Source organism: Colossoma macropomum, unplaced genomic scaffold, assembly GCF_904425465.1.
Source record: "Colossoma macropomum unplaced genomic scaffold, Colossoma_macropomum, whole genome shotgun sequence".
In the NCBI taxonomy this organism is placed as follows: Eukaryota; Metazoa; Chordata; class Actinopteri; order Characiformes; family Serrasalmidae; genus Colossoma; species Colossoma macropomum.
Window position 1 is genome coordinate 23,121,378 of NW_023494794.1, and position 101,273 is coordinate 23,222,650.

The following is a 101,273-nucleotide window of genomic DNA, read 5'->3' on the forward strand; positions in this document are numbered from 1 at the left end:
ACTGTAGGCTTATGGTTCTATTATAATAAGTGCCTCATTATTGAAAGGATATAATGGGCTGTTTGCACTAGACGGATCACTTTTGCAGTCTGGCGAGTCAGAGGGAGAAAGATAAAAAAAGCAAAAGAAAAGTCTCTAATGGATTGAGTGTTCGGAAGCACCGCAGCTGCGGCTGTAGGTAGGCAGCAATGCGATGCAGCCTGATAGAAAATTCATGATTTGTCTTTGCTTTCGAAGGCCATGGGGCTGTTATATATTCCTGCAGCCATGCGGTGAAGTTATGGGGAGCAGAGAGCCGCTGCTGATGTGGGAAATTCACTCTTGCTGATAAGAGTGCAGTAGGAGAGCCTGAGCAGTCCACTGAAAGACCTAAAGCTGCCAGGCTGCAGAGGAACGGACTGTCAGACTGGTTTTAGATCCAGAGATGTTCCCCGAGCTGCCGCGTTAGCCAGCAGCTGCCACGACACATCAGATTTACAGGACAACTTTGGTCAGCCTTAACCAGAGCCTGCAGTGTTTGTGTCTGAGATATGACACGAGCTGCTGTGATGGCTTTGATTGCGCTGCTGGAGAGCACTAGTCTCCTTCTGATGTGAGCTGGGCGATTTGGTAAAGCACAGACAGCTCAGTGCACAGCCAGTAGGGGAATTCCATCAATTTTGCAAAATTTCTGTATAATTCAGTGGTTAAGATGTACACAAAGTCAGAAATGTTTCATTGTAGAGACATTTATTTACTATCCAAGTGAACCTACACGTGTCTTCTGAGTTTTCAATACTGATGACGGTAAATTCTTACCGTCGGTAAGATGACGGTACATTTTCTATGGGGACTATTTTGCCTCACAGCACACTGCATGTATCCCTCCACCATGAATGGATTTTGAAAATATGTTTTAGGGCAAAAGCTTCTCAAAACTATTGTAAAACAGTGTGTCAGGCATCCAGCAGTGTATGCACAACCATTTCATGTAATAACTTTCTGCGAGAGAGCTTTTAGAGGTGGTTCTGGTTCTTATCACCACCACTGTGAACAATTCTGACTCTGAGTAAGTTTCTCTAGAATGGAACATTTCACACCAAACCACTCTGAATAACTGTGTTTACATCTTAACCATTTAATTATGCAAGAATTTTGAAAAATTGGTGGAATTCTTATCAGGATTCTAACATATTTAAGAGTGAATATCAAGGCAAACCAAATTATTACAATGTCAGGCCTGTAACAACAGAAGAACCTTTTTTGTCCTATATAGAACCTTTTGGGATTCTATACAGAATCATGTAAATCACATTCTCCATCAATCTGAAGAACAGTTTTATGATGCAAAGAACCCTTTAATCATGCGAAGAGTTCATTGAGTGTTGTATATAGAGCCATTTTCTTTACTAAAGAACCCTTGAAGAACCAAGTGTGTAGACTATCTTGCCATTGTTTTATAAAAGCAATCATCCACTTGAGGCTGCGCATTACTGTGATTTTACTCCACTTCACATCATGCCTAACAACACCCCCTAACAGCCATAAAATCACTGTAATGTCCGGCCTCATTCACAGTTTACCAGGACAGTTCGGCAACATCAGTTCAGATTGGCGTTTGCAACAAAGCCTGAGATTCAGAATTCAGTTAAATAGCTATTCAATGACGTGTAATTACACCAAACGTCACATGCGTCGTTTATCATCTTTGACTTTTGATCGTGCCCAGGACAGAAGAATACAGCAGGCCGTGGGCGTCGTCGCTTTGACTTTCTGGAACACAGAGGGCAAGGGGAAGCGAAAGAGGTGACAGAAAGAAAAAAAACAGTCAAGCAAATGCACAAGAAGAAAGGAGGAAGTGAAAAAGCAAAAAGGATGTGAGCGTATCTGCGGTTGGGTGAGATCACGCAAGCGAGAAAGAGTGAAAGAGGCGGAAAAAGAAACTGCTGAGAAGGAAGAGAGAGCAAGAAGCAGAGAGAAGGCAGAGAAAGCTGGGAGAAGTAAGCTTTGGTGGATTATTAATGATAGTGACTGGGGATTCAGTCTCGTATGCTTGCACTTTTCAGCCACTGGGGACTCATAAATCAATAGGCTGATGCACATTGCTCTCTAGAACACTGTTTTCTTCACAGATAATGATCAGCCCCTGCAGTCATGTATATAAAAAATCCACACTGTCCACACTGATCTTGGTTGCTCCAATTTGATCCAGCTACAGCTCTATTTACCAAAGAAGCTGACAGACAAATTTGGCAAGCAATCCAATTTATACAGTCCCCCCCCCCTTTAACCTCAAAGGTTGTCGATCAGCTAAGATGTGTTTGGTGCCTGAAAGTTTCTTCTTTGGTTTTGTACTGGAGCTCCGAGGCTAATGTAGCTAACCACCCTGCTGAAAAATGACCCTTAGAAACCACAAGGATTAAAACCTAAAGGTTTTGCTTTCGAATGTGAATTGGTTTCTAGACCAGACCACTAGTTAGTTTCCTGTAAAACACCTTTAAATCCCATCAGGAAATGATGAAATGCATTTTGAATCAGCCATTGACTACCTGTTAGACCATTAGGATCCTTTACACTGTGATATCATCCCATTAAAAAAGCCAACACACATTACAAAATCATCAGGAATCAACAGAAACACAATAGTTTCTTTGTTTTTTTTTCCAGCAAGGAAGCAATGGAATTAGCAATTAGTCTAACAGCAAGCCTAAATCATCCCACATTCACCTCAAACTGTGTCGAGACTTGGGGATTTGGAGACCCCTCTGGTGGAAAAGTGTAATTGCACACAATGTCAACCAGCGAGCAGACGAACCTGTCAACTTGTTTACGTAGCAAAGTTCAGTCTTAGAAGTTGGTTGATCATTTTCTGAAGTGATCAATCACATTCAGTGGTGTTGAGGTCTGGACTCTGGGGTGGTCAGTCCATCGTTCAGCTTCTTTGTTTGATGTGTCCGTCTCCTTTTCTCAGCGAGGTTCTTCTTTACAGCTACACATCCTTTCAGACCCACAGCGCTGAGTCGTCTTCTCACAGTGGAAGGATGGACAGAAACACCTGTGGATGTTTTCAGATCTGAAGCAGCTTGATTTTCTCCTCTCTCTCAAAGATGAAAGCTTTAAGTGCTGTTTATCCGATGGGGGGCAGTTTTAGTGTCTACCAGGTCTTCCAGGTGGTTGTTAGGAGCCCCATTTTCTCTGTAGCTTTTAATCAGTTTTTAAACTCCAGTTTTGGAAACTCCTTCATTTTTACTTATTTTCCTCTAAATTTCTCCTCCTCTCACTATTGCACAGCACTGTATGTTGCATGGCTAAAAACAGTAGCAGGCCAACAGTTCCTCATCACTTTCATGATATCTTCAAACAAGCATGGACATAACAAGCAGTGGCTAAGCTAAGCCAATCAGGAGAAACTTCTGTAACAAAACTCTGCTGCTTCTGAAGGTCCAGAGATGAAAGAGATTTATTCATGGTTGCACTGCGAGTCCAAGGCAGACGATGCTAGGAGTAAAAAAAACAAAAAACAAAAAAACATGATGCTGGGTAAACAGTTTGCGTGCACGGACGAGATGGAGCTTTCTCCTGTATTACTCTGCAAATACTGTCAGACCTTGATTGTTGAGTAATTTATATTTCACTCACATTGCTCAGAGATAAATAAAGTCTGCGACTTTGAACCTCGGGATACAGCGGTGCAGCATCATCGGCTGTGAGCAGCATATTAACTCCGCCAGTGCACTGTAAACAAGCTGAAGAGAGACTATTTGGGACGTGAAATGAGCCAAAGGCTTTGACAGTGATGGAGGGAAATGGCTCTTATTCCCCCTCCCCCACCCATAGGCTCCCTTTGAAGGTCCCTCTATTCTACTCTCTCTTACAGACGGGGACAGTGCTGCTGTCATTTTGCTGCCAGCTAGGCTCAGTTTGAGCGGTGAATCGGAATGTGGTACCTAACGTGTGTCAAATAAACAACCCCCGGCCACTGTAGGCCGTAACAGGTTTCACTGGATGCGTTAGCGAACTGTGACTGTTAGAGCTAGATCTTCAGTTTCCTGTTAAAACAAGGGGAAAAACACCTGTATAACAGTACTAATTTCTGCTAGCACCCCTGTGGGACTCTAGTAGCTTGTTAGTGCTGAACTATTACTGGGCACGTGCGTTTACTGTGGTCATTCCTGATTAAACACAGACATTTGAAGCTTGCAAGAGACATTCTATACGTTTTATTTGAAGCTTCTAACAGACATTAGCATATATTTGAGCTTGTATGTGTCAGTTTTACAGTGACTCCTTCAGAATAGCGTCCTGGCATACGGCTGCCATCACTGTTTTCCATTCCTAACAGCTAAGCCAAACCTGCTTAGAGTATGGCTCAGTCAGTTATGTATCTAGAACTTCTAGAAGAACTAGAGTGTTTTTGCTCACTAAATTGATCCATTGTAAATCAAAACAGTTTGATTTCTCTGTCACTTCCTAATTATGTTGGTAGTTAATCTGACATTTAAGGCCTTCAGTTTGATGTCAAAACAAGGGGGAAAAACACCTTTATAATAATGACTCTTTCAGTAGCGAGTTCTGGCATAGGGCTGCCACCACGGCTTTCCATTTCTAACAGCCAACCCAAACCTGCTTGGAGTATGGCTTGCGAGTCACAGTCAGTGATGTATCTAGAACTCCCAGAAGGACTAGAGTGATGTTGTTGCTCATGTAATTCATCCACTGTAAATCAAAACTGTTTGATTCCTCTGTCTTTTGTTAATTATATTGGTAGTTAATCTGGTGTGTAAGGCCTTCTGTCCAGCTCCTGAAGTCCTAACCAATGGGAGAGCTCGCTTGGCTGTATGTACCTAGACATATACACCACACTACTACTACCATTTCCCAACCACTCCTCTTCCCTTAGAATTAAACAGATATTCTTTGAGTGTTTCTCAAAGACAAGTGTACAAACCTGTTTGGAAAAAAGTTGGGATGCTCTGCTAAATGTAAATAAAAATAGAGTGCAATGATGTGCAAATCATTTCAACCCTATATTTAACTGAAAATAGTACAAAGACAACAGCTTTGTGTCCCTGTGTCCCAATTCAGGGGCTGCATCCTCTGAAGTACTTTGAAAGTTCTTTAAAGATGGAGTCAGAAACTTATATTTTTATTTTTTCATTTATTAGAGCTGGAGATGTTTCCTCCCTAAAACAAAACGAAACGTTAACCTAAGTCTTGCTTCAGGCCACATTGGCTTTTTTAACATTTGTATTGTTAGCTATTCGACTCAGTTTAAACCCAATACTTTCATTTAAAGTGTACCCCTTAGCCGCCATTCGCTCCTCTGCTGATCCCGCCATGTTCTCGAATCCTCGCCAGTACGCAATGAACCTTGGGATATGTTGGCTGGCGAAGGATCTACCCATTGAATCCTCTGTTGCCATGGAAAAGAAGGACACATTTCTCGGCATATGACGGAGCGCCTTTGAAATGGGACAGCCTTCAAATGCAGCCTCCAAAGGATGCAGCCCCTGAATTGGGACATGGCCTGCATATCAAATGTTGAAATTAAGAAACTGTATTGTTTATTAAAAAATATATGCCCATTTTAAATTTGATGCCACACGTTCCCAAAAAGTCTGCTTTGCATTCTGTTTTTTTTACATTTTGTCCCAACTTTCTTGGAAACAGGGTTGTACGTAATGAGCTCTGTTCTTATTGGCAGCCCTGTATTGTGTCTCAATGTAAAAGCAGTCCGGCTGAAACACTCAGTGTAAGTGGGCAGAGCTAAACTGCTTGGGGGACAGATGTAAATGCACATCACAAAAACGACGACTTTAAAATGGGCTGTTTTTGCACCTTAGTGTCCATATATAAACTTGAGTGAGTGAAGAGTGAACAGTATGTTTTGAGACTTTAAGCAATGTTTACACACTACATCAAACTCTTATTTCCCCTATCCCAAATGCACTTGATTAGCCATATTTAGTGTCCAAAATTTGCTGCTGCAGCTGTGAAGCTAATGTAGCGAACAAGCAATTGAATTACCAATTAGCACGGTGCAAACAACATGCCTGAATCATCACACACTTGCCTTAAAGAGCCCCTTTCATGGAACACTGAATTTATGATGTAGCATGTAAGCACTGTTTCAACTGTACCATTCACTCCCCAGTTCATACATCCTGATTAGAAATTGTTTTGGTGATGTCACATATACATTAAAACCACCTCCTTGTTTCTACACTCATTGTCCATTTTATCAGCTCTACTGACCATATAGGAGCACTTTGTAGTTCTACAGTTACAGACTGTAGTCCATCTGTTTCTCTACATACTTTATTACCATGTTCTTCAATGGTCAGGACCCCCACAGGACCCCCACAGAGCAGGTTGTTCATTCTCTTCACTGCAGTAACACTGATGTGGTGTTGGTGTGTTAGTGTGTGTTGTGCTGGGCTGAGTGGATCAGAAACAGCAGTGCTGCTGGAGTTTTTTAAACACCTCAGTGTTGATGCTGGACTGAGAACCAGAAACATCCAGCCAACAGTGTCCTGTGGGCAGCGTCCTGTGACCACTGATGAAGGACTAGAGGATGACCAACACAAACTGTGCAGCAGCAGATGACCTATCGTGACTTTACATCTACAAGGTGGACTGACAAGGTAGGAGTGTCTAATAGAGTGGACAGTGAGTGGACACTCCAGCAGCACTGCTGTGTCTGATCCACTCGTACCAGCGCAACACAAACCACCACCACGTCAGTGTTACTGCAGTGCTGAGAATGATCCACCACCCAAATAATACCTGCTCTGTGGTGGTCCTGTGGGGGTCCTGACCACAGCTGGTTAAATTCTGAAGGATAAAAAATAAAATGGAAGAGAAAATAGAGGATATGGGTCCTTTCAACCACAAGTTTACCACTGTTGTTGATAAAAGTGAACAAAATTACAGAGACATTACTTGTTTGCCACATTAGCCTCACAGCTCCAGTACAAAACTAACAAACTCCAAACATACTCCTTTAACAACATATGAACACTGTGCATCCACACAAGAGCACAATCTCGTAGATGGTATAAGCACAACTGTGTCGATATAACAGAAAAAACAGCCCAAGCCTACAGTTTTGCATCTCTCTAGTACACTAATGGCTTTCCCAGCAGCTTGTTTCCATTTTAAAGCAAATATTAAACTGTGAAAACCTTCACTCTTGAAAGCACTCGCTCTCTGATGCAATTTAGCCCCAGCGGTTTCACCAACAGACATCACTCCTACTAAATGCAGCTGATAATAGAGCATATTATCTCATTATTCATGGATGAAGAAGAAGCTGGGAGTGAGCTTTTCATCATCCCGGCTGTGTTCTCCAATCCTCGCACGACTTCAGATCTCGCTCTGGAGCTCCGCCGCTTCTGCTCTCCACCGAAACCTTCATCTAACCAGCCTCAATCCTGCAGAGTAAACTCACTTCTGCTCCACCAGTGTGAACTGAGCTGAACACAGCCTACAGTTCTCTCACTGCTAACAAGGCACATTCTGATCTTTAGGAGAAGTTGGAAGAATAATGCAGCAGCTTTTAGGTTCTGATAAATGTCTGAGACGCTGTGGTTCAGATGTGACACCTACAGACGTCTGAAATCATGTCGTCATCGTGCCCACAAAAAACTACTCAGAGCAGGAGTTTCACTCTGTGGCGACACTGTAAACAAAAACATTTGGATGTACTTACATTTTTCCTCCGAATGTTACCAGATTTTCTGAATCATAATCCATTAACTGCAGAAAATCAGATTGTGTCAGTAACTGGTTCAGTGTGTTTGCATGCACTTAATAATCCGATAACTGCAGAAAATCAAATTGGTCAGTAACTGGTTCAGTGTGTTTACACTTAATCCGATAACTGCAAAAATCAGATTGTGTCAGTAACTGGTTCAGTGTGTTTACACTTAATAATCTGATAACTGCAGAAAATCAGATTCTGTCAGTAATTCTTTCAATGTGTTTACACTTAATAATCTGATAACTGCAGAAAATTAGATTAAGTCAGTAACTGGTTCAGTGTGTTTACATGCCCTTAATAATCTGATACCTGCAGAAAATCGGACTGTGTCAGTAACTGGTTCAGTGTGTTTACATGTCCTTAATAATCTGATAACTGCAGAAAATCAAGAAGGAACCAGGGCTCACCACAAATAAAGACATTTATTTACCATCCAAAATCACCAGTGAACCTACACGTGTCTTCTGAGCTTTTATATGGAATGTTGATGATGAAATACTGAAATCTGAAAAAAGTGTCCTGGAGGGAATATTTTACTTCAACTACCTGCTTAAATAGATTTTAAGATAAAGAAATTAGGAAAAACCTTTTAAACACTAACATGAAACTGTCTCAGTCATCAGGCAGTGAATTCATAACCATTTCATGTAGTAACTTTCTGTGAGGGAGCTTTTAGAGGTGGACGCCTGGTTCCTATCACCACCACTGTGAACAATTCTGACTCGGTAAATTTCTTTAGAACAGAGCATTTCACACCAAACCACTCTGAACGACTTTCTTTACACTCAATTATGCAGAAAACAAGAAAAAAATGAGTGGAATTCCACTCCAAATGCATATTAAATCTTGCAAATAACAACAGTTGGTCAGCAAGAGTACCCAATTTAGCAAATTCATTCAACCTCTAGCTAACTAGACTCTATTTTGAAAAGCATGTCCTCAAACTACGGTGATAAGACACTCGATTACTACTACAAAAAGGGATCATAAACATATATATTCTGCACTTTGGTCACTGTCGTTCTCCAGCGCTGTTGTTGTTTGAAGCCTCTCTTTCTTGCTGGCCTCCAGTTATGCTGGATCCTGCTTGGCATTTAAAATAGATGGCTGTAACCTTGCTGTGTCACTATAAAAACACGCTCTCTCGTTTCAGTGCATTTCAGGTCAAACAGTCTTTATTGCTGCCATCACGACTGACAAAACCCTGCGGCATCAGAATGTACGTCTCATCCGGGAGCCATTTCTTTCCAGGGTCATTTGGAAGTTTACGGCGGCTGCAGATGGCCATGACCTGCCCAAATAACCGCGCGTCCCTGGCATTCCCAGGCTGCTCATTCAGGGCTAAATTTACAAGCTAAACTTACGGCCTTGCAGCCGCAGTCCACACCTGTCTCGCTCTGTAACTTAATGCCAAGTAATCACAATGTGACCGCACTATACCCAAGACAGTGCATCTCCAATGCTAATATTAGCACACGCTAATATTACTTTCGGGGTCTCTGATCCTTAGACCACATTCAGTGGGCGTCTGGAGCTCTCAGAGGACAAGGCACGCTGAGAATGCAGTGATTTGGAGGATGCATTAGTATGAGCATCCATTAGTGTTAGCATCTTCTGTCTGTAGGTGCTCATTAGCCTCCACTACACCACTGTATGATGAGACTGATGTAAGATTACAGAAGGTCTGTGATCTTAATACAGGCCTGGAACTGTTTTACTGCTCAGTGCTCGTTGTGGGTAGTGATGTGTTTCTGTATAACACTGCTTTCCACTTTCGTCTCAGTCGGAGAAACACAGGAAACCAACATTAGCATGGCCAAAACACTAACCATCATGCTAAGAATGATTTTGTGCTGCATTCTTAAAAGGCAGAGAAGACAAGAAAAGAAGAGGAGATACAATGAGAGACGAGGAAAGAAGAAGAGAAAAGAGGAAAGGAGTAGAGGAGAGACGAGTAAAGGAGAGAAGATACGAGGAAAGGAAAAGAGAAGAAAGAAGAAAGGAATAGAGAAAAGACAAGTACAGAAGGAAGGAGAAGAGAGGGGAGGAGATGAGATAAGACGAGATGACTAGAGAAAGGATGGGACAGGGTGGGACGAGACAAGTATAGAGTGGAAGGGAAGAGATGGGGCGGAATGAAAGGAGACGATAGGAGAAGAGATGAGACAGGATGAAAAATGAGAACAGAGGAGAAGAGAAGAAATGGGAGAGCGAGATGTGAGGAGAAGGGAAGGGATGGGATAAGACGAGACAAGAATAGAATGAAGGAGAAAAGAAGGGGCGGAACGAGATGAGATTAGAAGAGAAGAGAAGAGAAGAGAAGAGAAGAGAAGAGAAGAGAAAAGACAGGGTAAGAAGAGAAGGGATGGGATAAGACAAGACAAGAATAGAATGAAGGAGAAAAGAAGGGGCGGGACGAGAGGAGATTAGAAGAGAAGAGAAGAGAAGAGAAGAGAAGAGAAGAGAAGAGAAGAGATTAGAGGAGAAGTGAAGAGAAGAAAAAAGATGAGACGGAACAAAGCGAAAAGAGAAGGGACGAGACGAGAACAGAGGAGAAGAGGAGTAATGGGGGAAAGTAATTGAGGCAAGAGGAGAAGAGAGGGGACAGGATGGAACAGGACAGGACACATCGAGACAAGAGGAGAAGGGACAGGACGAGATTAGAAGAGAAGAGTAGAACAGAAGAAAAGTAAGGAGAAGAGAAGACAGGACAAGACAAGAAAAGAGAACAGATGAAAAAATGAAAAGAGAGAATTTGAGAAAGAACAGAAGTGGAGAACAGAATTGGAGAAGAGGAGAGTAGAGAAGAGAAAAGAGGAATAGAGAGGAGAAGAAAAGAGTATGGAGAAAAGTATGGAGGAGAAAAGAAGAGAATGGTATGGAGGAGAAAAGAAGAGAATGGTATGGAGGAGAAAAGAAGAGAAGGGTATGGAGGAGAAAGGAAGAGAAGGGTATGGAGGAGAAAGGAAGAGAATGGAGGAGAAGAGTATGGAAGAAAAAAGAAAAGAAGTGTATGGAGGAGAAAAGAAGAGAAGAGTATGGAGGAGAAAAGAAGAAAACAATATGGAGGAGAAAATAAGAGAAGAGTATGGAGGAGAAAAAAGAAGAGTCTGGAGGAAAAAAGAAAAGAGTATGGAGGAGAAAATAAGAGAAGTGAAGAGAAGAAACAGGGGAGCAAAAGAAGAGAAAGAAAGAAGAGAATATAAGAGTATGGAGTAAAAGACAAAAAGAGCAGAGAAGAGTATGGAGTAGAAGAGAAGAAGAGAAGAGAAGAGTATGGAGTAGAGTAGAAGAGAAGAGAAGAGAAGAGAAGAGAAGAGAAGAAGAGAAGAGTATGGAGGACAAGAGTATGGAGTAGAAGACAAGAAGAGAAGAGAAGAGTATGGAGTAGAAGAGAAGAGAAGAGAAGAGAAGAGAAGAGAAGAGTATGGAGGAGAAAAGAAGAATATAGAGAAGAAAAGAAGAGAAGGGTATGGAGGAGAATGAAAGAGTATGGACAAGAAAAGAGGAGTATGGAGGAGAAAAGAAGAAAAGAGTATGGACGTGAAAAGAAGAGAAGAGTATGGAGTAGAAAAGAAGAGAATATGGAGCAGAAAATAAGAAAAGTGAAGAGAAGAAACGGGAGCGAGAGAAGAAAAAGAAAGAAGAGAACAGAATAGTATGGAGGAGAAGAGTATGGAGTAAAAGAGAAGAGAAGAGAAGAAAAAAAAAGAGAAGAGAAGAGAAGAGGAGAAGTCGTCATGTGAAGGTCAGCTGAAGATCATGGGGACAGCCATGTTCATGTTCACGTACAGCAGAAACAACCTTCTGCCCTGCGCTGGCGAAGATGGATGAGCACGCATTTCATTACGGCAGGAACGAGGCTACGGCCCAAATTTTTTGAGCTAAGGCTAAATCGAGACTTTGCACCGCAGGGATCAAGGTTTTCAAGGGAGAAACACTTCCTTAAAGAGGTTTATAGCTAGATTATCATAAATAGGAGCGCAGACTTGAGGCAAACAGGGACAAGGACTTGAGAAGTGATCCGAAAGTGCTCCTCACAGACTCACTGACTGCCTTCAAGTCTCCTCGAGATACGAAACCTACAGTATCTGAATTTCAATGTAATCATGTTCCGATGACTGTAATCAGTTTAAAAATGCAGTAGTGTTAAAGTAAGAGCTTGATGATACGACCCCTTCCTGCCTCCACAATGTCCTGCCTGATCAACTACATGTTTGCTGTCTGTAGTTCTTTAGTTTTGGGCTGAAGCTACATGGAAGCTAATACCCCACCAATTAGCCCATTTAGCACTGTGCTGTACTGCTAAATCATCATACACTTGCCTTTTAGTAGAGAGTGCTGGATTAGAGCTGCTGCTGCTGTTTTCCATTCCTAACAACCAAAGGAAACCGGCTTAGACTACGGCTTGTATTCACAGTCAGTGACGTATCTCATCTTTTCTTCTTAATTCTATATTGGGATCCCCATTAGGTTCCACAAAGTGGGTGCCAGTCTTCCTGGGCTCCACACAAGAGCAATTAAAATAAAAATAAATAATAATAAAATCTTAACATCTTTAAAATCATCTTGTATCATAAACAAGACAAAAACAAACAAAACTCAAGAATAAATCTAATACTCAACAAGAGAATCAATAACTAGTAACGTAAGACCAAAAAATCAAAAATAGCACAATAACATCTATATGAGGCTCATAAAATTTTGTTTTAGTAACTTTTTTAAAAGACTTATAATCTACTTGTGTTTAGGAGGCAGATTTGTCTTACCAGGATGTACTAGGAGTTGACAGATGTTGGAGGTGTTGATATCTGATCAGGCTGCTATGTCCAAGGCCTATCCAGTCAGGCCTCTATGACTGAGGCCTAGTAGGCCCAAAAATCCACCAGCCTGGACTACAGTCACAAACTCAAAACGTCCATACGAATATCATCCACATCAATTACAGAAAATACAGACCAAAGTCAGCTTGAAAACATGAAAAGCTGTACTTGAAACAACCAGACGGGATTGAAAAGGACTAAAGAGGTTTGGAGAAGCAACCTACAGTATCTAGAACTTCAAGAAGACCTAAAACGAAAAATTTTCTCGCCACTTATTGTAAATCAAAGTGAGATTGGTTGATTCCTCTGTTGCTTCCTGATAATGTTGGTATGTAATCTATCATGTAAGGCCTTCAGTGCAGCTCTTGAAGTCCTAACCAATAGGAGAGCTTTGCTTGGCTGTATCTATCTAGATACCACAGAGAAAACAATCCAGATTGGACAATTTTCCCACTGTGTTCAAGAATTGAACCCTTTTGTTTCCAAACAAAACTGTACATTGAAATGAAGAGAATTACTAAAGTAACAGTGTAAATACAAGTCTGACGATTGTAAAGAATGAAAATGAACAGAAGTGTGTCATCATTTAGCTACGCTAATGCACTTCAGTCCATGTCTATAGATAACAATGAGTCATACAGTGTCAGAAACCACACGATCGAGTCTATTAGAGATACCGAACAACTCCAGACAGTTTGAGGCGATTGTGTGATGATTTACACATGATGCTAATTGGTGACGTATAAGCTTTTATTACTTGTTAGCTACATTACCCTTGTAGCTCCAGTGCAAAAACCAAGGAAACAAACTTCAGATGCCAAACATGACTGGCCTGATCAATGACCACTGGCCCTCACATCCAGACTGCGCAACAGTTTCCTTCCACAAGATTAAGTCTGTGACACAGTACTTAAATACAGTCACTGCATTTCACACTGAAATACTTAATATAACTCATAAATCTGACATTTCTTTAACAAAATCTGCGTATATTGTATTGTTTTTCACTTGTGTCCCGGAAAGAGGAAGACGTTGTGTTCTGAGGCACATAAGATGGACCCCCATCCCACTGCCGTCTTTTAAAGTTTAAAGCATAAACTTTATCTCCTCTGCAGACCAGTTTCACATGTTGAACGTTCTAAACTTTTGCTATCACGCGATGCACAAGATCAGAACATACTTACATGTTCTGATTGGGAATGTAATCAGATACAGACATTTACATGGTTATTATTCTTCTATTTAATGGATTATTTACTGGATTACCCATCCACCTGGACGTATTCTGTTCTGATTGAAATAACAGTCCGATTATTAACGGATTATTAGGCTGCATGTAAACGTGGCTACTGTGCACTTGTATATAGCTGAAATGACAATAAAGCCTATTGAACACATTTGGAGGAAGAGGGGAATTTTTTTGTTAAACTAACACTTTAACACACATAACTTCTAAGCCACTTATCCTTCTGGGTCGCAGGGGCAGCTGAAGCCTATCCCAGCAGTCAATGGGTGGAAGGTCACCAGTCCATTACAGGGCAGACCAACAAGCATATACATTCACACACACACACCCCTAGGGGCAATGTAACATGTCCAATTAGCCTGACTGCATGTCTTTGGACTGTGGGAGGAAACCGGAGAACCCAGAGGAAACCCACGCAGAGAAAGGGAGAACATGCAAACCACACACAGAAAGGACCCTGGTCGCCTGGCCGGGGAATCGAACCCAGGCCCTTCTTGCTATGAGGCCATAGCGCTACCCACTGCGCCACCATGCTGTAAATTTCTGTATTTAGGCTAAACATGTGCATCACTCCTGTCTACGGATCTTACGTGGTTAGGATGTCTAACATTTTTACACATAAAAATAATGTATAAACAAAACTTGAGACAGAGACCAGGAGAGACTCGCTATGGCTGTGGCAACATCTGGCAGGTGTTGCAAATCCCTTCCAGCTTGATAAAAAATTCAGTAAAAGGCACGGCCGCGTCTGCTCGAGGCCGCCGGAACATCCCGGCCGACAGAAGCGGCCCTGACCTCCATTAATAAAACACCCCCGCCGCTTCATCTCATTTTACTGAAACCTTCCAGCCTCGGACAGATTATCATCCGGGAGGGATTTGCGGAGATGTGGAGGGAGGTGAAGGATGGAGGGATTAAGAGAGGTGGGTCAGCAGCTGCGAGCTCCTGTCACAGACTGTGTGTGTCAAGCATAGGAAAGGTTTCCTGCCCAAAGGCTCTGCGGCCCACATTTACAGCAGATTACCATCCGTACAAACCAGCGTCCAGGCATATCGGTCCGATTTTAAAGGGACACTTCAGTGCTTTTTAACCTGACCTCTGTCTGTTCCATCTGCACTCTGACGCATTCAACACGTTTCCGTGAACTTAGACATTTGCGCATTTTAATGCACACTTACTGTTTGTTTGCTGAATTTAACATATTGAGAAAAAAAAAACAAACACAAAATGTGGCCTGTGCAAAAATTATGGTACATTTTATATTCTGTGCTTTATTTTTTCCATTCTGTGAAGCTCAGTAAATTACGGAGCCCCAGAAGGGACGTGGTGTATTTTTTAGGTCAAAATCTGGTGCGCACATGATACTATCAGGTGAGCGCCCGATACTATGTGGTGAGCACACACAATACTATGTGGTGACATAATACTATGTGGTGAGCATCAGATACTGTCAGATACTATCACCAGATACTATGTGGTGAGCACCTAATACTTCCAAGTGAGCACCAGATACTATGCGGTGACACAATACTATGTGATGAGCACCAGATACTATCAGATACTATCACTATGTACTATGTGGTGAACATCCAATAATATCAGATACTATCACCATGTACTATGTGGTGAGCATCCAATACTATCAGATACTATGTGGTGAGCACCAGATACTATGTGGTGAGCACCCACTACTATTAATAGAGCACCAGATACTATGTGGTGAGACCCGGACAGAGAAAATGTTTCCTGCCCAAACATTTACAGCAGATTACCAGCCGTACAAAACAGCGTCCAGGCATATGTGATGAGCACCTGATACTATCAGGTGAGCACCCAATACTATGTGGTGAGCACCCCATACTATCAGGAGAGCATGAGATACTATGTGGTGAGCGCCAGACATTATGTGGTGAGCACCCAATACTATAAAGTGAGCACCAGACACTATGTGGTGAGCACCAGATACTTTCAGGTAAGCACCAGATACTATGTGGTGAGCACCAGACATTATGTGGTGAGCACTTGATATTATGAAGTGAACACCCGATACTATGAGGTGAGCACCAGATACTATGTGGTGAGCACCACACATTATGTGGTCAGCACTTGATATTATGAAGTGAGCACCCGATACTATGAGGTGAGCACCAGCTACTATGTGGTGAGCACCAGACATTATGTGGTGAGCACTTGATACTATGAAGTGAGCACCCGATACTATGAGGTGAGCACCAGATACTATGTGGTGAGCACCAGACATAATGTGGTGAACACGCGATACTATGAAGTGAGCACCAGATACTATCAGGTGAGCACCCGATACTATGTGGTGAGCACCCAATACTATGTGGTGAGAAAAAAATATATATACATACACATTTTGTTTTTGACAGTATCTGGTGTGCACCAGATTTTTACCTAAAAAAAAGATACACCACATCCCTTCATGGACTCTGTAGTAAATAAACAGAAATTATGCACTACAATTTGCAGAAATAATCTCATATTTAAGTGGGTTCTCTGTAGAGGGTCGGCAACAACACACCACCAGGGGCGTGCAAACTACTGCACACGATTGTATGTGTTTCACAGTAACAGTAAAAAACAGTAAAACAGCTCTCAGCATCTGCCCACACTACATTTGGTCATTTCCTTTGTATGTAGCAAAGCAGAACTGTACAAACAGTTCGCTGCAAAGCTGTCAATACAACAGGTGCTCAGTGGAAACCAAAATAAAAACAAAACACAAAACAAACCTGTCAAAACTATAATAACCCCATTGTACAGTATGGTCAATTACTATGGACCACAAATTTTGGGAAGTTTAAAAAAGGACAAAAACAATGAGCTCTAAAGTCACATAGAAGCTAACTGGGCAGCTGATGAAGCAACTGCTCACTGACGTCTAATATAAGCCAGTGGATTTTCTGTTCTCATATGACGTTCAGGGAACCGTGTTGAAGTTATTTTCCGTGGTAATCAATCACACAGCGTGGATGCAGCAGGTAGAGATTAGGCTGAAGACAGTGAAGTTCAACTTTAACTCCCTTTCATCCAATGTGTGGCAGTTCAAAGCCATAAAACTATCACATTGCATCCAATTACATACAGACTGCACTGTATAGTGCACTGCAGTGTACTCTTCACTGGGCATGCATCTGAAACAAAAATGGCTTTTAACTGTGTGCTTTGAAGCAGATAAGACTGTGGATGTATGCAGCCGTACGCTTCAGCAATCTAAATCAGCAAACTGATATACATCAAAGCCTAGATAAGCTTATCTTCACAGCATGCAGTCCAAAAAAGGGGGTGAGGAGTGATCTCCCAAACTCAGAGATCAGAGAGTGAAACTGAAGAACTCCACCGACACTGACTCATTTACTTAAGCAGCTCATGATATACATGATATACACATACATACATACATTATATATATACATATATATGTATATACACACATACATACACAAGTCATGAATCACGCTTTTCTATCTGACAGCCTAATGGACGAGTCTGGGTTTGGTGAATGCCAGGAGAACATTACCTGCCTGACTGCACTGTGCCGACTGTAAAGTTTGGTGGAGGAGGGACGATGCTATGGGGTTGTTTTTCAGGGGTTGGTCTAGAACCCTTAGTTCCAGTGAAGGGAAATCTTAATGCTTCAGCAGACCAAGACATTTTGGACAATTCTATGCTTCCAACTTTGTGGGAACAGTTTGGGGAAGACCCTTTTCTGTTCCAGCATGACTGAGCCCCAGTGCACAAAGCATGATCAATAAGGGCATGACTGAGTGAGTTTGGTGTGGAAGAACTTAACTGTCCCACACAGAGAACTGACCTCAACCCCATGGAACACCTTTGGGATGAACTAGAACGGAGATTGTGAGCCAGGCCCTCTCGTCCAGCATCAGTGTCTGACCACACAAAACTCTTCTGGAAGAATGGGCAAAAATTCCCACAGACACGCTACAAAAAAGCTTCCCAGAAGAGTGGAAGCTGTTAGAGCAGCAAAGAGGGACCAACTCCATATCAATGGCTACAGGTTTAGGATGGGATTCATAAAAGCTCCTGTAGGTTTAATGTGTCGATGTCACTATATATATATCTCCAGTCCAGTGGTGGCGCTTTACACCACTCCATCCGACGCTTGGCATTGTGCTTGGTGATGTAAGGCTTGCATGCAGCTGCTCGGCCATGGAAACCCATGCCATGAAGCTCCTGGCGCCCTACACGCCTCAGCACTCAGCGACCCGCTCTGTAACTTCATGTGGTCTGACACTTCGTGGCCGAGTTACTGTGGTTCCTAAACGCTTCCACTTCTCAGTAATACCACTCATAGTTGATTGTGGAATATCTAGGAGCGAATAAACTTTGCGAACTGACTTGTTGCAATGGTGACATCCTATTACAGCACCACATTCGAATTCAGTGAGCTCTCTTTCACAAATGTGTGTAAAGACAGACTGCACGGCTAAGTGCTTGGTTTTATACACCTGTGGCAATGAGACTGAATGAAACGCCTGAATTCAGTGATTAAGAGTTGTGTCCCAATACGTTTGTCCATATAGTGTCCATATAAAGTGTCCACTCTTTATTCTCCAGCTCTTTGGACAGTGTTTTAAGTCTGGAGTTTATGTAACCAGGCTAATACGTCCATCTGAGCATGATCTTACATAGAAAGTTTAGATGTAAAAACCCTCAGAATAAGCAGCGCTGATCTGACCTTCTAAACACACTCAACATACAACGTGTCAACAGTGAGGGTAAATCAAGGCAATCCTACAAAAACAGCTGTACTGCAGTAAAGGAAAGGGCCTCTGAATGAGCGAACACCAGCAGCGAAGATGAAAAACATCAGAACATGCACTCACACAAAGCTCTGTTTGAAAGCTATCGGAGGGGCTGTGCTGGATTTGATGGAGCTCTGTCTGAAAAGGACATCCTGAAGGACGCAGCCTCAGAAGGTCAAACAGCATCCTTCAGATTCATCTGAATAGAACTGAATGATGCCTGGAGCGCTCTCCATCCACATCACTGTGCTGATGTGTCTGTCTGTTCACTAACTAAAGCTACAGGACACAAGTTAAAAAAGGTTAACACATCTTCTACAGAGAATTCACTGAGCATTTTTCTGCTGATTTTAGTGCACAATTTAAACATACACTATAAAATGTGCCATAACTTTTGCACCAGCCACATTTTGTGCTTTTTTCCCCCCTCAATATGTAAAATTCAGCAAATAAGCAGTAATTGTGCTTTAAAATGTGCAGAAGTGTGTTCTCTGTATAGAATATGTTAACGCTAACTTATTTACATATAGAAAATCAACAACATGGAGTTTGACCAGGAGCGCAGATGTTTGGGTGTTTAGTACAGAGGTCGGCAACCCAGTTGATAAGAAGAGCCACTTTGTCCTTTCAACAAAATCAAACCACCTTGAGAGCCACATTTTATGTCCATTTTACCATCTTGGCTGTGAATATGTCTCAGTATGTGCTGGTATAGGCTAAAAATAAAACATAAACAAAAACGCAGACTTACTTTGTTAGCCATAGCTGCTTATCTCGAATCTCCAGCAGGGAAATTTTCTGCATAAGTAGAACAGTTTCTTGTAAAATATCTCTCAACTTTCGACTTCTTACGAGGCTGAAGTCGCTTCTCACTCACCAGCTTCTCGTTCACATTCTCCCGTTCCACCTTAAATGGTGCCTGAGGCGCCAGAATGTAACTGCTGCACCATTTAAGGTGGAACGGGAGAATTCAAACGAGAAACTGACTTCAGCCTCGCGACTTTTTAGTGTTTGACAGTTTCTCGTTGCAGATTAAACGTATCAGGAAACCAGCTGGAGTGATTATAAACGCAAGCAAGTCCATTCGTCTCCAAATGATCGATGTTCGTCTTAAATCTGTTTGCTTTTTCGTTACCTACTAGCTAGCTAAGCGAGACTTGTCTCTGTTGCTATGGTGACCAGTAGTCCGCGTGCCAGCCTTCAGGGTTAAAGGGTGAATTAGCAGTCATAGGCTACATTAACTCCAGTGTTTAAGACGATTTATTGTTAAACTGTGTTGAGCGATCAGCAGAGTTTTATTTTACTGTAAAGGGGGATTATTTTATTTTTACCTACAAGTCTAATTCTGCTGTGGAGCCGCAACAGGGCAGTAAAAGAGCCGCATGTTGCCGACCGCTAGTTTAGTGTGCCACTCTGTACCTTTATTACAGCTTCCGTTCTTTTCAGGAGACCCACTTTCAGCTTCTCAAAGAAATCTGCAGCCACACCTCCAAAGTTCAGTCTTAGAAGCTGGTTGAACATTCAGGAGAAGACTTTAAACGTTCCTTCCATTGCTGTTTTGTTTAATTTCTTAATTTTATTGCTGTATTTTGTGTCGAGTGCAAAGACAGAACACAGAGAAACTCAACGACTCGATATCAGCCTCAACAGCTTCTGTCTGTTTACTGTTTTTTCTTTGATAAAATAAAGGCACACATTACTTTTTCAGCAGTACACTGGTACCCAGCTGCTCCCTGCCATGTTTTCTAGCTACCAGAGAGAGGAGAATTACCTCTCTGTAATGTCTTCCAGGTTTCTCAAACACTAGAGGGCGCTCCTGAGCGGGTCCAAAATGAATGGGTTAATATGGGTTGATGGCTCAAATATTAACATTTGAGCAAAATCATAGTTTATAAAGGTTTCAACCTTTAATGTAAAAGAATACATTGATTCCCTGAACACCAAATAGCATAAAACATTTCAACAATATTGTTATATTTTTAAAGAGCTTTTAAACTCGAGTTTTAGGATTTTAAAATGGTGCCTTATGTACGTTCATGACGTCAGTGAGAGCAAACAGCCAATGAGCTGCCCCCCTCACCAACCAATCAGCACTCGGTAGCAGTAATGCCTGTGTTCTGCTGCCCAAAACCCGTTTGCTGTAGAGTTTTCTTTGCTTTTTTAGTGAAATGCATCATTCTACTTTGACTAAAATTAAAGGGAAGTTCTGGGTGAGTGATTAGAAACTATTTTAACTTTTTGTTTTTAGCCGTTTAGCTCCTTTTACCCCCATTTATTGAGGACTTGCTCGCGGAAGCCCTCTGCTGTTTTACAGTCCTGTTTTTGATATAACAGGGGAAACAGGAAGTGGCCAGGCTCCTCAAAAACCGGCCCTGGTAGCTACGGACGCAAAACGGAAATACCTGAAGACTTTTTCCTGTTCATTTTTCCGTCACTTATTTGGCAAACACATTTCCATCGTAATATTTTTATTGTGTCATCTTTTCAGCAGCAAAAAGGTTTATCCATTGCATCTTTCTTGCAATGTTTGGTTATTTTATTCAGATTTCTTGGTTTCTGTCAAGTCCGTTTTATTCAACATGACAAAATATATATAAACATTTGCGGATGTGAACCTAGCTAGTGATGATGAACGACAAAAACAACAAAACAGCCACAGTATTAGCTGTCTGACGTGCAAAACACGGTGCAGTCCAGGCAGAGAATGAAGTGGAGATATGAAGCCTCTGCGGGTCACACGGAGTGACCAGAACATTCCTGTTAGCGGCTCCCAATTCCACTGCAGTAAGAGAAGGGAGATAAGGACCTGGGTGACAATGACATTCTCCATCACAGCCTGGCTGGCATTTGGAAAATAAATGGCTCGGAGAATGCAAGCGTTCCTCACAGGCACTGATATTAAAGGGGCCCATACTAAGCATTCATACAATTTAATATCTATACTAGAGAGCTTGGAGTCATTTCTGCTTATCTTGCTGCCTACATCTGTTGTTATGATGACTACAGTTAATAAAGTATTAGACTTACAGGTCCAAAGTCATTTGTTAAAATACAAAAAAGGAAGAAAAGAAAGAAATAAACAGTTGATAAAGCTAGTTTTGCAATGAGACATTGTTAATAAACAAATAAATAATCACAACTGCAAAGTGAGACCGATATCAGCCAAGTTTATTTGCTTGTATTTCCATGTTTAAAATATATCTCCCAATGAAAAAAACAGAGCTCATCTATTTCATTACATTTAAGCTGAAAACTGTAAACATTTCTGGAACAGAAAGAATCTCCAATTATTTCTTCACGCTGGACATATTTACTGAAAAATACTTTCATAGAACCCTCACTATTTTTCACTGCTTTGGGACTTAATGTATTCAGAAAGAGAAAAAGAAGAGATGAATCCCAGAGAGAAAAGAGGAATCTGACTCCTTCACTATGTTATATCTTGAAGCAGAAGTATCAACAGCTTGACCAAAATTAACTACTGACCACCAAACTACGGCAGAAGTGAGTGTTTATTCTCTGGATAATATGGCAAACATAACATGCTAATCAGTGCCTATTCACTCACTGCATAATGATACAATGGAGAGAGAAATAATCAAGTATCTCTTTTATAGATATTTATTTCTCATCACAAGTTTGTTTTAAGAATATCACACAGTTTATTTCTACTTTTAATAATAATATAAAAAATTATACAACCTATTTCTCGGCATTTTACTTGTTTTAAGAAATTTCATGAGGTGAAATTCTTATTCCATTGGCATATAATTTTGCTTGCTTGCCCAAATCCTGCTTAAAATAAGCATCTGCCAATGCAATAATTTCACAGTATAAATTTCTTAAAACATATGAAAAATCTCTATAAAAGTTGAATAACTCTAATACACATAGTATTAACACAATATAATATTCACTTAATAATGAGAAATGTAAGAAATATAAAGTGAATCTGAGATGATTTCACTTGCCACAATATCATTCTGCAGTGCTTTCATAAAATGTTAGCAGTATTAGCTTTTTTATAACAGAGCTAGTCCTTTTATCTTTAAGCAGTCCCGCACATTGTCAGTGTGATTTAACATGCTGTCAGTTCACGTCAACCTTCTTCCCTTTCCTAAACGCCAAGGTGTGATGATAGATGGTGAGAACCCTGGCAGGTTGTCCCAAAAGCTAACCTCTCCAGCCACCAAAGGTTTGATTACCGGACCTGGAACACGGAAAAAATGAGAAAAACACAAAAGGGTGAATCAGCTGCATTTACAAACATCATTTTTCTGCTTTCTAATTAGGAAAGTTAGTAATTCAATGTCCATGCCATTGTTTTTTGTCATCATTGATGGACTGTTATCCCTACATGCTCCGCCCACAAGCGCATTCTTTCACAGCAACTGTTGCTAGATTTGGCAGGCAGTCACAAATCCAATTCGATCAAATGGATGTCAGTAAAGTCTTGACATACCAATGGAGCTTCCAGTTTAAAACGCTACACTAGTGAGCTACACTGTACAACAGCAGAGCCCTTTTTGGTGCTACACAGAACCATATACAACACATTCTCCATTAATCTGAAGAATCATTTCACGATGCAAAGAACCAGTTAGGCATACAAATGGCTCTTTGAGTGTTCATGGTTCAATATCGAACTACTGTCTTTACTAAAGAACCCTTTGAAGAACCATCTTTAAGTGTAGAACATGGAAAGGTCAATAAGGTTGGCATAACAAACTTAATGTTCTTTGTAATCTTCTAATTATTAATCTTCTAATATTGAGACCAGATAAAGGTTTAAAAACCGAAGTTTGCTTATTTAACTTTATTTAGACTCCTGATTTCCCAGAGTTCAGCATAAGTGAACACATTTTCCACTCTGAATGTAAGAGTGCTCAGCAGAGAAGTGAGATTAAGGTAATACTGATAAGAGTAACTGTTCAACAGTCTACATATTTCTAGTCAGATAAAGAACAATGTGCCAGGCCATGTCAAAGGCTCTTCTGTGTTAGATATACCAAGTGGGACTTACTGATTGGTGCTTGGACTCCCGAAGCCTCCGAAACCTTCAAACAAACAAATAAGGAACATGGTTTAAAAAAGAAAAACAGTATATCATGATTTTTTCCTGCATTAAACTGAACACATTTCACTTGTGCCTCTTCAACATAAACCAGAATAGATTTTAAAGATATCTCTGCCGTGACCGTCTGAAGTGTTGCAGTAATTAATTACAGCGTGTAGAGCAAAATTACCAGTGTGCAGATTTACCACGACAGCGGCTGACATTCAGCAACATCTACAGTGGTACAGAGGCGCAAAGCATGCCAGCCCACTGTACCGTACCTGCGTCTGACTGCGCGACGTCTATAATTAACTCACCCATTTGGTTTGTGCGCCTCTGTAGAATAAACTAAAGCTGCCAATGTTGGAATACTGGTATTTGCTAGTGTCTTGAGGAGCATTCTGCTGTTTGCTGGACAATGCTCGCATCTGGAAGACAAAGTTGGCATTTGATGGAGCATATTGGTGTTTGGAAGACACTGTTGATGTTTGCTGGAGAATACTGGTGTTGGTAGGACAACGTTGGTGTTTGCTGGAAAATACTGGTGTTTGGAGGACAATGTTGGAGTTTGGAGGACACGGATTGTGTTTTCTGGAGAGTACTGGTGTTTGGAGGACAATGTTAGTGCTTGCTGGAAAATACTGGTGTTTGGAGGACAATGATGGTGTTTGCTGGAGAATACTGGTGTTTGGAGGACAATGTTGGTGTTTGTTGGAGAATACTGGTGTTTGGAGTACAATGTTGGTGTTTGTTGGAGAATACTGGTGTTTGGAGGACAATGTTAGTGCTTGCTGGAAAATACTGGTGTTTGGAGGACAATGATGGTGTTTGCTGGAGAATACTGGTGTTTGGAGGACAATGTTGGTGTTTGTTGGAGAATACTGGTGTTTGGAGGACAATGTTAGTGCTTGCTGGAAAATACTGGTGTTTGGAGGACAATGTTGGTGTTTGCTGGAGAATACTGGTGTTTGGAGGACAATGTTGGTGTTTGTTGGAGAATACTGGTGTTTGGAGTACAATGTTGGTGTTTGTTGGAGAATACTGGTGTTTGGAGGACAATGTTGGTGCTTGCTGGAAAATATTGGTGTTCAGAAGACAACGTTGGTGTTTGCTGGAGAAAAGTTTGAAGAACAATGTTGGTGAAGAATGCCTGCGTTTGATCGGGAATGCTGGTGTATGGTTGTCACTGGCAGTGTCTGGTTGTCGGTGTTTGGGTATGGTGGCAAGAATTGGTGTTTTCATGACAATGCTAGTGTTTGGTGAACAGAGTCAGTCTTTGGTAGACAGGATTGGTGTTTGGTTAGAAAATTCTGTTGTGTGGTGGACAATGCTGGGGTTGTCACTGATGGTGTTTGGTTGTCAATGTTTGTTTTTTGTAGTGAACGTCTGTGTTTGGTGGACCAAACACTAAACGCAGGCAGCAGTGACACATTTGGAGTAAATGAGGCAAAAGTGGGAGATGTGGATTTTCAGGTTTGTTCTCCACACTTCGTTTAAAAATGGGCCATCCAGCTGATTTATTCTGGGCGCTCAGCACAGGGCCAGCGCTGAATGTGGGTTAATAAAGAAACCCAGCACTTAGTGCACTTCAAATGCACGGCCATGCCAGAACACAGCACAGAGAAGAGGCAGACAGAGAGCTTGTGCTGTAATTGATATTTACTTCAGGCTAATGGGAAGAGCACTGAGGCTTGCTAAGCGTTTCCTTGAGGGACTGGGCAATTCCTCTGGCAGCGCTTCAGACATGCTTATTTGTTTCCCTTTGATTCGCTCATTATTACACGGCACAATGGGAGGCGTGAAAGTTGAGGCTAAGGCAAAATAATCCACAAAATGTTCTGGCTGTTTCCATTAATCTCTCAACTGTGTTTTGGCACATCTTATTAAAAGAAGAGATAATCAAAAACAAATTAAATTTCACCTTCTCCATGAAGCAGCAGTGATTAGTTTGCATGACGATTATTATCATTTTAAGACCTCCTACTGCTCTTTCTCAGGGCGTTTTCACACTTTCAGCGTCTCAAGTGGTCTCAGAGCGCCAAGTCATGGTTCTCTGTGCATATGTGGACACTTGTTTTGTGGTGCAATTGATTCTTGCATTGCGAAAACAAAATCGTTTCAGTCTGCTTCTCCTTTTGTTTCATGGTTCAAGAACTCCACACCCAGTCTTCCAGCACTTGGAGGGTAAAAATAATACTTAGGAGAGCAGCTGACTGTGGGTTCATGTGACCTCCTGAAGAGGTAGCACCTCTGACAACACTAAAGGAGTAAGCCATAAGAGCCCACGTGCTGATTTTACCATAGTTAAAATGTAATGTACAATCCAATGAGTAGTTAAATTCCCTTAATCGGTGCAAAAATCACTAACATATTGATGTTTATTCAGTGTGCAGCAGTGTTAGCCTGCATGTAGCATGAATGCAATGATTTTTGAAAAAGCCATTTATTTTTGCCAAAGAGAAAAACAGCTTAGACCCGGTGTTCCTAATATGGGCATGACTCCGACTACAGAATGACACGACTTTATTCTCTATTGTCTGTTGAGAATACAAAACACTGAGGTCATCTGAAGCTGGCTGCCTTGTAGGACAAATTAACAAAAGTGTGTTCCCTTGCTAATCGTTTTCCAGTATGCTCTGCGATCATTGAAAGGCCGTTCATTGTTAGTTTTCATTAAACTCCATTTTTATTATTTGGCCTTTTTAAAAACAACTGACTATTTGATAAATCGTCAAAATTACGGATGCGTGATGATATCAGAATCATACTGCCACCAAACAGAGATCTGGATCTGGCTGATATTTCATGTTATTTCATGGAATTGATTGAATTCTGCTGATTTTTTATTCATTTTACTGCATCTGTAATCTGTACACATAATATTGGCTTTGGTATCAGCAGATATGTACGTGAAATACACTGGATATCATCAAAATAATAGGTAGACAATAGAATAACTAAAATAATCAATAAAGACAGCACCGCAGCCTTTATACAATTTATCAAAAGAATCACAATCTATAAATTACAAAGCTCCAAAACACCATTTCTGCCAAAGATTGAGACTGAGAAAGGATTCAGTGCATGGAAACAGGCCAGAGGCGTTAAATCTTTCAGACGGTCCATTACTTGCTGCTCAGACAAACCCTATAAACTTTAACATGGCTGTTGACTGTGAAAACAGAGCCATCACTCAGGCAGACGGCGATGTGGCGTTTCAGTGTGAAACTCACCTCCAGAAGAGCCGAAGGCCGAGAAGCCGGGGCTCTGGGCTCCGAACCCTGGGTTCTGCTGAGCCAGGCCGCCGAAAGACGGGGCGCTGCTCTGATTAGCCAAAGCGCCGAAGGTGGGGGCGCTGGATGGAGAGGCAAACCTGCAAGTGAAAAGAAAAATATGAATTAGACTTTTTCAGTATTCAATGCGTCACTCTTTACATGTATTACAGCTTCCATTCTTTTTTTTAGGAGACTCATTTATAGTTTCTCGAAGAAATCTGCAGACACACCTCCAAAGTTCTGTCTTAGAAGTTGCACTTTTTGCTTCTCACCATTCAAGAAATCCCAATTACAAATTTGAAACCTTATTCAACAACATCTTTCAACAACATTTTTCTATTTCCTTTTCTCAGTAAAGCTACACATCCTTTCAGACCCACAGCGCTGAGTCGTCTTCTCACAGTGGAAGGATGGACAGAAACACCTGTGGATGTTTTCAGATCTGAAGCAGCTTGATTTTCTCCTCTCTCTCAAAGATGAAAGCTTTAAGTGCTGTTTATCTGATGGGGGCAGTTTTGGTGTCTAACAGTTCTTCCAGGTGGTTGTTAGGAGTCCCAATTTCTCTGTAGATTTTAATCACTTTTTTGACTCGTTTTTCCACCTATTTTTCTTTTGACTTTCTCCTTCTATACACAAGTGGATTATCTATCTCTCATAAATATTTCCTAAAAACTTGTATTTGATAACTTTTGCATAGCACTGTTCATATAAATGTATGCATTAAAACTTACGAGCCAAAAAAAATACTTCTGAATGAATTTAATAAATTAAACTTACAATGACATCAAGAGAATAGAGAAAGGGAGAAGGAGAGTCAGAGAGAGAGAGAGAGAGAGAGAGAGAGAGAGAGAGAGAGAAAGAATGACAGAGACACCAGCCCCTCCCCTTTATCAAATATAGGTGTCAGGCGGAAAGGCTGGACAAAAATACCATTCACCTCCGACCCCAATATGGGAGCCAATATTTGGCACTGACCTTCCTGTCAACTAATAGGTCAAACTGGACGATTGCTGGTGCTAAACAAGGACAGAGCTAAATCGAGGCTGTGCTGCTGTTATCGGGGACGCGGCTGTTCAGAAGGGGCCAATTTTCCACACAATAATTGTTCAATACAAATCTGAACTGCTCTGATGTATAGAAACGGCCTCTTAATCTACACTTTACAAGACAAATAACTCTTTCAAGATTTCTTAAAAACTAAGATATTTCAATTATACAAAATCAAAGTATGGCTGTTCTGACAAAAACACGTCTCACTTACAAATACATTTAAAAAGCAACACGTTTTAAACCAAGGGGAACGTTGGCTTAATGAAGCTGTTGCTATGAAATCCCATTCGGTTGCTAAGGTGTTGCTATGTTATCCCAGGTGGTCAGTAAGATGCTGCTTGGCCACTACTATGGAATCACAAGAGGTTGCTAAGGTGTTTGGCTGTTGCTAGGGTATCCCAGGTGGTTGCCAAGTTGTTGCTAGTCTGTTGGTGTTGTCCCAGGTGGTTGCTAAGATGTTGCTAGGCCGCTGCTATGGAATCCCAGGTGGTTGCTATGGTGTTTGCCTGTTGCTACGGTATCCCAGATGGTTGCTAAGTCGTTGCTATTCCGTTGGTGTTAGCCCAGGTGGTCACTAAGATGTTGCATGGCTGCTGCTATGGAATCCCAGGAGGTTGCCAAGGTGTTTGGCTGTTGCTATGGTATTCCAAGTGGTTGCTAAGTTGTTGCTAGTCTGTTGGTGTTAGCCCAGGTGGTTGCTAATATGTTGCTTTGCCTTTGCTTTGGTATCCCAGGTTGTTGCTAAAAGGCTCATTCAAAAAGTAGTCTTAGACACTCCTTATAACTTTAGCATGAGTGGGTGGAGCTAAACTGTTGTAGGCTAAATGTTTAAAACCAAACTGCTTCCATTGCCATCAATGAATCTGTCTACATTACCTGTGAGCTGCAGAGCGCAATACACCGTTTTTGATAGAAGCCCCATTTCAATGTTTGACGTGTTGTGTCGCTCTGCCATTTCACCTCAAAACAGATGAGGAGAAAAGCATCCATGAAAGGGGGGAGGATCTCTACAACCCTTCCAGTAAACACTTTGGAGAGGAAGTTAACTAGCTAGTCAGTTAAAACAATGTCCGAAAAGCACAGCTGGACAGCTCCATCAGTAAAGCTGCTGTTTTCTGACCTGTCTGTGATCTGTTCATGTTTTCACTTGATGAACGCACTTGTGTTTCCAGATTAGACATCCTGAAGGCTTTGTGATGCAAGACGATACAACATTTGAATGCTTGCTTGTTGTTAGGACAGTATTATTAGCAAGAAAAATGTGTGATTCCCAGGATATAAGCCCTTTAAAAGAAAAGAAGGGCAGAATGAACCTTTTTCCCCTGATTCTAAGACTTTTTGGGGCTTTTACGTGAGCTGAAGTGTAAATTCACACAAAAAACAAGCGCCTGAAGCCACACTAAGTCAGGAAAAATGCCCTAAGCCCTGTGGGGCTCCTGCCACTTTACAGCCTCATCACCAAATGAAAACCTCAGGCAGGCCAGATTACAACACAGGAGAGATTGAGGGAAGAAAAAGTGGCTGTTTTCGGTTGTGCCCAACAAAGCACAGACAAACACAGGCCGTTTCTTATCTCTCTGAGGCTGAGGTGTTTGCGTGTGTCTGGGTTGTAATATGGGTGCCAGCATAATCTGCATCACAGCCAGGCACATGACCCCAGGATTATCTTCCTATAATCTAGCCTCTGCACCCATGGCGTCGTTGTGGGCTTGGCATCACCCGGCCCGAACGCCTTCACGTGGCTCTCCAGGATGCCAGAGAGGGAGAATACGGGAGAATAAGCCAATCGTGAAGAAAGCCAAAGCATTAAAATCCTCCAAGGTTAAAAGGTCACGCAGCTGAGCTCTACAGAAGAATCTGGTGGAGAATTTCCACCAGATGTGATATTAAAGGGCTGGTGGACTGATTTTGTTCATCATTTAAAGGGCCCATCTTTTTCTCATTGTCATTTTTTGCATGATTTGTATTGGTTTATGTACCAAAATAAGCCATAATTCTTTTTTCTGACATTTTTTTAACCTCCCTATGTCCTAGAACTAAGCAAACTGTTTTTGCTGATGAGCCTTTGAGACTGATATATATGCAAATGGCTTCTGTTTTAATTGGCTGTGCTTCATTCGCAAAAGCAGGCTGGGCTAAAACACTCCTTATAACTTCACTGTGGATGGGCAGGGCTGAACTGCCGTTGACTGAATAGGTATGTATACGTAAATACATTGATTTTTATGACACAAAAAAAGCATCAATCTAAAATGGATTGTTTTTGTAGCTCCGTTTCCATATATGGACTCCATTTTAACAAATGTTCGCAAGCTGTATCAACCTCTCTGCTAAAAAAGTGCTGAAAATTCAGTTTTCTATAGTAGCGGCCTATAAATGTTACCATATAAACTACAAAAATGTAAAAATAACATTAAAAATGAAATTATTAAAAACAAAAAGTGGTTGTAGTATTGGTGTTACTAATATTTGCTTCACTAGGCCTTCAGATTCAGACCAGACATACAGATATTTAAAGATTACTGATGTAATTTCACAGATTTAACTAACTATATTATGACTGATAAGTTTGAGGTTTATAGGAATATGCATTTCTCTGACAGGTGAATTCTGCACATGCCTGTACATGACAAGAGCAAAGAATCAAGGTTTCATCATTCGTTAAACACTGAACACAGCAATCTTTGAGGAGGTATAACAAATTTTTTGTTGTTTATGTGAATAACATGGATTTAGCTTTCCCACCATAAGAGGATGAACGCCCTTCCCTTCCTAATACATTTGATTTACCTCGCCATTTGGCATGGTCTGAAAAATTTAATAGGCTTAAACTCTTAAATTCTGATATTCTGTGTAGGGAACAAAAAAGAAAAAAACAACCTAAAACCCAACTCTGAGCAACAGTCACGAATTGAAGAGCACACAGCTCACATTTTTCTTGATGTCCTTGAGATTTACTTAAGACATTTGTGCACATTTATGTTTCAAAAACAGTTTGACTTATTTCAACATCTCCAATTCTTAGAATTAGACAGATTGTTTTCGTTACTTTGCCTTGACTGATGTACGTAAATGAGCTCTGCTCTGATTGCCTGCCCTGTATTGTATGTCATTGAAACAGCAAAAACACTCCTTATCATTTCAATCATAAATTGAATGGTTGGGGCAAAACGGCCAGTTTTTGCAGCCTAGTTTTCATATATGGACTTTTGTGTAAATACAAATACAAAAATGGCAGCTGCAGTTTCTCCCTTTATATTTAATACTGCTATGTGACATAAAATGTTGCGGCATGATGTGTTAGATACGTCGGACTATGTGAATTACTGTGATTCATCAGAACTCTCACAGGACAGCCGAGACTGAGTGGAGCGTATTCGCACAGCACGCATTTGAAGTTTCTGCTGTTTATCAAACACTCATTAGCATAGCGCAATATTTTGTGCAGAGGCTAATATCACAATAATGATTCACAATGTATTATGCAGCCCTGAACACAATAACAATGCATCTACTTGGCAGGTTGGGTGTCTATCTAATGGAATAATCTTCTGGGTTATTTCTCTCTTCTAAAGGGCCCATTTCCTACATTATTCTTCTGATTTTTTAAGGTGATTTTTTATGTCATAACTCACTTTTACATGAACATTTCTCAACCTCTTTTCATCCATTTGAGCATGAAAAGAGGTTGAGAAAGCTCTGTTCTGATTAGCTATCCTCTTAATGTACACTTTACAAGACAAACTATTCTATCTAAGACTTCTTTAAGCTTAAAAACTGAAATACTTTAAGTCTAGAAAATCAAAAGTGTGGCTGTTCTGACAAAAACACATCTAACCTACAAATACCTTTAAAAAGCAACACCAACAAAGCTAGAAGGGGAAAGTTTGTGAATAAATTAACTCAGCCTGATGAAGTCGTTGCTATGAAATCCCATTTGGTTGCTAAGGTGTTGCTAGGTTATCCCAGGTGGTTGCTAAGATGTTGCTACGCCGCTGCTATGAAATCCCAGGCGGCTGCTAAGCTGTTTGGCTGGGCCTTTAAGACTGATATATGTAAATGAGCACTGTTCTGATTGGCTGGCCTGTCTGAGTTGAAACACTCCTTATAATTTCAGTGTGAGTGGCCAGGCTTAAGATTTTGTAGTCTGAATAGGCAGATATGTGTAAATCCATAAGTTTTCATGATATTCCAAAACAATGAATTTAAAACTGCATGTATCTCTGAGGTGTTACCAGATTACCTGCCACCCTAAAACACTCTGCACATGACCTCACAAGAGCAGCTGATCTAATGGTGTCGTGCTTCCCTACAAATTCTACTGAGTGAGTTCAAACTGTGCTCCCACAGTAAAAACTACTTAAAAAAGTGTTCAGAGCTGAGATATTTATAAGGATTATGTCGTAATCCACTTAGATCCAAGGTATTAATAGAGACAGTAATAAGCTTAATATATACAAAATCATCATTTACAGGGAATTTTCTACTGGGAGGTGTCTGTCTCAAAACACAGGGCCAGGTTCAAGAATGCTTTCTTAGGAAAAAACTTGTGAAGACAAACACTTTGAAGTTCATAAGAATGTTCTTAAACGCAGTTTTCGAAAGGAAAAACCTCTCAAATATTCTCTTAAGATAGTCTTATTTTCTTAAGAAATCATCATTCAATCTTCATACCATGAATGACACAAGATACATTTTGAATTTGTATTACCTGTTATTTCTGTTATTTAGTTTAATCCACTCAGAGGAGAAAAATGGGGGGGAAACATCAAATAAAATATTAAAAAATGTTAGCAAACAAGATCTACATGTTATGATGGAAGAAACAGCCAACAGGAAAAAACTCATCATGGGAAAATACGATAATTGTGGGGTGACGACAGAAACGAGGACGAGGAGCAGCAGAGGCGTCCGAATTTGATAAATTTAGATGCTGACCTCGTCAACTCTCAAAGCCGAGTGTGAGAGACGAGTGTGAGGCTACCGTTAAGAACACATTTAACAACATAATAATAATAAGAAAATAACATAATTCTAAAAAGGCTTGGTGAAAATAATACATTACATTTTTATGAGGAGGCTTCAATGTTTAAGATGTTCTTGATATCATTCTAAGTGAAGTTGAAAGATTTTGTTTTATTAAACCTAATTCAAAAAAAAAAAAATTCTGTCCCACGTTTTCAGCCACGCCCCTGCATTTCAAAGCAAGAAGTGAGACTGCATCCCCGTTAAACATGGCCACATGGTGAGCAGGTAGATCCCAGTGCAAAAGTGTGCCAAAGATTGAAAATCAGTATTTAACATTAAGAATTGTCACTACCGAATCTGAAATTATGTAAATTAGATAAGGAGGTTTGTGTTTTAATAAAAAATACTATGATGCATGTGTAAAGCTGTTTAAAGGTGTGTTTGCTTGTCATGTAGTGGGTAGAATTTCTGACTTCTGCTCAAAATGAGCCAAAACTGTCACCACGAAACAGTCACGACTGAAACATTTGGTAAAATCTCTCTAAAGTCTCTCTCAAATCTAAAGTAACAGCATGACTGTTTTGGTAGTGACAAAATAGAATGTTCAATTCTTTGTTTTAATAATATAAAAATAATTAAGGTATAGATTCACTCAAAGCAAAAGAAGTTTAGTCTGAAGTTTGTCAGTTTACAGTCCAAAATTAATTTCAATTCTGACTTTGAACCAATTTGTAATTTATTTTGCAGAACTTCCCAAACTTTTACAGTTTTCCAACCTCTCTTTATCCCTTTCCAAAATATATAACTTAAAACTCTTACTTCAAAAAGGAGAGGAAAATATGTTTTTCCATAATATAAGTATTTAAGTATTGAAGTACTTAAGTATTTAAGTATTGATTGTAATGTATTGTACTGCACTTATGTATTGTATTGTATTGCACTGCTCTATGTTTAACTCTGTTCCTTTTTCTCTAGGTGTGACTTTCTGTTTCTAGCAGTATCTGAGCTCAGGACTGGCTTTCTCTCTAACCTATTGGTAACTAGCAAAGATACTTTCTCTGGATAGACAAAGCACTTTTTGTAAGTCGCTCTGGATAAGAGCGTCTGCTAAATGCTGTAAACGTAAATGTAAATGTAATATGGGTCCTAATATTTATCAGTTTTTATATAAACATAATTTAATATAAATTAGTAAGTTAATTTTCGTCAAGTTTCTTTAGGTATGACGAGCATCTCTACAGATTTGTGGAAACTCTTACCCAAATCCTCCAACACTGGCCGCAGCTGTTCCCTCTCCAAACACCTTTCCCTGTGAAGAGCCTATCGGGTTGCTGAAGGAGGGGTTGGAGCCGAAAGTGGCCGAGCCTCCAAACGCAGGAGGACTTCCAAAGGCAGGAGGGCTGCCGAAAACCGGAGCACTTCCAAAACCAGCTGCGGGAACAACACCAACAACAGAAGATGAATTAAACAGAGAATTAGTATGTAAAAATCATAAGAATCTTAGTTTGAAAACTTGGTTCTTTTACTTATTTTTACCATTTTCCATATTTTAGGGTGTTTTCACAAACAGAAATTTAAAGGAGTTTTCCTTCTGGTGCTCTTTAGCAGTGATGGGATCTCAACCACTTGTTCATACCGAAACTCCTTTAGGACTTCGAGCCCACCAGGGCAACAAAGAACTATGGGTAGTGTTGTTCAAGTTGATCATATAACAGATCTGATTAGTGAGCCACGTTCAAAGGTGCAGTAAACGCCGCCAAGCTATTAAAAACCATTAAACAGTTTCTATTGTTCATGGAATCGTCTCCGGTCTAAATTATTGTTTACTGAACTTTACATTTTATTATACTGTATATTATAGTTTGTTGCCTTTTCAGAAAAGCATTAAACTACTTGCATTACAGTGACTGTTGTCCCCGTTCAGAGTTTTAAAACTGCACTGTGTCGTTTTCAGCAGTCTTGTCGCTGTGTATATACAGTACGCCTTGAGGTTCTTTAACTACACAGCAAAATGCAAAGCAGGCCGGGGTGGTTTTGTTCTTACAAAGCACAAATAAGCATGAGCTGTGTTGATTTGTGGGTCTGTTTAGAGGGGTCTGAGGTTGTTTGTCATGTTCACATATGCACAGCAAAGCATGACTTCATTCTTGGAGTAACAATTGTTCTAATATTCCACACTGATTTTCAGACTTTGGGACACAATTTTTCAAACCAAGAGTGAAAATATAAGAAGAGAGCTGCTTTAAAAAGCAAGCAAGCAAGTTCGAGCATTTTCAGTGACCCAGGAGCAACACTTGGTTTGGCTAATCGACGCTTCATTAAATAATGTGTATTTATATACAGAGTGCAAATGTCAGAGACCATAGTTCACTTATTTAATTTTCATTTTAAACAACCATTAAGGATACTGCATAAGGAAGGAGAAAGGCCAAGGAGGTTTATCAAACTGGAGCTCAAAAATGATCCAAAGCTCCAGAGAAAATGGGGCTCCTAACAACCACCTGGGAGACCTGCTAGACACCAAAACTGCGCCCATCAGATAAACAGCACTTAAAACTTTCATCTCTGAGAGAGAGGAGAAAATCAAGCTGCTTCAGATCTGAAAACATCCACAGGTGTTTCTGTCCATCCTTCCACTGTGAGAAGACGACTCAGCGCTATGGGTCTGAAAGGATGTGTAGCTGTCAAGAAGAACCTCACTGAGAAAAGGAGACACATCAAACAAAGAAGCTGAACAATGGACTGACCACTCCAGAGAACAGACCTCAACATCACTGAATGTGTTTGATTACTTCAGAAAACAATCAACCAACTTCTAAGACTGAACTTTGGAGGTGTGTCTGCAGATTTCTTAGAGAAACTGAAAGTGAGTCTCCTGAAAAGAATGGAAGCTGTAATAAAGGTGACACACTGACCACTCAAACATCTGATAGTGTATTTAATTTTTGAAGGTTCTGTGCAATGTTTTCTTTTTGTCTGAGCCTGAAAAATGAATAACTTGTACTTAATGGCCATTTTGACTGGACATCAAATAAACAAAGGTAGTCTGTACTTTACTGTACTGTATGTATGTAATTTCTTTCTCCCCATCAGCTGAGTCACGGCTGCTGAGTGTCCTTGCTGGTTCTGTGTTACTCCTGGCCCTGGGCTCTAGCACTGATCTCTCTGAAGCTTCAGAGACAGCGAGACTGAATGAACGCTGGAGGCCCTGTTGTACAGAAGGTTTTCCTGTCGCTCTGTATTGATTGCTAACCCCATTCACGCTGGTCCCAGAAGGGAGGGGTGCGTTCAGAGCCGCTCTGAAATTACAGCCAGGCTCCGCGCACACCCCAGTGAATAATTGATTGAGCTAATGTAATTGGATTACATTCTCTGGATCACTGCCATTAATGGCCAGAAATGAGACTGTGAAAGGATCAGCTGGGATAGATGTGAATTTATAGCAGGCAGAGCGTGAGAGAACAGAGTTAGAAAAACTTTCCATCTGTGAAATAAGTAAGTTAATAAATAAAAATATACAAAACATGTCGGTACAATAATGGAGAAGTTTGTTTTCCTCATTTCCCTTCCAAGCTTAAACTCCACCAGGTAGCATGGTGCTAACCGCATACCCACGTTGCTCATGTCTCAAACCATGTGGAGCTGTTCAGTAACCTCTAATAGACTTCCTATACTGTATGACACACTGTTATCCATGAACACGGACTAGAATATGTCTCACAGCAGCCCACGTGTTTGTGCGTTTGTCCATTTTGTACAGTACTAATGTTTCAGGGCGAATTACAGCTGTATGCAAAAATTCGAAATCTGCTCAAATTATGCTTTGTTGCTGAGTAAAAGGAAGCTTACACATCCTGTAAATTTTACTTTACTTAAAAACCATAATAAATATACATAAATAAATAAATAAATAAACAAATAAATAAATAAAAATGTGCCAGAATTTTTAAGGTCAAATTTTACGTTGCCTCTTTTCCCCCCAATATGTTAAATTCAGCAAGTACACACTAATTATTTAGTTTCACTTTTTACTTCATTTTCAAATTAACAAAATGAGCTGTAGCACTGCTGCTGCATCACCAATAGGGCAGCGTGCTGTCAGGGTCAGCTAAGGTTCTGCTGCTGCTGAAATACACACAGATGTTTAATCCTTCAGCACCTGATCTTTACCCATCACTCCAATGCTATGATTCTCATCTCCACTGTACACAAATCCCACAATCCCCCTCACCAAGGCTAGACGGATCACCAGCATCATTCATATCATTACACCGATTACAGTTCGAGAGATCCATTCAACCTTGAATATGAAGATTCAGTTGATGGCAAAAGATAAAACACTAAACTGTGTAGATGGGCTGCAATGATTGGTCGATTCATTCCGTAATAACTAATTATGGGAAAAGTTTTGACTTCCTCTTTTTTCACATTTTCTTACTTAAATGTATTTATCATTTATTTCTCTTCATGGTCATGTTCTTTATTTTTCAGTAACATTTTACTGTCCTAAGTCTCGGATTATTTTGTGTTCAAAGCACTTTGTGAATGTGTGTAAAACAGGGGGTGATATGGCTTCTATTGTTTCAAATAAACACTCTGTCATGCTCTATAATGTTCATATGATCCACACAGTCATTGTGACAGACTGTAATACACTACAGGAAGTGTAGGGGGCGATATGGCTTCTATAGTTATATTTAAAAAGTGCTCTATAATGTTCATATGATCCACACAGTCACTCTGACAGACTGTAATACACTACAGGAAGTGTAGGGGGCGATATGGCTTCTATAGTTATATTTAAAAAGTGCTCTATAATGTTCATATGATCCACACAGTCACTCTGACAGACTGTAATACACTACAGGAAGTGTAGGGGGTGATATGGCTTCTATAGTTATATTTAAAAAGTGCTCTATAATGTTCATATGATCCACACAGTCATTCTGACAGACTGTAATACACTACAGGAAGTGTAATTTCTATTTTTTCACAGAAACAAAGAAGAAGAATTTGCTTACTGCAAAGAATAACTGATGACTAAAAAATGATGGAAGCGGCAAAAACAGAGAAGAACTAAAGAAGCTAGGATATTAATAAACAAGTCTATTAATAAACAATACTTGACAGATCATTGACTGCAGCCCTAAAATGCTGCATTAAGTCATGGAACACAGCTGATCTGGAGAAGTTCCCTACAAACAATACCAATAGAATTATTAGGATTGTGTCTAAAAATGCTCTGCTGCGCTCACACTATGGTGCTTTGAGAAAACAGGGCTCTAGATAGGCAAAAAAGGGCATACATTCTCTCTGATTGGCTGCTGTTTGAATCACTTGTTGAGTAAAACTCTCACACCGTAGGATTCTTGAGCGTTTTAAGTCTGAATTATCAAACGTTTGATATTATCGGAGGGTCTCTGATCACTTCAGATTTCTATCGGAGGGCTAAAAGTTCACTGGTTTCTCCTCTCACACTACCAGATCATCCGCGGTGTCAGTCACTTCCGATTGAGCTCCCGGCCTGGAAAATCGCTTCAGATTGTGAAAATTTGTCGCAAGGGGCAAATCGGTCTTAAAATTGTGTAAAAAATAGTGTAGTGTAGGCCCGGCTTAAAAGACTCGTCAGACATGTCGGAAGAATACACTGTGATGTGTCAACAGTAGCACCCTTCGTTGTAACTGATCTCTGAGAATGGACCGTACCTGTTTTTGCCGGAGTGGAGAAGGAGCCGAAGCCCTGAGCTGCTACAGAACCTGCTCCAGCACTGAATGTTCCTGCAGTCTTCTGCTCTCCGAATGTAGTCGTCCCAAAGCCAAACGCCTTCGCGCCACTGTTTCCAAACAAACTCGTGGATCCTGCAGGATTCAAAAGGCAGTGTTAACTGTGTTCACTTTCATTTTAACCTTTAACTTTTATTACAGCAGTACAAGCTGAACTAGTACCGTGGTACACAAAACATCTTTTTGGGTAAATTAACAAAAATATGTAAAATGAAGGAAAAAAAAAATCAAATTAAACAGTAAATAACAAACTTGCTATGAGTGCTGAGAATGTCCTTCCCAACCCTCTTGTTTAAGACTTTAAAGCTGTATGCTGTTTAATCGAGTTAAGGAACATGCAGCTCTTTTACTGCCCTGTTGTGGCTCCATATCAGAATTAGATTTTTAGGTAAAATTTATTAATGCTCCTGTGCAGTAAAATAAAGCTCTGCTGACTGTTCTAACACAGTTTTATCAATAAATGGTCTTAAACGCTGGAGATAATGTGTACCTGCTAATTCACCCTTTAACCCTGAAGGTTGGAGTGTAGACTGACTCACCACAGCAACATAGACCACAATCTTGCCTAGCTAGTAGCTAACAAAAGGGCGAAGAGAGAGATTTAAGACAGACATCCATAATTTGGAGACTAACTGACTTATTTGCATTTATAATCACTCCAGCTGGTTTCCTGATACGTTTAATCTGCAATGAGAACACAAAGACTAAGTCAGTTTCTCCTCCGAATTTTCCCGTTCCACCTTAACTGGCGCAGCAGTTACATTCTGGTGCCTCAGGATGTCGAATGTTGAGAGACATTTTACAAGAAATTGTTCTACTTTTGTGGCAAAGTTTCCTGCTGGAGATGAGAGGAAATCAGCTAAAGCCTGAAGTAGAGCAAAGTGAGTCTGTGTTTTCGTTTATATTATATTTTTAGCCTATACTAGTACATCAGCACATACTGAGACATATTTACAGCCAATATGTTAAAATGGACACAAAAATTTGTGGCTCCCAAGGTGGTTTGATTTTTGTTGAACGGACAAAATGGCTCTTCCTAACATTTGGGTTGCCGACCTCTGCTCTAGGGGTTTCCGGACAAGTCACACAATTTCCCAAATGACCTGGTTCGCTCAGCGAATTTAAACAGGAATTCTATAACATCACACATAAATGCACTTGCAACTCAAGTTCAGCTCTACCCACCATCCGAAAACAAACATATTTCAGAACAAAAAGTAAAAAATAAATTACTTAATTTCCCCAAACTTGTGAAGGATTAATGTCCTATTATCCCAAAATAATTACGCATGATAATGAAATATACTTGTAACAATTATTTTTTTCAGAGTGTCATTATTCTTACATATTAAATCAAAATGTTGAGAAAACTGTTTATTTCAACCTAAAAAGCCAAAATTTGAACCTGAAACAGGTAGAAACAGGCTTATAAGCTCATATGGTTATACAGCACTGGTCATATGTTTATAATGAAGTTGTGCTTGTGTTCATTTATGTGTAAGTTTGAAGTAGACAGCCTGGCTAATCTGGCTGCCCCACCAGCGCAAAGTGCCGAAAGTGAATCGGTTATTAGAGCCTCTCTTAATAAATCTGCCCTATATGTTGTACTGTGTACAAAGTGTTTTGTATTCTGGTGTTACCACAGCAAACAAGACCGCGGATGGGAAAAAGTAAAGTAAACAAGGCTTCTGATTGAATGAACAGGTGAGAGAACACAGAGAAAGAGCAGTGAGGACACTGTTAATGTATACGCAGCAGTTTACTGAGCGGTTTGAGATTAGCGGGTTACTGTTCGCTGCACAGACACAAAGTGTGCAGCAGACGTGCTGCGGCTTGATATGAGGATGGATGATAGCGGAGAATTAATAGAGAATGTGATCCTGTGGAGAAAGTTTGTATTCATAAATTACAAAGTTTCTTTGCTGTGTGGTTTAAAATTACAGCACCTAACTGCTTTCACAGATCACGTCAAATCGATTTATGCCACAACACTGTCAGATTGTGGTGTAACAAAATGGGTCAAATGTGTGTGACAGATGACCAAAAGAAACGGAATTTTGTATTTGACATAACAGACCTCTGATCGAAAACTACTTAGGACTCATGTTCATGTTGAACACTGAATCATAGGTAGCTGCATTTCATTTATGTAGTATGTGTGTGTAAAAGGTATCACAATATCACAACATACAGACTTAAATGTACTTAAGATTCAATGTTTGTTCATTTTTATTTTTCTACATTATTTGAATGGACCAATGCAGTGTTTCTTGTGGATTAAGAGGTTTGGCCTGGAGGCAATGTGAAGAAGAGTGGGGGGGATATCAGACCACTGATAGGTATGTTTTTTTTTCCCATCCCTACTGGGGAAATGGTTGTGATTCTGTTTGTGTGTGTTTATAAACAATGTAAAAACACTGTGTATTCTTGGCGGGAATTTGCCAAGGCCGAACATCTAAACTGACCAATGACTTTGTGTCCAAACTAAGCTCCTTCACTGAAATGTGTGAATGTGCTTCAGGTTAGAAGTGAACTGATCTCCTCACCTCAATTCTGTTGAAGGCCAGGCATATAGACACAGAAACTGTTTGGATTTCTTGCTGTTTTTGTAGAAATTGTTTATTTCTTGAGCTTTCGCCACCGTTTCCAGTTCAATCAGAACCCAAAGCTGTTAGGACTGGCTGGAGCATTTTACTCTTCAGGGCGTCTCGTAGAACTTGTCTTGATAATTATATGAATTAATAGAGACAAGCTATTTTTCAGTGACAGTTAAAACTATGTTGCTAAATGAGGTCCTCTGCAGTTCACCCACTTCCAGTGCTTCACTCAACAGCAGCCTAACTGCACCTGTGTATGTGACTCAGTCTAACTTAGCAGGTTTGTTGTGGGGAGTGAATGTTGCCGTAACCACAGCAATGTGTATGCCATTAGCGGCAGGGACGTTACTTCTGTCAGCCATAAAGTGTGGAGATGAGCTCAGGTTGCAGTATAGTAGTTACTGAAAGGGAACAGAGCCGGGGTAAGAGCTAAGCCAACCCAGCCTGGACCTAACAAAACTCTGTTTACCTACATCGTCAATTTTTCTTTTCCTCGGAAATACCTAAGTAAGCTCATTTAGAGCATCATAAGATAGTCTGCTAAATGACAATGTAATATTGCCTATTAGTGCTGTTAACTAACTGAATTCTGTAATGCGGGCACGGCGGGAATCGGGCCTCCAGGGCGAGTCACCAAGGCACTGAGGATTGATGGGTTGGAATGTCACACTTTATTTGGATGGTCCCATATAGACGCTGTACAGATACTTAAATCATTAACAAGCTTTCTGGTGATGTTCAGTTGATTATTAACAACATTATGGTGAGGGTTAGGGTAAGGAGTAGATGTAGGTTTTGCTTTGTGGTTATGATTAGGGATAGATTTCATAAATTCTTTCACACTGAACTTGAGGTTCAGCTGCATTCAATGGATATTTAGTTATTACCTATAGACAGACTGAGCACTTACAAAGCATCTACAGTGGACCATCCAAATAAAATGTTACTTTTCCGCCATGGAGGTTTGTTACGAGCCGAAACACTGCAATACAAATGCTCTAAAATCACTTGGATCAAAACATGAATTAACATTAAAAGTCAAAAATTTGCAGCCTTGTCCAGTAAAGTTACTATTTTGGAGAGACATGTTTTTCTTTGCACATCAACGATTTTGTGGTTTGGATAAAAGGCCCCTCACCTGTTTGATTGGCTTGGCCAAACCCGCTTGTCGTGGTGGTTCCGAATGGGTTTTTGTTTGCAGCGTCTTCACTGGGTTTTCCTCCTAAACCGCTGAAAAATCCCCCACCAGAGGAGGAGGTGTTACCAGCCCCCGAGCCAAACAGACCACCGCCAGACGAGGGCTGATGGAAGAACAGGAAGAGGAGAGAAGTCAGATAAGTGAGGTATGATGATCTCAAAGACTGTGGTCTGACTGATATGACAACAGTCAATGAAACCAATATTGATCTTAAACAGCTAAAAGGTATGACAACTAATGATATCAGCCAACATATTTATAAATGAAACAGACCAATAGTTTTAGTTATGTAGTCCTTTAATGACTGATATGACTGCTGTGGTAGCTGGCAAACAACAGCTGTGCACGTTTTTCAGGACAAAGACCTAAAGTACCGCCTCTGGGGGACAGTTTGACATTGAAATGGAAGAAGGGAAGAGAGGGCAGAATGAACTACGCCATTTTCTGCTTCAGTGAGAACAACAGACCTCAAATTTATAACCAGGACAAGGAAAAAAAAAACACCATATCTTTACAATGGTTTAGACTGAGGAACAAAGATGTTTCCCAGGATCACTGCAAATGATATCAACTTTTGGCAACTGGTGACAGGCAGCATTGCAGAGTAGGGCTGAACAATACTGAGGTCATTTTTAACGGTTTTTGCTGTGAGCATTTAAATTTTTGGGAAAAACGAGAAGTCAAACATTTACTCAGATAATCTATTCTCAGAGCTAATTATCACCTCATCGCTGGAACAGGTGGGTAAAGATCAGTAATAGAAAATATGGACAAAATACCATATTGCAAATATGACATGCCTGGCAGTTTGGGTCGTCATGATACCAGACTTTCGACTTTGACACAGATAACAGATGTATTAGAGATACACCACAATAACACTTTACAATCATTTGAATGGCACTGAAAATGAGAAATAGTGCAGTTTGTTTTCTTCGCTTTCCTGCAGGGGTCAACAGTTCAAACAGTCTGGGTAGCAGATCAACCGTGAAAATATTAGCTGTTTCCTGTTTTCAAGGAGGAACATTAGACAGGAGATTTATAGTGTCTATTTACGCAGAGTATCGAGAGAGGGGTTAATTTATCTGCTACAGGTTTAATACCTGAAAACAACAATCCGCTCAATAAATACACAGAAAACAGCAAAACAAAAGAAGCGGAAAGGAAAGTCTCTGCGAGCATGCTGACGCCATCTGTACCCTCAGATTCATTCACAAACCACAGACGAAGAGCAAAGAATAACTAAAAATATAATATAAAACAAAGAGTGTTGAATTTTGTGGCACATACTGTTATTATTTTAAATTTTAGTCACAGAATCGTCAAGTTGTTTTTATGTAAACAGTTTTTATTTGTCAGCTCAGTTTTGTTCTTTTGAAAGCTGTTTTTAATATTATAATGTATTTTCTTTAATACCTTATAATTTTTAGGTTTTGTAAGTTTATTTAAAAGCATAAATAAAACAACAAACAAAAAATCTAGCTTTAGCTAGAAACGTTAATTTCCTGCCTCACTAAAGTGTGAAGTAGTTATTAGATTGAACCAGATGTTACCATTTTTAAATAGAAAATGTTAGGGTACTGAGTCATTTGCTACACTTCAGTGTTGAAACAACATGCAGAACTTTCAGAACTTTGTGCAGCATAATAATATAAATAATATAATATTACAATATAATAAAACACACTGAAGAACCTCTGATGATGATTAAAAATCTCAATGTAAAGGATCAATATGTCAATAATTATCAACCCCTAATACAGTTACGCCAGGATTAACAAAGACATCTGACTTTGACTACAAGCTCTCTCACTATTCAGCTGATTAAGGGTTTAAGTGTTTAAGAGTTACACCCCTGTGGTGAACAAAGTAAAATAGGTTTCTTGCCAGTGAATGACAGTACGAGCTGAGTGAAACAGTGATCATTTGTCTGCATGTGTAAATTAACACATTACCTGACCAAAGACACTTCCACTGCTGGGCTGCTGACCAAACACTGAGGACGTGGGGGTGCTGCCAAACGCTGTCGGGGGGGAAAAAGAAATGAGAAACAATGAAAGTGACATAAGAAACTCTGGGTTTGCTCTTCAGGTTAACCTGTTATAAACAAGCACACTAAGGCTACATTCACACAGGAGGTGAAAGTGGCCCGAATCTGATTTTCTCACCAAATCAATTTTTTTTGTTAGGCTGTTCACAATATATTTAAAATGTGATCACACACCTAAACTGACCCACATGTGTTATGTACTTTATTGGTCCTACAAGGGAAATTTGTCATTTTGCTGCCTAATCACGCCCAATCTGGGAGCAGCACAGCGTCACCAGCAGAGCATCGCCGCCTGGGGCAGTGGGGGGGGTTGAGTGCCTCGCCTATGGGCTCAACGAGGTATGCCTAGTCAGTTGTGGGATTTGAACCCGCAACCGGTTGGTGGCTCACTTCTCCTACCACTAGGCTACTGGCCACCCCATGTGCAAAAGAACAATGCTTCACGCAGCGCACTCATCCAGAGGTAAACCATCATGACTGCCAATGAACGCCAGTTGCTCCCAGAGGTTTCAGTTTCATCTTCTTCAGCATCACAGGAGCCAACAAGAAGCTTCATTGACTGACAGCTGGACTCATCACCCAGAATGTGTTCAAGCTCACTGGAAAAAGGGCTCCGTCACGTCTTTGGTTCACAGCTTTGTGCGCCCGCAGCTGCGCTGTATGAAACTGATGATGTGCAATATTTTATTTGCACTTATATCGGTCATAATTTGAAAACATTCGCTTCTTGGTTCTTTATTAAGTTAATCTTTTTTCCATTTATGTTTTTATGACGTAAAAGTGACGTTACCAGCTCACTACAAACTACTGCCTCCCCAGAGTTCAGGCCCGCGGACCACTACACGGTGCTTCCACAGGTTGAGAAACCCTGCTGTAGAATGCTATTCTATAGCTATACTGTCTTAGTATATACACAGTATACATATATACAGCGAAAATATGTAAATGAATTATGAAATATGAGATATTCTGACTGGAACTCTGTGTAAAAAGGTCCATACTAAGGACAACAAATACTATATTAGAACGTATATCCTTCATAGTAGAAAAAAAACGAATGCTGAAAAGCACCGATTTGCAGTCTGCGCTGTCTAATCATCTCTTAAGTGATGTCAGTCTTTGAGCTCATCTCAACATTAGCTATTCCCAGGACAATACTGAAGTGAATGGGTTTATGATTCATCTTCTGTCTTTGTGGATATGCTTGTGTTTCACTTCCAACTGTCATCTGACATTACCAACACCCTGCATGGTGTCTAGAGCGTGACAGATAATAAGAAAACAGAGAAAAATTCTGTTCTTCTTTTATCATTAATGTCAATGGGTGCACAGAAAGTGCTTTAAATGGCTAGCAGTGACTCTTTTTCAGCAGCACTCAAATAATTCCACTGTGCTAGGACTGCATTCACTCAACGTCTTCACACCTTCCTTGAAATGTCATTACAGAGATGCGTATGGTTACTACTGAGCATTTTGGTTCATAAAATAAACAGCAGGTTACTGGCTTTAAATAACTGCGCAATTGCCTTCAGAATGAAAAGAGGAAAAATTAATGATCCTCAGAACAATGAAATGGTGTTAATACTGTTCACTCAATGCCTAAATATAACATTATAAACCTACTTTTGCCAAATTATCAGTAAGACTAACAATTAGTCATCAATATGATCCACACAGTCATTCTGACAGACTGTAATACACTACAGGAAGTGTAGGGGGCGAAATGGCTTCTACTGTTTCATTAAAAAGCTCTATAATGTTCATATGACCCACATAGTCATTCTGACAGACTGTAATACACTACAGGAAGTGTAGGGGGCGATATGGCTTCTACTGTTTCATTTAAAAACGCTCTATAATGTTCATATGACCCACACAGTCATTCTGACAGACTGTAATACACTACAGGAAGTGTAGGGGGCGATATGGCTTCTATAGTTTCATTTAAAAAGCTCTATAATGTTCATATGACCCACACAGTCATTCTGACAGACTGTAATAGACTACAGGAAGTGTAAGGTATATGATGTTTTGATTAGCTGATTGAATGATAATCAATTAATAAATCTACACACTCACCGAAAAACGGTGCTTCAAGGGTTCTTTAGTAGAACCATGAACACTATGCATGATTAAAGGGTTCTTTGCATCATAAAAGGGTTCTTCGGATTGATGGAAAATGTGCATGAATGTGCTACAGAAGGTTCTTAATAGAACCTTTTTGAAAAGCGTTCAACACAGCACCCAAAAGGGTTCTTCTGTTGTTACGGTGTCAAGCTTGTAACAATAGAAGAACCCTTTTGGGTGCTATTTAAAACCATTCTCAAAAAGGTTCTATACAGAAGCATCTACAGCACACTCCTTCAATCTGAAGAACCTTTTCATGATGCAAAAAACCCTTTAATCATGCAAAGGGTTCTTTGAGTGTTTGTGGTTCTAGATAGAACCATTTTCTTCTCTAAACAATCCTTGAAGAACCTTTAAGAGTGTATTATAGAGAATACGTAAACTGAATCATGTCTTATTCAGTATAAGATGATCTACTTGATGGTTGTAAGCTTCCTATCTGGGCTATTTGGTTAAATAAACAAGTGACTGAGTCTCATTAATGTGTGACTGGGTCAATGTTTTACTACAGAACAGGAGTAATTTAATAAATGCTGAACTTGCAGACCCACCCAGGAACCTACTAGCCAGCTAGAGGGCGTTTCTCCAAACCTTGTCCATTCTGATTAGATTTGAGTGCTCTGATTATACTTTGGCCTGATTAAGTAACACAGCACAGGCTAAAATGTGATTAGGCTGTAATAGACAGAATCGATTCAGTACTCAGTACCGATATCAGGCTAATACCTTTAGAAATGCTGGATCAGAAAAAAATAACAAATCTAATCCTATTCTGTAACTAATCTGGTCTGAAGTATCACAGATCTGCACAACATAATCTACAGCAAAGTGTCTAATGTGATCTAACATACAAGTAGTTGGCCAAGTGTACCTCCTATTTTAAGTAGTCTAAAGCCTTTTTTGATTGGGATTAGTATTACCTGGGAACGTGCTGTAATTTGAGTGATTTTAATCTAGTACGAATCCGCCATGTCCGTTGTTTTTACAAATCTGTAACAATGACCTCATAATTTGCCAAACCCTGAGCTCCTCAGTACTAGTAATCCTGCTTGAATCAACCTCTCAGTAATGTAATAAAACCAGGTAAGAGAAAACGGACGATGCTGAAGTCAGCTTCCTATTCGCCAGCTTTTTGATAAAATTTCTGTGTTCCATCTTAAATGGTACAGCATTCTCTTATTCACACCACTTTCTTATTTGCCAGCCTCTTGTTTGAATTCAGTAACTGCTGCACCATTTAAGGTGGAAAGAGAAAATCTGAATACGAGGCTGATGGATAAGAATCCGACTTCAGCTTCATAGAAAACATCTCCTTTTATTTCCTTTGTGAGGATGAGGCTATCAGCTAAAATGCAGCTCGATTTGACCCTTAATCCTCAAGTTCGTGACAAGAATACAGTTTCTGGTGAGGGCTGAATTACAAGGTGAAGGAAATTAAAATATCTGGAAAGTTCCTCTCACAAGGCAGTGCGTTTTCTGTCTTGTTAAGTTGAATGAATCCACACCACTAGCCTAATACTAGTCTATAAGTCAGTTAGCCGCATAACGTGTTGTTATTGTTCTGAAGTGTGTCTCTGTCTCATAAAGTTGACAAATGTAGGCGCGATGATGTTTCGTTCCAGGCTATTTGGGGTCATTACAGAGATACTTTATCCCGTATGAACTGGCCAGTCAAACCCCACACATATTAAAATAACGAACCTTCTCCGGTAAAACTAATCCCACTCAAAAAGGACTTAACTTTGCACTGTTAGTGACGTTTCTGTTTTATTGTGTGAACAAAAAAGAACAATTAAAAATAACAAGGTTGCTGGCTAGATTTTTCCTCATATAGGGTAGTACAATGATGATGATGGTTTTCATTAAGTGGTTACAGTGGTGGTGATAGGAACCAGACGTCCACCTCTAAAAGCTCCCTCACAGAAAGTTATTACATGAAATGGTTATGAATTCAATGCCTGATGTCTGAGGCATTGTTTTCTGACAGTTTTATGAGACGTTTTTGACCTAAAACATATTTTTAAAAACACATTCAATGTGGAAGCGTACCTGCAGGGTATTAGGAGGCAAAATAGTCCCCAAAGAAAACGTATTACTTCAGATTTTCCGCCATGTTACCATCATCAACAGTCCATTTAAACTCAGAAGACACGTGTAGGTTCACTGCTGGTTTTGGATGGTAAATAAAATGTCTGTATTTCTGTTGCAGTCATAGTGACCCCTGGTTCCTATCACCACCACTGTAAAGAAATCTTAGAAATAAATACATGGCATCTTTACGATCAGTGAATTAATATAACAAATCTGAAAGCTAATACATGCTTCCTCTACAGATCTGCATAATATTTCAATTAGCGAAATTCTTCAGAGGACAGAATGTGACCTACGAGCTGTAAACAAACAGGTGGAAGATAAAGGTCCATTCCACAGTCTCAGTGAGAACCCAGACAGGAAGCTGATCAGGCTCAGAGTCTGTGGGCCACAGATCAGCTGTTTTGTTGGGTGACCCACCCAGCCGTGTAACACTGCCAGGAGAATTCTGGGAATTCATGGGAATGGAAGAGCTCGTCAGAACGCAGCCCACGCCCTCAGATTAAACACCCGCTGGTGCCCCTGAGATAATGTCCCCAGCTGCCACCCAGCGAGAAGACCCTGGCACCTGCTGACCTCATATAGCCTGGATTCTAAGGCATTCACTTTTTGTTTAGCATGTAAAAAGCTTTCAGTCTTGAATTTGGCATAATTAAAATGATAATATTAATGAAAAGAGCTCTGGACAACTACCTATACCGTCACACAGAATTTCTACAATGCTGTGTCCTAACACTACTGAGATATTTTGCTTATAACATTTTCTGATTTCAAAATTAATTTATTTTAGGATAGATATTGCATATTGTGATTAATTTTAAACAAAAATTACAATTAAATTTTACTTTTCTATCACTCAAATACACTTCAATGCAAATTTAATTTTACATTTTAATGCACTATTACTGTTCTGTTTATTTGGTGAATGTAATATATAAAATATAAAATGTGGCCTGTGCAAAAGTTATGGCAAATTGTATATTTTATTTGTATGCTTTATTTTTGTCAATATGTTAATATATAATAGCAATAGTAAAGAGAAACTGTGCATCAAAATTTGCAAAAATGTCGCGTCATATTTTGGTTTGTTCCCTGTAGAGAAAGTGTTTGAGAAATGTGTGTGAGAAATTTATTTTCACTTAAATCCACAAAAATTTAATTTGACCAGGGGTTTAAACATCTGCACCGACTGTATTTACATGTATTCATACAGTAATTCATATTCGGACCTAAACTCAAACACTCTACTACCCCACAGGAAGAAATACACAGTCATATCAAAATCTCCTTCCATTTTTTTGTTTAATTTTTCATTCTTCACACAATCTGAAATCATCAGCATCTCTTCACATTGTGTGAACACTTCATAATGAATGAACCAACAGAAATGGTCTGAAATTATTTCCAATAAAATCTTGCTACATTAACACTAGTATTGTCAAAGTTAACATGTTAAAACCGCATCACTAATGATGTTTCACAGCGTTAATGCATTTTCCTAGTTTAATCTGTCAAGCCACTCGTAGTAGTGCAGGCTGAAGCCCAACTGCAGTGTGCTTTATGTTGCTATTTAGGGAAGGATATCAGTAGGATTTTATCGTTACTGATTACTTATCGATATTCTCACTGATACTACTATCCATAATTTGGTGAACTAAAATATAGACATGACATGAAAAGATGCGAAGTTGAAAAAAAACAAAAAAAAACAAAACAAAACATAAGCAATTAGCTGTTACAGATTTCTGCTATGCTTGCTATCGAATCTGAAGTCAGTACAGACTCAGCTTAATATTACTACTTTACCCGATAAGCTGATTTAGGCTTTCAAAATATTCTAATTACTTTTTTTATGCTGAAAACATTACCTGTTATGGGCATTTAGACTAAACTACCTGTAGTTTTAGCATAAGGTTGAAGTTGGCTTCTATTCGCCAGCGTCTTGTTCGAATTTTCCTGTTTCACCTTAAATGGTGCAGCAGTTATAATAATGCGTCCAACCAGCAGATTCAATCTGGTGCCATTTGACAGGACAGCCATTTGAAAATGCCAGCTATGTAGAAGAATTAACGCTACATAAATACTGACAGCAGCCCTGTTTGTCCAGGAGCTTATCGATATTTTGGGACTGACCAGCCAGGAACTGATACCAATTTAATACTGGTTCTCGATATCCACTCCTACTTATGTCTCGACTATCTCTCCCTCGTTCCAATCAGCAAGTCAGCAAAGTTCCACTGACGTCCCTCAATAAATGAATTCCTAACTATTGCCATGCTGAATTTATTTTACGCCAAAGTACAATGAGTCCTGAAGTATCATTTACAAGCACAAAACAATGCACTGATGACGGCATTCTCAGTAACATCAGCACTAGAGCGCCTTCAGCAGACTATACTAGTCAGTGCTTGAGGCAGAACTACAGATAAATAAACGAGTAGCAAACTAACAAAAGCAACAGCTTGGTGGAGCTCCAGTTCCCCTTGAGTGCCTCCACTGTCACAAGAATCAATGAATGGAAACAGTGTTCACCCTGTAGAAATGACATGATTTTCATGTTCTGCAATCATGTGATGAAAATAATGCTGTTGAATTACTGAAAACAATAAATACGTTCTGATGAAGCTTATTTTGTCCAATCATATAGCTACAACAAAATGCGCTGCTTTATAAATGTAAAGAAAATCTTTCTTTAGGGTAAAAGGTGAGCAAACAAGACAATTAATTGCAAATAACTGCACAAAATAACGTGATTAATCGTGATTCTTTTTGCTTGACAACCCTATTCAACATACATTAAAGTAAATTTTTTTCTACTTTTAGGTGATAATTTCAGAGATGCTATGACAGCGACAATTTATAGATATACAGTTATACAATTTTTATTTATTACCTGAGTTTAACAAAAAGCAGTTTTTTGTTTTTTTTTTCCATAGTTTAGGAAAAAAACAAAAAAAAAAAACACAAAATGTGGTCTGTGCAAGGCTGTGTGTTAAATGTTTCCCCCAATATGTTATATTCAGCAAATAAATAGTAATTGTGTGTTAAAATGTGTAGAAGTGTGTTCTCTAAAACGTCCTTACCAGCTGGTTGTCCAAACCCAAACCCAGATGACGTGGTAGTGGTGGTGTTGCTACCAAATAACGACCCCTGTCCGAATCCGGTGCTCTGCTGCCCGAATGCTGGAGCGCTGCTCTGCCCGAAGAGGTTCGTCCCAGTGCTGGCTCCCGAGCTGGTGCTGCCTGCTCCAAAAGAAAAGGAGCTGGCACTGCTGGTGCTGGAAGATCCAAACAGTCCTCCTCCTCCTGCACTGGAGGCAGGTGTGTTAGCTGCTGCATTTGCCGTCTGTCCAAACCCTGAGCCAGTCCCGAAAGACGACTGGCCGAAAGTGAAGCCAGATGCCGAGCCGGCAGCCGCCGCAGGCTGTCCGAAACTGGCAGTGGCGATCTGCCCGAAAGCGGGCTTTCCGAAACCAGAGGTTGTAGAGGCTGCTCCGAAGGTAGAGGAACCGAATGTTGGGGCAGAAGTAGTGGTGGTAGGTTGACCAAAAATTGAAGCAGGGGCTTGAGCAGTGGTGCTGGGTGCTAACGGAGTAGCTGTGGTAGAAGATGGTACAGCTAGTGCGGCTGTGCTAATCACTGGGGTGAAGCAAGTGACGGACAGAGTTGTACCAGTGGTAGTAACAACTGGCGGGGCGAAGATGGAGCCTGGTGTTGTTGAAGGTGGAGCTGTGGTTGTCACTGCTGTTGGGGCTGTAGGAGCTGGTTCAAGACTAACACTAGCTGTTGGTGTAGGTGTAGGTGTAGGTTTAGCATCCGGTACAGAAGTTTCCACTACAGCTGTTGGTTCTGCAGGTGGCGCAGCAGAAGGTGGAGGTATTGGTGTTACACTGAGCGTACACGTAACTTGGGTTGACAATTTGTCGCCGGTTGATGCTGGAATCTCTGGTTGAGCAGGTGCAGGTACGGGTACTTTACTGACAGACACAAGGGATGGTGTGGATTGAGCTGGAGGTTCAAGGCTTGGTTCTGAGGGACGTTCTACAGGTGTTACAGCTGGGGCTGTAGCTGGTTCTGGTGGAGGTGATGACGCTTGAGGTTTTTCAGCTGAGGTAAGTGGAGCAGCTAGGAGGCTGCTGAAGGATGTAACAGCAGAAGGTGCTGCACATTCAGGTGGTTTAAAAACGCTAATTGTGGCAGGAACTCCAAGCGGTGCTGAATTTTTAGAGACATCTGCTGACGTACCATCTGAATCTGACCCGTTACTAGAAGCTGTAGGTTTTGGCAAGGAGCTAAATGTGAATGGGGCAGATCCGTTGCCAGGCACTCCAAAAGCGAAACCTGGAGTACTTTTTGGAGGTTCCTTAACCTCATCAACCAGTCCAACTCTCAGGTCAGAAAATGGGCCCAGGGTTTCTAAGGGGCTGCGCTGAGCTTTAGGGAGCTGGAAGGAAGGTGCCGTGGGGGTCAGTTTGACCGGTTCACTCACATTAGGAGGCTGAACAGAAGTGGGTGGTTTTGGGGTGAGGGGGAAAGGCGTCTCTGAGGGACCAAATGTCATTTTCACTGCGTTGCTGCTGAAGGAGAACTTGTTTGCATCTTTACCTATAAAATGATGGAGACAGAGAGAAATGGCACCACATTATAATACTGACACATTCCAGCCTTCAAATAATGATACTTAACCCTTTAAAGGATTATAACTCAGAGAATGGTCTTAAGACTCATTATCCAGTGACTTGTTAACAATATTCAGAAACTTCTATAAAGTATTCAGTATCTACAATGAATTACAGTGCTGTGAAAAAGTATTGCTTTTATTTTATTTTTGCATATTTCTCGCACTTGTTTTAGATCATCAAACTACTTAATATTAATATATTAGACAAAGATAACCCAAGTAAACACAAAATACTGGTTTTAAATGATGTTTTCGTTTGTAGAAGCAAAAATGCTATTCAGCCCTACCTGGCCCTGTGTGAAAAAGTAATTGCCCCCTCAGCTAATCAACCAGTTAACCAAACTCAACTGGCCACTGGGTTCAATTTCACTAACCACACCCAGGCATGACGTTTAGTGCCAGCCCCGCTGAATCTAAACATCACTTAAATAGAACTGTCTGGCAATGTGAAGGAGGAGACTCCAGCAAACTGCAGTGAGAGCCATTATCAACAAATGGAGAAAACTTTGAACAGTGGTAAAACTTCCCCGCAGTGGCTGGCGTAAAAAATTTCACAGAGAGCACATCGACGACTCATCCAGGAAGTCACAAAAGAACTCGGACAAATGTCTAAAGAACTGCAGGCCTCACTTGCCTCAGTTAAGGTCACACGTTTTCACACTTGGACCGTTTCAGGGTCTGAAGTGTGCATATGTGAACATGCCAAACAACTCACTCCTCTAAACGACCCCAAAAAATGAATTGTTGCAATTCATTTTGAGGTCCCTCTGATTTGAGCACTGTAAAAATAAAACGGCTCCAGTCCGCTTTTGCTTCATGGTAAAGACCTTCTGTACGCACAGCCACAGTCTTACAGCAGGTGTAAAAGGGGTCTGAGTTCTAATAAGTGGTCATAGAGCTCATCCATGCTAAAAAGGACCAGAGAGAAAACCTCCTCTTTACCTTTAACTTACATTGTGAACACAAAAAGCACCGAGGTCATTTGTAGTCGATTCTTTTTCAGGTTCACTTTAACAGAAATCATTTCAGTTAATTTAAAAAGAACTCATAAATGAAAACTAACTAAGAAAGACATTTGGCAAAAATGGCATCCACGGGAGAGTTGCAAGGTGCAAACCACTGCTGACCAAAAAGAACATAAAGGCACGTCTCGCATTTGCCAAAAAAACATCTAGATGACCCCCAAGACTTTTGGGATAATATTCCGTGGACTGACGAGTCAAAGATAGAACTTTTTGGAAGACATGGGTCCCTTTACATCTGGTATAAAGCTAACACTGCATTCCACCATTAGAACATCATACCAACAGTAAAACATAGTGGTGGTAGTGTGATGGACTGGGGCTGCTTTGCATCTTCAGGACCTGGACGAATTAAATTAAATGATGAACCATGAATTCTGCTCTCTATCAGAAAATCTTAAAGGAGAATGTCCAGCCATCAGTTCATGACCTAAAGCTTAAATGCAGTTGGGTTACGTAGCAGGACAGTAATCCAAAACACACTAGCAAGTCCACCTCTGAATGGCTCAAAAGAAACAAAATTAAGGTTTTGTAGTGGCCGAGTCAAAGTCCTGACCTGCATCCTATTATAATGCTGTGGCAAAACCTTAAACAGGCAGTTCATGCTCAAAAACCCTCCAATGTAGCAGAGTTAAAATAATTCCACAAAGCAGAGTTTACTAAAATTCCTCCACAGCGATGTAAAAGACTCATCGCAACTTATCGCAGACTTTTAACTGCGGTTGTTACAGCCATGGGTGGCACAACCAGTTATTAGGTTATGGGGCGGCAATTATTTTTTTCACGAGTGATATAATCAGTTCTGACTTGTAGCTGACATTTGAGTTTGAAAGTAGAAGAGGAGATATTTTTATCACAGTTTGAATTTGATGGAAAATTACTGCTGTGCTTTGCAGAAAGAAAAACATGCTTTACATTTTTGACATTTTTTTTTTGACACTGAAACAAATAAAGTGTGAAGTGCAGAACCTGTCGACACAGAATGTAAACTGAATGCGAATGCATGCATGTAAATTAGGCAGTCAATCAGCAGCACAGATTACGGATGCTAAGGCTGAATACTTATGTACTAAAATTCAGTTTGAATTTTTCAGTACTCTGTAGTGTTGAAGTAATTCAGCTAAAGCATTAAAGCACTGAATTCTGATAGTCAGCGCTGTTCAGTGCTGCTGTTGGACTGATTTCTGTTTGAATGGTCATATTTTGAACAACAGAATTGAAAAACTTACCAAACACAAAAGTTTGTGGGGAAGGCACGCCCTCTGTGACAGGTGGAGGGACCTTTACTGCAGCCTGAGAGGAATTCTGGGGGTGAAAGTAGTAATATTAATTAAAAAATTATAAGAATAAAAATAACAATAACAACATAAATAGATTAATACATAACTAAATGTACAATTTGGTTATACACTGATATAAGAGCTAATTGGGGTCATAATAATAATTATAATAACAGACAGACAGACAGAAGGGTAGACAGATGGACAGATATACAGTCATATGCAAAAGAAAAAAAAATCCCTCTCTTTATTAACAATTATTTGTACCATATAAACAGGCTATTTAAAGCTGACAGTGCTGAAGCTACAAAAACCCACAAACAGAAAACAAACAAAGCAAATATATAAACCTTTTTTGGTGTAAGAAAGGGGTGTAACAATGCATCGTGACAGTGTGATATCACAACGCAAAAAATGTGATTGTGTGCATTGTTAAGAACGGACACTCTTATTATAGTTATTATTTAGTTCTTTTTAGTGAATTTAGTTTTACAAGCTTACGCAACTCCACTCAGCACCTCAGTAAACTGTAGAATTTTGCTTCATTCAAATGTTCCTCAAAACACTCTGAGAATACTAACCGAGAACAGAGTTTCGAGAATCGAATCCAACTGTGGGCTGAATGTACCGTTACAGGCCTGACAGAAAACCACCCACTGGATGTTTTGGATACAAATTTCTCAGGGGCAGGGGTGCTGGAGGACCCAGCCCTCTCTCTTTATTAAGCCTTGTGCGGTGGGCGAAGTTGTCAGATGTTTGACTCTGCTGCTGGAATTTCAGATGGCTCTGGGGTATTTCGCATTACTGTACCGGTGTCTCCTTACCCTCCCCATATGACAGATGACGCCTCTGCAGCTTTCTGTTCCGCAGACGCAGCTTTTAAAATGAGTGCTACTCAACTATGCATGAGGATAAACATGCATGTGGCCATTTGGTCTCTGACCCAACCTATATGTGGCTGATACCTAGAGCAGTTTTGAGGGGCTAAACATTCTGATAACCAATGATTTTATTTGGAACTACACAAATTTTAGTTTTTTTTAATTACACTCTCCAAAAGGTGCAAAACTGTCACTGAGGTGGCCCCCTCAGGGGTACATCTCAGTACCTTTAGTCAGGGAACATAACTGTACCATAATCCATTGAAATTATATTTTCTAAGCTGTACTGACTCCACACACCCCGTCTCGTCTCCAGGCTTTTTATTTTATTGTTCTGTTTTAAAACATTCGGTTACGAAAATCTACAAATACGAACTTTTCACCTGGAAAAACGTATTTAAGGTTCAAAACTGGGCCTTAAAACCACTGTTGTACCTTTGAGGGAACATTTACATTGTTTATACCTTGATGAACAAAAAAATGTACCTGCACAGAACCTTTATTTCTAACAGTCCATCATGATTGCATGACTACAGTTAACAAACACACCATTTAATGCTATGATGACAGAACAGATCAAATGACCTCGCGCACAGTGATATAGTTAGATTGGTGGGGACGCAGTGTTAAGACACTACACAGTGAACGGGATGTGAATAAACAATAACAAAATACAAAATACTCTTAATTTTTCACATCAAAACTATACACAGCAGACGTGAAGCGATATTTTTTTTGGATTCAGTTATTTGTGGAGCGAAAAAAGGGCAGAATATCTACGATAAAGTATTTTGCTTCACAAGAAAGAGGTAAAATGTGACATTATGCAGGACGCTTTCCTCTCTGTAAAAGCAAAAAAGAGTCTGGAAAGTTTCGTCTCCTCATTTAGGAGCTGAAACTGTACGAGGTCTTTCACTCACAGCTCGGATCTGCGTAACTCAGTTTGAGCTGGTGTTGGAGACGCAGCTCCAAATGAGGAAAACAAACTACACAATGAATTGTATTTTTATCATCATCATATGCGCTCCTGCAATAAACACTTTATTACAGGCTGTGATGACAGAATGATTCAAATGACCTTATGCACAGTGACATAGTTAGAGTGGTGGGGATGCTCCAGAGTGAACAAGGCCCTGAGAAAAGACAAGAAGATGCAAAATATAGACGTATTTTTTTGCATGAAAACTACACACGCAGACACAAAGTGATTTTTTTTGGAATTTCGTCAAGTTATTTGTGGAGCGAAAAAAGGGCCAGAATATCTACAAGAAGGTCTTTTGCTTCTCACAAAATAGACAAGCTGCTTTTGGAGATGCCGCTCCAAACAAGGCAAAACAAACAGGCTGAATGTCTTTGAATGCAAATGTGTTGGTTGATTAAACAGTGACATTGGGCAACTTTTCCATTTTGAAAAAGTGAAAGCATGAAGAGCTTCACTGCTTCATTCGAAAGCTGAAACCTTGAGTGCTGAGCCCCATTTTATCTACTTTTGGCGATTCTGGTGTTTTTGATCTTTTAGAAAACGTTCTAGTGGCTGTGGCAAAGCCACTTCATCATCATGGTTGTAGTCATGCCAACAAATAAATCGAACAGTGAGAATAAAATAACGTTGCATTTTCGCATTCCGAAAATAATGTCTGGTGTGCAACACATCATCAGTTACACATGCTTGAATCAACATACTGTCGCACACATAAACTGCACAAATAAAACGCACTTGGAGTGTAATGGTCTCTAGAAGCCCAACAAGTGCTTTCCTGCGCTGGGCTTGAACCCACATGGAGAACAACTAACTTAACCATGTGGTTAAATAGCCCACTGCAAACGAAGCAAAGCACGGCTCAAAAACGTCACTATCCTGAACTACTCGCCTGTAAAACTGTTCAAAACAAGACTATTCTCACTCTCAGTGTTGTGCGTAAAATGCAGAGGCTGTACGGTAAACTCTCTGAATCAGTAATGGCTACTGTCAAAACAAACCTGCATCAAGGAGCTTTTTAAGGGCTTCAATATATTTTAAAATTTTTGTATGCCTACATTAAAAATAAAAAATATTCTCCACAAGGGGGCGCCATTAGTAGCCAAATTGTTTTTGATGCTTCATAAGAGTAGAGCAGCCTTAATTTTATTTATAATGTATCGCGTTACTTACAATGTTATGTTTAATGTTAATTAGTTATTTAACCGTGGTGAAGTTTTTTCTGAGATTCATCAGATTTGCCGGTCACAGTTAAACAGGGGATGCCTCATATCGAGTCCCCCAGTGGCAAAACTATCCAAGGTTTCGCTCCATCTCGGAAAGACCGCAATCTTCAATCCAAAAAAGTCAGTAATTATAAGGAATTTCACTGATACTAATAAAAACTATCAAATGATATTATCGACCAACCAACACAGTGGTTGGTCTCTTTTCTAAATGCTGTAAACGAGCAACAAGAGTTTCCAATAAAATATCAACGTCAGTCTTGTTTGCAGAGAAACAGCGGCTAAGTTTGCATGCAAAGATTTTTGCTGATCTGATTGAATACATTCTGATTATGTATTAAGACTGACGTGTTTATATGCTCACTCTACTCAACAACTTAGGGTACACATCACCATGGCGACAAGCAACACGTGAGTCCGGTCAGAGTGAGATGAGCAGCAGTGAGCAGTGCTTTTGTTTTTAATTACTTTAAAATGTGTCAGACTCAGGAAAACGCCCTTCACATGTCCTTATTAAAGAAGGCCGAGAGGAAGACGTCGTGTTCTGAGAGACATAAGCTGGACGTCCGCCCCACCGCCGTCTTTTAAAGATCAGAACATAAACTTCGTCTCCTCTGCAGACCAGTTTCTGCTCCCACCATGTTGAACATTATAAACTTTTTCTATGATGTGACGCACACAGGCAGAACGTACTTACACGTTCCGATTGGGAATGTAATCAGATTCAGGCGTTTTCATGGTTATTATTCTTCTATTAAACAGATTATTTACAGGATTACCCACCTCGTTCAATTGGATAGAAATTGTATTCCGAATGGCCTCAATCGGACTAGACTATTCCGACTGAGGTGTATACATGGATGTATTCTATTCTCATTGAGCTATTAGTGGGATTATTAACGGATTATTAGGTTGTATTTAAACATGGCCAGTGTTACTCTACAAAACAAGGAGAGATCCCTTTGCAAAAGCATCTCTAATGGTAACCCATAAGACTGCTTCACAAAACAGATCAATTCTACACTTCATTTTGTTTTTAAATTTACTGCTATGTGTGACAAAAAACACTGCAACATGAAGAGATTATTTGAAGCTTGATGTAAAGGTTCAGTTAGAATTGCTGAAAACAGTATTTATCAGAATTAGCTGTTTGTCATTATTGGCTAACAGCAATACTCACTTTTTTGGCCTCTACGGTGGCCAGAACCTGCTGGACGACCTGAGCTGCTGGAGCAGGAACAGACGAGCTGCGGGAGAGACAGACAATACAGTTCAGTGTACTTTACAGAGTAAGTTAATGTCTGAATGTGAGATTCTGTAGGACATTAAAAGGGAATAAACGAGCTCAAAGCATGATATCATTTGATATTAAGTGATGCATGCAATCAAAGTCATTACATTTTGATGGAAGAGCACAGGAAAACAAGAATGTCTGTCTTTTAAATCAAATGACAATGAATTGTGGGGGACATGAGCTACCAATGTTAAAAAAAAAGCACATTTTGATTTCTGGTTGAATGAATAATTATAGCCACACCTCACTTCTTTTTTTTTTATTTTTGCTGGACTGGTCAGCCAAGAATAGTCACTGTCCCTAACTGACTCACTGACTCTCCACAGTTGGAACAGTGTAGGCGATGGCATTTTGTTTGCTGTGGCTACAACAACGTTAAAGGACAAAGTAGACTAATATTTCAGTAATGCAACACCGAACGCAGTGATTAACCACTCTTTTCACAACGGTCATAATATATGACTTCCTCCTGTTCTAAAGATCCCTCAGCTGAGCACCACATTTTTTCTTCAGTAACACTGATGGAAAATAGTTTCAGTATGTTCATAAGGCCACGTCTGAACACTTATGGAGATGGAAAAAAATTACGTTCACCAGGAAAGGCACGAACGATACTAACAGATGTAGGTGGAGCTCAACTTGAGTGTAGCTGAGGGAGGCCACACTGTGTTTCCACTAGGGCTGGGACCCCTCTTCAAAAACTACTGCCATACAATTAATACAAAAAGGCCTTTTTTGTAGGAATGCTCTGAACACTGACTAGAAACTCCAGCCCGGCTTTTCTTCTTTTGCAAGTGCAGCAATTAAGTACCTTGTGAGCGCCCACAGAGTAACAGCCATTCTACTAAAAAAGTTAAACAAGCAGGTAGTTAAGAGACACGTTGTGAATAAGCTGTAACTCTTTGTCGCTCCCTCTGGCGCAAACAGAAACTGTGCATTAGATATACTGAAAATGCACCTGGAAAATACCTGTGGTTAAAAATAATGAAAATGTCTACATTTGTCAATAATTCTGTCCCAAGTCATGTATTGGAAACATCTGGATGCTGTCCATAAAGCAGCTGAACTACAATTACTTTTTTTTTTTTAAAAATAGCTGTTTGAATTCACGCATAAAAACAAACTGCCCTTTTATGACTGACAGTAAGCCTGAAGCGTGTAATTTCTGTATGAGGCACAGTATTAACTGTCACACCGGAAGAAAAAGGGAAAAAAAAATGACGTGTTCTGAGGCAGCTCCACTCTCGCTTCAGATCTGGATGTTTAATGTAACATCGAGTATATAAAAAAAAAATATTTCTGTAAATGGAAAACACTCATAAAAGAAACCGCAGCCTTATTACAACAGAGAGATTTTCAATACAAACATAATCTTAATAGCACCTCCCACGGGCGTTACTGTTTGCATTCTGCAGTCAGAAACTGTATAAATAGGGCAATAATGCACGCGCATACACACACACACACACACACACAAAAACAAAACAAAACAAAACAAAAAAAAGCAAAGCTCCAAAACAGGGCCATGGTCCTTCGCGCTTTTGTGCATATTGTGAGTAAAGCTAATTTGGAAACTGGCCTGGGGGGTGTTCCATCCAAATATTCACCACAACAGGGCCAGTCAGGAGCACAAAGCGTAATGAAGAGGGGAAGAAAACGGAGAGAGACGATAATGTAGTGTTGCATCACAGTACAAATGTTATTTTAATGGTAATATATTGTAAATAACACTGGATTATATCTCCTCGCACCCTGCACATAAGCACATCAACACATAATTATCTCTTTTTGGCTCATTTTACATCTGTTTTCTCTCTTTTCTTTGCTTTTATTCGATATTTTCCTTTGTGAACAGACTGTATACGTTTGTAGACACCAGGGTTTTTACAAACATATATGGTGAGGTGAGGTACTGATGTTGGATGATTCCCAAAGGTATTGGATAGAGCTCCATACTTCTGAGGATATAAGATAATCCACTTGCTTAAGGAAGCAGAAAGTATAAGGAAAATGTGAGTTTCCAAAACTGGAGTTCAAAAAAGGATTAAAAGCTACAGAGAAAATGGGGCTTCTAACAACCACCTGGAAGACCTATTAGACACCAAAACTGTCCCCATCAGATAAACAGCACTTAAAGCTTTCATCTTTGAGAGAGAGGAGAAAATCAAGCTGCTTCAGATCTGAAAACATCCACAGGTGTTTCTGTCCATCCTTCCACTGTGAGAAGACAACTCAGTGCTGTGGGTCTGAAAGGATGTGTAGCTGTCAAGAAGAACCTCACTGAGAAAAGGAGACGGACACATCAAACAAAGAAGCTGAACAATGGACTGACCACCCTAGAGTCCAGACCTCAACATCACTGAATGTGTTTGATTACTTCAGAAAACAATCAACCAACTTCTAAGACTGAACTTTGGAGGTGTGTCTGCAGATTTCTTTGAGAAACTGAAAGTGAGTCTCCTGAAAAGAATGGAAGCTGGAATAAGGTGGTGTCTGACTTTGGCACAGAACTGTAAAGAAGCAAACTTCAGACACCAAATATCTCTTAGCTGATAAACCACATTTGGGCACTTTCTCTTTAACATTCCTCATCAGGCTGTCCGTATGCTCTGCAATGCACGGCTTACTGAGGCTAAATCTGTATGGGTAACACATCACTCCACTGATCGATACAGACGGGTAGAGGACATTAGCGGACAGTAGAGACTCAGACTGCACACATATAACATAAAACTACTTCTAGTTTTATCATATAAAGCCTTAGCATTTCTCCTCTTGCTTTCCCAAACCTCATGCAGCCACCCACCTGCATACACGCACACAAAAAACAGCAAATGCCCCCAATTTTTCGCTCTTGACCTCAGAATAACTAGCATGCGGCTGGCTCATATCCAAAACAGCAAGGACACCACTGAATAGAACACTGGAGAAGTGACAGAAAGAAAAAAGAAAAAATGAAAAGAAAAAAATGATAAAATAAAATTAAATTAAATAAATGAATAAAACCACAAGCTGCAACAGTCACTTCTCAACTTATTGATCATATGAAGGAACAAGTCAGGATTCCAGTTAAACAGGATTTTCCATCAAGAAACATGCAGTTGATCAGTGTCTTTAAGTACTCATGATATCCGTGACACGCCCAGAAATGCATATCGTTTAACACAATAGTAAAACCACGACAACAATAAAATATCATAATGGCCACTTCCATCTGTAATTGGTACATTTTCCGACACTGTTTGGACAACTAGGAGCACTTTATCATCTCCAGGGTTCAAGATCAAACTGACTTCTTTATGTTTTAGGAACAAACGTTTCAGTGAACAACATACTTGATATTGTCTTCACTAGCTTTCATACTCAAACACCCCCTCGCTGTGGGAAAATGGCCTAATCCACCTGTACTTGAAGATACATTTAGCCAATCACACCGCGCGTTGGTACTCACTGCCGCACAACCTACCAGGAATCATACTAATTTATTTCTTTAAAGCTACACTAAGCATGTTTTGAGGATTTAGAGACCTCTCTGGTGAAAATGTGTAACTGCATGCAGTGTGTGGAAGAATATTTTTTAACATGGGCTGTGCTTCAGACCCCTTAGCCACGCAGATGAATCTCATGATTGAAAAAGAATTCAAAGAGAACTCAGTCAGAACTTGGCGAAATACGCATCTTCCCAGTATGAGAGTGAATTAACTACCATTGTCTTCAAATATTCACCAGTACAAATGTTGATTTTGAGATCTTTTGAGGCCTAAACATCAAGCGGGACCTTTTTAAAGTCTGTGCATGTGACGTTAATACATAAAGATGTACAACATGATGTGAAAAACTCCCGACCCGACCCCTCTGACTTTTAAACGATTATTTCAGGCTTTAAAGGGCGATTCGCAGCAGCTCACCATGTTTTAGCCTGTTTTAGTCTCCTCACTCAGTTATAATACTTCTTTCAATTTTGACACAAAAACTGTGCGAGTTTGGGGAAAAAGTTAATGCTGACCTCTTCATGAGCTCTAAATTGGGAAATACAAATCATTTCAGTTTTAAAATGATTATGACAAGGTATTTATAATGACACAGGCATATTCGAAGCTGCTGTAGAACATTCAGTATTCATATGTACATGACTGCACACATCAATTACACATATATGCCAAGTTTTGTTGGTAAGCTGTAAGCGGCTCAAGGACAACGGTTAAGATGATGGTTAAATAGATGCTCTTAATTCTGCTTTTATGCACCACTCACTGCTGTACAAACAGAGCCAGCAAACTGTTCAAGGCTGCCAGATTGGACAAGATCTCCAGTTTAGCACTTTAACGCAACTTGAAATTAATTACCACAGATGTTTTTTCATTACCTTAGAAATTTAATTAAGTTTAATTAGGAAGCAAAATAAACATCATTTATGGAATAGAGATTAATAGTAATAATAAAGCAGTAAGCCATGAGAGGCCATGGATTACTGCGATTTCATCACGGAAAGGGTGTTCTACTTCCTTCCCTGTGATAAAATCGTCGTAACCCACGCTCTCAAGTGGCTTATTGCTTTTATAAAATGGCAGCCAAACATAAAAAAAAATGATAAAATACACCTTTTGTTTTCAGAAAATAATCTATTATTAATAATAATCGACATAAGTATTCTGCCAAGAAGTGTAGTTCCTTTGGAGTACAATATTGTTTCCAAGCAACCATGGACTGCTGACTGAGGAGAACGTTTGTCACCCATCGCTGTATATGGTGGTCATTTCAACTTTTAAAAACATTTTGTTGTGTAACAATAAACATATGACAACACAGCACTGTTTAATGCAAAAGTTCCACTTTGTAAGTACTTTTTGGTCACCAAATTACCACTGCGAGCCTTATTTAGCATTAATCCACACACACACACCCTCTAAACCGCTTATCCTTCTGGGTCGTCATAGGGTGCTGGAGCCTATCCAAGCTGTCATTGGGCAGAAGGCAAGATACACACACAAACACCTAGGGGCAATTCAGCATGTCCAACTGACCTGACTGCATGTCTTTGGACTGTGGGAGGAAACTGAAGAAACAATAAAAGCAAAAATAAGGTAAAAGCTTTTTTCCATTCAGTTACTAAAGTGAAACAGGATTGAGCTCCTCTTTTTCTTATCCAATATTCAAATATTAGAAAATGAAAACATCCTATTTTGCACATCGCAGCTCTATTATTTTTTTTACAATATATAAAAATAATTTCGCTCTCTGACCTTTTTGTTAACTTTGTGTATGGGGGTCACTCTGTGTAGTTGTATTGTTCTTAGTATTGTTATCTAAATAAACGTATATATGTTTCTGCATTACTGACCTATTGAATTTCCTACAAAAATAATTGGCTTGATTGGAAAGCTGATTTCCTTTTCAGTTTAATTCGGCTCACCGACGCCTCCCTGTGGCCTACAGAGGCACTCAGGTGCACCTGCGGGCGTCCTGCAGCTCGAGTTTATCAGCTGGACTATGAATAATTGAAGAGTCTGCATTAAAAGTGCATGTGCGTCGGTGGAGACTGCATTAAGCAAACAGAGAGCATCTCACTGACTCACTTCCAGCAACTCACAGCAGCCATTTGCGTGTAATACAACTCCTACAAGCACAGAGTTATGTCACTCAGCCTGTTCACAACTCTGCGGACAATCTGTTACATCCTAGAATAAGAGTTCCGCTTCAAAATAAGAGCTTACATCAGGAATTAGGTCAGTAAGTCCAGCTTCTAAATTAACCCTTTAACACAATGACAAAGAAACCTTTTCATCTGATCTCTTTTAACAATGATGAATCAGGCATTTATTTTGATTAAGGTTGAAACTAAAAGGGTTTTTTCCCAGTAAAGCACATTATCTGTCCAAAAGTATCCAGACACAGCTTCTAATTAGAGAGTGCTATTTTAAAGTGCACCCATTGCTGACACAGGTGGTTTACAGCTTGTATAATCTCCATAGAAAAGTACTGACCAATAGGATGAAACACTAGAGGAGCCGCACATGGTTACCATGTCCAATGCCAAGCATGGGCTAGAGAGGTATAAAGCTCCACAGCCCCCCACCACAAAAAACTGCGTCATCTGAAGTGATGGAGATCCATCCAGGACCTTTAGGATGAGTTGGAGTGATACAGAAGTAGTCATCCAACATCAGTACCTGACCTCACTTAAGATTTGTGACTGAATGCAATCAAATCCTCACAGCAAATATTCCAACATTTAGTTCAATGTGACCGTGCATACCTTTATTAATCACACTCTTAAAAACAAAAGTTCTTAAAAAGGTACCACAGATGGTTCTTTGAGTGATTATCTGAAGAATTATTTCTGTAAATAAGATGTGAGAGACCATTTTAAGGGTTACCTACATTAAAAAAGTTAAAGAACCATCATGTACAGAGTTCACATTCATACATAAACAGTTCTATATTCAAACTTTTGTTGAAAATTTCTTAAGGTAACAAAAGGTGTCCCTTTCCATGGCATCACATGATGGCCCACTTTGTTACTTACTGTTCTTCATAACCTTCTTCTTCTACTCTCAAAAAATAAAATGTTTCTCATGCTGCAGTTTTCGAGCTAGAACAACAAAACTTTGCAATATCACAGGACCTATACCCGATCAGTTTGCTTGTGTTTTTCTAAGCAGTCCAACGTACAGTTTTCGTAAAAAAACAATCGTTTAAGACGCTATTTTTCCATAATAAACGAATGGCAGAATGTTTGGGACATTCAAGTCTAACTGCCACTATGCACATCACTCAAACAGACACTCATACGCAGTACACACAGACTCATACGCTTACAGCTTATTGCTGTGCATTAGCAGCAAAAGCAACGGATTTAAGGTGTCACTGCATTTAAGGTAGCCGTGGCTTTAAGATAGCAATTAAAGTAATGTGGAGTTTTAAGGTGGCAGTGGAATTAAGGTCGTAATGGATTTAAAGTGACAGTGTATTTAAAGCAGCAGTGGATTTGAGATAGCAGTGGTGTTAAGGTTTAAGTAAAAAATTAAGATACCAGTGGATTTACAATAGCAAGAGATTTAAAGTACCAGTAAATTTAAGGTAGCAGTGAACTTAAGGAAGCCATGTATTTAAGGTACTAGTGTATTTACTAGCATTGCCACCACCTGGCAATAACCTGGGACGCCATAGCAACCGTGTAGCACCATCTAAGCAACACCTTCGCAAACAACACCACTTTAACGTTTTAAGGTAATTAGCTGGCTTTTTCAAGTTCGTTCAACTTTCCCTTTCTAGTTTTAAAAGTTTGGTTCTTAGAAAAATCCTTTATTGGTGGAGAACCTTTAGATCACGTGGCAGTTCTTTAGTTATGTCAAAAAGTTCTTCACAGTCAGACTTCTCATTCACCAAAATGGATCTTTAAAGAACCTTGAGAGGTTCTTATGGGAAACAAAAGAGGTTCTTCTATGGTATCAGATGAAGAAACCTTTCGGTTCCATTCAGCACCTCTTATTTTTGAGAGCACACTGCACCATAAACCTAAGCTAAATCTAAAATGTGAACCCACCCTCTCCGCTGTCTTTACTTTGCGGCGAACATCTGAATCATTATTCCTGCCGTGCGACGGCGTCGATGGAGTATTTTTCTTCATAACTGACAGCCAGAAGGAATCTGCATGTAATTACCTGGAGAGTCAACTTTAAGAGGGAAAGATAGCACATCCAGTCAACTCCGAATTAAAATTAATTTATCATCTGCTGTATTTTCAGCCGCCACTGAAAAACAACCTGTCTCACAAATCAAACAAGCGGGGGGAAAAAGGAAAACGCTTCCTCGTCACGATGGCTGTCAAACGCTCAGCTGCCTTCAAACTGCAGAAGCTCCATATAGCTTTCTTTTCTCCTCATAATAAGCTCATTTACATTCAGACTCATCTCCTAGTACAAATGAATGCTCTTCTACAGTTACCTCCCTTTCATTTCAGCTCCAGATGAAGTATAACGACAAAAAAATTGCTTTATTTTGGAATACTAGAATCAATTATCATTAATTATAAAGACATATGGATTATTCTGCTGAACTACTTCAACGTCAGAGTTGAAAACACATTTTGGACTTAAACTGACTTGGACTTTAGTCTAAAATCTCTTCGCCTTCACTGTTTTGATTATGTTTATTTTATTAAAATAAATTAATTAAACATCTCATTTTGCCACTAACAAAGCAATCATAAAACTACCGAAACTTTACCAAATGTTACAGTAGTGACTGTTTCAGAAGTGACAATTTTAGCTTAGCTCATTCAAACAGCTTTGAACTGTGCGCTGTGCGCACATAAAATCATAATATTCTTTATTAAAAACACAAGTTTGAAGAAAATATGCAGTGATGCAGTCCCACTTCCTGCTCTAAAATGCAGGGGCGTGGCTAAAAGAAGGCTCCGCCTACAGACCAAAACTCTGTTACGGTAGTGACATGAAAACGTTGCATGCCTAGTATTTACTTTTTTATAGGAAAGTATTTCATTTAAACTTTTATTTGATGTATTTTATATTTTTAAGCTTATGATAAATCTATCTGCATTAATGTCTTATGATAAATCTAAATCTAAAACTTTTAAAGAAATCAGAAAATATCTTAAATATTGCTAAAAAAGTAAGTATTATTTTAGGGGTCAGGGTTTTGGGACACACACACCTTCCAAAAGAAAGCACCCTATAAATGACGATTTTGTACATATTTAGCTTATTACTATCTGCATTAATGTCTTTGGTTTAAATGGATCAGAACATTATCCTTGCAATCTAAAAATAATATAAAGCTCTGAATACTTTGAATACTTCTGAATTATTATATTTTTAAATAGCTTCTTTTTTTCACTGTGGTACTGCAGTTCGAACTAATTCGGTAGAACGATCCATAAGGGGCTCTAGCTACAGCTAATTAGCAGCACAGCTAACATACGCGAGCTGTAGAGATCATGTTGCCATCAACGTTCAAGCTATGCAGAAGTAGTTTGTGTGAAACAAGCATTTATACATATACATACATAATTAAACATACTAATTACATAATGATAAAAATAAAAAAAGCCCACATTCCTTATTTTGTAAATCGATCTGGATAAAAGTGTCAAACAAATAAAGGTAAATACTGCACTGAATAATTTCCTACAGAACTGTAATAGAACTGAATGTCGAGATGTGCATGTAGATGTCAGATGTACGGGGATGATAATGATGGTGATGTGGACTACAGTACGGCTGCACAGCTCCAGGTGCTGGATAAGAAGCATGGAAGAATCCAGCTGTGATGGGAAACCCCCCCTCGTTATCCCCCCTCCCCCGCCCCCCCAGGACCATGATGCTATCCTGCATGCTCCAGTGACCACAAGCTTGCCCCATTTATTCTTACACCGAGAGCATTAGGACTTCAGGGCTTAGGCAATAAAACCTGACTCATTTATTACATATCAGCATGAACGTTACTCATTAACCATATTTTAAAGAGCTTTTTCTTATTTTACTTTTTCCTCTTGTGTTTCACTTATGACATTTGTGTGGATACGTGATAAAAACGGTCAGAATTCATTTATTTCCATGACCATTTTTTCAACTTCTGTTTAGGATTAAACAGACTGTACCTTTAAGACACATGCAAATGAGCTCATTTGCATGGGTCTGCAAAAACCAGATTCAGATTCATTTCTATATATGGATCGATCAAACTGCTGTCCTACAGAATAAATAAATAAATAAATACAAATATAAAAAAACCTATTTGGAAAAGAATCAAGTCTTCAGACCTGGTTAAAGATTTAAATTTGTCATTAGTCATTATTTTTTACATTAAAAAAAAATACTGTCCCACATTTTCATGTCACTACTGAAACACAGAGTTGTAGTCTATGGGCGGAGCCTTATTTTAGCCACACCCCTGCATTTCAGAGCAGAAAGTGAGACTGCATCCGTGTCCCTCATGGCCACATGGTGAGCAGTTAGATCTCACTGTAAATGTGTCCCAAAGTCTGAAAATCAGTGTGAAACATAAAAAATTGTCACTGCCGAAACATTCTACAATTGGGTCAAATTTTGTGTTTTAATAAAAACATGATTTATGTATGTACAGCTGTACAAAGTGGTGTTTGCTAGTCATTTCCGAAACAGTCACTACTGAAACATTTAGTAAAGTGTCAGTAGTGTCATGATTGTTTTGGTAGTGAATACAATAATAAAATAAACCTAATTAAGGTAAACACAAAGCAAAAGTCTAAAGCCCAAGACAGTCATGGGTTTCAACTCTGAAACTGAACCAGTTCGGCAGAATGATATATACATATATGTATGTGTACGCACGCGTGTGTGTGTACATATATATATATATATATATATACAGATAGAAAATATGATGATGCCATGTTTAGATAAATATATATAAAAACATGACTTATAAACAGCACTATTCTACATCGTCTTACATGCAGCATCGGAAAGGAAACCCAATATGAGCAATTTGCTTCAGAGACGAATACAGGCGACATCGCTGCTCCTCTCCTCTCTACCCATCATCCCTCTCTCTAGAGACTAATCCGGCCCTCAGCATGACCTCATTTCGAAGCGCTGTGTAGGGGAGAAATCCTCCCGTGGTGTTAAACCAATGTGCGGAATAGTTCGATAAAACAGCAGGCAAATACATGAGGGACAATGCCTAAAGTAAGATAAAATGTTCAATGTTCTGATAGAAAATATGATATAATGATGCCATGTTTGGATAGAAAATTACCAGTGTAGTTTCAGTAATGACAGAGATCCGCTATGAACACAAACAATATACACTCCAGAGAATGAGGTGCAGCAGAAAAACAATGCTAAAAAAAATAAAATAAAATAAAGCATCAGTTTGGAGGTTGGAGTGGTAACACATTTCATTTAAAATCAAAAACTTTCTTTCACCATGTTAGTTTATGTTCCTGCTCATACTGAACACATCATGTCTTTTAAAACATTCTTTCTTTCCATTGACACTTCAGCCACTGAAATGAAAAGAAAAAATGGTGAAAAAAACTGACCATTTACAAAAAAATAACTGAAATAATAAACAACTACTGGAATTTTTTGTCTTTAATGACCAACTGTCCTTTGCTGGATTTCATACAGTAGCCTGTACACTGTGGTCTGTGTAAGTAAACCAAAAAAAAAAAAAAAAGTTTGTGTAAGCTGTTTATTATTATTTATTTATTGAAATTTTATTGCTTTTAATGTTATTTTCAGCCAAGTGTGTTCGGAATTTCTGTTTCAGCCAAGATTTTTTGTTCCGGTGTATCACTAATCATGCCAAAATATCATGACGTTATGTTTTTACCATATCATACACCTCTAGGTCATAGAAGTGGGGGGGTGTGTGTGTATTGTACTATGACCTAGACACATGACACACATGCTCCCAGTAGAGCATGTGTCAGGCTCCAGTCTTTGTGGGTCAAACCACTGCAGACTTCCGCTTACTGCCTCATTAAACACACCGGATTCAGCTCATCAGCTTATCAGCAAAGCATTCATGAACCAAATTCAGAGCGTTAGCCAAGGGTAAATGCTAATCTCCACAGCACTTTGGCCTGGAAGGTCCCCACCCTAACATGCTGCTGTAGAGGATGTGTTAACTTCAAATCAGCAAAACACGTCATCTGACTGGGGGTGCTGAAACTTCTGCATACGACTGTATTTTAAAAATCACAAAACAAGCCTATGAGTGCAAAATGCGCTGTGAGTCAGCAGCTGCACTGATACTCAGCATAATAAGAATTCATCGCCTGCATGGGGAAGGTTCTGTCCACGCTACATTAAGGGCAGCACAGCTTTAGAAGACTGTAGAGCACAAACGCTGCTCAGGGGGGCAGCAACCAACTATTACTCAACATGCTTAGGGCCCGTTTAACAACTCCACTGTCTCAACACGCAACATAAGAGATGGAAGGATATATACAATAGCAATATACCTGATAACATGCACGTGGCTTTTTGTACAGGCCTGACTTCTGTCTGCAGCACAGAGCATGTTTACAACAATCTCATCTATGCTGGTACATTAAAGATGGTATTAATGTAGGACACCACTCAACATGTTTAAAAAGTTGCTGTGGCTTGAAAAAAAAAAAAAGAAAAAAATATATACATTATATCATATTATATAATACATAAATATATAAAATGAATATAATATAATTTATTTCTTTTTTCTTTTCTATAAAGAGACGCTCCGTTCAGAGCGTTTTTTTAACCTGTTAAATAACTTGTGCAAACGGTAAGTTTTACAATGAAAATGGCACAGAAGAAAAGCACTGACCTGATCACCGTAGAAACGGGCATTGCAGGCCCTTTATCCTTCAGCTCCTGCACATTCACCACCTGAGGGACAGTCTTTAGAGTGGACTCGGTCAGAGAGGCAGGTGCTGCAATGAAATTCAGACGAATTAATGACCAATCAATAGAGCGAGAAAACTGTACTACACTGATCTCATGGTGGTGACTCAATTACACTGTTTTTGAAACTCGGATTGAAATCAATGAGAAACAAATAATGCTCAATTAGAACAAAGAATACAGTAGAATAAAATTCAACATGCACTCATTTCCTAACCCAAATGATTCTCAGCTATTTTAAATCCCAGTATAAACATTTCCTCCAGTCACTTTTATCAGCGCATTTTTAAAAAATGGTTCTGAATTTTATGCAAAATATTAAATGGCAGCGAAATTTGAGATTTTATGCCAGCCGACAAAAAGGTCTTTGTAGATTCTCATTGCTGATGTGGTGTTTATACAAAAAAGTGCTCAGTAATGTTCATATGATCAACACAGTCATTCTGACAGACTGTAATACACTACAGGAAGTGTAGGGGGCGATATGGCTTCTATTGTTTCATATAAAAAGCGCTCCATATGGTCAAATTATTGTTTCTTGCTTGTTGATAGAACTTTGAACGATAGTTATGGCAAAGTGAGAGGACGTGAAAAAGTTTGAACAGTTGAAATAGTTAATTAATCTAATAAAAAGAAATCATTACTTGCAGCCCTGTATGTAGACTATATTAGGAATGAGTCAAAATTTGTACAAATCCAACAGTAAATTAGTTCATACTTGGCTTCTGACTGATCATCTGTCTGTTCAGAGCAGCTATGGCTGCGGCCTGCGGGGCGGGTAGAGTGGTGGGCGTGGTCTTCTCTGTGGGTGGGGGTCCATGCTTCACCGTCTTGGTGGCCAGAGCGGTGCTGTCTGCACTGTCCATATTTATCTTGGGAAGAACTTTGGAATTGAAAGACACAACCCTCAGTCATGGAAACACTTTGTTACCGTGCAGAGATTTTATACAACAGTGTCCAGATTCATAGTCATGCACAACAAACCTAGTCTTGGACCAAACTGCAAAGCCCACAGTGCTTTATTTAAAAGGCCCATATCCTATATTTTTCCCACATTTTGTTTTTTTTACCCCAAAGGATAAAATTACTGTTACTATGTCTTTAGAACTGATCTATGTAAATGAGCTCTGTTTTGACTGGCTCCCCTACATTGTGCCTCATGTAGGCTGAACAGGTGAGTTTATATTAAAGCACTGACTTAAGAAAGAAATCTGGGCAGTCAGTATGTTTTGGAAGAATTTTACATACTTTGTCCAACTCCTAACATTTTTCCTGTATTTTATTTTAGGACCATTCAGGGCATTTGTGTGGATTTATGCACAAAAAACTGCTTGAATAGGCAGAGCTAACCTGCTGTGGGATGAACAGGTGGATTTATGTAAATGCTTGATGGTCATAACATCACAAAAACAACCAATTTAAAGCAGGTTTTTTCAGCTTAGTTTCTATGTATGTGCTGTATGCACTGGCAAGTGAACAATATGTTTTAAAACTTTAACAACTCTTACATGTGTCAAACAAAAAAAAAGTGAGTAAATAAATTCAGTTTTCCATGATACGGGCCCTTTAAATTTCCATTCAGCCTAGGCTTAGACTTAACTCTGTCAATGCTGAAGCAGGGACTGTCACCAAACTTTTGACACACATTTTGATTCACATTCTCAAATCAAACCTGGGCTGCTGATGGGCCCGAGGCCGGTCTGTACTCTGCTGAATGGAGTGGACTGCAAGGGGAATCCTGGCTGGATAGATGCAGTGCGAACCACTGCGGGGTGCCGTGGGGTCATCACGGGGAGGGCCGGTGGCTCCTCCTCCTCAGCCAGGGCTAGCGGCTCCTCGGGCTCCGGAGGTTGCGAAAGAGACGAGGTGGAGCTCACGTCGTCCAGATCCTCATAGTATTTGGGCGAGAGGAATGCAGACCGGGACAGATTGGCTGAGAGAGAGATGTGTTAAAGGAAACCAATTTAAACTTTACTGAAACTTGACTGAAAATCAAGAATCAAACCAGAACCTCTACAAATATGCCAGATAACAACATAACATTAATATTGATCTAGCAAAACTTGACAAAACTGAGCTAAACTTGATAATGTGGCAGTTTTACAGCTCAGTCTGATTTGGTCAGACTCTGAAAATTAGACTACACGTTTGGCGAATGGTGTTTGGTTCATTTCTGGCTGATTCCAGGTTATTTAGGTGTTTTTCTGTCACAGCTGCCGACTGAAAAGCTGCTGGTGGTGATGACAGTTTGGGAATTTAGTGTAAGGAGCTGGAGAACGAACTGCCAGCTGTGCAGAGAGTGAGCGGGGCTCGTTACTCTGACGTAGCAACAAGCTGCTTGTTAAAAACTATAATTTGGCAGAAGGAACTGCGAACATTAAAACATATTAAACGCTGCGTTCACAACTCAGTTTATTAATTTCTTACTTTATTTATTTAACTGTTGTATATATTAAATAAAATAACTGAAATTTCACTCTTTAATAAGATATCTGAAATTGCACTTTCCAAAACTTAAGTATAATGGCCTCCTCTATTTGCCATTGCCATCCAATTCTTTCCTACTGCACTGATTTAAATGGTCTTAAATGGGTTTTTAGAGCCACTGCATAGGCTTTATCTGAAAAACTATCATTTTGAGCTGCATATATAAGTGGATAATTTAAAATAAAAACACAGAAATAGACTGAGATGTTACATATTCTCATTCAAAGTGTGACAATGATGTCATTCTACAGATGTTTCTAAACAAGCAATTTAAATAACATTAAAGTGTGTGGTTTATTGTACCTGGAGCAGTGGACCGGACAGGTGGAGTTTGCCGCTTAGACAGGAAGTTCCTCAGCTGAGACTGCTTCACTGGAGTCATCTTAGCTGAAGAAGAACATTCAGAGCGACAGAGGCAAAGTGAATGTAATGTTACTCTGGTGCCCCCATGTGCATGCTACGGGAATATTAATAGCGTGCAAAAAGGCTTACATGGAGATTTTGAAGGGCCTTTGGATGTGGTCTCCAGACTGGTCTTTAGAAGGGTGTTTTTTAGACTCTCCAACTCATTATCCAAACTACAAAACAGATAGAAATTCGGTCATATTAAACCAAACACTTCACATATACCTTTAACTATCATGCATTTGTAGCTTGCCTGTATCTCCTAAACTGTTACCTCATTCAAAACAAAACCTGTGGACACTTGCATAAAACAGCTTACGTGAACTGGCGGGAAAAATTGTCCCTTTACCTAAAGTGAGCTGTATAAAATCTCTCCAAAGAAGTGTTTAAGTGTAAATCAAAAGAAATCCAGCTTTTAGTACATCAGTTTTAGACAATTTTCAATTTAATCAATTCAAAATTTGAATTTAGAGCTTAAAATGAATCCCTCAGGAATTTAACTTAAGATAAGATGTTTTATTCAAGCAGCTACTGACGTGTAATATATATACTATATATTTATTTCATTTATGATCTGATTTCAATTTTTGGTTTACTTTGTAAGAAAACCTGTAAATAGGTAATTAAAAACTGCACAAACAAAAGAATTATTTTTTCTTCATTTCACTTTATGAACCTTACTGTAAACTTGTGTTTCATACTTTTACATTTTTTTAATTCAATTTTTTTTTGTTTTTGTTCTGGCTGGTTCATTTTTGTAACAAGAAAATTAGTAAATAACTGAATCTCATTTACGTTATGTATGTTATGTTTTTTGTTTTAGTGTTTTTGTCTGACTTTTTTGTCTGAGAAAACTAATCAATAAATAACTGAACACTCTAACAGAATAACAGGGTAAAAAATATTTGATTTGATTGTTTGCCACTGTGAGTGTCCCGGGTCCTCACCTTTGTGATGAAGGAGTGGACGCTGGCTGGCTCGGTGTGCTCCAGGTGGAGGTTTTGTTATAAAGCCTCAGGCTCTGCAGGTCCCTCACCAGCTGGTCCAGTTTCTGTTTCTGCTGGTTGATGATGTCCATGTTGTTGGCCAAAGACGTATAAAGAGCTTCTCTCTCAGGGACGATCATGTGTCTGAAAAGATAAAAACACCATAAAGGGAGAGTCACCAAATGTTGACATTACAAGCCTAATGTGGTTCATTCGAGCTGCCAAACACTTAATAATTTGTATTATTCACATTTGTCTTATTTGCTCAAATTGGAGACAAGTCGATTTGCTCCCTTTATAAAGCAGTGTGCTATAGCTATATGAATGGACAACAATAATTCAATAACATTTTGGTCCAAAGAAGAAAAGGACCACTCAGATTGTTATGAGCCTAAAGCTGAAAAGCCAGGGAGATGTATTAGGCTACGTTTACACAGCAGGTAAAAGTGGGCCAAATCTGAGCTTCTCATCAAATCCGATTTTTTTGTTTGGCTGTTCACATTAACATTTAAATGTGATCTATGGGCGACAACAGTCTGAACAGATCAGCTCCTAAACTGACCCACATGCTCAAAAGAACAATGCTTAGGTCGCTTCATGTGGATCATCCAGAGGTAAAAAATCACGACCGCCAACGAACACCAGTCACTCCCGGAGGGTTCAGTTCCATCATGAAGCTTCATTGACTGACAGCTGGGCTCATCACTCAGAGTGGGTTCGAGCTCGCTGTAAAAAGGGCTCAGTCACTTCTTTGGCTCGTGTCCTCGGATTCTTTAAACTTTGCTTTTGCTGTTTCAAACCACCACTTTTCAGTGTAGATAAATGTAACGTCATTACGCTCGTTACAGTGAACTGTGCTGCCTGTCACTGCATACAACAACAGAACCAGACGGTTAAAACAGAAGTTAAGACACCTCTGGTGTTTATCTTAAAGTTAGGACAGTATTTAGGACTTTTTGTCTATTTAGGGTGTTAATAGATAAGATGATGAACTTAAGAACTGTTGTTCTGTAATAGCTTCTGTCATAAATACAGTCCTAACTGAAGTTGTCATGGTAACTGAGTAGATAAGATATCAGACTTAAGAAGTTTCTGTAATACAGCCCCGGTTCTAGACTGGCCTGCCTGCAGTCCAGAACTGTCTCCCATTGAAAACGTGTCTTGTTAAGCTCAAAATACAACAAAGTTGCACAGCTGAAAAAGGAAAAATTCCTCTTTCAACACTGGATCAGTTTGTGTCTTCAGTCCTTCCACGATTATTAAGTTTCTTAAAAGGAAAGGTGATGTGACAGTGGTAAACATGCTCCCGTCCCAACTTTTTTGAATGTGTCACGTCTGACTGACATCTCTTTTTGGACGGCAGTTCACCACCTGAAGCTCAATCCTAGCAAGACTGAGCTGCTATTCATCCCTGTAACTACAGGTCCTCATCATGATCTTGCTATCTCATTCAAGAACTCTGATTGTTCTGTCTGAAGATGCAAGAAGTCTCGGTGTGATTCTGGATGACCAGAATCGCTCATCGTTCTCAGCTCATATGGCGAACCTGACTCAGTTGTGCAGGTTTCTCCTGTACAGCATCCGGAGAATTCGTCCCTTTCTCACTCGAGAGGCCACCCAGGTGCTCGTTCAGTCTCCTGTCATCTCAAGGCTTGACTACTGCAGCTCGCTCTTGGCTGGTCTTCCTATTCGGGTCATCAGACCCTTCAACTGATCCAGAATGCAGCAGCACGGCTTGTCGCAATCGTCCTAAGTTCAGTGACGTCACTCCACTGCTTCGTTCACTTCACTGGCTTCCTGTAGCTGCATGCATCAGATTTAAAACCTTGATGCCTACAAAGCCAAAAACGGACCAGTCCCTCCCTACCTATTGGCAATGGTCTAACCTCTATCTGTACCTTGAGCCTTTCAAGCTTCAAGTACAGCTCGGCTTGGCCCGCCGTCTTTCAAGACGCGTGGAAGACAAGTATCAAGTATCACTTTTCTCTGTCCTGGCACCCAGGTGGTGGAATGAACTTCCACTGGCTGTCCAAACAGCAGACTCTCTCGCGGTCTTCAAATGCAGATTAGAGACACATCTCTTTCTACTGCACTTAAGTGAGCACTAAGTTAAGTACTAATTGAAATGTATTATATTGCAATTATACTGTGTCTAGCTGTTTTTTTTCTCTCCAGGTGTCAACATAGGATTTGTTTCAAGCAATATCTGAGCTCACAAGTAGCTTCTACTCAAACCTATTTGTACTAGCTAAGATACATTCTCTGAGTAGACAACAAAGCACTTTTGTACATCGCTTTGGGTAAGAGCGTCTGCTAAATGCTATACAAACATGAAAACATAAATGCATCAAATTTGGAATGAGCGTATATTTACAACAAACAGCGATAACGTTCATAAGGTGAAACATCAAGAATTGTGTTTTCGTACAGTTCTCAATTGAATAAAGTTTAGAGAATTTAAAAATTACTGTTTCATGTTTTGGCATTGCATATCCCACGCCAACTTTTTTGGAATTAGGTTTGTAGAACTCAACAGTGCTGGGATCTGTTTTGAAAGGCGTCAGGGAAACTCACTTCTGTTTTTTTTTCTTCTCCAAGTGCTTCTCCCATTCCAGATCCAACACATCATTGACGTCCTCTACAGCAAACTTCACATACTGGTATAGCCTGCGGATCTCCTATTTCAGATCAAAAATAAAAAAAAATAAATAAAAAAATAAAAACAGATTTTGTATTTCAAAACCGTGACATAGAGTTACGCTTCTGCATCAGTGCTATTATTTCCCTTTCCTTGCAGTGGGTCTGACCTTCAGTTGTTGCTCACTGCGAGGGTCCAGGGGTTTCTTGTAGAGAAGCTGCAGATAGTCCTTATCTCGGTTCAGTTCTCTCTGAGCCCGGGCCTCCTCCACTCCTGCAAATCCCTCCAGCAGGGTGGTCTTCAGGGTGCTGATGTCTCCATGCAGAGACTGCAGTAAAAACACAACAGAGGTCATCAGTAACTGAAGCTCTACCGGCTCATCAGACACGCCTTATACCAGACTGAAGCTGATGATGCAGTGTTATCTATAAAAATAAACAAAAGAACAGGACGAGCACAAAATTCAGGCGTCTAGATGACTGTTAAACTGTTTTTCGCTATGCAAATGAACTTTAGTCCATGTTTACAAATAACGGTATGTCAGAAGCCACATAATCAAGTCTATTAGAGATTAATGAGGCTAGCTTTACATGGTGACACTTTCATGCAACTTTAGTTGCACTGGAGTTGCATAACGTAAAGCATCCTGCAACACACTTGAAACTTAGCTGCAAAAGCTGCAAACGTGTTAACTCCATGAAACAAGCCAATTTAAAAGCGGATGGCATATCATGTTGAGAGATCAGTGAACAAGACGGTTTAGTGAGAGGCTGAAACTGATTCAAGGTTGGTAGTTTTTCTTTTTTGTCAGTTTCTTGAGTCACAACAACAAACAAATTTCTCAAACCTAAATTTTTCACAACGAGCTGAATTAACCAGCCAGCTGACACTAGCATGAGCGAGACATCAAGCAGGCTTAATATTTACATAACAGATTAAGAAATGCAAACATATATTAAAGAACTTGAGATAAAAGAGATGAAAAAATAAAACAACCTTGATTGCTTTTGAGTTGCTTTGTGCAACTGTAAAGTATCACTTATTGTGATAGACTTTGTGATGACTACAGAGAGCCTCACTATTCCTGCTTAACTGAATTTAGTGCAGCATGTGTAAAATGTTGAATACAGATAACTGAATTTATAGCTGTTTAAAATGTGAGCTTAATGTTCCACCCCATCAGATGTCAGAAAAAAATATATATTCTGACCTATTCTGTATGGTAAAATTCTTCCTGAAATATCATTATATAATATTTTGCCATATCGCCCGCCTCTACTGCAAAGTTGCATGGAAATTATGTTGCAGGCAACTTTCACTATGCAACTAGTCACATTAAAGTTTCAGTGTGTAAAACCAGCCTAAAGAAGCAAACTTCAGAAACCAAGCTCGTCTTAGCTGATGGATTGTACTGAAGGAAAAGGTGCAAGCTGTGGAATTTTCTGCCATTCTTTTAAATTTTAAAGTTTTCATGAACCCATTTTATTCTGAAGAAACTCCATCTTAAAAATTTAAAAGCAAGTAACCCTCTCCTCCCTCACTGCCTCACTGCATTCAACTACAGTAGTAGTCCCTGTTATTGGACTCTCATTAAAATCCATAGTGAGTTAATATACTGCACCTCTGTGGTCTCTTTAATCTCCAGAGAGAAGCCATGGAGGTCCTCGCTCTCTTTGCGCAGGTCCCTCATCTCCTCAGTGGTGCCCACACGGAAATCCGCCCGGTTACTGCGTGCCTTCAGCTCATCCATTTCCTTCTGGAAATGAGCAATCTAGAAAGAAAGCAACAGCAAGTTAAATTACACCATCACAGAGTTAAAGAGCAACACCTACAATCTTCTGACATCCAGCCTTTTTCGGTTAACGGCCGCAGGCCAGCATAATGTAATCATGTGTGGGTAAACAATAGAAAGACTCTCTCCAAGCAATCTAAAATAATATTCTTCAGGCTAAAACTACCACAACAGCAGGATAGAAATAACTAGTTAGCTTAGCTATTTTATCAGACATACGGATGATACTTAAGCTGTGCACCCAATACCATCTTTAGCTAAATGATGGAGAGCATTAGGCCTGGGTAACAGGGTGATGGAATCGGATATCAGTGATGATGGACGAGTGACCCGATGGTGATGTGTAAATGCGATAATTGCTGTTTTGGCAAAAGAGCTAAGAGACAATTAGAGAAATTATGACTAATTTACGATTATAAAACGGATAGTTCTAGTACTAAAACCTGATTGGCTGAGCCGCATTCGAAGCCGTTGTAAAACCCACAATATGACTGCCTCACATCAACTGAACTCTATAAAAGTCTAAAGAATGTCACCTGAATGTCTCACACGCTTCAAATGTCTGTGTTTCAGTCAGAAGTAGCATCAACCCCAGGCTGAATCCCAAACGGCTCTGTACTCCCTAAAAAGTGTGCTGTGTAACAAAGTTCAGAAATTCTAGCTTCTGCTGTCGAATAGTGACTGCTTTTCGAGTATGAACGTGGATGAATCCCAAATGACCATTTGTAGTGATATTTTGCATTGTTGGGGTGCAGGAATATATAAATTCCTGTGTAGTGCACTATGTAGGGAGCAGGGAGCCGTTTGAGATTCAGCCCCAGCGTGAGAAAAGTGGCGTCATCAGACTGGCAGAAGAAGTGATGGTGACCAAAAAGTACTTATAAACTAAAGGTTTTTGCATTTAACAGTGCTGTGTTATCATATGTTCACTGTTATACGAAAAAAGTTAAAATTTCATGAAAAATCATGAAATATCTACAGTTCACAGTGATGGGTGACTGAACACTCTTCTCCTCATTCAGTGGTCAATGGTTGCTTAGCAACAATACCATACTCTAAAGGAACTATATTTCTTGGCAGAATACTTATGTCAATTATTAATAATAATAACAAATAATTATCTAATAAATTGTGTATTTGAATCTATTTTTTTGTTGGCCGCTGTTTTATAAAAGCAATAAGCCACTCAAGGCAGTGCGTTACTGTGATTTTATCACAGGGAAAGGAGTTTTAGGAACAACCAAAGAACACTCTTCCCCTTGATAAAATTGCAGTAACCCACAGCCTCTCATGGCTCACTGCTTTACTAAACAGCTTTAAAGATATGTTGGGAAACTGGGGTTCATGTTTAAGAAGTTTGCGTCATCTGAAGAATAAGTTCCTCTGATCCTTGTCTGTGGTCGGTGTAATAGACAGTAGAAAAGTGCACGTCCTGAAGAAAACGCAGGAATTACGCAGCTTCAACAGTTGCCAGGAGGTTGCTAGGGTATTGCAGAACACTTAGTATTGTATTTCAGGTAATTGCCAATGAGTTGCTATGGTATGCCAGGTGACTGCTAATGTGTTGCTACATGGTTGCTATAATATACCGTTGGATTACAATAGTGTTGTGCATTAATCACTAATAATACAGGGAGATTCACTCGAAAGAGGCCCCGAATATTCTGTAATAACTCTTGCTAGGACGAAGCAATCTGAACAAAACAGCGTGCAATGAGCTCCTCAGTATATGGATCTTCGAACAAGCTGGGATGCCCCTGTGTCGGAGCGATGAGGTAGACGCTGGACAGCCGTCGCAACATTTAACCTCCATTTGCCACCTCCGGGTGCATATCCCCGTACCCCTTCATGTGTTTGGCAGAAAACGGAGATCACTTCCAGCGTTGCATGTAATGCAGTAGATTACACACACGTCAAGGTATGTAGTGTATTTTTTTTAGATTGCTTCATCCTAACGGGAGTTACAATAGAATGTTCAGGGCCTCTTTCAAGTGAATCTTCCTGTAGCTAAATAGTGAAACTAGCAATAGTGCTAGCTGTGCTATCAATAGCATAGCAGAAATAATTCATATAGCTAACTCGTATAGCTAACTTGTGATATCTAACTTTACCTAATGAAAATACTATATTTAAGCTGCGCACCTAGTTCATGTGAACATTGTGGCATTCAACTTTTTTCAACCCGATTTTCTCCCCAATTTAGTCGTCTCCAATTCCACCCGCTAGTTAGGACTCCCCCAATCACACGATGCTATCAACGCTAGGAGGGTGAAGGCTAATACAGGCTTCCTCCGAGACCTGTGAAGCCAGCCACCGCTTCTTTTCGAACTGCCGCTTACGCAACGTCACTGGACAGCCGAACGCGCTCGGAGGAAAGCGCCAACCGCCAGATCTGTTACGTCAGCTAACAGACGCCTTCGCTGACTAGCATCGCGCTGAGTGATGGGGGGAGAAGGAGTGGCCATCCCACCCACCCAGAGAGAGCGAGGCCAATTGTGCTCTCTCGGACTCCCAGCTACGGACGGCTGTAGCATCATCAGGGATCATGTGATTCTAGTGATCATAAACCATCAAAATAACATGTGATGAGGTACCAGACTGAGCTTTCTCCTGTTATTTCATTAGCGCTTCTCTTTAAAGCACAAAATAAACATAATAAAAAAATATTTTTTCCGTTTGGTGTTCCACACAGACAGAATTCAGTAGAAAGAAGCTGTGGATGAAAGAATAACTCACCTCCTCTAATATTCCAGTCAATACGGGATCAGAATCTTTCTTCTGCTGCATTTGTTTCTCCACAGTTTTTACTGAGAGGACCTTTAAACATAAATTTAAAATAAATAATTAAATATCTCAGAAATAAGGACAGCATCAATTCAACTCAAAGCACTTCTTGGCGAACTTCACATAATCTGTAGTGGTATATGTAACCTGTGTTGCCGTAGCAGCAGATGGAGCTGTGGGAGCAGCCGGTTTCTGCACTACAGTGGATGGAGCGCTCGTCTGAGCAGGACGGGTCACTGCGAAAACAGACAAAACAGACTTTATATCTCTGAACAAACAAACCATTCTACAGTACCCAACAATAATGTGTGTCTCTCCTGGGTCACAGACATCCTAACCCATCAGCTATCACCCTACTCACACTCCTTACCTTGTTTTTAATAACGTTTTTTCTTAAATTCTACCAATGGTAAAAACTGTATCTCAGATCTGCTCACCTGCAACCGCAGCTGGTTTGCTGATGCTGAACTGGGGGGTTGGCTGAGCGCTGGTGTTCTGAACTGCTGGTTTAGGAGTGGAAGTGAGAGAGAAAAGCTGCACGGCCGACGCAGGAGGGGCCGGGGTCTCCACAGCCAGAAACCTATAAGAAATACACATACATTTTTTTTTGTTTTAGAAATAAATTATTTTACAGGCACTAACTTCATTATTTATTTTCTCAAGCATTTAAACATGAGATTTTAGATGGAAATTTCTGAAGTTGAGAAAACCATTTCAGCATTATTTGTCAGCTATTATTTTGCATTATTTATTCAAAACATTATATTTTGAGATATCGCAAGATACAATATTCAACATCTGACTAAAAACGGGGGAATAATTGTTGCGTTAAGCTGTTTTATGCTCAAACTGCAACCTTTGCTATTTTCAGTGCTATGTTAACAGCGAATAGCCACAGCTTACATACATTTTAGCAATAATCAACTTTAATTTAATTGTTAATGCTTTTTATAGGCACACAGGAGCCAAACAAGCACTAGCTTACTGCAAGTGTCCATTTTTTTCACCCAGCTGAACTTGCATGAACGCTTTTAGGTGGGAAGTAGGAGATTCTGAGTTTCTGCACATCCATTCTTATGCAGATGTTTGGGCGCCCTGGTTAAATTCCATGTTTTGTTGACTTAAGTGTAAATAAGTTTACATCCTCTACAAAGAGCACAATTCTGCACATTTTAATGCACATATTGTAAAAAAAATAAAATAAAACAAAATGTGGCCTGTGCAAAAGTTATGGCAAATTTCATATGGTGGTTTTATTTTTTTCAATTATGTTAAATTTAGCAAATACATTTTTATTTTTTTTCTCCTGACAACTCAATGAAGAATATATTACAAATATATTATTGCTGTCCAAAGACAAACATGTTTTCATTTTTTTCAATTTTTTTCTGTTTTTCTCATTTTTTTCGTGTTTTAAAATTTTTTTCTGTGTTTAATTTTACATTTTTTATTGTGTGAAAATTTCATCGTAAATGGACCAAAAGAAATGCTGCAAAATTACTTGGAATAAAATTTCTTTACATTCATTTTTTTTTTATTTAATTTATTAGGTAAGTTTTTGCCTTCTGTAAAGTTACTATTTTTTTTGTGCACAGCAATGAAGTATCATTGATTAGAAGCACCAAACTGTAAGTCTGTTAAATGTGGGCCATGAAATTTGATCTCACCTGTCATTGAGGTTCATCCTAACGCTAGGAGTGGCTGGTTCTGCTGGAGGTTTCAACACAGTGATGGGTGAAGCTGTAGCCACTCTCTGAGGAGCAGGGGCCGGAGCAGCGGAGCTCTCTGTGGGGGGCTTGATGGGGGGAGCAGTGAAGGAGAAAGAGGAAGCGGTTGGGGCGTCCGTGGAGGGTTTGGGCACAGCGAAAGAGAAACTGGAGGAAGAGGGAAATGCAGAGGCAGAGGTGGAGGTGGAAGAGGGAAAGGCTGAGGTGGAGGAGGAAAAAGCTGAGGTGGTGGAGGAGGAGAAGGAAAAGCCTCCAGCAGAGGAGGAAGGAAAGGCTGCTGCGGAGGAGGAGGAGCTAAAAGAGAAACCAGAAGGCGCAGTGGAGGCCAGAGGAGGCAAAGTAAAGGACAGGCCGAAGGAGGAGGAGGAGGAGGCTGGAGCTGCACTGGGGGCTGAGTGGGGGGCTGCAGAGGCAGTGGTGGTGGGCATTTGGAAAGAAGGGAAAACAGAGGGAGGATTGGACACAGCAGGTGCTTGGACTGGTGGAGCGACAGAAGACTCTGAAAAGACAGGAAATACATGAAGACGCTGAGTTACAGAAAGAAAAAATAAGTGTGTATAGAAAACGCATAAAAACACTGTATAACAGAATAAACGCAAACAAACAAACGTTTGAATCTAAGGAATCCCAGGTGCTTACTAAGATGTAGCTAGACTGTTGCTATGGTATTCCTGGTGCTTACTAAGATGTAGCTAGACTGTTGCTATGGTATTCCTGGTGCTTACTAAGATGTAGCTAGATTGTTGCTATGGTATTCCTGGTGCTTACTAAGATGTAGCTAGATTGTTGCTATGGTATTCCTGGTGCTTACTAAGATGTAGCTAGACTGTTGCTATGGTATTCCTGGTGCTTACTAAGATGTAGCTAGACTGTTGCTATGGTATTCCTGGTGCTTACTAAGATGTAGCTAGACTGTTGCTATGGTATTCCTGGTGCTTACTAAGATGTAGCTAGACTGTTGCTATGGTATTCCTGGTGCTTACTAAGATGTAGCTAGACTGTTGCTATGGTATTCCTGGTGCTTACTAAGATGTAGCTAGACTGTTGCTATGGTATTCCTGGTGCTTACTAAGATGTAGCTAGACTGTTGCTATGGTATTCCTGGTGCTTACTAAGATGCAGCTAGACTGTTGCTATGGTATTCCTGGTGCTTACTAAGATGTAGCTAGACTGTTGCTATGGTATTCCTGGTGCTTACTAAGATGTAGCTAGACTGTTGCTATGGTATTCCTGGTGCTTACTAAGATGTAGCTAGACTGTTGCTATGGTATTCCTGGTGCTTACTAAGATGTAGCTAGACTGTTGCTATGGTATTCCCGGTGGTTGCTAAGGTGTTGCTAGACCATTGCTTTAGTAGCCCAGGTGGTCGCTAAGGTGTTACTAGGTTGGTGCTTTAGTATCCCAGGTGGTTGCTAAGGTGTTGCTAGACTATTGCTTTAGTAGCCCAGGTGGTTGCTAAGGTGTTACACCTCCGGGGCTATGGTATTCCAGGTTGTTACTAAGATGTAGCTAGAATATTGCAATGGTATCCCGGGTGGTTGCTAAGGTGTTATTAGGCTGGTGCTTTAGTATCCCAGGTGGTTGCTAAGGTGTTACTAGGCTGGTGCTTTAGTATCCCAGGTGGTTGCTAAGGTATTACTAGGCCGGTGCTATTGTATCCCAGGTGGTTACTAAGATGTAGCTAGACTGTTGCTATGGTATGCCAGGTGGCTGCTAAGGTGTTGCTAGGCCGGTGCTACAGCATCTAAGGTGGTTACTAAGGTGTAGCTAGACTGTTGCTATGCTTCTCCAGGTGGTTGCTAAGGTGTTGCTAGACCATTGCTATGATATCCCAGGTGGTTGCCAAGTTGTTGCTATGCTGGTGCTACAGTATTTGAAGTGGTTACTAAAGTGTAGCTAGACCATTGCTATGGTGTCCCAAGTGGTTGCTAAGCCGTTGCTAGGCTAGTAGAGCAACAACCAACACCCGTTGTTTCAGATGAAGCGTAAACAAACTTGGCTGCCTCTTACTGGCTAATGGTGGTCTCTCTCCGTCAAGTGCAAGGCTGCCGGCAGCGGTGACCAGCTGTTTAACTCCGGGGTTCAGGTTAAGTAGAGAGAATGGACAGAGCACTCCGTCAGTGGAGAGGATCAGCAGTGTCGGGGCCGGTGGCAACTTCTTCTCATCCGCTAAGGATAAAAACGATGAGCTAAGTTTAAAGTGACAGTTCCGGCAAAAAATCTAGTTTCACAGTTTTCCTTCTTATCCCAAGCAACAGTCAATCAGTCGAGACATGCTGCTTAACAATTTCCACATATGGACATTATGGACTGGTGAGTGAACAGTACTTTTAGAAAATGCAGTCTTCCATGATATAAGCCCTTTAAAAGCAAAGAGATCACTGGAGATCTGGCTTAATCTGAACAGCTTGCTCTGAGAAATTTTACTTAACATGACTGTCAAATTATCACATTCGGTACATTTATTACCCGTTTTAATTGATTATCTTCACTTATGAATCAAGAGGAACTCACATGACTTAATAGTTAATAGCTGATCATTTTTATGCCAAATTTAAGGAAAAAAAATCGATTAAAAATGCACCACATCGCTAAGAGTAGCAATAGCAGATGTCTTAAAGGCTTAAATATTGCCTGTACAGACCACAATTATAGATAACCGTCATACAGTGCCAGTACCCACAAAATCAAGTCCATTAGAGATTGCTGAACAACTCCACACCGTTTAAGGCAAATGTTTGATGATTCAGGCATACATTTAGCACTGATGCTAACTGGTGGGGTATAATCTGTTACTTTAGCTACATTAAAAGCAAACTTCAGACACTGAACGTCTTGAGTATATTTGAAGTAAGAGGGAAACAGTTCTGACAGCTTTTCTGTTAAACTATTGCTTTTTTATTAAGCAATCACAGTAAAACCACATGTACTACCGAACTGAGATCCTTACTTAAGTGAATTTCTCCCTGGCTGGTGTAGTCGATGCCCACTCCCACAGGCAGCGTGTCATCGTTGTTAAGGGTAACAGGTAGTTCCCCTCGGCTCGCGTCCTCCAGCACCCACAGCTCCCAGTTTGTCTGAAAGGAACATGTTAGTTTTGGAAGATTGTTCCCCTTTTTTTGTTTTTCCCTTTTTTGTCAATGATATAGTTACACGCAATTCATTAAGTACAATATGTAGAATTAATATCCTTAAACTGCATTTTCCTGCATCTTCCATTCTAATAAAAAAATTAGGGCATTTTTTTAACTATTATTTGCCATTACTGCTGAAAGCCATATATTAGAAGAAGACACTGTCATTGACGGCCATTAAACAGGCGTGTCCATCAACACTGCTGTCAATCCAGTAACAAAGACGTCCATAAACCAGTTCGGTTACCTTGTCATCTTGTTTAGCGATAATGCTGACTTCAATGGAGGCAGCTGATGCAGCCAGGACGAGATCCCTACGGGACGAAAGAGGAGAAATCAGACATGAAGACTCATGAGCAGTTAAACGGTGTTCAGAAACCAATCCTCTGTAGCCAGTGGCATCATTCCTTGGAGAACAAGGTCAATATGTTTTAAATTTCCTTTTGAAGCTTTACATCTACTATAAATAAAGGCCCCTGTAAAAACCCTGCATATTCTTCTGGCTTCGTAACAGTGCTAAGTTCTTTGGGGTTTGACTGCCACTTGGAATAAAGACCACTGCTCTCACAGCAGTTACAGTCCACAGAAATAAATGTTAATGAATTTCAGATAAACTAAGAGGTAGCTGGTTGTCTTGGTTGCTATCAATGATAATTTACACATATTAACCTTTGTCGCCCACTGTTCTACCGAAAGCTACTGAAATCTGAATGGCTCTCTTTCCACCAAAGCATGTTATGTTTGCACATACAGAAATGGATTAGACCACGTTCTGCTGTTAAGGTCAGAAAAAAAACCAAAGGCATAGGGCAAACCCTTACAAATATTTATTTTATATTTATTCAACATGGTGTCCTGCAGTGCCCATTAAAAAAACCCTATATGCTCATGTCCAACATTGTTTTTATCTTTCTCTGAGGTGCACTTGTGAGGGTTTTGTGTACCAAAAAGCGTTATAAGCCATTTTAACATCATCATTCTCCTTAGAATGAAACAGGCTGCTTTTGTTACTGTGTCTTTAAGACTGATATGTGAATGAGTTCTGTTCTGATTGGTTTTTCAGTAGTGTGGCTCATTCAAAAAGCAACCTGGGCAGAAACACCCCTTTTAACTTCAGTGTGAATGGGCAGGGCTGAACTGCTGTAGGCTCAATTTCACAAAAACAGCTTCACTTCCATATATGGACTGTGTGGACCGGGGAGTGAACGTTATGTCTGGAAACTTCGAAACAAGCCATGGTTACAATCGACCTAAAACTCTTACGTTAAAAAAAAGAAAGGAAAATGTGTTTAATATATATGTGCCCTTTAAGTATTAACGAAAAAACTGCAGAAAAACGAAACATTACTGCGTTTCCATCTCAAGCTCTCATGTTTATACTTGGTGATTACTGCAGAAGCTCTGATTTCTGCACTCTTAAAAACCCAATTAAGCAGCAAAGTTGCTTAAACCAACAGTGAAGTGGTCTTACCAGTCTTCAACGTGGCAAAGGAAGTAGTGGTGCTGCCTCTCTGTGCAGGTGCCATAGACAAGATCGCTGAAGTTCAGGTATTTCTCCTCCCTCTTCTCGTCCTTCTTCTGCACCAACAAAGCAGAAAAAACAGTTCAGAACATGGACCTGCGCTCACCGTTAGTGTTAATTCCCAGTTTGAGAGAAAGAGATAGACTCACAGGAAGTGACACCACCACCAGCTCAGGTGGCGTCTCTGGAGAGCCGTCGGCGGCTGCGTACGCCACCGCGAAGTTAAAGGTGCTCAACCACAACACGTCCAACACTGCAAAACAAATACATGAATACTCGAGTCAAAATCCAGTACAGACAGAAATGATTACAAGCACAGAACAGCAATTACTATCAATACCACTAACACTAACGTTAACACTAAAAATAATAATATAAAAATAATGATAGTAATAAAGTAGAAATAATTCAATGCAATTTCAGACTTGCTTATTTTGGCTACGTTCACATTACCAGGCTGAAGTTGCATAAATCCAATTTTTTGCCCTAATGTGACTCAGATCTGATGTTTTCGGGACTGTGTGGACACGCAAATCTGATCTTTTCAAATCCGACCTGAGTCACTTTCATATGTGGTCCTAGATCAGATACGTATCTGATTTGTGGATATGCGATCTTAATGTGACGCTCAGATCGGAATTCATGTGCTTTTTCTCCCCTGAGCGTGCACCATCATTCAGCATTACCATGGCAACAGCGCAGAACAGAAGTTAAAGCCTGTAAACGGTGGAAAAGCAGCTCATCTCACCTTTTTCTCCTTCGTCTCGCTCTAATAATGAAGCTGAGAGCTGATCTTCATCTGTCTTTGTAGGTCAACGTACATTATAAACATATACATATTTTTTATAGGTCTACAGAGAAAAAGCTGTTTAGGAAATACTGAATGCTGATTTGCTAACTGCCTTATAGTCCTGATGTAAGTAGCTGCTACGATTTTATTATTTTTTATTTTGCACTTTCCACAATAATAAATGACGATTTCGTTATTTTGTATTATTTGCTACTGGCTTAAGCTAGTTGTTCTGAGTCCTGGTCCTGGAGCACCTCCTGCCCCTCACAGTAGTGTTTTCACTGCTCTCCATTCACAGACACTATTTTAATCATAATTTATTGCTTCTCATTTCGTCATTCCAATATCGAATTTTCAGGCATTACATTTTATGTCCACATCGTGCAGTCCAGCGTAAACACAAAAAACGATTTAAAAACCATCTTCCTGGATTACCTTTGACAGGGTTTTCAGAGCTGTAGAAGTTTGGACATGGAATCACTTTCTTCTCCTGCAGAGTCTGCATGTAAAAAAATTAGTAACAGTAAAAAAAAAATAAACATTACAGATAACTACTGACTCAAATCAGACAGAGACGTATTAATGTGATGGGCTGCTTTTTTATGTAATGGGCCGTCAGTATACAGTTCTAGGCTAGATTATTTTCAGTCAGACTTACAGGTGTGTACTGAACGACCGTTGCGTTCTGTTTGCCTGCAGCGACCTGCTTTCCTTTCGGACTCCAGCAAACTGCAGAAGAGAACACAAACACACTGATAAATAGAATTAATACCATGTTTCTTTAAAACATTAACCATGTTAACAATTACACAACACAAACTTTAAACACTTTAACCATTTAACATCCACTCCAGACTCCTTCTGTCCACTTTCGTTTTTATGTTTTTTAGTCTGAGTAGTCCCAGGACGTCTGGAGAACTGTTGGAGCCAGGGCTATCCCCTACAGCTCAAGGCCTGGGACATTATATTATACTGACTGAACACTTAGAATTAAAATAATTATTAGTATAAGTTCTCAATAAGTACCAAAAAGGAAAAAAAACTTCAGAAGCTGAGTTCTTGTGGAAAGAGGGAAAAGACTCTTTGCTTTTTTTTAACATCGAATGGCAAGTGGTCTTCAGGGACCCCGACAGCGAAACCCAGCTTTTGAACAGCTGTTTTTATTGGGATGATGTCACCCCACCTTTCTTATCCATTTTGATGTTCCATTTAGTCCCATTAGATACAAAACCCCTTCATTACTTAGCCCCCCTTATTTCCAAATGTATACAACGCTCCTTTTTAAAAAGCTGGTTTCATCCAGTTCGTACTCGTCCATCCCATCCGACAAGGTCGTTCGTATATGGTATCATGCGAGTTCACAAAGTTCACTCAGACACCTGCATGATAGGGCCTATTGCTTTTCCTATGTTTCCCCTTGGTCAGAGAAATTAACATTCCCTTTTAGCCAATACCTTACCTATCTGATTATTAATTACATGCCCTATCTATTTGATTATTGATTAAGGGTGTTTATTCAAATTTATTCAAATTCTCCCATCAGAACGCAGTGAAGTCACTCACCACACGTGATGCCCACAGAGTCTGGAAGTTGTGCCACCAGGGTAACGCTGTCCGTCACATCCAGAACCATCATACTGCCATCAGACAGACAGGCGGCCAATCGGAACGCTTCTACTGGACTCCATTTAAGGTCCTGCACCGAAGTGTCCGGTGCAGCGCTCGGTTTAAAGGAAGCAAAAGGCCTTTTTTCCTGTCTGGTCTGCAGCAAAAATGTGTTACAAATAGAAGAAAAGGTTTGAACACTGTTGGTCAAATAACATGTTCTGTTGATTTTCTAAGTGTAAATAAGTGAACACATCCTCTACATTAAACACAATCTTTTTTACCCAATTTTCTGTGTATTTATTTAAAAATTTTGGAAAAAAACCCCACAAAATTCTAAAATTTAAAACGTGCCATAATTTTTGCACAGGCTATATTATGTTTTATTTTTCCACCAAAACAGTAAAATTCAACACGGAAACAGTAATTATGCACCAAACTGTGCAGAAGTGTGTGATCTGGAAAGGATGTTTTAACTTATTTTCACTTAGAAAACAAACATGCAACTAGAGCAGGGGTGCACAAACTTTTGCACACGACTGTATACAAGCATAACAAAGTTGCACTCTCCAAAACACACTTCACAACACACAAATCAGAAGTTTGCCACTTAAACTGCACAGAACAGCTTGGGGGGGTGGGGGGTTGCTGACTTGTATTCCTTACTCTTATAAATTAAGAATAAGGTGAAAGTCTCAGAGTTTAAGGATCTGAGTTTAAGAGGTGCTGTAAGGGCGGGCGACACATCAGAAATACAACATCATGATACTTGATCAAATTTTCCGGTTATTTTTCCTGCTATATATTATTATTAAATAACTACTTCTTAACCCTTGTGTGGTGTTGATGTTGTTGTTACTCAGTGGTCTGGTGGACCCACCACATTACTGTTTTTAAAGCAATACAGCCATAACAATTTATGTAAAGGTACCAGATGTTTAAAATATTACAAGTGGCCAGTGTAGGGTTCTCCTTTAGCAGCTGTAGCCAGTCAGCAGCCTGTCCATGTTGCCAACCCTCATAAACACGCATACATATACAAACACACACATGTAGGAGCAGAACAAAGTGAAGGACACAGCACCTCCATACTTTAATTCCTCGCGGGTTCAGCCCAACACCACATGTGTAATATAAATGTGTAGGGGGTGAACAGAGTGAAGACACTGAAAATGTGTTATTTTATATGTTCTTCACAGAAAAGGAGCAAAGACCAAGAAATCTGAGGTTGAAATAATAATAAATCTCATCATTTTTTTTGGTAAACATTGAAAATGGGTCCCAGAGACCCAACACCACACAAGGGTTTAGGAAAAGGAACAAAAATCATTGCGATATGTGATTGTGGGCGGACGCTGACCTTCATGTATGGATCTGCCTACGGAGATACTTTAATGTTTATGTGCTTATGTTAATGGTTAAGTGCAGAAATCTACATTTATCCGCATTAACATTACAGAAAGGTACAAAATATATTTGTAGAAGGTTTCAATTCTAGTAAAATTAACAAAATGCCGACGACCATTAGTAACTCAAAATCAATTAAACGTTCTGCTCTTCTGGAATAAAATAAATTATCAGTAAAATCTAAACATTTGATTTTCTAAAAATAATTATCAACTGATACTGATATGCTGCTAACATCTATGGGGAAAAAAACACAGTAGGCTGCCATCCAATCACCTACTTAGGAACTATGCTGTTTACGTAGTTACTCTACACTGTTTACAGACTCCATATAACTGGTCTAAATCTGTCTTTTATGGTCCATGTAACTGTTCACTTGTACACAATCAATTCCTCAGAAAACAGCATCGTTATCACACTGTCAAGTTGTTTTTTGCTTACTACACTGTTATTTCAAAACAGAGTCAGCTTCTATGTCATTCAGAGCCTCAGTCCAATTACCTTGTTAAAGAAGGTGCGGACATCGTAGAAGTCCAGAGTGAGAGGGGCTTCCTCACTCGCTCCACACACAGACAGCGTGAGCTCATCACTGCTCAGGGCGAGGTGGTGCATGGAAAGATCCAAACACACGGCCTGGCAGTCCACATCCTCCACTGAAGAGCAGAAACAGTGCAAGAGTAGATTTACACTCAGGAGCAACATAAAGCTTTGAAACTGCATCGAAACTACTTTGAAACTAGTGTAAGGAAATAAAAATGTCAATGTTTTTATTTTGAAAATGTGTAGCTACTGTGGACAGTAAAAAAAAAAAAATACACTGTCAGGTAGTCAAGTGTTAGGACTTCTATTTTAAAAATACTAAATTTTATTAAAAATGTGAATCTACTGTAGGAAAAAATATCCATGAGCACCAATGTTTTTTTACTTTTATTTTGGAGGAGTGCACCATTTTTGCTCACTGCAAAATACACAATTTTTTTTTGTTTTACAAATCAGAATACATGAAGTCTGCCCCTTAAACGGCTCATAGGCACACACACACACATACATACATATATATATATATATATATATATATGGGGTGGGAATCTTTAGGCACCTCACGATTCGATTCGATTACGATTCAGAGGGCTGCGATGCGATTATAAAACGATTATCGATGCATCTTTTTTTCTATATAGCATTTATATTTTCTCACTGTGTGAGCTCAAGTTTCGAGTTCAAGTTTCAAGTTTATTTGTCATTTGCACAACTTGTCAGGACCTTTATGCAGTGAAATGCTTGTGGTGAGGCTCAGAATCACTCTATAGAAAGTAAATAAGTAAAAATATAAATATAAGAAAAAACAACTGAAATATATTAAATGTACACAGAATATACACAGAATATAGAGACAATATACATTTCAAAGTGACTAAGTGACTCGGTGTTATTGTTATTTAAAGTGACTTGGTACTTTTAAAGCAAAGTATTTGTAATGATCCATAATGAATTTACTTCCAATATCTTTTTTAATAAATCAAATGGAAGTTATCTGGCAAGTGAACTAGAAGGCTGTCATTCAGTGCCTTTGGAGCATGAGAAGCTGCTGTGATAAAATGCGCAGTTACAGTGAAATAAGATCCAGTGTCAGTGGATCTCCACGCAGCACATGTTACAGCTATTTTACCCGTTTTCTTTAGTGATTTTATAGCTTCAGTTTTGGTCTCGTTGTAGAGACGGGGGGGGGTCGCTGTGTCAGTAAAGTATCTTTGAGATGGGACGTGTGCAACACAGCGTGAAAGCCCTGTTTCGCAACGACTGAGAACCGCCGCGCAGACTGCAGGTCACAAAGCAGCGATGCGTTATTCGCATTTATAAGCAGCATAGTTGGTTTCCTGATACATTAAATCTGCAACGAGAGACTGTCACACACTAAAAAGTGGCGAAGCTGAAGTCAGCTTCTCTTTCAAATTCTCCCATGCCACCTTAAATGGTGCCGCATTTACATTCCTGGATTCATGGAACGGGTAAATTCGAACAAGAAGCTGGAGAATAAGAAGCAACTTCAGCCTCGTAAAACAGTCGAAGGTTGAGAGAGGTTTAACTGACCTACTTCTGAGGAAAAGTTTTCTGGCGGAGATGGAGGAAAGCGGCTATAGCTGAGCTAAGCTGAAGCTTAAAGCAGAGCAAAGTCAGTCTGCGTTTTCGTTTATATTGTTTAGTCTATACTAGGACATTAACACACTGAGACATACTGGAAATTAAATGTTGTGGCTCCCAAGGTGGTTTGACTTTGTTGAAAGGCAAAATGTCTCTTCTTATCATTTGTGATGTGATTCCTGACCTAACCTGGCTTAAATGCAGAGGGAGCCGGTCGGATTTCTCGCTGTCCACTTGTGTTTTTGTTGTGTGCCGCCATAGACTTTCCGGGCGCTGCACTTCCGCACTTCCAAGTTCTGCCTTTTGCGTTCCGTAAACATTACATTATAAATTAAATATTTAGAAAATTGATTTTTGACATTTGTGAATCGATTCAGAATCGTTCACGTCCACATCGCGATGCATCTAAGAATCGAGTTTTTCCTGCACCCCTAAAATTATACATACATATATATATATATATATACACATATATACATATATATATATATATATATATATATATATATATATATATATATATACATACATACATACATACATACACACACACACACACTACTTTGGGGTCATAAATTAACTGTAAACCTAAATAACTGCTTATTCTCTGTGGTGGGGCTGGGCTTAAAAAAGCTGCATATTTCACTACAAACAGAGCACAACGAGTCATGTTTAGCCGGGTTTTAGGCAGCACAGTTTAAAAATACACTGCATTCATAATTTTGGTCCTATTTTTTAAAATGTGGCACTACTTTGTTCTAACTTATCAGAATGCAGAAAAAATAAATCATGATTATAATAATATATATATATAACAAAAAGTTAATTAAGTATCCCTGATTTTAAATTTTTGCCATATTGCCCAGCTCCACTCTGCGGATCCTAAATGAGTTTGATATTATTTCTGTTTTGTTTTTCTTAATTTTTTTTAACAAATAACATAGAACGTCCCACCAGCAGTGAGCAGAAGGATCTGGCATAGCGGAACGCGGCGAGAAAAAGTGCAAGGGGATGCGCAAGGTAAGCTGCTAACAGGCCACTCAGTTTAAAAGGTCTTACCTATTTCATTGGTATTTCCTTCCACTCTTGCAGCAGAGATGATGTCTTGGGTGTAAAACACCTTCAGCGTTCTGTCCTGGCCAACAAACGTCAGGCCGTACTTGTTTGAGATGGCAAGAAGGCTCGAGCGCTCCTTGGGTAAGTCATCAGGAGAGTCAAAGACACGGATTTTCTTCATCTGACGAAACTGAAAATCCTGTCGGAAAGAGAACATCAGAATTGTTATAAATGTAGGGTGAACATATCACATCTTTCAGCTTTTATTTTCCCACTGACGTCCACCAGCGTATCAAAAACAGAAATAACTTATTTCTAACAATGTTCAAACTCTCTTTATCCCCTAGAATTTAACAGACTGTTTTGGTTACTGTGCCTTTATAGGGCTCATACGTTGGAAAACAATTTTCCTGATTTTTCCAAAAAAGTTGTGACACTGGTGTAAAATGTAAATAAATGTAAATAAAAACTGACTGCAATAATTTGCAAATCTCATAGACCCATATTTTATTCACAATAGAACATAGAACACGTATCAGATGTTGAAAGTGAGACATTTTACCTTTTCATGAAAAACAATAACTCATTTAAAACTTGATGGCAGCAACACATCTTAAAAAAGTTGGAACAGGGGCAACAAAAGACTGGAAAAGTAAGTGGTACTAGTAAAAAACAGCTGGAGGAGCAATTTGCGACTAACTCACATGACTGGGTATAAAAAGAGCATTTTAGAGAGGCAGAACCTCTCAGAAGCAAAGATGGGCAGAGGTTCACCAATCTGCGAAAACTGTGTTTAACAACTGTGGAACAATTTCAGAAAAATGTTGTCTCAGGCAAAAGTGAAGACTTTGGATATCCCACCATCTACAGTTCATAACATCATCACAAGATTCAGAGAATCTGAAGAAATCCATGTACACAAGGGACAAGGCTGATGGTCAATATCGGATGCTTGTGATCTTCGGGTCCTCAGACGGCTGCAATGAAAACAGGCATGATTCTGTACTGGAAATCACTGCATGGGCTCAGGAACCCTTCCAGAAATCACTGTCTGTGAACACAGTTCGCCGTGCAATCCACAAACCCAAATTAAAGCTGCATGATGCAAAGAAGAAGCCATATGTCAACACAATCCAAAAACGCAGCCGTCTTCTCTGGACCAAAGCTCATTTAAAATGGACTGAGGCAAAATGGAAAACTGTTCTGTGGCCAGGTTAATCAAAATGTGAAATTCTTTTTAGAAACCACAGACGCCGTGTCCTGCGGACTCAAGAGGAGAGGGACCATCCAGCTTGTCATCAGCGCACAGTTCAAAAGCCTGCATCTCTGATGGTATGAGGTTGCTTTAGTGCCCATGGCATGGGCAGCTGACACATCTGGAAAGGCTCTATCAATGCTGAACAATATATAGAGGTTTTAGAATAACACATGCTCCCATCCAGACAGCGTCTCTTTCAGGGAAGGCCCTGCAAATTTCAGCAAGACAATGCTAAACCATATACCGCATCCATCACAACAGCATGGCTTCGCAGAAGAACAGTCCGGGTGCTGAACTGGCCTGTCTGCAGTCCAGACCTTTCACCAATAGAAAACAAAGAAGACCCAGGACTGTTGAGCAGCTAGAATCCTACATCAGACAAGAATGGGACAACCTGCCTCTCCCAAAACTCCAGCAATTTGTTCTCCTCACTACCCAGACATTTACAGACTGTTGTTAAAAGAAGAGGGGATCCGACACATCAGTAGGCGTGGCCCTGTCCCAACTTTTTTGAGATGCGTTGCTGCCATCAAGTTCTAAATGAGTTAATGTTTTAATAAAATGGTAAAATGTCTCACTTTCAACGTCTGATATGTATATCCACCTATTCAATCTACAGCAGTTAGCTCCGCCCCTTCACAGTGATGTTATAAGGAGTGTTTCAGCTCAGACTGAATGGGCGGGGCTAAACTGCTGTAGGCTGAACAGGCAGATGTATGCAAATATGCTGGTTGTCATGACATCATTAAAACAATTAACTCTGTTTTTTTTCCAAAGATTACGGTGTTTTTCCTCTAAGCGGTGTACGGTACGTCACAAATCTGTCATTCCATATTTTGTCGTCATTTCCAAGCCGGAATGGGTCAGAATCGCTGACTGAGACTAAAATAAAACCAAATGCATTAAAAAAAAACAATAAATCAGAATTTGAAGCTTCTCCACTGCTGCTACTGTTGTTTATGTTTACTGTAAACACTAGCATTGCGTGAGAAGTCATGTGATCATCTCAAGAGAACCCATTTTGCAACACTTTATGCGGTGGGAAACGGACACAGGTACTCGAACAGTGTACGGATAGCTGTAGGATCAGATTAATAAGCGCACACATAAAAATGACAGTTCTTCAAGCGTTATTTAGTAAAGAAAATGGTTCTAGAGCCATGAACCCTTTTCATGATTAAATGGTTATTTCCATGGTGAAATGGTTCTTCAGACTGATGGAGAATATGCTGTAAATGGTTCTATACAGCACCAAAAAGGGTTCTTTTATCATCTCAAGCTAGACATAGTAAGTACAGAAGAACCCTTTTTGTTGCTATGGAACCCTTTACAGGTTTACATATGTTCAAGTGTAAGTATAGTTAAAGGGGAACTCCACCCACCTTTCAAAAATTCTGCATAATTAAACGGTTGAGATGTAAACAGAGTCGTTCAGAGTGGTTTGGTGCGGAATGCTCTGTTCTACAGAAACTTAAGAGTCAGTATTGTTCGCAGTGGTGGTGATAGGAACCAGACGTCCACTTTTAAAAGCTGTTATGAATACACTGCCTGATGTCGGACACAATGATTTATGATAGTTTCGTGATGAAGTTTTGGCTTAAAATGTATTCTAATCCATTTATGTCGGAGGGATACATGAAGGAGGCAAAAGAGTCCCCAAAGAAAACTTGCCTATTTTACCATCATCAACATCCCATACAAAACTCAGAAGACACGTGTAGGTTCACTGCCGGCTTTGGACAGTAAATAAAATGTCTATATTTGTGTTGTAGTCATGGTGACCGCTCGTTCCTATCAGCACCACTGTAAAGTCATCTGAGTCCCTGTGATCAACCGTTTCACACCAAACTACTATGAATCTCTCTGTTTACATTTGAATTATGCAGAACTTTCGGGAAAAAAAGTTACCCAACGTTATGTTTTCTTGTGGACGCACAAAACCCGAGTAGTGTCGATAAATGTTGAGAAGTACTGCTTTTTAGTAGCTGTTAATAAAGTCTGATATTTATCCGACAAATTCTGATTAATCTCATTTATCTTCGGAAATTCCTGGGCGCTGCTAGCAGGCTAGCCTGCGTTAGCTTCAAAAAGTCCACTCTTGCGGTCATTAACGGGAACCTAAACGACTTCCAAACGTTTTTTCAACATTTTGCAACATTTAATTATTGTTTTTCAGTTTTCTAAAACCATCACAAAGCCTGACAGAATGTGTTCAGGCGCTGTTACATCAGTTAGCCGCACCAGGCTAACAATTATCAGCTTCTTGTTCGAATTGTCCCGTTCCACCTTAAACCATGCAGCAGTTAGGTTCTGCCGCCTCAGGCACCCGAGTGTAACTGCTGCGCCATTTAAGGTGGACCGGAGAAGTTCTAACGAGAAGCTGGCGAACGCGCTAACAGGCTAAACACGCTTTACCTTCATTTCCCTCTCGGGGATGGAGTACGGGTCGTCCCCCATTTTCAGCCTTCCTTAGTTTAAAAGCGAGTTTAGGAGAATAGTTGAAAGGAAAAATATCCCCACAGCTTTCAGAGTCTCCGCACAATCCCCTCCAGTTCCATTTTCCAAGAACAGAAACTAAAATGACAAACTGGCGCCACGAGAAAGCGTTTCCCTGCTGAAGCGAAGCGCATTTCCAAAATAAAAGTTACAGCTCCAGCTTGTTGGTGCGTTTTGGTTTTATCCCCAGTAGTAGCTTCTCATTTTCAAAATAAAAGCTTCATCACGAACGCCTTGAGCACCTGTTTTGCAACTGCAAATGCCCTGTCGTGATTCTGAAAAAATGGTTTTAAGTCTCTTTCTGCTCTCACATCTATCAACACCCCCCACAGAACCCCGCTTTTACTGTTTAAATTACATAACAAAGTACTGATAAATGGCAATGTATGGATTTCAAATATATGACGTTTAAACTTCACCTACATTCCATACATAACTGTATTAGTCACATATGGACATATATGCTTACTTATTTGAAATTGGCTAGG

The 101,273-nt window shown here is 39.8% G+C and overlaps 1 protein-coding gene across 1 annotated transcript; it reads right to left on the minus strand.

Annotated features, from left to right (window-relative positions):
- Positions 1-21,747: 21,747 nt before the first annotated feature.
- nup214 (nucleoporin 214) lies at positions 21,748-100,955 on the minus strand. Its single transcript, XM_036580651.1, has 34 exons — positions 100,705-100,955; positions 97,035-97,230; positions 94,335-94,486; positions 92,385-92,583; positions 91,480-91,550; positions 91,257-91,320; positions 90,181-90,284; positions 89,981-90,087; positions 88,757-88,823; positions 88,326-88,452; positions 87,386-87,544; positions 85,316-85,874; positions 84,086-84,228; positions 83,796-83,884; positions 83,601-83,681; positions 80,694-80,843; positions 79,242-79,400; positions 79,009-79,112; positions 76,396-76,578; positions 75,536-75,621; positions 75,347-75,430; positions 74,229-74,489; positions 73,275-73,439; positions 72,480-72,585; positions 60,045-60,111; positions 55,728-55,803; positions 51,880-53,400; positions 44,484-44,551; positions 42,469-42,631; positions 38,656-38,808; positions 34,209-34,380; positions 26,890-27,029; positions 23,624-23,657; positions 21,748-22,810 (listed from the first exon to the last, which is right to left on the minus strand). Exons 1-34 carry the CDS (start codon positions 100,744-100,746, stop codon positions 22,774-22,776), a joined length of 5,889 nt encoding a protein of 1,962 aa, XP_036436544.1. The 5' UTR covers positions 100,747-100,955; the 3' UTR covers positions 21,748-22,773.
- Between the last annotated feature and the right edge of the window lie 318 nt (positions 100,956-101,273).

Bases quoted from the DNA above. Each gene is read 5' to 3' on its own strand.
- nup214 (XM_036580651.1), bottom strand. From the start codon at position 100,746: ATGGGGGACGACCCGTACTCCATCCCCGAGAGGGAAATGAAG. The intron at 76,579-79,008 runs GTGAGTTTCCCT...TTATCTTTTCAG, and splicing joins GAGAAGAAAAAAAAACAGAA to ACACATGATCGTCCCTGAGA. The intron at 22,811-23,623 runs GTAAGTCCCACT...TCCGTGTTCCAG, and splicing joins GGGAGTCCAAGCACCAATCA to GTCCGGTAATCAAACCTTTG.